At 39.2% G+C, this 130,921-nt stretch overlaps 4 protein-coding genes and 1 long non-coding RNA gene across 6 annotated transcripts; 1 reads left to right on the top strand and 4 right to left on the bottom strand.

The window, feature by feature from the left end:
* Nucleotides 1-17,446: 17,446 nt before the first annotated feature.
* On the bottom strand, nucleotides 17,447-23,017 carry smim12 (small integral membrane protein 12). The gene is made up of 2 exons (XM_061882502.1): nucleotides 22,875-23,017; nucleotides 17,447-18,648 (listed from the first exon to the last, which is right to left on the bottom strand). The coding sequence occupies exon 2, from the start codon at nucleotides 18,618-18,620 to the stop codon at nucleotides 18,348-18,350; it is 273 nt and encodes a 90-aa protein (XP_061738486.1). The 5' UTR covers nucleotides 18,621-18,648; nucleotides 22,875-23,017; the 3' UTR covers nucleotides 17,447-18,347.
* A 121-nt stretch (nucleotides 23,018-23,138) lies between these two features.
* On the bottom strand, nucleotides 23,139-32,986 carry pef1 (penta-EF-hand domain containing 1). 2 transcript variants are annotated; one of them, XM_061882500.1, is made up of 6 exons: nucleotides 32,840-32,986; nucleotides 32,395-32,521; nucleotides 30,464-30,643; nucleotides 27,920-28,075; nucleotides 24,343-24,486; nucleotides 23,139-24,263 (listed from the first exon to the last, which is right to left on the bottom strand). In XM_061882500.1, exons 1-6 carry the CDS (start codon nucleotides 32,858-32,860, stop codon nucleotides 24,034-24,036), a joined length of 858 nt encoding a protein of 285 aa, XP_061738484.1. In that variant the 5' UTR covers nucleotides 32,861-32,986; the 3' UTR covers nucleotides 23,139-24,033. The 2 variants fall into 2 exon arrangements, with proteins under 2 accessions (XP_061738484.1, XP_061738485.1); XM_061882501.1 differs by having other exon boundaries at nucleotides 32,419-32,521.
* Nucleotides 32,987-35,886: 2,900 nt separating this feature from the next.
* Nucleotides 35,887-56,402, bottom strand: LOC133540029 (gap junction beta-3 protein-like). The gene is made up of 3 exons (XM_061882499.1): nucleotides 56,250-56,402; nucleotides 50,713-51,181; nucleotides 35,887-42,039 (listed from the first exon to the last, which is right to left on the bottom strand). The coding sequence occupies exons 2-3, from the start codon at nucleotides 51,097-51,099 to the stop codon at nucleotides 41,572-41,574; spliced, it is 855 nt and encodes a 284-aa protein (XP_061738483.1). The 5' UTR covers nucleotides 51,100-51,181; nucleotides 56,250-56,402; the 3' UTR covers nucleotides 35,887-41,571.
* On the top strand, nucleotides 55,876-64,396 carry LOC133540030 (uncharacterized). The gene is made up of 3 exons (XR_009803528.1): nucleotides 55,876-56,136; nucleotides 57,943-59,454; nucleotides 63,436-64,396. It is a non-coding gene; the product is annotated as an uncharacterized LOC133540030 (long non-coding RNA).
* Nucleotides 64,397-70,525: 6,129 nt separating this feature from the next.
* Nucleotides 70,526-83,921, bottom strand: LOC133540028 (gap junction beta-4 protein-like). Its single transcript, XM_061882498.1, has 3 exons — nucleotides 83,647-83,921; nucleotides 75,671-76,108; nucleotides 70,526-73,841 (listed from the first exon to the last, which is right to left on the bottom strand). The coding sequence occupies exons 2-3, from the start codon at nucleotides 76,055-76,057 to the stop codon at nucleotides 73,386-73,388; spliced, it is 843 nt and encodes a 280-aa protein (XP_061738482.1). The 5' UTR covers nucleotides 76,058-76,108; nucleotides 83,647-83,921; the 3' UTR covers nucleotides 70,526-73,385.
* Between the last annotated feature and the right edge of the window lie 47,000 nt (nucleotides 83,922-130,921).

Here is a 130,921-nt window from a genome sequence, read left to right as displayed (position 1 = left end):
CGAGGATGTCGTGGTGGTTTGTGCAGCCCTTTGAGACACTAGTGATTTAGGGCTATATAAGTAAACATTGATTGATTGATTGATAGTCTTGGGATTTTTTCCCACACCTACATATTGCGCTCTACCACGGTATCGAGCACTATTCTCTGGATAATCCAATCAAGATATATATGTGTATATATATATATATATATATATATATATATATGTATATATGTATATATATATATACGTATATATATATATATGTATATATGTATATATATATATGTATATATATATATGTATATATATATATATATATATATATATATATATATATATATATATATATATATATATATATATATATATATTAATAAAAAAAACACTGGCTCACACAAACAAACAGAGACTGCATGCAGGAGTGGATTAGTGCGGATCCTAATTCTATTGCACTGAGCAGTTTGTATAGTTTTTCTTTAGTTAGACAATAATAGGAAGGCTATGCTTAAAAAAAGATAACTTTTGTTGGCAGATATTGTTTGCTAAAACAATCCAGAACAAGCGTCCAAAGCCGCCCGGTTCTGAGTCAATTCACTGAAAGTTGGCTGGCAGTCCCTCATAGTCCTGTTATCTCGCTGCCTGCTATTGTTCATGCCGCTGCCAAAATGGGGGGGGGGGGGGGGCGTGGGGTCAACGAACAGATTGCAGGGGTCGCACCCGCGTCTGCCAACTACAGTACGGCCAGCACAAACGTGCCCGCACACACTATCTGCCTTTACAGCGCCCGCACACGCAGTAGTGAGCGCGTGCGGCGACGTATGTGCTGCTTTTGGAGATGTGAGGACGGCCCTCGCCATTGTGGTCGTGTTTCCTGACATTGTTGGAGTCCTCGCCGAGGCGTGTCCTCTGATGATGCCGCACAAGTCCTTCGCCCACTCTGACACCACACATGTTGCTGGCCATGCCACGCCGAGGAAATGCAGCACCCATATTTCTCACTGAATAGTTGTCACGTTGTGTAAATGGTAAATAAAAACAATGATTTGCAAATCCTTTTCAACTTATATTCAATTGAATAGACTGCAAAGACAAGATATTTAACGGTCAGACTAGCAAATTTGTTTTAATCATGAACTTAGAATTTAATGGCAGCAACACATTGCAAAAAAAGCTGTCTTTTTGAAATAAGCAGGGGCGTCCATGATAGCGTTGCTTGGAATGACAACATATGTTGCTCCGAAACCTGTATGTACCTTTCAGCATTAATGGTGCCTTCACAGATGTGTAAGTTACCCATGCCTTGGGCACTAATACATCCCCATACCATCGTACATGCTGGCTTTTACACTTAGCACCTATAACAGTCCAGAAGGTGCTTTACCTCTTTGACGTCCACAGTTTCCCAAAATAATTTGGAATGTGGACTCGTCAGACCACAGAACACCTTTCCACTTTGCATAAGTCCATCTTAGATGAGTGCGGGCCCAGCGAAAGCCGGCGGCATTTCCGGGTGTTGTTGACAAATGGCTTTGGCTTTGCATAGTAGAGTTTTAACTTGCACTTACAGATGTAGCGACAAACTGTAGTTACTGACAGTGGTTTTCTGCAGGGTCCCTGAGCCCATGTGGTGATATCCTTCACCCACTGATGTCGCTTTTTGATGCAGTACCGCCTGAGGGATCCAAGGTCCGCATTATCATGGCTTACGTGCAGTTATTTCTCCAGATTCTCTGAACCTTTTGATGATATTACAGACCGTGGATGGTGAAATCCCTAAATGCCTTGCAATAGCTGGTTGAGAAATGTTGTTCTTATACAATTTTATCTGGCATTTGTCGACAAAGTGGTGACCCTCGCCCCGTCCTTGTTTGTGAATGACTGAGCATTTCCCGGAAGCTGCTTTTATACCCAATCAGGGAACCCACCTGTTCCCAATTAGCCTGTTCACCTGTGGGATGTTCCAAATAAGTGTTTGATTGGCATTCCTCAACTTTCTCAGTCTTTTTTGCCGCTTGTGCCAGCTTATTTTAAACATGTTGCGGGCATCAAATTCCCAAATTCCAAACATTTGCCAAAAAAATAACAAAGTTTACCATTTCCAACGTTAGATATCTTGTCTTTGCAGTCTATTCAGTTGAATATAAGTTGAAAAGGATCAGCTAATCTCTTTTTATTTACCATTTACACAACGTGACAACTTCACTGGTATTAAATATTACGGGTATCCCGATACCATGCCAGCTCAAATGTAAGTACATACCTGTATCGTTTTGTAGTGTGAAATGTCAGACAAGGTTTGATCGAGTATAAAAACACTAAAATGTCTGTTTGGTCACAACAATTCATTAAATTAAGCTCACGACGCATTAATTTGAATGATGCGGACACGTTTGTTACTGGATACTTTCTAATACGCTTCTGCTTTGGAGACTTTGTATGTGTCAGTAATATGCAACTATAATTATTTGATGCTTGTTTATATTGAGAAAAGCAGTGATTTAAACTGCAATATTGTTCAATGATTATTACGTATATTTAGCTTGTGTGCTATAGTGTGCTTAGCTGTTGTGTAGCTGCTCCTAGCCTATATTTTAGCATGTTTCAATCAATCAATCAATGTTTATTTATATAGCCCTAAATCACAAGTGTCTCAAAGGGCTGCACAAGTTTACCTTTTTTTAAATGACTTAACTAGAATAAATTGTATGCTTTTCGGAGGACTTCATCAAAAAGTTTAGTTCATCCGATGCTTTTTTAGTTGTTGATATCGATAGCGGTATCCGATATCAATATCGGCACAGGATACCTTGATTAAAAAAAAAAAATTGTAAATAACAAAAAAAAGACATTTCCGTAGAAAATGCGTTTGAATGCTGAAATGCTAATAATTAGCATGCTAGCCAGATAGTCTCCACAAAACGTATGAGGTATGCTGACAAAGATAGCATGCTAACATTAGCATGGGTGAAATAAAAAAGTTAAAATAGTTAAAATGTATCAATTCACAAACTATTTCCTTCTGTGGTATACTTTTGTAAAATTAGCGGGAATAAAAAGCTAGTATGCTAATATTAGCATGCTAACTTTAGCAATTGACTAGCATTAGCCGGGAGCATTTTGACTTTGGAATGGTTTGAGAAGTTATTAAAAAAGTGTAAAAGTTACAAAAAAGTGTGGAGAAAAAAAAATAAAAATCAACTTAAATAAAAAGTGGAATATTTTAATGCTGAAATGTTTGAAATCGGTTGTAAAATGCCGGAGACGTATTTGAGAGTAAAAAAAAAAAGTGAGAATTCGGGGGAAACTTAAATATTTTTGGAACTTTTGAAAATTGTCGGTTTTAAGCATTTACAAAATATGTGAAGTGTGAAGTGAATTATATTTATATAGCGCTTTTTCTCTAGTGACTCAAAGCGCTTTACATAGTGAAACCCAATATCTAAGTTACATTCAAACCAGTGTGGGTGGCCTGGGAGCAGGTGGGTAAAGTGTCTTGCCCAAGGACACAATGGCAGTGACTAGGATGGTGGATGCGGGAATCGAACCTGCAACCCTCAAGTTGCTGGCACGGCCGCTCTACCAACCGAGCTAAACCGGTGTAACAGTGGTCGTCCTGTGCAGTTAAAAACGAGCAGCGCTAGCCAATGAGCTGAGTTCCCCGGGGTGTCGACTCATCGTCCAGAATCCAGCTAACAAAACGACACGAGCTGAAAACTCACGTTTTCTCCACTTTTTCCCCCAAATTATTTAGGAAGTTACACATTTCTCGGACGAAATCCGCTGCCTTTTGCAAAACGCAAACGTGGGTTCTCAGGAGCGAATAAAGCCTACATTTCAACAAAAACAGACCAAAAAAAAAAAATGGGCGTGAAGACAGACGGAACAGAAGAACATCAATGGTATCAGAATCACCCTGTATCGCTACAATGGACATTTGTCTTGTTACAGGGACACAAAATGGGATTTTAAAAGTCCAGCAAGTGAGTCAGAGCTGATATCATCGCATAAACAGGCAAGAAAACATGAGTGATGCAACACACGTCACATTGTGCAGTCATCATGCCTTTGCTGTCCAAACTTCTCAATTTGGGCAGTTTCCTTCCCAGCAAAACTGAACCTAAATTTAGATCCTGGACAGGAAGTGGCCCTGGGTCGGTTTCCTCCTCCGGTGTTGTTTCTCCCCAAAGACCGACTGCTGAGGATTGTCCACCCTGACAATGGAGGGCTGCTTTGGGCATTTTTCCTCCGGGTATTCAACCGGATGTTCTTACGCCTCATCAAACATGGATAAGTGTAGAGAGAGTGGTTTACATTTTACCCACCATGCACTGTAATGGATTTTAATGGGTCTAGGTTTGAACTTTTTTATGGTCTTTGGACGTTTTTCATCGTATCCGAAAAGTTCAGTGAGCAGTTTGTGTCAGTTGACATTTTGTGTTGGTTGGATTTCCAATTTTTTTTTTTGCACCATGACTAGGGAAGGTTGTTTGGACAGGAGTAATTGCTGTGCTGTTATTGCTGTGCTGGTTTTTCAAGATACTTGCAAGGGTAATTAACGTAATTAACTCTTATTGTCCACAAAATTGTTTAAATTGTTCCGTGCTATACGCTCCGGGTATTCAACCGGAGGCTATTGCGTCTCATCAAACATGGATACATGTAGTGTGAAGTATATTTATATAGCGCTTTCCTCAAAGTGACTCAAAGTGCTTTTACATAGTGAAACCCAATATGTAATTTTTACATTTAAACCAGTGTGGGTGTTATTGGGAGCAGGTGGGTAAAGTGTCTTGCCCAAGGACACAACGGCAGTGACTAGGATGGCAGAAGCGGGGATCGAACCTGCAACCCTCAAGTTGCTGGCACGGCCGCTCTACCAACCGAGCTATACCGACATATATAAATGTAGAAAGAGTTGTTTACATTTTTCCCATCATGCAGTCTAATGGATTTAAATGGGTCTAAGTTTGGACTTTTTTTTGGGCTTTGGACTTTATTTTAGAATATCTGAAAAGTTAAGCAAGCATTTTGTGTCTGTTGACATTTTGTTTTGGTTGGATTTAAAAAAAAAATCCCCATGACTAGGGAAGGTTGTTTGGGTGGCAGTAAATGCTGTTATTTAAAGTTACTTGCAAGTGTTTTTAATGTGATTAACTCTTATTTTCCACAAAATTATTTAAATTGTTTTGCGCTGTACCCTCCGGGTATTTAACCGGAGGTTCTTACACCACATCTCACATAGATAACTGTAGAGAAATCGGTTCACATTTTACCCGTCATGCACTCTTATGGATTTAAATGGGTCTAAGTTTGAATTTTGTAATTTTCTTTGAACGTTTTTAATAATATCTGAAAAGTTCCGCCAGCAGTTTTGTCTGTTGACATTTTGTGTTGGTCGTATTTGTATTATTTTTTGCACCATGACTAGGGAAGGTTGTTTGGATAGGAGTAAGTGCTGTGCTGTTATTTCAAGATACTTGCAAGGGTAATTAATGTGATTAACTCTTATTGTCCACAAAAATGTTTAAATTGTTCCGCGCTATACGCTCTGGGTATTAAACCGGAGTCTCCTGCGTCCCATCAAACATGGATACATGTAGAAAGAGTGGTTTACATTTTTCCCATCATGCAGTCTAATGGATTTAAATGGGTCTAAGTTTGGACTTTTTTTTGGTCTTCGGACTTTATTTTAGAATATCCGAAAAGTTCAGCAAGCATTTTGTGTCTGTTGACATTTTGTGTTGGTTGGATTTGAATTTTTTTTGCACCGTGACTAGGGAAGGTTGTTTAGGTGGCAGTAAATGCTGTTATTTATAGATACTTGCAAGTTTTATTAATGTGATTAACTCTTATTGTCCACAAAATTGTTTGAATTGTTCCGCGTTATACGCTCCGGGTATTTTACCAGAGGTTCTTACACCTCATCTCACATAGATAACTGTAAAGAAATTGGTTTACATTATACCCGTCATGCACTCTTATGGATTTAAATGGGTCTAAGTTTGAATTTTGTAATTTTCTTTGAACGTTTTTAATAATATCCGAAAAGTTCCGCCAGCAGTTTTGTCTGTTGACATTTTGTGTTGGTCGTAATTGTATTATTTTGCACCATGACTAGGGGAGGTTGTTTGGATAGGAGTAATTGCTGTGCTGTTATTTCAAGATACTTGCAAAGGTAAATTAATGTGATTAACTCTTATTGTCCACAAACATGTTTAAATTGTTCCGTGCTATACGCTCCGGGTATTCAACTGGAGGCTCCTGCGTCTCATCAAACATGGATACATGTAGAGAGAGTTGTTTACATTTTTCCCATCATGCAGTCTAAGGGATTTAAATGGGTCTAAGTTTGAACTTTTTTTTGGTCATATCCAAAAAGTTCAGCAAGCATTTTGTGTCTGTTGACATTTTGTGTTGGTTGGATTTCAATTTTTCTTGCACCATGACTAGGGAAGGTTGTTTGGGTTGCAGTAAATGTGGTTATTTATAGATACTTGCAAGGGTTATTAATGTGATTAACTCTTACTGTCCACAAAATAGTTTACATTGTTCCGCGCGATACGCTCCCGGTATTCAACCGGAGGTTCTTACGCCTCATCAAACATGGATAAGTGTAGAGAGAGTGGTTTACATTTTACCCATCATGCACTCTAATGGATTTAAATGGGTCGAAGTTTGACATAACTTCACCTTTATCTTGACTTTTTACACCAAAATGTGTCCATTCTCCCTTTTCTGTCCACACACTGTGTCTGCTTGTAAGTAGTCTGTGTGTGTGCGCTGCCGAACATGCTCCTCTGCTCGTAAAAACCAGCAATGTTGCGACGTGATGACGACGCCGTGTCATGCCCGTTAAAAAAAAAGGGGGCAGGGACCGGTACTTTTTAGAGGCGGTATATAGAACAAATATGATTCATTAGTATCCCGGTACTATGCTAGTACCGGGATACTGTACAACCCTATGTTGGAGTTGTCCGACTTCTTGTTTGGTCATAAACGCATCATAGCCATAGAGCGGGTGTTGTTGATATGAAAAATGACAGAGTTGGTTTAAGCCGAGATTGTACGGCAAATGATGACCAGTTTCGCTAGAGTAGAGACAAGTTTTTTACTTCTGTGTTCGGTGTGATTAATGCTGATTTAAAACAGTCTTGTCCTTATAGCAAAAAAAAATATTTTGTTTAGCATTCAGACAGAATTTGATCTAGTGCGCAGGACACGTTAGCAGTGAGCGATATTCACTATTCAACTGGTGTCCAAAGCTTTTCATTTGGCCTGCCGAACATCAACCAAATCCTGATGTCCTTTGTATCCGTTGTTGTGTTATTTGTCCGACAGTAACTCTGGGGATCAAAGATGTAGTGCTAAATCAGACCAGTAAAGTGCGATAACGCTACACCTTAAGTTTAATTGTGATGAGTCTCATTCATTCTGTGCAATTTTTTGATGTGTGAGTGTTTAATTTCTATATGTACGTAAACATCTGTAGTTTATTGTGTGAATGTATTACCACAAAACTTATTTTATTTATGTGAAATACACCATGGGCGTTATACTTTGGTAATGTATATTTTCTGTTGATATTTTTCCAGTCTTACAAACTTAAAATGAATGAGTGCAAATAATTCAGAAGAAGGAACGTCAATCCTCAACTCAACGTTTAACACTTCTGCTTCTTCACGCTGTTAACTACCTATCTGGCTGCGCACGCTGGAATGGAGGAGTGAAGGCAGAATAATGAATGTATTGACATCGCAGTGTGAAAGCTGATGTGTTTACTTTGCGATCTCAAAGGAATTAACCGAACAACAAGGCCGGAAATGTGTCCCGTGAAAAACCTTTTGACCGGAACTCTCTAATAACTAAAGTTCCTTGGGTGGATAATGTAAACTCACTATACCAGTATGTTTTACCGCTTTCATGGTGAGTTTACTGACAGATATAAGTAAGAACTTTACACTACTTTATATTAGAAATGGCAACAGCGGAGGATGAATGTCACATAACAAGAAGAAAAAGAAGAAGCTTATGTACTATGGCGTCGGAATGGACTACAAAGGCGGACGCGTGGAAATTTTCAGGACTTATGCAGATCCCAAATATAAATTAGCAGGTACTAGAAAGTAAGAAAAGTTGATTTTGCATAATATTGCGAAAAAAAACGCCAGATAATGTCTTACCTTATACACACACCATAATAGTACTACTATGTTGAAGCACAGTACAATCCATCAAGCGGTGCGGCTTCATAGCTTACCAAAGTCCTACTAAAACATTTTGATAGATTTTTAAGCGCTGTGTGTAATTTTTTATATTTTCAATGGCACATATAACATGTTGGTGTTTACTTGAGTCATATTGCAGTCAACACATATCTCTTATGTTTGACTGCCATCTACTTGTCACACTTAAGTACCAAATAAAGTAGCTTTGAGGTCGGTAAGGACAAACCAAATTTAAGTTAAAGTAGCAATGATTGTCTCACACACACTAGGTGTGGCGGAATTATTCTCTGCATTTGACACATCACCCTTGATCACCCCCTGGGAGGTGAGGGGAGCAGTGAGCGGCAGCGGTGGCCGCGCCCGGGAATCATTTTTGGTGATTCAACCCGCAATTCCAACCAAATGATTAGGCGCACTGTCGAGTTTTGAGAAAATGAAAGGAATCTAAGTGCGCCTTATAGTCCGAAAAATACGGTAACCTGCGCAGGCACTTACCAACGAAGCGTGCACATTTTGAAATCCGGCCCCTGAGCCCTTGGGCTCTTGAAACTGCGGCCCTCATCACTATATTCTTGTTGAACAGCCCTGCCTTAGAGGGAACGTTGGTCGCAATATTGTTGTCCGGGCGGGAATTGGTGAGAATGGTGGACCCGGGGTGATTTTTAAGAGTGGCACTGAAATTCGGGACTCTCCCGGGGAAAAACCGGGAGGGTTGGCAAGCGAAGACGCGGCAGGACTGCTTGTCTCAGAGATTTTAGATGCAAGCCGATGCATTTTTTTGCTGATATTTGGGGTAAAGTGACGCTACTAGGCTGCGATGAGGTGGCGACTTGTCCAGGGTGTATCCCGCCTACCGCCCGAATGCCGCTAAGAAAGGCTCCAAGCACCCCCTGCGAACATACATGCCAACCTTGAGACCTCCGATTTCGGGAGGTGGGGGTGGGGTGGAGGGCGTGGTTAAGAGGGGAGTAGTATAATTCACCAACGAGAGTATTTCATATATATATATATATATATATATATGTATGAAATAATTAACTTTCAGTACATTTTAGCTATATATATTTATTTTATTGTATACATAAATTAAAGAAATAGTTGAATTTCCGACGGCACCTATCAAATACACAGTAATAAAAAAAAATCAGTCAACGGTGTAATATATTGGATTGGAGTCAATAAACAGGCGACGTGATGAAGTTACGTCTCTTTACTGTGGGCTTCAGCTCTGACTGTATAATGCATAAGTTCCTTGACTGCACTTAAATGTAGAATATATTTATATTATTCATATATTATATATTGTATATATAATATATATATTATTGTTTATTGTGAGCGAGCTGTGGTGCTGAATATCCCCCAGGGATCAATAAAGTACATTCTATTCTATGTACAGTAGATGGCAGTATTGTCCTGTTTAAGAGGGTCACAACATTGCTGAGTCTGTTCTCATGGAGCTTGAGGGGACGTGGCCTCCAGCTCCGACTGAATTTCGGGAGAAAATTTGTCCTGGGAGGTTTTCCCCCCTCTACATCAACGGCGAGGAGGTGGAGAGAGTCAGCTCCTTCAAGTTCCTCGGCACCCTCATATCTGCTGACCTGCCCTGCACCCAAAATACAACTGCGGTCATCCGGAAGGCCCAGCGGAGACTCCATTTGCTGAGGAAGAACACACTGGAGAGGCAGCTGATGGTGACCTATCGCTCGGCTGTTGAGAGCCCCCTGACGTACTGCGTAACAGTGTGGTACGCCAGCTGCACTGAAGCAGACAAACAGGCGATTCAGAGGGTCATAAAGTCGTCACAAAAAATTTTCGGCTGTCCCCTGCCCTACCTGAAGGACTTACACAACTCCCGTTGCCTCAACAGAGCAAAAAACATTACCAAGGACAGCACACACCCTGGCTTCCACCTGTTCGACTTGCTTCTTTCCCAAAGCTGTCACCATGTTGAACTCTAACTTATAATAATAATAATAATTCACTCCTATACAATACAATGCCCTAATACCCTACTGTGCAATACTACCCTTCGAGTAGTCTGTGTTGAGGTGTGTACCCGGGTCTGTGTAAGTCTGTGTTGAGGTGTGTACCCGGGTCTGTGTAAGTCTGGGTTGAGGTGTGTACCTGGGTCTGTGTAAGTCTGTGTTGAGGTGTGTACCTGGGTCTGTGTAAGTCTGTGTTGAGGTGTGTACCTGGGTCTGTGTAAGTCTGTGTTGAGGTGTGTACCTGGGTCTGCGTAAGTCTGTGTTGAGGTGTGTACCTGGGTCTGTGTAAGTCTGTGTTGAGGTGTGTACTTGGGTCTGTGTAAGTCTGTGTTGAGGTGTGTACCTGGGTCTGTGTAAGTCTGTGTTGAGGTGTGTACCCGGGTCTGTGTAAGTCTGTGTTGAAGTGTGTACCTAGGTCTGTGTAAGTCTGTGTTGAGGTGTGTACCCGGGTCTGTGTAAGTCTGTGTTGAGGTGTGTACTTGGGTCTGTGTAAGTCTGTGTTGAGGTGTGTACCTGGGTCTGTGTAAGTCTGTGTTGAGGTGTGTACTTGGGTCTGTGTAAGTCTGTGTTGAGGTGTGTACCTGGGTCTGTGTAAGTCTGTGTTGAGGTGTGTACCTAGGTTTGTGTAAGTCTGTGTTGAGGTGTGTACCCGGGTCTGTGTAAGTCTGTGTTGAGGTGTGTACCTGGGTCTGTGTAAGTCTGTGTTGAGGTGTGTACCTAGGTCTGTGTAAGTCTGTGTTGAGGTGTGTACCCGGGTCTGTGTAAGTCTGTGTTGAGGTGTGTACCCGGGTCTGTGTAAGTCTGTGTTGAGGTGTGTACCTGGGTCTGTGTAAGTCTGTGTTGAGGTGTGTACCTGGGTCTGTGTAAGTCTGTGTTGAGGTGTGTACCTGGGTCTGTATAAGTCTGTGTTGAGGTGTGTACCTGGGTCTGTATAAGTCTGTGTTGAGGTGTGTACCTGGGTCTGTGTAAGTCTGTGTTTAGGTGTGTACCTGGGTCTGTGTAAGTCTGTGTTGAGGTGTGTACCTGGGTCTGTGTAAGTCTGTGTTGAGGTGTGTACCTGGGTCTGTGTAAGTCTGTGTTGAGGTGTGTACCTGGGTCTGTGTAAGTCTGTGTTGAGGTGTGTACCCGGGTCTGTGTAAGTCTGTGTTGAGGTGTGTACCGGGTCTGTGTAAGTCTGTGTTGAGGTGTGTACCTGGGTATGTGTAAGTCTGTGTTGAGGTGTGTACCTAGGTCTGTGTAAGTCTGTGTTGAGGTGTGTACCCGGGTCTGTGTAAGTCTGTGTTGAGGTGTGTACCTGGGTATGTGTAAGTCTGTGTTGAGGTGTGTACCTAGGTCTGTGTAAGTCTGTGTTGAGGTGTGTACCCGGGTCTGTGTAAGTCTGTGTTGAGGTGTGTACCCGGGTCTGTGTAAGTCTGTGTTGAGGTGTGTACCTGTGTCTGTGTTAAGGTGTGTACCTGGGTCTGTGTAAGTCTGTGTTGAGGTGTGTACCTGGGTCTGTGTAAGTCTGTGTTGAGGTGTATACGTGGGTCTGTGTAAGTCTGTGTTGAGGTGTGTACCTGGGTCTGTGTAAGTCTGTGTTGAGGTGGATACCTGGGTCTGTGTAAGTCTGTGTTGAGGTGTGTACCTGGGTCTGTGTAAGTCCGTGTTGAGGTGTGTACCTGGGTCTGTGTAAGTCCGTGTTGAGGTGTGTACCTGGGTCTGTGTAAGTCTGTGTTGAGGTGTGTACCTAGGTCTGCGTAAGTCTGTGTTGAGGTGTGTACCTGGGTCTGTGTAAGTCTGTGTTGAGGTGTGTACCTGGGTCTGTGTAAGTCTGTGTTGAGGTGTGTACCCGGGTCTGTGTAAGTCTGTGTTGAGGTGTGTACCTGGGTCTGTGTAAGTCTGTGTTGAGGTGTGTACCTGGGTCTGTGTAAGTCTGTGTTGAGGTGTGTACCTGTGTCTGTGTTAAGGTGTGTACCTGGGTCTGTGTAAGTCTGTGTTCAGGTGTGTACCTGGGTCTGTGTAAGTCTGTGTTGAGGTGTGTACCTGGGTCTGTGTAAGTCTGTGGTGAGGTGTGTACCCGGGTCTGTGTAAGTCTGTGTTGAGGTGTGTACCCGGGTCTGTGTAAGTCTGTGTTGAGGTGTGTACCCGGGTCTGTGTAAGTCTGTGTTGAGGTGTGTACCCGGGTCTGTGTAAGTCTGTGTTGAGGTGTGTACCCGGGTCTGTGTAAGTCTGTGTTGAGGTGTGTACCCGGGTCTGTGTAAGTCTGTGTTGAGGTGTGTACCCGGGTCTGTGTAAGTCTGTGTTGAGGTGTGTACCCGGGTCTGTGTAAGTCTGTGTTGAGGTGTGTACCTGGGTCTGTGTAAGTCTGTGTTGAGGTGTGTACCTGGGTCTGTGTAAGTCTGTGTTGAGGTGTGTACTTGGGTCTGTGTAAGTCTGTGTTGAGGTGTGTACTTGGGTCTGTGTAAGTCTGTGTTGAGGTGTGTACCTGGGTCTGTGTAAGTCTGTGTTGAGGTGTGTACCTGGGTCTGTGTAAGTCTGTGTTAAGGTGTGTACCTGGGTCTGTGTAAGTCTGTGTTGAGGTGTGTACCTGGGTCTGTGTAAGTCTGTGTTGAGGTGTGTACTTGGGTCTGTGTAAGTCTGTGTTGAGGTGTGTACCTGGGTCTGTGTAAGTCTGTGTTGAGGTGTGTACTTGGGTCTGTGTAAGTCTGTGTTGAGGTGTGTACCCGGGTCTGTGTAAGTCTGTGTTGAGGTGTGTACTTGGGTCTGTGTAAGTCTGTGTTGAGGTGTGTACCTGGGTCTGTGTAAGTCTGTGTTGAGGTGTGTACCCGGGTCTGTGTAAGTCTGTGTTGAGGTGTGTACTTGGGTCTGTGTAAGTCTGTGTTGAGGTGTGTACCTGGGTCTGCGTAAGTCTGTGTTGAGGTGTGTACCTGGGTCTGTGTAAGTCTGTGTTGAGGTGTGTACCTGGGTCTGTGTAAGTCTGTGTTGAGGTGTGTACCTGGGTCTGTGTAAGTCTGGGTTGAGGTGTGTACCCGGGTCTGTGTAAGTCTGTGTTGAGGTGTGTACCTGGGTCTGTGTAAGTCTGTGTTGAGGTGTGTACCTGGGTCTGTGTAAGTCTGTGTTGAGGTGTGTACCCGGGTCTGTGTAAGTCTGTGTTGAGGTGTGTACTTGGGTCTGTGTAAGTCTGTGTTGAGGTGTGTACCTGGGTCTGTGTAAGTCTGTGTTGAGGTGTGTACTTGGGTCTGTGTAAGTCTGTGTTGAGGTGTGTACCTGGGTCTGTGTAAGTCTGTGTTGAGGTGTGTACTTGGGTCTGTGTAAGTCTGTGTTGAGGTGTGTACCTGGGTCTGTGTAAGTCTGTGTTGAGGTGTGTACTTGGGTCTGTGTAAGTCTGTGTTGAGGTGTGTACCTGGGTCTGTGTAAGTCTGTGTTGAGGTGTGTACCTAGGTTTGTGTAAGTCTGTGTTGAGGTGTGTACCCGGGTCTGTGTAAGTCTGTGTTGAGGTGTGTACCCGGGTCTGTGTAAGTCTGTGTTGAGGTGTGTACCCGGGTCTGTGTAAGTCTGTGTTGAGGTGTGTACCCGGGTCTGTGTAAGTCTGTGTTGAGGTGTGTACCTGGGTATGTGTAAGTCTGTGTTGAGGTGTGTACCTAGGTCTGTGTAAGTCTGTGTTGAGGTGTGTACCTGGGTCTGTGTAAGTCTGTGTTGAGGTGTGTACCCGGGTCTGTGTAAGTCTGTGTTGAGGTGTGTACCCGGGTCTGTGTAAGTCTGTGTTGAGGTGTGTACCCGGGTCTGTGTAAGTCTGTGTTGAGGTGTGTACCTGTGTCTGTGTTAAGGTGTGTACCTGGGTCTGTGTAAGTCTGTGTTGAGGTGTGTACCTGGGTCTGTGTAAGTCTGTGGTGAGGTGTGTACCCGGGTCTGTGTAAGTCTGTGTTGAGGTGTGTACCCGGGTCTGTGTAAGTCTGTGTTGAGGTGTGTACCCGGGTCTGTGTAAGTCTGTGGTGAGGTGTGTACCTGGGTCTGTGTAAGTCTGTGGTGAGGTGTGTACCTGGGTCTGTGTAAGTCTGTGTTGAGGTGTGTACCCGGGTCTGTGTAAGTCTGTGTTGAGGTGTGTACCCGGGTCTGTGTAAGTCTGTGTTGAGGTGTGTACCTGGGTCTGTGTAAGTCTGTTCATTTGGGGCCGCGGTGCCCCTCCAGCAGGCAGACGGCTCCATTGTTCCTGCAGAACCTTCCAAGCCCTGTCCGCTCAGGATGCTCTTTAAAAAGAACATCCAGCGTCAGCCATTATTCGAGCATCTTGCAGGAACAATGGAACTCCTCCCAACATTCCCGCTTGCACTTTCCCAGGAGTCTCGGCCTTCGGTTCCCACAGTGCTGACCAGTCCGGAGGAGCTGCTCCATTGTTGCCCGTCTCCTGATTGTTCAAAGAAGGACACGCTTCTTATTAGCTTCTTCCCGATGCCTACCCAGGCTTCGGCGCCATGGCTTCCTTCTTGCTTGAAAGTAAGAGGGGAGAAGAAACGTGAGAGGATGCTGGGTCTCAGACCCCAGAGGTGGTCCACATGACTGATATAGGACATGGATTTGGATTATTTAACACAGGACTACAAATAATCTCATTTTAGAAGCTCCGATCCATGAAAATATATTTTGCATTGAAGAAAGCAGTCCGTTGAAGTAGGTGTTCCACGTCTCTGGATGTAATGAGACTATTTCAGAAAGTGGGCCTCTATATTTAGTCAAAAGTTTATTAACCTACACCAGGGGTCGGGAACCTTTTTGGCTATGAGAGCCATGAAAGCCAAATATTTCAAAATGTATTTCCGTGAGAGCCATATCATATTTTTTAACACTGAATACAACTAAATGTGTGCATTTTTGAGTAAGACCAACATTTTTTAGAGTATAATAAGTCTCTTATTGTTTTTAATAGCATTGTTATTCTGAAGCTGACCAATAATTAATCAAATGTCATGTCTGTTGATCATGTTTTTGTTTGGCCATGTGCTGTTTGTCCTTTGGACTCCTTAGGTTCCTGTTTTTTTCCACTCCCTTGTCTGGTTTCCTTGGTTACTCATTTTGTCCACCTGTTTCTGGTGGACAAAATGCCCGCTCACCTGCTTCCCGAGCACTAATCAGAGGCAGTATTTAAGCTTGTCTTTGCCAGTCAGTCGCCCTGTGCTGACTTGTTTCATGCCTTGCCATAGTTTTGTGCTTCATGCCATGCCAAGTAAGTTATGTTTGATTTATGTTCTTAGCCTATTTATGCGTTACCTTTGTTCCTTAGCCCAAGTTGTGCCTCCACTGTGAGCGATTTTTGTTTGTATATTTTTTTAGTTAAAATTAAATCATGTCTTTACCTAAATGCCGTGTCCCGAGTAGTCCGTTTGCCTTCCTGGGAGAACGACCTTGCAGCAAAGTGTGACCCCCCCCATCGTGACATAAAATACTTCTTACCATTAATGCGACTTCTTGAACAGGTGCGGTAGGAAACGGATGGATGGAATTAAATGCATGAGAATGTTTTATATTTTGCACGTTATTTTTAGCACTGTGATTACCAGGAAATTATTCATAATTATCGTGTTAAGCAATGTCACCTAAGATTTATCCGAGAGCCAGATGCAGTCATCAAAAGAGCCACATCTGGCTCTAGAGCCATAGGTTCCCTACCCCTGACCTACACCTACAGTACATACTGTGAAATCAATGCCTTTAGTCAATGAACCGCATCTTGTTTAGTCGCCGAGGGTGTCGACTAAGCAAATAACAACTTATAACAAGGACTTTCCCTCACAAGATATTTACAAGCGGTGTTATGCTGAATAAGCAGTTTGCACACGTGTGCTAATGCTGCTGCTCTACAACATACTTCTTAATACATTTGCCAATACCCACCTTTTTGAACCGGGTTTTAACATTTTGATTCAATGCCAAGTTGTTTTCTGTTTTAAGATCATGACTGATATTCTTGTTGCGTATTGCTTTTTTGTATGATTTGGATATGTGTAAGTTTACCCTTATATATTTGTATACACACACACAGATATATATATATATGTGTGTGTGTATATACATGTGTGTATATACACACACACAAACATAGGTGTGTATATATATATGCATATATATATATATATATATTTACACACATGTGTGTGTATATACACACACGTGTGTATACATGTTATATGTATACCCACACATGTATATATCCACACATATATATGTATATATACACATATATATACACAATATATACACGTATGTGTGTGTATATCGATATATATATATATATATATATATATATATATATATATATATATATATATATATATATATATATATATATATATATATATATATACAGTATATATCACACACATATATACACATACACACACACATATATAGATGTATGTGTGTGTATATATATATATGTATATATACACACACATTTATATATGTGTATATATTTATTTATATATATACAGATATATATGTGTATATACGTATATATACATGCATGTATATGCATACATATATACATACATATATATGTATATATATGGGTATGTATATGTGTGTATATATATATATATATATATATATATATATATATATACATGTATATATATATATATATATATATATATATATATATATATATATATATATATATATATATATATATATATATATATATATACATATGTATATTTATAAATATATTTACACACATATATATTATATATATATACACATATAAACATTTATATATATAAACATATGTGTATGTATGTATGTATATATATATATATACATATATATATATACATACATATACATTTATGTGTGTATATATATATATATATACATATATATATAATATATATGTATGCAAATATATTCATAAATATACATATGTATATATATATATATATATATATACATCTTACACAATTTCCCAATTCATATGGAAACGGGGTTTGTATATAAATATGTATATATACTTATAAATATGAATTTGTATATATGTATCTGTATCCATATATAAATATGTATAAAAATGTGTATATATATATATATATATATATTATGTATGTGTATATATAAAAATATGTATATATATATATATACATATATATGTATGTGTATATATATAAACATGTATATATGTATACCTATATATACATATACACACACACACACACACACACAATTACTCATGTTGTTGCTTCAATGTGACTTTTAGAAGAAAAAAAACGTTGACATAAGGATTTTCTAAGGACCTTTATTCTTTCCTCTTATAAATACACAACATTAAGAAGTGGATGTCAAAATAACCAATAATCATTTATTATATTTTGTTGGACTTATTAATTAAAAAATACAAATCGAAAAAAAAATTTCAGCCATAATGATAACAAAAGATAATTTTGGTTACAATAACCGTGATATTAAATTTGAATAATTAACTATTTGTTCCCTTAGTTTCTGCCCATCTGAGACAAATGGGTTGCCATTAGTTTATTTATGGCACAAAATGCTTCAGTTTTTCCTCTGACTTTTTTGTAAGAGAAAACCAACTAAAAATGGAGGTACTTTACTTTATTTACAATAATTGACTCCACACAAGTGCCAAGAGGTCAGGTTCCTGCTTAAACGTGCGGGCCACTTCCCCTTCCAACTGCTCACTTCTCTCCGTGAGGCTGAAGGAACCATCGCTTCCTTCCTTCCCGGGTCCTTCATTCCCAACAGTCAATAGAGAATGGGGCCACAATCATGAACTCCAGCCCGCTCCAAATGAACATTTTTATTTGGTCAGGTGACCACCAGCTAAGACAGGCAGCGTGCAAAGCTTGTGACTTTCTCAAATGAAAGTGTTGATGTTCTTCCACGCCATAATAGGACTAATGCAGATTAAGCCACCGGACCTCCCGCACTGACTGCATACCAGCAAATACCTCATTGTTTTTAACTGTCAGGCAGCTTAACAGTCCTTTTATTTGTCACGTTTCGTGTTTCTCCTTGATTAGAGTATTGTGTGGGAAAAAAAATAACATTATGCACACTTTGCTTCATGGTTGCTTATGAGACCAGCTTTGAGGATCTATGGCTGTGTGGATGTGTTCCGGTCTTCCTAAAAGTGGTCCCTGGACTCCCTGCTTGGATGGCGTTAACTCTCCTCAGGCCGGTTCCTGTTCAGAGCCGCTTTGGGAGTGAACTCCAGTTTGTCTTTGAGGCTGAGCACCTGGGTGCCGTCCGTCCCGGCTTGCTCCCGCAGTGTCCGCTCCTCCCGCAGTTCTAGAATGCTCCTCTCCTCGCGGGGTGTGGGCGTCCCTCTGACCACCCACTCCAGGTGGTAGCCCACCGCTCCGACCAGGAAGGCCACGGGGAAGGTGACGTACGGAGCGTAGGTCCGCATGGCGGTCCAGAATACGGGCCACATGGTCGCACGCACCTCTGGAGGCCAAAGTCTGAGAAAATGACATCCCTTTTCGTTAATTGTAGTCCACTTCCTCAGTAGGTAGCGCCCCCTGGAGGTATAATCTAACAAATGCACTCAAGGGGACTGACTTTTTAATAACAAGATATTGTGTTATTTTTCTGTTTTCCTGACCTGACATTTTGAAAGTCCTCCAACAAAACAACTGCTCATTACTTACAATAAGTACATCATTTACATGATGCCTTTATTTCTTTTGCAGAAAAGAACAATTCTTTTTTTTTTAAAGTAGGATATAGAAACCACACAAATCTGCTCTACAATAGGTCAGGGTTAGTGTTGTAATGATACCAATATTTTGGTACCGGTACTAAAATTATTTCGATACTATAATAGTACTAATATTGCATTATTGGCTTTATTTTAACAAAAAATCTTAAGGTACATTAAACATATGTTTCCTATTGCATTTAAGTCCTTAAATAAAATAGTGAACATACTAGACAACTTGTCTTTTATTAGTAAGTAAGCAAACAAATGCTCCTAATAAGTCTGCAGTAACATATTGTCATTTATACACCTGTTATTTTCTCCATTATGAGGGACAACCTCCATCCATTTTCTACTGCTTATTCCCTTTTGAGGTTGCGGGGGGCGCTGGTGCCTATCTCAGCTACAATCAGGCGGAAGGCGCTGTACACCCTGGACAAGTCGCCACCTCATCACAGGGCCAACGCAGATAGACAGACAACATTCACACTCACATTCACACACTAGGGCCAATTTAGTGTTGCCAATCAACCTATCCCCAGGGACAAACTGTAAAAAATTATTATAAATCTACTTTTTCATTTACTGTTGTTATCTGCTTATTTTGTCTTTTAACATGTTCTATCTAGACTTCTGTTAAAATGTAATAATCACTTATTATTCTCTTCTTTGATACTTGACATTAGTTTTGGATGATACCACAAATATAAGTATCAATCCGATACCAAGTTGTTACAGGATCACACATTGGTCATATTCAAAGTCCTCATGTGTCCAGGGACATATTTACTGACTTTATAAACATGATATGAATTTTTTTTTAAAGAAATACGATTTTTTGCCGATAAAAACATGATCGATATTGGTATCGACTAGATACGCTATTGTACTTAGTACCATTACAGTGGATGTCATGTGTAGATCCACCCATGGCATTTGTTTACATTCATTATTATTATTATTATTATTATTCTTCTGTTGTTTGATACTTTACATTAGTTTTGGGTGATGCCACAAATATAAGTATCGATCCGATACCAAGTAGTTACAGGATCATACATTGGTCATATTCAAAGTCCTCATGTGTCCAGGGACGTATTTTGCTGACTTTATAAACATGATATGAATTTAAAAAAAAGGAAAGGCAATTTTGCGCCGATTAAAAAAATATCAAAAATAGTATCGAATAGATACGCTATTGTACTTGGTATCATTACAGCGGATGTCACGTGTAGATCCACCTATGGCATTTGTTTACATTCATTATTATTCTTATTATTTTTCTCTTTTTTAATACTTTACGTTAGTTTTGGGTGATGCCACACATTTAGGTATCGATCCGATACCATCCAATATTCAAAGTCTTCATGTGTCCAGGGACATATTTACTGCCTATATCACCATAATATGAATTTTAAAAGAAGGAAAGATTTTGTGCCCATTAAAAATGATCGATAGTAGTATCGACTAGATACGCTATTGTACTTGGTATCATTACAGTGGATGTCACGTGTTGATACACCCTACGGCACTTGTTTACATTCATTATTCTTATTCTTATTATTATTATTCTTCTGTTGTTTGATACTTTACATCAGTTGTGGATGATACCACACATTTAGGTATCGATCCGATACCAAGTAGTTACAGGATCATACTTGATCATATTCAATGTCCTCATGTGTCCAGGGACGTATTTACTGACTTTATGAATATAATATGAATTTTAAAAAAAGGCGCGCCGATTAAAAAAATAATCAAAAGTAGTATCGACTAGATACGCTATTGGACTTGGTATCATTACAGCGGATGTCACATGTAGATCCACCCATGGCATTTGTCTACATTCATTATGAGTATTATTCTGTTGTTTGATAAGTGACATTATTTTTGGATGATACCACAAATATAGGTATCGATCTGATACCAAGTAGTTACAGGATCATACGTTGGTCATATTCAAAGTCCTCATGTGTCCAGGGACATATTTACTGACTTTATTAACATAATATGGATTTAAAAAAAAGGAAAAATAGACTTTTTGCCGATGAAAAAATGATCAATAGTAGTATCGACTAGATACGCTATTGTACTTAGTATCATTACAGTGGATGTCAAATGTTGATCCATCCACGGCATTTGTTTACATTCATTATTATTATTATTATTATTAACGTTATTATTATTCTCTTCTTTGATACTTTACATTAGTTGTGGATGATTCCACACATTTAGGTATCGATCCGATACCAAGTAGTTACAGGATCATACGTTGATCATATTCAAAGCCCTCATGTGTCCAGGAACATATTTACTGACTTTATGAACATAATGTGGATTTTTTAAAAAGGAAAGAAGATTTTGTGTTGATAAAAAATGATCCATAATATTATCGACTAGACACGCTATTGTATTTGGTATCATTACAGTGGATGTCATGTGTTGATCCACCCACTACATTTATTTACATACATTATTATTATTATTCTGTTGTTTGATAAGTGACATTATTTTTGGGTGTTACCACAAATATAGGTCTCGATCTGATACCAAGTAGTTACAGGATCATACATTGGTCATATTCAAAGTCCTCATGTGTCCAGGGACATATTTACTGACTTTATAAACATAATATAGATTTTAAAAAAAGGCAAGAAGACTTTGTGCCGATAAAAAAATATCAATAGTTGTATCGACTAGATACGCTATTGTACTTGGTATCATTACAGTGGATGTCACGTGTTGATCCACCCACGGCATTTGTTTACATTCATTATTATTATTATTATTCTTTTGTTGTTTGATACTTTACATTAGTTTTGGATGATACCACAAATATAGGTATCGATCTGATACCAAATAGTTACAGGATCATACATTGGTCATATTCAATGTCCTCATGTGTCCAGGAACATATTTACTGACTTTATAAACATAATATGAATTTAAAAAAAAGGAAAAATAGACTTTGTGCCAATAAAAAAAATATCAATAGTAGTATCGACTAGATACGCTATTGTACTTAGTATCATTACAGTGGATGTCACGTGTAGATCCACCCATGGCATTTGTTTACATTCATTATTCTTATTCTTATTATTCTTCTGTTGTTTGATACTTTACATTAGTTTTGGATGATACCACAAATATAAGTATCGATCCAATACCAAGTAGCTACAGGATCGTACATTGGTCATGTTCAAAGTCCTCATGTGTCCAGGGACATATTTACTGACTTTATAAACATATGATTTTTTTTTTTTAAAAAAGAAAGATGTTGTGATGCCAGCAAAATATAAATGTAAGTTTTTCAATACCCGACCTGTTTTTTTGTGCCCTTAAAAAAATTAGAACTTTACTTTAAAACGCGTTCTACCTCTAACAACCAAAAAGCTGTGAAAACTCTGATGCTATGCTCCAAATTTGGATTATTTACGGAATATATATATTTTTTTGTATTGCTTTAAGTTTAAACCCCCTCTGGTGCTCTTTTTGTACTTGTTTAGATTATTTATTTGATCGTATCGTATAAATAAAGGTTTTGAAAAAAAAGGCCAAAATAAGAGCTTCACTTCCGGTTTAAGTGACGTCATGCGAGTTCACTTCCTGTTGTAAATAAAATGTTATATATTCATCCGAGTCGATCACTTTGAAACTGTGCTGTGCTCTTTTTTCATGAGTATGTGCACAATTAAATAGTTTAGTTGTTCGGATATCAATGTGTTAATGCAAGTGTATATTGGGAAATGTAGTTTTTGAAAAGAGAGAATGGCCAAAGTCTCGTCTTCCTGTTAGCATTTAGGCAAGCTAGTGAGTTTATCAATCACGTTTTCGCCATTATTTTACTTTTAAAAGAGTAATACTGAACGTCGGGGTTTTTACCGCAGCGTGTTAGTTCAATACCCAGCAGGACAGCGGCGAAACGTGAATTTTTTTTAAACTATTATGCTTGTAATGTGATAGAATCTGTAATGTTATTTCACTCACCTTCACTTTTAACGTTGGTGTCTCGGCAGACAAACGTCACTTCCGGGGAGGGACTTAAGATTCCTGCTTGTTACGTGATTGGTCAAAAAAGTCTTGTTCGCTCTTTACAGTTACTGTGTTCAGCACCATCTCGTGGTCAAAGCAGTACATTGCCAAATGTTTTGATTAGAAGGGTTTGTTGTTCTAGGTTTGCTATCAATATATTCAATAAAAAGTCAGTTCCAATCATTAAATATATTTTAAATGAGTCATTCATCAAAAGAATACACCAGAGCAATTTATTTTTTTTGACGATAAAAAAAAAATACATTTGGCATATCACAGTGGAATGTAAAATACAATTTACTTATCAAAATAAACAGAGGGGGTATTTTTGCAGGTAATCAGAGGTATTACAAAAAACTCGCTTTCCAGTTGCAAAAAGGTTCTATTAGGTGCTTGGGATGATAGAGATCGACCGATACAGATTATTAGCGGTCAAGGAAGCTGATAACTGACATTTGGAGCAGATATTCATTTGCAGGAAAAGTTATTTAAACATGAACTGTTTACGTGAATAAACAGTTGGACAGGGCTTAAAGTCTTTTATTTTTTTTTTAAACATTATTTTTTTAGGAAACCTCGGCTCGCTAGCGACATGTTGCACAACAACCCAAATATCCTGTCTGTCTTATATCAAACCATATTTGGGGAGAATTACTGACAATGACAGCCATTTTTTTTAAAATGAATACAACTTTTTTATTCCTTAAAAAAAAGGCTGGTGCTTGAGCAGTGGTTATTGCAATCTACTTCACTAACTATACATTTTTAATTACATTTATCGTATTTTCTTTCTGCTGATGTAGGCCGATACTGATAAAAAAAAAAAGTTTTTGCAAATATCGGTCGATCTCTACTCGGGATCATATAACTTGACCTTTGCAGCATAAACAGCTTAATTCCCATATATAATGTAAATGTAATTATCTTTCACTAACTAATGCAAAATACTGGAGAGTATGTTTACTGAGTGCATGTGTTAGAGGTACAATCAAGACTAATTGTTCCACCGCTGACAAAGGCACTACTTCGCCCGTCCCGCCTTGTTTTGGTGTCAAGTATCCGTAGCAACAAGCTGCCAGGTGTACCGTGTGCACAGAGGCTCGTCCCGACGACTTCACATCAGCCTGGTGACGGCGCCCGATAGGAACTCTTCGTAGTTGAGGCGCACGTTGCCCGTCCTGCTCGTGTCTTTCTCCCTGAAGAACTGCGTCATGCTCTCCATCTGCGTGCACGCCTGGATGAAGCGGTCCAGCTGGATGCCGGGACGTGCCGGGTGGACACTGTAGCGCCGTACCAGGGACTCGGAAAACTGGGGGCTCAGGTTGTAGCCCATCTGCGCGAGAGCTGGAGGAAGGACCGGATAAGGAGTAGGTTCACGTATTGCGTCATCAATTTTTTTGTATTTTTTATTGCGGTTCCTTACCTTGGTGTAGCTCCGTGCCGCTGATAGCTCCGGAGCGGTCCCGGTCATATTGCTGGAAGAGCGCCCTCCACTTTTGCAAGAAGCCCCACAAGGCCGAGAAGCTCAGGAGGTCCATGCGGCCTGACCTGGTCTTGTCAAACATGTCTAAACGGGCAGACACAGCGTGCAGATATCACCGGGGGATGAGCGATACAGCCTAAAATCGATATCGCAATATATATTGCGATAACGACATATTACAACAAATAAATAATAGAACCATTTCAAAAAGGGTAACAAAGCCTCTTAAGTTGGCTGCTGATTTATGCATCAATATGTTGTATAATCCCCGCCGCCCCCAAAACTAATATTAATGTACTTGTTAATATTGGGTTACTTTCATAGTTCCATCCACACCTGTGCTGAAATATAATAAAAACTTATTTTTTTCTCTTTTAATACTTTACATGAGTTTTGGGCGATACCACAAATTTGGGTATTGTTGCGTTTGGACCAGATCTTCCTCTTCTTGGGAATTTAAGCTACTGGTCACCCCCAGGTTCTTTCGATGACACATAAGCTGGTTTTAAATGAATCCCAGACAGAGTTGCTTAGTTTGACATTTTATTCCAAAGCTTTGGGAGACCACTCTATGAACAACACATTCAAATTGCATCGTCCAAGTTGATCTGCTAATACTACGGAAGTCTTGCCTTTTTCACAATGTCACTCGCCCCCCTATCCTCACCCTCCCGAGCGAATCCACATATCTATTCCCTTCCTAAGCCTGGGACATTTGAGATAAGACGGGTACTATGGCTAATAGTCATATTCCAGGCCCGAGGTCTAGACATGCACAGCACTTCAGGTGCTTTCAAACAGGACTACAGAAAAAAGGAAATAACTCTTGAGTATGGATATATGTAGATATCCATCTCCGTCAGTATCAATCCAATATCAAGTAGTTACAGGCACAGTACTGGCCATACTCAAAGCTGCTCACACGGTCATTAAGGTGGGCACGATGTTTGCCAGATCAACTTAATATGTACTATATTTATCCATGACAGCATTTTTGTTGTAAATTGTGAGGTGTGTCTGTTAAAATCATGACAAATGTTGACAGATGTGAACAAGAGCATGTATTGTCTTTGTGTGATGATGTACAGTAAATGAGGTGTGCTTGTATAGTATATTAAGTATGTGTCCATGAAAGGGCATTTTGTGACTTTTCTTAATTTGATTACATGCTATGGTACAATTTTATTGTCATGATTTTATTGCGTGATTTTTGTATCCCTTTAATTTAGGTAGCCACAAACTGCAGATGGAAATGAGCTATTTAGTTATAATCTGGTACAGAATAGATCTGTCTTTGAGCTTAATGTTTCTGTGCATTATCCCTTCAAATAAAGACTTATCTAACAAATGCTGATACCGCTATAACATTTTCAATATCATTGAATGAGTACATTTCTTATATTTCAGACAAAACACAAGTTCAATCAATTATTCATTATAAAATTCATTGTCATTAAAATCTTGTTTTTTTGCGCATTAACTGAAGGGTTAGTGGCCACATGCGTGGACAGCACCTTTTAGCTCTTATTTCCAAAATTGTGTTTACTACTGAATTGAGGTATTATGGCCGTTTATGTGGACACTTATACTGCCATCTGGTGGTGTCAGAAGAGTATAACATACAATGGAATTTAGAAAAATAAAGTGTAAAGTGTACTTATGGACTGAGTACATCATATCAAAAAGTGATTCTTTTTTTTATATTCTAATTAGGGCCCAATAAGCCCAATTAGCAAAGGGAAATAAAACAAACATGTAAACAAACAGTTTGGGCCTTAAGAGGTTAAATTCTGCTGTGTCAGGTCTTATTTCCTGAGTTGGTGAACAATAACAAAAACGACAATTGTGTTTATCATGTTTTTTAATATATTATACTGTATATATTATTTTCTGAAAACTAACAATCTACTTGTTAATATCTGTTTTAACTCGGGTCGATTTACAGTTCTGCTAAAATCTAATAATCGTCTGTGGTTTGGATACTTTGCATTTGTTTTGGGCGACACTGTACTACAAATTTGGGTATCGATTCAATATCAAGTAGTTTATAGCGGTAGTTTTGACCATACCAATGCTGATACTTAACATTTCGAATATCATTGAGTGATTTCATTTTAATTAGACTTAGGTAATTACATTTAATTAGATTAATAAAACATTTAAAAATTATTTCCTACTAATGACTGATTTAATACGTTTTTTGCACTTATAGTTCTCCTGTGTTAGGACTTATTTTCTGAGTTTGTAAACGAAAACGAGAAAATATTGTGTGATAATAGAATATATTGATGGAATCAGTACTATTGACCCTATACGATACTGATGCTGTACTTGATATCATTACAGTCCATTTCTGTATCAATCCTCCCACATCTATCTACATTCTAGAGCTTCAGTTTAGCATGGCTTATTATATCAGTGTCGAAAACAACAGCCTGTGTTTAAACGAGATTGTTCACAATTGCAACCTGATGATTTCACATTTAATGTAAATAGCTGACCTTGTCAGTAACACTAATAAAACAGTTTATTTGTGAGCGCGGCATTAACTGATATGACCCAATCCAGACAACCTTCCCTAGTCATGGCACGGAAAAAAGTCACAATTTACCAGCACAAAAACTAAACATAGATGGTCACACACACCTGCTCACTGAAAGTTGTGGTTAATTGAAAAAAAAAACAAAAAAAAACGTCCAATCAGCATACAAATTTGAATTTAAACTCATTTAAACCCATTGCAAAGCATTATGGGAAAAATGCAAAACACTCTCTCCAGGTATCCATGATTGACTTAACAAGGTAGGAGATGAACTTTCACATACTCTTAATATTCAATTATTGTAATATATATACACATATATATACACAGTATACATACACACACACATTTTCTACCGCTTTTCTCTTTCGGGGTTGCTTGAGCCTATCTCAGCTGTATTCGGGCGGAAGGCGGGGTACACGCCGGACAAGTCGCCACCTCATCACAGAGCCAACACAGAGACAGACAACATTCACACTCACACACTAGGGACCATTTAGTGTTGCCAATCAACCTATCCAAAGGTGCATGTTTTTGGAGGTGGGAGGAAGCCGGAGTACCCGGAGGGAACCCACGCAGTCACGGGGAGAACATGCAAACTCCACACGGGAAGATCTCGAGGCCAGGATCAAACCCAGTGAGGCACACACACTAACTCCCGTACCACCGTACTGCCCCGTGCCCATTGCTGCCCTCCAATCTAAAAGTTTGGACATCCCTGGCTTATTGTATCTTTCTACAGTGTATAGTGTAGCATGTTTGGTTAATCCTATTCCTCCAGTGATAATGATACATGTGAGAATCTTGTGTAGGTTGTTTTCTTGCTGCTGTCAAATGTGTGGCCCACAGCTAGAATGTCATCAAGATGCATTATCACAAAAATAAACATGGAGTATCATGACATGACAACAGTACTAAAAGTTATCATATCCATCTCACAACTCTAATCCATCCATCCATCCATTGTCGACTCACTGATCATCATGAGGCACGTCTCATCGTTAAAATTGGACCAGTTGGAGTTGACCAGCGCCTGCTTGAGCTCCTTCAAGTTGATGAAGCCGCTGTGGTCCGTGTCCACACTCTGGAACCACTGGTGGGCCTCAGGGTTCACACCGGGAGGGATGTTGCCTATTGACACACACAAGAATGTGTGGTGGATTTCAGAAACCGTTACCGTCAGGGTCCGGGCCGGCCCCTGGCATGAGCGCTGTGTGCGGTTGTTTAGGAAAACGGAATCATGGCGACCAATCACTGCTGACGGAATGACCTCATGAATAAAATGATGAAATCCCAGATCCAGGTCAACATTTCTGTCAACCAAGATTTGCTTCAGCCTGCAACACAGTCATTTTGATAGTAGGCTATCAAAGCTAATATAGACACTTACGTCATGGGTTGTCTTCATTATAACACTCAGACCATGTCCACACCAACACGGAGATTGTGCCGTGTACAGGTAGTGGAGAGTTGTGGATCTCTACACTTTGGCCAGCGTTTGTAAAAGTCTGCCTTTTTAAAGACAAAAGTACGCATCTGCGTGTGGACAAGTGTCCGCACTGAGATGGGTAGGTTGTGAGTTCAAACCCCGGCCGAGTCAAAGACTATAAAAAAATGGGACTCATTGCCTCCCTGCTTGGCACTCAGCATCAAGGGTTGGAATTGGGGGTTAAATCACCATAAATGATTCCCTGGCGCGGCACCACTGCTGCCCACTGCTCCCCTCACTTCCCAGGGGGTGATCAAGGGGATGGGTCAAATGCAGAGGACACATTTCACCACACCTACTGTGTGTGTGACAATCACTGGTACTTTAACTTTAACTTTAATTAAGTATCTGTGTTGGTGTGGACATGGCCTAATTTAAAGTAATTTTGACAGTAGGCTAATGTAGCTAATATAGACACATGTCGTGCCATCATTATAACACTTTTATAAGACTTTTAAAGTAATTTTTATAGTAGGCTAATAGTGGCAATGGATGAAGTGCTGGCTGTACAGAGTCGGGACCCGGGGTAGACCGCTGCCTGTGCATCGGTTGGGGACATCTCTGCGCTGCTGACCTGTCTCCGCTCGGGATGGTGTCCTGCTGTCCCCATTAAGGACTGGGCTCTCACTATTATGTTAGAATCCACTATGGACTGGACTCTCACTATTATGTTGGATCCACTATGGACTGGACTTTCACAATATTATGTTAGATCCACTATGGACTGGACTTTCATAATATTATGTTAGATCTATTATGAACTGGACTCTCACTATTATGTTAGATCCACTATGGACTGGACTCTCACACTTATGTTAGATCGACTATGGACTGGACTCTGACTATTATGATGGATCCACTATGGACTGGACTTTCACACTATTATGTTAGATCCACTATGGACTGGACTCTCACTATTATGTTGGATCCACTATGGACTGGACTTTCACAATATTATGTTGGATCCACTAATGACTGGACTTTCATAATATTATGTTAGATCCATTATGGACTGGACTCTCACTATTATGTTAGATCCACTATAGACTGGACTCTCACACTTATGTTAGATCGACTATGGACTGGACTCTCACTATTATGATGGATCCACTATGGACTGGAATTTCACACTATTACGTTAGATCCAATATGGACTGGACTATCGCTATTATTTTAGATCCACTATGGACTGGATTATCATTATTATGTTAGATCCACTATGGATTGGACTCCCACTATTATGTTAGATCCACTATGGACTGGACTATCACTATTATGTTAGATCCACTATGGTCTGGAGTGTCACTATAATGTTAGATCCACTATGGACTGGACTCCCACTATTATGTTAGATCCATTATGGACTGGACTCCCACTATTATGTTAGATCCACTATGGACTGGACTCTCACTAGTATGTTAGATGCACTATGGACTGGACTCCCTCTATTATGTTAGATCAACTATGGACTGGACTCCCCCTATTATGTTAGATCCACTATGGGCTGGACTCCCACTATTATGTTAATCCACTATGGACTGGACTCCCACTATTATGTTGGATCCACTATGGACTAGAGTCCCACTATTATGTTAGATGCACTATGGACTGGACTGTAACTATTATGTTAGATCCACTATGGACTGGACTTTCACAATATTATGTTAGACCCACTCGACGTTAATTGCATCTGGTCTCCCCTCGGTCGGGTGTTACCCACATTTGCGGTTCTCTCCAAGGTTTCTCAGTCAACCCCATCGACGTCCCACTGGGTTGTGAGTTTTTCCTTGACCTTATGTGGGCGCTGAACCGCGGATGTCGTTGTGGCTTGTGCAGCCTTTTGAGACACTAGTGATTTAGGGCTATATAAATAAACATTGATTGATATGCATATATATATATTTTTTTAATGAATTAAGTAACGTTTATGACAACCTTTTTCTGAAACACAACATAGAATGTGAGATATAACAGGATAATGCATTTTGACCCTATTTTGAACATTCCTCGCGCCAACACTGTTAAAGTACCTGAAGGAGCAGGGTGCCTGTAAGGAGCACCATGAGGTTGTCCACCGTAACCGCCTGGAGCACCACCTGGTCCGGGTGCATAGTGACCACCTTGTCCTGGTCCATAGTGCCCACCTTGTCCTGGTCCGGGTGCATAGTGCCCACCTTGTCCTGGTCCGGGTGCATAGTGCCCACCTTGTCCTGTTTTTTTGATTGATTGAAACTTGTATTAGTAGATTGCACAGTACAGTTCCTATTCCATACAATTGAACATCATTAGTAATTTTTCCTGATTAAGATTAATTTTAGAATTTTGATGACATGTTTTAAATAGGTTAAAATCCAACCTGCACTTTGTTAGAATATATAACAAATTGGACCAAGCTATATTTTTAACAAAGACAAATCATTATTTCTTTTAGATTTTCCAGAACTAATTTTTTGGAAATAAATTCAAAATACTTTGAAATAAGATTTAAATTTGATTCTACAGATTTTCTAAATTTGCCAGAATATTTTTTATAAATTTTAATCATAAGTTTGAGGAAATATTTCACAAATACTCTTTGTCGAAACATTGATTTAAATTGTCAGGAAAGAAGAGGAAGGAATTTAAAAAGGTAGAATAATTTTTAAGGTTGTATTTTTTCTCTAAAACTGTCTCTCTGAAAGTTATAAGAAGCAAAGTAAAAGAATAAATGAATTTATTTAAACAAGTGAAGACTAAGTCTTTCAAATATTTTCTTGGATTTTCGAATTCTATTTGAAATTTGTCTCTTTTAGAATTAAAAATGTCGAGCAAAGGGAGACCGGCTTGCTAGTAAATAAATACAATTTAAAAAATAGAGGCAGCCCACTGGTAAGTGCTGCTATTTGAGCTATTTTTAGAACAGGCCAACGGGCGACTCATCTGGTCCTTACGGGCTACCTGGTGCCCGCCGGCAACGCGTTGGTGACCCCTGCTTTAGGATTTTGATGTCGTTTGCTCAATGCAAAATGCTTTTTACAAGTAAAAATCTATTATTATAACTATTAGTAGTAGTAGTAGATTGCACAGTACAGTACATATTTCGTGCAATTGTACACTTAATGGTAACACCCCAATACGTTTCTAAACTTCTTTAACCTTCCTCTTGTGTTAGCTTTCTGTTACCATCTTTTATGTTAACGGGTCGGTTTTGACCCATGTCTTAAAACAGCTGTAAAATACACTAAAAACAATTATCTATCATCCAATTTGTTTCTCATCTCTTAGTTACCTCGTTAGGTTTCCTTATCCATGAAAATATTGGTTTTAATATTTTTGGTGTGGGGCATTGGGCCTTTTTTTTGTCAGTATACCCTTTGATTTCAATTGAAAAAAATAGTAAAACGAACCTCAAGAGAATCGTATAAATAAAAAAAAGGTTGTTGTGTTACCTGACCATTACTGAGGGGTATTAGAACACATCTCTTGTTTTATTTATTTTTTCATTTTAATAATTTTAACATAGTAACAACTCTATACTGAATTGACCTCAAATGTCTGGACATTTTAGTTTTTAAATGCATAAAAGAACCACATAAATTTTGTTTGTTTTTGTACTGGATAACAAGGTAAAATGAGAATCCACTAAAGCTCACATGATTGTGAGAGGAGCTGGCCGTCAGTGTGTTCAGTTTTGGCTCTACTTAGTGCTTTATAGTCTTATTTTTATAACTGGGTCGAAACCAACCCTAACAACACCAATGTCATAATTTCAACCAGAGCATTTTATAATTTAGTGAAACAAAAAAAACAAGTTTTATTTTGTTGAAATAGAGGTTCCTGACAAAGTCAAAAAGCCTTGATGCATAAAAATAAATTTATGTGGTTCTTTTATGCATTTAAAAACTAAAACGGGTCGGTTCCGACCCTAACACAAGACGAAAGTTAAGTCGGGGTCATGGTAAGAGCCTAGTATCTACAATACCTGGTCCAGGTCTATAGTGCCCACCTGGTCCTGGTCCAGGTCCATATTGGCCTCCTGGTGGGACTCCTGCACCTCCATATGGGGCAGAGGGGTGTGGAGCCGTGGGTGCGGTTTGTCCCGGATAGCCCTACAAAGTGGTACATTGCAATAGTTTACAGACTATTCAATAATAGTGTTCAGTGAATATGATATCAATTCTACTTTATCAGTTAGAAACATAACTTTTCACGTTCAATTCATATTCAATCAGTTCTTCCATCATAGTTTGTCCGACGTGTACTGCAATATGTCATCGAGCGCTGTGGGGCTAGATGCTAACATCGACTTAACGCTGATAAAACCGTAAATTACAGTCACTAAAGCAACATAGTGTTAATAGTGACAACATCACGTCAGACGAAATATATTTTAAAAAATGATAAATAAGAAGGAAGTGGGACTTTACCTGTCCGTACTGGTAACTCATTTTTGACGAACTCAGCTTCCTTCTCGCGGAGGGCGGGTCTTGCGGATAAGACCGAGCGGTGATTGGTCCTTTTTTTCTGCCGGCATAGGTCGATGTTGATTGGATAAGAGGATGGAAACGCGATGACGACATCACCGAAGCCCAAATGACTCACGGATCTCATGACGTGCACGCCGATACTCATTGTGCGCGTCAATGCAGACAAGCCACATATTCTATTATATGGAATTACAATCATGTCAATGTCATCCTGGGAACAGAAAAGCAGCGTACAATTTCACAAAGTAAAATAAAAAAAATAGGCAACTTACAATTCTCTTATTATACTTGTTTTACTTTATTGTACAATAATACAAGTTAATTTCGTTGTAATACGATTGTAAAATTGCTTCCCCTTTTATTATTGTGTCTTCTGAAATGTGTAATATTGTCATGTTTTGTTATTTTGGTCTGTCGTATTTTCTAATTAATTTGTGTTTGTCTAATGTAAGTTGTTTTGCTTTTATAATTGTTTTTTGTGGGTTTTTATGAAATTGTAAATTGTTTTATCTCTTGTTATTTTGTTTTTTATAATATAAGTTTTTTTAATTAGTATCTTTGTAATTGTAAGTTGTTTAGTTTTTATATTTTTTTTGGTGTGTTTTCTAAGTTGTTTCATCTTGTAATATTTTGTAAGATAAGTTGTTGTGTTTTTTAATTAGTAATTGTGTAGTTGTAATTTGTTTTGTTTCTATTCTTAGTGTTTTTTGTAATTGTAAGTTGTTGTTATTTTTAAGAGTATTTGTGTAAATTTAAGTAGTTTTTTTTGTGTTTTCTGAAATTTTAAGTTGTTTCAGCTTTTATTTTGTTTTTTTAATATAAGTTATTTTGTTTTTTAATGAGTATTTGTGTTTTGTTTTTATAATGTTGTTGTTTTTTGTGTGCTTTCTGAAATTTTAAGTTGTTTCATCTTTTCATATTTTGTTTTTTATAATATAAGTTATTTTTTAATTAGTATTCTTGCAAATGTAAGTTGTTTAGTTTTTGTAATTTTTTTGTTTGTGTGTTTTCTGAAATTGTAAGTTGTTTCATCTTTTATTTAGTTTTTGTAATATAAGTTGTTTTGTTTTTTAATTAGTAATTGTGTAATTGTAAGTTGTATTTTTTCTAATTAATTTGTGTTTGTGTAATTGTAAGTTGTTTTGTTTTTATGATGTTGTTTTTTTTGTGTGTTTTCTGAAATTGTAAGTTGTTCCATCTTTTCATATTTTGGTTTTTATAAGTTTTTTTTATTATTTGTATTTGTGCTATTGTAAGTCGTTTCATCTTTTATTTTTGTAATAAGTTTTGTTTTTTAATTAGTAATTGTGTAATTGTAAGTTGTTTTGTTTCTTTTGTTAGTGTTTTTGTAATTATAAGTTATTTTTTTTGTAATTATTATTTGTGTAATTGTATGTTGTTTTGTTTTTGTAATTTTATTTATTGTGTGTTTTCTGAAATTGTAAAGTGTTTCATCTTTTATTCAGTTTTTTATAATGTAAGTTGTTTTTGTTTTTTATTAGTAAGGGTGTAATTGTAATTTGTTTGGTTTCTTTTATTAGTGTTTTTTGTAATTGTAAGTTCTTTTGTTTTTTTAATTAGTAATTAGGTATTTGTAAGTTGTTTAGTTTCTTTTATCAGTGTTTTTGTAATTGTATAATGTTTTTTTAATTAGTAATTGTAAGTTGTTTTGTTTTTGTAATTTTGTTTTTCTGTGTTTTCTCAAATTTTAAGTTGTTTCATCTATTTTTGTAACAAAAGTTGTTTGCTTTTTAATTATTAATTACGTAATTGTAAAAAAATTTTTTTTCCCAAATAATAGTGTTTTTGTAATTGTAAGTTGTTTTGTTCTTTAATTAGTAATTGTATGTTCTTTAGTTTTTGTAATTTTGTTTTTTGTGTGTTTTCTAAAATTGTAAGTTGTTCATCTTTTATTTTGTTTTTGGAATATAAGTTTTTTGTGAGATAGGCGCTAGCGCCCCCCGCGACCCCGAAAGGGAATAAGCGGTAGAAAATGGATGGATGATTAGCAAGTGTGTTATTGTAATTTGTTTGGTTTTTTATTAGTGTTTTTTGTAAGTGTAAATTGTTTTTGTTTTTAATTAGTAATTAGGTATTTGTAAGTAGTTTTTTTTCTTTTATCAGTGTTTTTGTAATTATAAGTACTTTTTTTAATTAGTAGTTGTAAGTTGTTTTATTTTTGTAATTTAATTTTTGTGTGTTTTCTGAAATTGTATGTTGTTTCATCTTTTATTTTGTTTTTTGTAATATAAAATGTTTATTTTTTAATTAGTAATTAGGTAATTTAATTTTTTTTCTCCAAATATTAGTGTTTTTGTAATTGTAAGTTGTGTATTTAATTAGCAATTGTCAGATGTTTGGTTTTTGTAATTTTGTTTTTTTGTGTGTTTTCTGAAATTGTAAGTTGTTTCATCTTTCCTTTTGTTTTTTTAAATATAGGTTGCTTTGTTTTTTGATTAGTAAGTGTGTAATTGTAAGTTGTTTTGTTTCTTTTATTAGTGTTTTTGTAATTTGAAGTTTTTTTTAAATCACTAATCATGTAATTGTAAGTTGTTTTGTTTCTTTTATTAGTGTTTTTTTAATTGCAAGTTGTTGTTTTTCTAATTTACTTTTCTTTTAGTATTTTCTGAAGTTTTTTTGTCTTTTGTAATTTAGTTTTTTGTGATTGTAAGTTTAGTTTTTTAACGTTTTTATTGTTCTGAAACTGTAAGTTGTTTTGTCTTTTTAATTATTTTATTTTGTGAAATTGTAATTGTAATGGCACTGCCCGGTGGCAAATAAACAAATAATAACCACCAGTAAAAGTCCTCGATTCAACATGGATAGCAGGAAAAAAAAAAGACGAACAACCAATTGTAAATTTAAACAGTTTCGCTTGTTGTTTTCTGTGATTTTAATTTGTTTAATAAAATATGAAAGTATGTTTTCCCCTCCAGGCCTGTCTGGTTTTGAATATAATAGTTCTAAACAGAAGAGGAAAACCCAAATATGGTGCATAACAAAAAAGTGCTTTATTGTACAGACTTTCACAAAGGAGCGCTGCGTACACCAGGATGCAGAGATGGTGGCAAAGTGCAGGAAAACACTCACAGTCTCCGAGTAAGGTCACGAGAGGTGAACAAAAGGCACTCTGAGGTGAAAAATTAACATCAAAAATTCATTACCACCAGTACAAATCCAAATGTAAACAAACAAAATGGCAAAACCTTGTGCTTAAGAATGAAACTAATTAGCGGCCAGCATTGACCTGCAGCTTCCTTAGAAGGCAAAGACTAAACCACACCATTATTTACCAAAATAAGTGCACAACACAGCAATACAAAACAATAAAAATAAATAATACACAAGATATATAAATAGATATACGATGATTTATACAATATATTGTTTATTCCAGATAATTGTCAAGGGATATGATCTGTCGTGCCAATATGACTCAAATAAATATAGTTTATATCAAATTGCTAATAATATAGCGTAGAAAATGCTGGATGCTCATAAGCTATTTTTGATTGGAGTCCAGTAGAACTAGAGTCTGTTTTGTGGTTATTCCATGTCAACAGGACTCGGGCTGCTATAGAAAATGTTGCCAATGTTTTCTAATTTGAGGCTCTTGTATTGTTTATTAAAATATACACAAAAATATTTCCGCACACATCTAAATATATAATATTCACACAAAGTCACACAAATGAACGCCAAAAGACAATAAAACTGAAAGCAAAAAAGTCATCCCCAAGGGCCGGGCCGTGGTATAAACACTTTATAACCACTAGGGGGGGCCTAGGTTTCCGTAAAAGTTCCGTTATTTCTCTTTCCTTTCATTTAAATATGTCAGTTATTGAAAAAAAGACGTCAAAAAAAGTTCAGATAAAATATAAGTCGTCGTCAAAGTTCAATGATTTTGCTGTTTGGATGAAATTAGGAATGCGTAACACTACCTACCCTAAACAAAGACGCACAGTGACTGATTCCTTCGAGGAAATCGAACACGGATCACTTTACTGTTCACTCAACACGGATGTCAACGCTCACAGTCATGCGTTCACACCGACATTTGGGAACCGTTATGAGGTGAAATGTACAAATATGATATGTCTGTTTGTGGCAGAATCGGACAAATTTACCTTCAGGTTCCACTTTTGCATCTCAAAGCACAAAAACTGTTGTGTATTCAAGGACCCTCGATGATAGTTCGAAACAGAGGCGTGTGTGGTTTTTAAAGACTGGAGAGGCTTCACCCCAAGTATTGTAGATACTAGACATCATGGTACCGGTACCAAAATGTATTTTTGCGTCTTTTCAAAATAAAGAGAAATACACTAACATTTTCTTGTTTGTTTTAACTATAAAGCTTATGATACATTAAACATCAATCAAAGAAGAATTGTGTCATTAAAACCTCTAAATGCTAAGTGGCCACATGCGTGGACAGCACCTTTTTAGCTCTTATTTCCAAAATTGTGAACACTACTCACTTGGGGTCTTATGGCAACTTATGTGGACACATATACTGCCATCTGGTGGGGTCAGAAGAGTACAACATACAATGGAATTTGGAAAAAAAAAAGTGTAAAAATAAAAAATAGCATGTCACTACACAAGAAGTACACGTTTGTGTACTTATGGACTAAGTACATCATATCAAAACATGATTTTTAGTTTTTATTTTAATTAGGGTCCAATAAGCCCAAATAACAAAAATAAAAAATAAAAAAAGCATGTAAAAAAACAGCCTCGACTTTAAGAGGATTAAATAAGATACTAAACAACATGTCATTTAGTAGTAAGTCAACAAACAAAGACTCCTAATTGGCTGACATATGCAGTAACATATTGTGTCATTTATACACCTATTATTTTGTCAACATTATAAAGGACAAGCTGTAAAAAATATTAATAATGTACTTGTTCATTTATTGTTAAAATATTTTTTTTCCTGTTTTAACAAGTTCTATATACACTTCTGTCGAAATGTAATAATCATTTATTCTTCTCTTCTTTGATACTTTATAATAGTTTTGGCTGATATTACAAATGGTGATATCAATCCGATACCAAGTAGATACAGGATCATACATTGGTCATATTCAAAGTTCTCCTGAGCCCAGGGACATATTTCCTGACTTTATAAAGAATAAAAAAAACTATAGATGTTGTTATGGTAAACAAAAATCAATGTAATCATTGTAGTATCGACGCCCTTGTACTTGGTATCATTACAGTGGATATTTGGTGTAGATCCACCCATGGCATTTGTTTCCTGTCAGGAGCGATAGCTCGCTGTTAGCGGTGAGCTATTGTATCCCGTAGTGGAGCATGTTTAGCTATTCCTCGATACGTGTAAGAAATGTACTTTATTTGTCGCCATGGTGGCGAGGATTGGAGATTTACAAGTAGCTAAAGCACTGGTTGTTTGCCGCTACAGCTAACGGCTATGATTTGACCATGAATTGATTAACGTGGACTTAAAGAAGCTGAAAAACTTATTGGGGTGTTACCATTTAGTGGTCAATTGTACGGAATATAATACAAGTTTCAATCAATCAATCAATCAATCAATCAATCAGGCTAACAAGAGCAAGAGCTAAGTACCTTTTTGCAGGGCGGCGCTTCAGTGTTTATAGCTGCAACCCCTGTGGTTGGTTTTCAACCTTTAACCCCAACGTTTATATTGTTGTTACTCAGCCAGCGTGTGTGGGTCTGATGGACCCGTTTGCATTTTGTGGCTTGTAATGCCTCACAATCAAACATTTTTATGTTAAAATACTGAACAGATGTGTACCTTATCCAAATAAACGTCTGTTCAGTATTTTAACATAAACGTGTTTGATTGTGAGGCATTAACACAGTTTTTTGTCAACACTGTCTGCTCTCATTTTCTCGCACATTTGACCCTCTGAGGGTCTGTGTACTGACACTCTGTCCTCCTGTCTAGGCCTTCTGTGCGTGTGTGTGTGGTACACAGAACATTAATTTCCACACTTCAATTGGCCCCGGGTCCAGTGGACCCAGACATCTTATATGTGATATAATTTTTTTTGGGGGGGGGGTGTATGGTGTGTGTTCATTAAACATGTATTCTGATATGATTGTAGCCAAAGTCAGTGAGTCTCAGTTTGAAAAAATAATTAATTGTATCATTTTACTTTAAAAAAAAATGAAAACGGGTCCCGCAGACCCAAACACCACACAAAGGTGGGGTGCGTCCGTTCTCCGGTTTCTATCTCCATTCTGTTTCTGCGTGCGTTGCTGAACACGCGCCTCTGCTCATTTTACCAGCAATGTCACATATTTTTAATTGATTATTAGCACTGTTATACCGTACAACTCAAGTAGAACCCAGACCTACTCAGTGATTAGAGTGTCTGCCCTGAGATCGGTAGCTTGTGAGTTCAAACCCCGGCCGAGTCATACCAAAGACTATAAACATCTGTTCAGTATTTTAACATAAACGTGTTTGATTGTGAGGCATTAACTCTGTTTTTTGTCAACACTGTCTGCTCTCATTTTCTCGCACATTTGACCCTCTGAGGTTCTGTGTACTGACACTCTGTCCTCCTGTCTAGGACTTCTGTGTGTGTGTGTGTGTGTGTGTGTGGTACACAGAACATTAATTTCCACACTTCAATTGGCCCAGGGTCCAGCGGACCCAGACATCTTATATGTGTTAGAAATGTGTTGGGGGGATGTATGGTGTGTGTTCATTAAACATGTATTCTGATATGATAGTAGCCAAAGTCAGTGAGTCTCAGTTTGAAAAATTAATTATTTGTATCATTTTACTTACAAAAAAAAAAAAAATGAAAACGGGTCCGGCAGACCCCAACACCACACAAGGGTGTGGTGCGTCCGTTCCCCCGTTTCTATCTCCACACTGTTTCTGCGTGCATTGCTGAACACGCGCCTCTGCTCATTTTACCGGTATTTTTCAGACGTATTTTTAATTTATTATTAGCACTGGTATACCGTACAACTCAAGTAGAACCCAGACCTACTCAGTGATTAGAGTGTCTGCCCTGAGATCGGTAGCTTGTGAGTTCAAACCCCGGCCGAGTCATACCAAAGACTATAAACATCTGTTCAGTATTTTAACATAAACGTGTTTGATTGTGAGGCATTAACTCTGTTTTTTGTCAACACTGTCTGCTCTCATTTTCTCGCACATTTGACCCTCTGAGGTTCTGTGTACTGACACTCTGTCCTCCTGTCTAGGACTTCTGTGTGTGTGTGTGTGTGTGTGGTACACAGAACATTAATTTCCACACTTCAATTGGCCCAGGGTCCAGCGGACCCAGACATCTTATATGTGTTAGAAATGTGTTGGGGGGATGTATGGTGTGTGTTCATTAAACATGTATTCTGATATGATAGTAGCCAAAGTCAGTGAGTCTCAGTTTGAAAAATTAATTATTTGTATCATTTTACTTACAAAAAAAAAAAAAATGGAAACGGGTCCGGCAGACCCCAACACCACACAAGGGTGTGGTGCGTCCGTTCCCCCGTTTCTATCTCCACACTGTTTCTGCGTGCATTGCTGAACACGCGCCTCTGCTCATTTTTCCGGTATTTTTCAGACGTATTTTTAATTTATTATTAGCACTGGTATACCGTACAACTCAAGTAGAACCCAGACCTACTCAGTGATTAGAGTGTCTACCCTGAGATCGGTAGCTTGTGAGTTCAAACCCCGGCCGAGTCATACTAAAGACTATAAACATCTGTTCAGTATTTTAACATAAACGTGTTTGATTGTGAGGCATTAACACAGTTTTTTGTCAACACTGTCTGCTCTCATTTTCTCGCACATTTGACCCTTTGAGGTTCTGTGTACTGACACTCTGTCCTCCTGTCTAGGCCTTCTGTGTGTGTGTGTGTGGTACACAGAACATTAATGTCCACACTTCAATCGGCCCCGGGTCCAGTGGACCCAGACATCTTATATATGATATAATTTTTTTTTGGGGGGGGGGTGTATGGTGTGTGTTCATTAAACATGTATTCTGATATGATTGTAGCCAAAGTCAGTGAGTCTCAGTTTGAAAAAATAATTCATTGTATCATTCTACTTAAAAAAAAATTGAAAACGGGTCCCGCAGACCCAAACACCACACAAAGGTGTGGTGCGTCCGTTCTCCGGTTTCTATCTCCATTCTGTTTCTGCGTGCGTTGCTGAACACGCGCCTCTGCTCATTTTACCAGCAATGTCACGTATCTTTAATTGATTATTAGCACTGGTATACCGTACAACTCTAGTAGAACCCAGACCTACTCAGTGGTTAGAGTGTCTGCCCTGAGATCGGTAGCTTGTGAGTTCAAACCCCGGCCGAGTCATACCAAAGACTATAAACATGGGACCCATTAACCTCCCTGCTTGGCACTCAGCATCAAGGGTTGGAATTGGGGGTTAAACCACCAAAAATGATTCCTGGGCGCAGCACCGCTGCTGCTCACTGCTCCCCTCACCTCCCAAGGGGTGATCAAGGGTGATGGGTCAAATGCAGAGGACAAATTTAACCACACCTAGTGTGTGTGACAATCATTGGTATTTTAACTTTAACTTAACTTAGTCGATACACTAGAATGCAAACACGTGTCCAGGGCTACAAAAATCCTCGAACCAGCCCTGGTCGTCCCTCGTTCCTCGGCTGGCGTCGGAGTCTCAAACCTCCTTAAGTGTGCTTCACTTTGCCATTTTCGCTCTGCGAATCGTTTATTCCGTCTTCCCCCGCTTTCTCGGCCGCCACGTGGTTGAGGTTGTTGATGGAGACGGTGGGGTCCATCCTGACCGACGTTTTGGACCGGCAGTCCGACCGGGGCGAAGACAGCGGCGCCATCTCCTGGTTGGCGGCGAACTCCCTCCTCTTTCTTTCCTTCCTCTGCGTCCGGCATTTCATGATGCGCTTGCAGATGAGGTAGGTCATCTCGCAGATGCACATGAAGATGCAGACCACGGACGAGACCACCATGAAGAGGGTGAAGATTTTCTTCTCCGTGGGCCGGGAAATGTAGCAGTCCACCGTGTTGGGGCAGGGGTCCAGGGAGCACTTGGAGAGCCGGGGCATGTCGAAGCCCTCGTAGATGTGATGGAGGATGAAGAGGAAGCCGGCATCGAACACAATCTTGAAAACCAGGCTTACCTAATTGAACACAAGTCATAGTTTACCATTCAGGGTCCAATATTATGCAACAGACACTTTTTGTCGGTTTCATTAGCAACATGCGTCAGCAGAATTTGTTTACTCGTGAAAAAAAATCTATCATATCCGTCAGAATAATTTTTATCACAAAACTTTGTGTTCCAGACCCTTACCAATCAAAAGGCTTGTAAAACTCCACTGTGTAGGGTGGGAAGCGACATGAAGGTGTCGGTCTCTTTGATGTATTGTAATCCACAGGAAGATTTTGTCTTAACCCGGGATCTACAAATAATAGTTGTTCCGCAATATCAATTGTCTCAACAATAATATGCGTCCATGTAACCTGTCTCAAAAATGTTGTTGTCAAACAAATTAATGCAAAGAAATGTTTGTGCAAATTAACAAATTTAACAGTACAGTTGTGGCCAAACGTTGACATACACATAATGTCACGGCTGTCTCGAGTTTCCAATCATTTCTACAACTCTTATTTTTTTGTGATGTAGTGATTGGAGCACATACTTGTTGGTCACAAAAACATTCATGAAGTTTGCTTCTTTTATGAATTTATTATGGCTCTACTGAAAAATGTGACCAGTTTAGCAGTTCAGCTGAATGTGTTGGTTTTCTGACATGGACTTGTTTCTTCAGCATTGTCCACACGTTTAAGTCAGGACTTTGGGAAGGTCATTCTAAAACTTTCATTCTAGCCTGATTTATCCATTACTTTACCACTTTTGAGTTGTATTTGGAGTCATTCTCCTGTTGGAAGACCCAACCTCCGGGCTGATGATTTTAGCTTGTCCTGAAGAATTTGGAGCTAATCCTCCTTTTTCATTGTCCCATTTACTCTCTGTAAAGCACCAGTTCCATTGGTAGCCAAACAGGCCCAGAGCATAATGCTACCACCACCATGCTTGACGGTAGGTGTAGTGTTCCTGGGATTAAAGGCTTCACCTTTTCTCCTTCAAACATATTGCTGGGTATTGTGGGCAAACAGCCACATTTGTGTTTCATCTGACCACAGAACTTTTCTCCAGAAGGTCCTATCTTTGTCCATGTGATGTGACTTAAACATGTGGACAATGCTGAAGAAACAAGTCCATGTCAGAAAACCAACAAATTTAGCTAAACTGCACCAATTTTGTCAAGAGGAGTGGTCAAAAATTGAAGCAGAAGCTTGTGGATGGCTACTAAAAGCGCCTTATTGCAGTGAAACTTGCCAAAGGGACATGTAAGCAAATATTTACATTGCTGTATGTATACTTTTGACATTTTCAGTAGACCCATAATAAAATAATAAAAGAACCAAACTTCATGAATTTTTTTTTGTGACCAACAAGTATGTTCTCCGATCACTACATCACAATCAAATAAGAGTTGTAGAAATGATTGGAAACTCAAGACAGCCATGACATGTGTATGTAAACTTTTGACTACGACTGTATAGTGTTAGGTTTTGTTTTGATAGCGATACTTATTAATGATGCCGGTATTCATGAGTAATTATGGAGGTGAAAAGCAGTCAGTATTTGGTGTGAACCCACCAGGAAAAAAAGCCTCAAAATAATGCAACTTTTTTTTGCAACTTTCTGAAAAAGTTGCTGTGATTGAGTCATTTCAGGCTGCAACATTGACAAAAAAAAGCCCCAGAATAATTGTGGGACATCTTTATTGTACTTTTAAGTCTGTGTGGTATAAAACGAGTATAACAATACCAGTATGTGTTAGTGTCGAAATCTTGGTCTTTTTTGAGGTTGAGAATACTTCAACCATCGATAACAAATTCATAAAAACACAAGTTGATTTAACTTTATGGAATACAATAAAGCCTCAAAATAATGCAATTTTTTTTCACAATGTGATCGAGTCATTTAAGGCTGCAACATTGACAAAAAAAAAAAAGCCCCAGAATAATTGCGGGACATCTTTATTGTACTTTTAAGTCTGTGTGGTATAAAACGAGTATAACAATAACAGTATGTGTTAGTGTTGAAATCTTGGTCTTTTTTGAGGTTGAGAATACTTCAACCATTGATAATAAATTAGTAAAAACACAAGTTGATTTAACTTTATGGAATACAATTAACCCTCAAAATAATGCAACTTTTTTCGCAATGCGATTGAGTCATTTAAAGCTGCAACATTGACAAAAAAGCCCCAGAATGATTGTGGGACATCCTCATTGTACTTTTAAGTCTGTGTGGTATAAAACGGGTAAAAAAAAACAACAGTATTTGTTAGTGTTGAGATATTGGTATTTTTTGAGGTTGAGAATACTGCAACCACTGATAAAAAATGCACAAAAACACAAGTTTATTTAACTTAATGGAATAAAAATAAGCCTCAAAATAATGCAACTTTTTTCGCAATGGGATTGAGTCATTTTAGGCTGCAACATTGACAAAACAGCCCCGGACTGATTGTGGGACATCCTCATTGTACTCTTAAGTCTGTGTGGTGTAAAACGAGTAAAACAATAACAGTATTGTTAGCGTTGAAATGTTGGTCTTTTTTGAGGTTGAGAATACTTCAACCATCGATCACAAATTCATAAAAACACAAGTTGATTTAACTTTATGGAATACAATTGAGCCTCAAAAAAATGCAACTTTTTTCGCAATGCGATTGAGTCATTTAGGGCTGCAACATTGACAAAAAAGCCCCAGAATGATTGTGGGACATCCTCAATGTACTTTTAAGTGTGTGTGGTACAAAACGAGTAAAACAATAACATTATTGTTAGTGTTGAAATCTTAGTCTTTTTTGAGGTTGAGAATACTGCAACTATTGATAACAAATTCATAAAAACACAAGTTGATTTAACTTTATGGAATACAATTAAGCCTCAAAATAATGCAACTTTTTTCGCAATGCGATTGAGTCATTTTAGGCTGCAACATTGACAAAAAAGCCCCAGAATGATTGTGGGACATCCTCATTGTACTCTTAAGTCTGTGTGGTATAAAACGAGTAAAACAATAACAGTATTGTTAGCGTTGAAATGTTGGTCTTTTTTGAGGTTGAGAATACTTCAACCATCGATCACAAATTCATAAAAACACAAGTTGATTTAACTTTATGGAATACAATTGAGCCTCAAAAAAATGCAACTTTTTTCGCAATGCGATTGAGTCATTTAGGGCTGCAACATTGACAAAAAAGCCCCAGAATGATTGTGGGACATCCTCAATGTACTTTTAAGTGTGTGTGGTACAAAACGAGTAAAACAATAACATTATTGTTAGTGTTGAAATCTTAGTCTTTTTTGAGGTTGAGAATACTGCAACTATTGATAACAAATTCATAAAAACACAAGTTGATTTAACTTTATGGAATACAATTAAGCCTCAAAATAATGCAACTTTTTTCGCAATGCGATTGAGTCATTTTAGGCTGCAACATTGACAAAAAAGCCCCAGAATGATTGTGGGACATCCTCATTGTACTCTTAAGTCTGTGTGGTATAAAACGAGTAAAACAATAACAGTATTGTTAGTGTTGAAATCTTAGTCTTTTTTGAGGTTGAGAATACTGCAACTATTGATAACAAATTCATAAAAACACAAGTTGATTTAACTTAATGGAATATAAATAAGCCTCAAAATAATGCAACTTTTTTTGCAATGGGGTTGACTCATTTTAGGCTGCAACATTGACAAAAAAGCCCCAGACTGATTGTGGGACATTCTCATTGTACTCTTAAGTCTGTGTGGTATAAAATGAGTAAAACAATAACAGTATTGTTAGTGTTGAAATCATAGTCTTTTTTGAGGTTGAGAATACTGCAACTATTGATAACAAATAAAAAAAAAAAACACATGTTGATTTAACTTTAAGAATTAAAATAAGCCTCAATATAGTGCAATTTTTTTCTCACCTTTCTGAAAAAGCTGCTACAATTGAGTTATTTAGGCTGCAGCATTCACTAAAAAGCCCCAAACTGATTGTGCGACATCCTCATTTTACTTTTAAGTCCATGTGGTACAAAACGAGTAAAACATTAACAGTATTTGTCAGTGTTGAAGTCTTGGTCTTTTTTGAGGTTGAGAATACTGCAACCACTGATAAAAAATGCACAAAAACACAAGTTTATTTAACTTAATGGAATAAAAATAAGCCTCAAAATAATGCAACTTTTTTTGCAATGGGATTGACTCATTTTAGGCTGCAACATTGACAAAAAAGCCCCAGACTGATTATGGGACATCCTCATTGTACTCTTAAGTCTGTGTGGTATAAAACGAGTAAAACAATAACAGTATTGTTAGTGTTGAAATTGTAGTCTTTTTTGAAATTGAGAATACTGCAACTATTGATAACAAATTCATAGAAAACACATGTTGATTTAACTTTAAGAATTAAAATAAGCCTCAATATAGTGCAATTTTTTTCTCACCTTTCTGAAAAAGCTGCTACAATTGAGTTATTTAGGCTGCAACATTCACTAAAAAGCCCCAGACTGATTGTGGGACATCCTCATTTTACTTTTAAGTCCATGTGGTACAAAACAAGTAAAAAATTAACAGTATTTGTTAGTGTTGAGATATTGGTCTTTTTTGAGGTTGAGAATACTGCAACCACTGATAAAAATGCACAAAAACACACGTTTATTTTACTTAATGGAATAAAAATAAGCCTCAAAATAATGCAACTTTTTTTGCGACGGGATTGACTCATTTTAGGCTGCAACATTGACAAAAAAGCCCCAGACTGATTGTGGGACATTCTCATTGTACTCTTAAGTCTGTGTGGTATAAAACGAGTAAAACAATAACAGTATTGTTAGTGTTGAAATCGTACTCTTTTTTTAGGTTGAGAATACTGCAACTATTGATAACAAATTCTTAAAAAAACACATGTTGATTTAACTTTAAGAATTAAAATAAGCCTCAATATAGTGCAATTTGTTTCTCACCTTTCTGAAAAAGCTGCTACAATTGAGTTATTTAGGCTGCAACATTCACTAAAAAGCCCCAGACTGATTGTGGGACATCCTCATTTTACTTTTAAGTCCATGTGGTACAAAACGAGTAAAAAATTAACAGTATTTGTTAGTGTTGAGATATTGGTCTTTTTTGAGGTTGAGAATACTGCAACCACTGATAAAAATGCACAAAAACACACGTTTATTTAACTTAATGGAATAAAAATAAGCCTCAAAATAATGCAACTTTTTTTGCGATGGGATTGACTCATTTTAGGCTGCAACATTGACAAAAAAGCCCCAGACTGATTGTGGGACATTCTCATTGTACTCTTAAGTCTGTGTGGTATAAAACGAGTAAAACAATAACAGTATTGTTAGTGTTGAAATCGTACTCTTTTTTTAGGTTGAGAATACTGCAACTATTGATAACAAATTCTTAAAAAAACACATGTTGATTTAACTTTAAGAATTAAAATAAGCCTCAATATAGTGCAATTTTTTTCTCACCTTTCTGAAAAAGCTGCTACAATTGAGTTATTTAGGCTGCAACATTCACTAAAAAGCCCCAGACTGATTGTGGGACATCCTCATTTTACTTTTAAGTCCATGTGGTACAAAACGAGTAAAACATTAACAGTATTTGTTCGTGTTGAAGTCTTGGTCTTTTTTTAGGTTGAGAATACTGCAACCACTGATAAAAAATGCACAAAAACACAAGTTTATTTAACTTAATGGAATAAAAACAAGCCTCAAAATAATGCAACTTTTTTTGCAATGGGATTGACTCATTTTAGGCTGCAACATTGACAAAAAAGCCCCAGACTGATTGTGGGACATTCTCATTGTACTCTTAAGTCTGTGTGGTATAAAACGAGTAAAACAATAACAGTATTGTTAGTGTTGAAATCGTAGTCTTTTTTGAGGCTGAGAATACTGCAACTATTGATAACAAATTCTTAAAAAAACACATGTTGATTTAACTTTAAGAATTAAAATAAGCCTCAATATAGTGCAATTTGTTTCTCACCTTTCTGAAAAAGCTGCTACAATTGAGTTATTTAGGCTGCAACATTCATTAAAAAGCCCCAGACTGATTGTGGGACATCCTCATTTTACTTTTAAGTCCATGTGGTACAAAACGAGTAAAACATTAACAGTATTTGTTAGTGTTGAAGTCTTGGTCTTCTTTGAGATTGAGAATACTGCAACCACTGATAAAAAATGCACAAAAACACAAGTTTATTTAACTTTAAGAATTAAAATAAGCCTCAATATAGTGCAATTTTTTTCTCACCTTTCTGAAAAAGCTGCTACAATTGAGTTATTTAGGCTGCAACATTCACTAAAAAGCCCCAGACTGATTGTGGGACATCCTCATTTTACTTTTAAGTCCATGTGGTACAAAACGAGTAAAACATTAACAGTATTTGTCAGTGTTGAAGTCTTGGTCTTTTTTGAGGTTGAGAATACTGCAACCACTGTTAAAAAATGTACAAAAACACAAGTTTATTTAACTTAATGGAATAAAAATAAGCCTCAAAATAATGCAACTTTTTTTTTTTTGCAATGGGATTGAGTCATTTTAGGCTGCAACATTGACAAAAAAGCCCCAGACTGATTGTGGGACATCCTCATTGTACTCTTAAGTCTGTGTGGTATAAAACGAGTAAAACAATAACAGTATTGTTAGTGTTGAAATCGTAGTCTTTTTTGAGGTTGAGAATACTGCAACTATTGATAACAAATTCATAAAAAAACACATGTTGATTTAACTTTAAGAATTAAAATAAGCCTCAATATAGTGCAATTTTTTCTCACCTTTCTGAAAAAGCTGCTACAATTGAGTTATTTAGGCTGCAACATTCACTAAAAATCCCCAGACTGATTGTGGGACATCCTCATTTTACTTTTAAGTCCATGTGGTACAAAACGAGTAAAACATTAACAGTATTTGTTAGTGTTGTAGTCTTCGTCTTTTTTGAGGTTGAGAATACTGCAACCACTGATAAAAAATGCATAAAAACACAAGTTTATTTAACTTAATGGAATAAAAATAAGCCTCAAAATAATGCAACTTTTTTTGCAATGGGATTGACTCATTTTAGGCTGCAACATTGACAAAAAAGCCCCAGACTGATTGTGGGACATCCTCATTGTACTCTTAAGTCTGTGTGGTATAAAACGAGTAAAACAATAACAGTATTGTTAGTGTTGAAATCTTAGTCTTTTTTGAGGTTGAGAATACTGCAACTATTGATAACAAATTCATAAAAACACAAGTTGATTTAACTTAATGGAATATAAATAAGCCTCAAAATAATGCAACTTTTTTTGCAATGGGGTTGACTCATTTTAGGCTGCAACATTGACAAAAAAGCCCCAGACTGATTGTGGGACATTCTCATTGTACTCTTGAGTCTGTGTGGTATAAAATGAGTAAAACAATAACAGTATTGTTAGTGTTGAAATCATAGTCTTTTTTTAGGTTGAGAATACTGCAACTATTGATAACAAATTTAAAAAAAAAACACATGTTGATTTAACTTTAAGAATTAAAATAAGCCTCAATATAGTGCAATTTTTTTCTCACCTTTCTGAAAAAGCTGCTACAATTGAGTTATTTAGGCTGCAGCATTCACTAAAAAGCCCCAAACTGATTGTGCGACATCCTCATTTTACTTTTAAGTCCATGTGGTACAAAACGAGTAAAACATTAACAGTATTTGTCAGTGTTGAAGTCTTGGTCTTTTTTGAGGTTGAGAATACTGCAACCACTGATAAAAAATGCACAAAAACACAAGTTTATTTAACTTAATGGAATAAAAATAAGCCTCAAAATAATGAAACTTTTTTTGGAATGGGATTGACTCATTTTAGGCTGCAACATTGACAAAAAAGCGCCAGACTAATTGTGGGACATCCTCATTGTACTCTTAAGTCTGTGTGGTATAAAACGAGTAAAACAATAACAGTATTGTTATTGTTGAAACCGTAATCTTTTTTGAGGTTGAGAATACTGCAACAATTGATAACAAATTCTTAAAAAAACACATGTTGATTTAACTTTAAGAATTAAAATAAGCCTCAATATAGTGCAATTTTTTCTCACCTTTCTGAAAAAGCTGCTACAATTGAGTTATTTAGGCTGCAACATTCACTAAAAAGCCCCAGACTGATTGTGGGACATCCTCATTTTACTTTTAAGTCCATGTGGTACAAAACGAGTAAAACATTAACAGTATTTGTTAGTGTTGAAGTCTTGGTCTTTTTTGAGGTTGAGAATACTGCAACTATTGATAACAAACTCATAAAAAAACAGACGTTGATTTAACTTTAAGAATTAAAATAAGCCTCAATATAGTGCAATTTTTTTCTCACCTTTCTGAAAAAGCTGCTACAATTGAGTTATTTAGGCTGCAACATTCACTAAAAAGCCCCAGAATGATTGTGGGACATCCTCATTTTACTTTTAAGTCCATGTGGTACAAAACGAGTAATACATTAACAGTATTTGTTAGTGTTGAAGTCTTGGTCTTTTTTGAGGTTGAGAATACTGCAACCACTGATAACAAATTCATAAAACACAAGTCAATTTAACTTTATGAAAGAAAATAAGCCTCAAAATAGTGCAAAAGCTGCAGCGATTGAGTCATTTTAGGCTGCAGCATTGACAAAAAAGCCCCAGACTGATTGTGGGACATCCTCGTTGATAAAAAAAAAAAGGTGATTTTCATCACACTTACCAAGTAAGTCCACCACAGTCCTCCGCGTTTCTTCCCAGGGTTGGCATAGTGATTCCCCCTGTGCGTTTGGGTGTAGGTCTTGTTCTTCTTCTCGCGGTACTTGACGTGGGCCGTCACCAGCAGCGAGGGGCAGGTGACGAAGATGAGCTGCAGGGCCCAGAGACGGATGTGGGAGATGGGGAAGATGGCATCGTAGCAGACGTTGCTGCACCCGGGCTGAGCCGTGTTGCACACAAAGTCCTTGTTGTCGTCGCCCCACACCCGCTGTGCCGCCACCACGAACACCAGCACCCGGAAGACGAAGACCACGGAGAGCCAGACGCGGCCGAACGACGTGGAGTACTCGTTGACCCCGCTGAGGAGGGACTCCAGGGCGGACCAGTTCATCGCTGCTGCCTGGCGGGGGTGCAGGAGAGGAAGCGGGCGGGGGTCTGGAGGTCAGGTGGATGGCGTGGTCGATGTGTCCACCCTGAGGGGGCGGGAAGTGAAAAGTTAGCGACGGCGGTTTAACAGAGTACAGAAAAAAAATGAAAGTGTTTGTCTTGCATCCGAAAAAAAAAGAAATACTTAGACTTAGACAAACTTTATTGATCCACAAGGGAAATTGTTCCACACAATAGCTCAGTTGCAAAGGATGGAAAGGGTAAGGATGGAAAGGATAATGTCCATAAGGGCACAAAAAAGAGAGCGAAAATCATTAACAGTAAATAATTAATTATTAATAATTGACTTCATAACTAAGAGATAAGTAAAAATCACTATTTTTCTAGATAAAAACAACTCACACTTAATTCTGATATTTCTTACTTCATTTCAAATAAATCAAAAATATGTCTTTTTGCCTGATGTTGTTATCCTTTAACCAAAACTCTATCTTTAAAAAATTAGTTTTTTTTAACATTGAAATCAAATAATTTGGATAATTTTACTATATATATATATATATATATATATATATATATGTGTGTGTATGTGTATATATGTATATGTGTATATATGTCAAGGGTAAAACATTAGAAAATGATGTATATATATACATATATATATATATATATATATATATATACATTTTTACTGTATATTTGTTTATTTATGTGCACATATGTATGTTTGTGTGTATGTATATATATATATGTATGTATATATGCATATATATATGTATATATCTATATATATGTGTATATATATACTGTATGTATATATACACACACACACATATATATGTGTGTGTGTATATATATATATATATATATATATATATATATATATATGTATATATATGTGTGTATATATGTATATATATTTATATATATATGTGTGTATATATGTATATATATTTATATATATGTGTGTATATATATGTATATATGCATGTATATATAAATATATATACATACATAACATCGAGCCCAAGAATCGGTATGGAATCGAATCGTGGGACACCCAATGATTCACAGCCCTAATATATATATATATATGTATATATATATATATATATATATATATATATATATATATATATATATATATATATATATATATATATATACATATATATATACAGGCCAAAAGTTTGGACACACCTTCTCATTCAACGTGTTTTCTTTATTTTCATGACTATTTACATTGTAGATTGTCACATCAAAAAATACGAATGAACACATGTGGCGTTATGTACTTAACAAAAAAAGGTGAAAACAACTAAAAACATTTTTATACTCTAGTTTCTTCAAAGTAGCCACCCTTTGCTCTGCTTTGCACACTCTTGGCATTCACTCCATAAGCTTCAAGAGGTAGTCACTTGAAATGGTTTTTACTTCGCAGGTGTCAGAGTTTTGATGCCTTCAGTGACACTCGACAATGTAAATAGTCATGAAAGTAAAGAAAACACACTGCACTGAGAAGGTGTGTCCAAACCTTTGGCCTGTACTGTATACACGCACACACACACACATTTATATATATATATATATATATATATATATATATATATATATATATACATATATATATAATCACTGGCCACCTGATTCTCGTCATTTAGATGGGTGGCCAAATACTTTTGGCAATATAATGTACCTGCAAATGAGCTAAAAACTAACTCGGATGCTCGGATACCATGAATTGATTAACGTAAAAAAATTGAAAAACCTGCGATGGGGTGGCGACTTGTCCAGGGTGTACCCCGCCTTCCGTCCAATTGTAGCTGAGATAGGCAGCAGCGCCACCCACGACCCCAAAGGGTAGAAAATGGATGGATGGAAGTTGAAAAACGTAGTGGCCTACCACTTGGTGGCTGAGTTGCTGTTGTTCCCAAACTCTTCGATTTCCTGAGTATAAAGCCGACAATTGACTTTGGAATATTTAGGAGCCAGGAAATTTCCAGACTGGATTTGTTGCCAAAATAACTGATCTCCTGAGAGCGGCCCATTGTTTCATAAATGTTTGTCGAAACAGTGTCCATATCCTGTGGCTGGACCAAGTAAATAGGACACCTGATTCTCATCGTTTGGATGGGTGGCCAAATACTTTTGGCAATATAGCCTACCTGCAAATGAGCTAAAAACTAACTCGGATGCTCGGATACCATGAATTGATTAACGTAAACAAGTTGAAAAACTTGGTGGTTGAGTTGCTGTTGTTCCCAAACTTTTCGATTTTCTTAAATAAACCCGGCAGTTGATTTAGTAATATTTAGGAGCCAGGAAATTTCCAGACTGGATTTGTTGCCCAAATCACTGAGCTCCTGAAGGTGGCCCATTCTTTCACAATTTTTTGTAGAAACAGTGTACATGCCTAAGGGCTTGATTTTATACATTTGTGGCCGGACCAAGTAATAAGGACACCTGATTCTCATCATTTGGATGGGTGGTCAAATACTTTTGGCAAATAACGTACCTGCAAATGAGCTAAAAACTAACTCGGATGCTTGGATACCATGAATTGATTAACATAAACAAGTTGAAAAACTTGGTGGCCTACCACTTGGTGGCTGAGTTGCTGTTGTTCCCAAACTTTTCGATTTTGTTAAAATAAAGCCGACAGTTGACTTAGGAATATTTAAGAGCCAGGAAATTTCCAGACTGGATTTGTTGCCCATATCACTGAGCTCCTGAAGGTGGCCCATTCTTTCACAATTTTTTGTAGAAACAGTGTACATGCCTAAGGGCTTGATTTTATACATTTGTGGCCAGACCAAGTAATTAGGACACCTGATTCTCATCATTTGGATGAGTGGCCAAATACTTTTGGCAATATAGCGTACCTGCAAATGAGCTGAAAAATCACTCGGATGCTCGGATACCATGAATTGATTAACATAAACAAGTTGAAAAACTTGGTGGCCTACCACTTCGTGGCTGAGTTGCTGTTGTTCCCAAACTCTTCGATTTTCTTGTTATAAAGCCGACAGTTGACTTTGTAATATTTAGGAGCCAGGAAAGTTCCAGGCTGGATTTGTTGCCCAAATCACTGAGCCCTTGAGAGCGGCCCATTCTTTCACAAATGTTTGTAGAAAAAGTGTACATGTCCTGTGGCCGGACCAAGTAATTAAGACACCTGATTCTCATCATTTGGATGGGTTGTCAAATACTTTTGGCAATATAGCGTACCTGCAAATGAGCTAAAAACTAACTCAGATGCTCGGATACCATGAATTGATTAACATAAATAAGTTGAAAAACTTGATGGTTGAGTTGCTGTTGTTCCCAAACTTTTCGAATTCCTTAAAATAAACCCGACAGTTGACTTAGGAATATTTAGGAGCCAGGAAATTTCCAGACTGAATTTGTTGCCCAAATCACTGAGCTCCTGAGGGTGGCCCATTCTTTCACATTTTTTGTAGAAACAGTCTACATGCCTAAGGGCTTGATTTTATACATTTGTGGCCAGACCAAGTAATTAGGACACCTGATTCTCATCATTTGGATGTGTGGCCAAATACTTTTGGCAATATAGCGTACCTGCAAATGAGCTGAAAAATAACTCGGATGCTCGGATACCATGAATTGATTAATATAAACAAGTTGAAAAACTTGGTGGCCTACCACTTGGTGGCTGAGTTGCTGTTGTTCCCAAACTTTTCGATTTTGTTAAAATAAAGCCGACTGTTGACTTAGGAATATTTAGGAGCCAGGAAATATCCAGACTGGATTTGTTGTCCAAATCACTGAGCTCCTGAGAGCGGCCCATTCTTTCACAAATGTTCGTAGAATCAGTGTCCATGCTTAAGTGCTTGATTTGATACACCTGTGGATTAGTACACCTAATTCTCATCATTTGGATGGGTGGCCAAATAGTTTTGGCAATATAGTGTACTTACAAATGACCTCGGATACCATGAATTGATTAATGTATACAAGTTAAAAAACGTATTGGGGTGTTACCATTTAGTGGACAATTGTACAGAATATGTACTGTACTGTGCAATCTACTAATAAAAGTCTCAATCAATCAAAAAAAACACGTTAGCATTCGACCTTCCTGGCAGATATCAGGCGTCAAAAAACAAAACATTTGACTCCGAAATGAGGGTTTAAAAAAACAAAAACAAAACTAGCATGCTAACGTTAGCATGGTAGCTAATGACAAACATTAGCTCGGACTTGGGAGCAGTTTGAATCGGCTGGGAAATGTAGACGTTGTGACACATTTTAATGAAAATTAAGGGTTACGGAAAAGATGATTCGCAAGAAAATATTTTTTATGCAAATGGTAAGCAAAAACTGTGACTCATTTGCTGCCAAACTGGTCGGGCGAGCTGCAGGGCGTCTTTGTTTTCACACTCCAGGATGTCACCTGCTACAGGTGCGGCCGTTCTTTTGTCTCTCTTTTTCTTTTCTCTAAAGAATACTGCTAGAAAATAGAACATTTTATTAAATATAAAAATACATATATAATACCACTATCAAATATAAATATTAATAAATATTAATAAATATTAACCATATTAAATATTAAATATAAAAACAAATAAAATATTTATAAATATAAAAATAGAAAATTAAATTCATAGTCATTATTTTTGACGTTTATTGTGTATTTTAAGAGTCAGGATAGGGTATAGTGTATAACAAAGAGCAACTTGGAGTAAAATATATGTATTATTGTAGTAATATTATATAAAATCTAATATATAGTATATGTATATTATTTTGTGCAGAAAGAAATATTCACTTTCATTCATTTCATTTGACACATGCTAACATGTTTTATTCAGATGCGTTCCTTATTCTTGTCCCTTTGTCGACAGGAAAACATTTTTTTTTTTAGGTTTTTTTTTAACTTTCCCAATATTCCGAATCCACCAAATATGGACTAACTCTGCCGGCGAGCTGTTGTTAAATATGTACTTAAAAGCACCTGGTCTTTTTCCACCTAATTTCCCAGGCGAGGGACCGTTGCCGTGACAATCAACAACACCCGGTGAGTATGTGGACTGAACAAACACACGAGGAAAAACAAAAGCTTCCTAGAAAACACAGAGGCAGTGGAAAAAACGGAGACAAGCGTGACATAATGTAGAACAGGTACCTTACCTTGAATAAAAGCCTCCGCGCACCTGGCAGTGACTGAGCGGAGTTGGGGTGGGTCAGAGGTGTATCATCGCTGTGGTGTGGGTGGAGCATCACCCATATTGCGAGATACATTCCAATTGAACCAGTTTAGTGGATTTTCATCCTTGCGAAAATGAAACGAAAATATGAAAAAAAAAAATATGTAAAGTTGTAATGCAATCAAGAGGCTGGTCCGTACATGTGAGTTGGGTTGAATCAGAAATCTGTGACCTCTTTAGTGCCGCCCTAGTGGCTCCCTGGACCTCTTTCAGAGATGTGTCAAGATAGATAAAGATGAGAAAAATAAATAAAAAATATTGGGGTTCGTCACCAGCAGTTCCTTATTACATGTCTGAACTGATACTACTACTACTACGACTATTACTACTGCTAATATGTTTAGTACAGTTTTGTCATATAAAATGTCAAATCATTATTTTTTTGTTTACATCCCAACGATGCCACCCCTATATATATCTATATATATATATATATATATATATATATATATATATATATATATATATACTGTATATATATATATATATATATATATATATATATATATATATATATATACTGTATATATATATATAAAATGTAATAAAAATAACAATTTTAATATCATCTAGCAAAGCTGAATCCGACCAAGCAACCCCCCCCCCCCCCCCCCCTGCCCCCACCCCCGTACCAGAAAGCACTTGATGAAAGCGGATACAACTTCACCCTCACCTACGAACCCACGCCAGGAAACCAACCAAAAAAGAGCAGAAAACCAAACAACATCATCTGGTACAACCCCCCATTCAGCAAAAACGTCTCAACTAATATCGGCCACAAGTTCCTCACTCTGATCGACAAACACTTCCCCAAAGGCAACACCCTAAGAAAAGTATTCAACAAGAACAACATTAAATTGAGCTACAGCTGTATGAATAACATACAACAAATCATTTCAAATCACAACAAAGCAATTGCAAAAGGACTGCCTACCCCCAGACTGAACGACTCCGAAACCAATAAGGAATGTAACTGCTGCAGAAAACCTTACAGACATCAGTCGTTTACCAAGCAAAGGTAACACGCAAGGACATTAACACATCTGACACGTACGTAGGATTAACCGAAGGAGCGTTCAAAACAAGATGGAATAATCACAACGCCTCCTTTAGAAACCAGACCTTGCGGAATTTAACAGAACTCAGCAAGCACATTTCGAACCTCAAAGACAATAATGTTGAATATTCAATAACATGGCAAATTATTGCATCCAGCACACTTTACAACAGTGGTAATAAAAGATGCAACCTATGCTTAAAAGAGAAACTGTTTATCATATATCACCCAGACCAGTCATCCCTCAACAAGAGCAGTGAAATCATATCAGTATGCCGTCACAGACGGTAACACCTCCTATGTAACACATGAGCCAATCACCACGCCCCTACGCCTGCAAAATAAAATGCATTCTTTCACATCTTTATTTCCACAAATTAGATATAGTACAGATAAGAGAACCGATAAAAACCTAAATCGATAAGAATATCGTACCGATAACATCTTAACAAGACCTGGGCCCATTAAGATTGACGTTTTTAGAACTTTAACATCAAAACTGTCACCTCCATTATTATGTGCAGTGCCATTTTTGTTTTGTTTTTGTGACCGACTTAAGCCGTCGTCGTGTGGGTTGCATGGACCACCCAGGAAGGACATCTCTCTTGAGCAGGTTTGACTCTTTTATTCTTTCAATAACAAGCTTGTCTTTCGGTCCGGTCGCTTTTCAGCTCCTTCCCTCCTGCTCGTTCTTCGCTCTCTTCAGTCGGCTGCGTCGTTGTTGTCGTTCTCCCTTTTTATACAGCAGGAGGAGATTAATTAATTGTGTGCCGGTGTGTGTGCCACGCACCTGATTTAGATTGTAGTGGCGTCGCTCCCAGCAAGCCCCGCCTCTCCGATCCGCCGCATCCTTCGTCTCCTTGCAGCCATCTTGGGCAGGGCTGCAGCGTGTCCTGCCCCGCCGTCGACCCGTTAGCTCTGCCTCTCCACAGTTTTATTTTATCTTATTTTTTTTTTCATTTCATTTTTATTGACATCCAGCATTTGCCCTTCCTATGCATTGCATCATATTTACATACATCATATATCTGTTGTCTGCCCTGTCAATTTTGTTTGTTTGTTTATATCCCAACGATGCCACCGCCTCCCACAAAAGAAAGAAACAGCAAGAAAACAAAATACAAATATATACAGATAAATCATTTAAATAAAGAAAAAGGAAATTAATATTAATAATCTCTCTTTCAGAGATGTGTGAAAATTGAAAAGATGACAGAAAAATAATAAAATCTTGGGGTTCGTCACCAGCTGTTCCTGGCATTATTATTTTATTATTATTGTTATATCCTATTAACTTATAAAATGTCTGAGCTGATACTACTACTACTATGTTTAGTACAATTTTGTGATTTAAAATAAATAAAAGTATTTACACAATCAGCCTAGAGTAATTTAAAATAAATTAACTTTGTATTGAAATGATGAACATCATTTATTGTCCTATAATGCCTAAAATCTGAAGACTAGGAATCCATCCCATCCATCCATCCATTTTCTACCGCTTATTCCCTTTCGGGGTCGCGGGGGGCGCTGGCGCCTATCTCAGCTACAATCGGGCGGAAGGCAGGGTACACCCTGGACAAGTCGCCACCTCATCGCAGGAGGACTAGGAAAATAACCAAAATTTTTCCTGACAATTTTTATTAACCATTATCCAACCAAATTGTTTTAAATTGTTTTAAAATTGTATTTATTATTTTCATTCTTTTACATCATTTATTGATTTTATAATTCCACAATATGTTATGGTTTTTAAAGTTTATTATTGTTTTTGTAAGATTTATATGATGTATTATTACCAGCTATCCATTCATCTTCTTCCGCTTATCCGAGGTCGGATTGCGGGGACAGCAGCCTAAGCAGAGAAGCCCAGACTTCCCTCTCTCAGCCACTTTGTCCAGCTCATCCCGGGGGATCCCGAGGCGTTCCCGGGCCAGGCGGGAGACATAGTCTTCCCAACGTGTCCTGGGTCTTCCCCGTGGCCTCCTACCAGTAGGACGTGCCTGAAACACCTCCATAGGGAGGCGTTCGGGTGGCATCCAGACCACCTCATCTGGCTCCTCTCGAAGAGGTGATGATTTATTATTACCTATTTGTTATTTAAACAACACAATTCTGAGCTTTCCCCGAACACTTCGAGGGTTTTGCTTCAGCCATACCTTAAGTCTGCTTTAACGTCTGTGTATGCTTGGAATGTGTCTATTCGTGCTGTACATACCGCAAGTAAATTGAGTACGTTCACGTGATTTACTGGTAAATGTAATGCACTTAAAGTAAGGCAGAGCCAAAGTGCAGGTTTTGTACTTCAAATAGCTTTTCATGTGTGGATCCAAACTTCCGTCAGCATAAATTTCAGGTTCAAACACTGATCTATCTATTACACAAGACAAGAAGAAGGAATCAGGCAGAGACAGAGTTACATTTTTCCTCATGAGGAGAGACGTATCGGGGTGTGCACTCAGTTACAGTTTCCCCCTACGCTCTAAGGTACAGTTCCACGTGCTCCTCTATTTATCCGGGAAGTCCCAAGTTCACATCAGGTTGAGGTAATCGATGTCTGTCAGCCAGGGTCTGAAACCAAACTGCTGACACGAGACAACTCGCAATGAAGACCACACGCTGTGCCTTTGCACAGTACAACTGTACTGTACAACTTCTGCACAATTGATAATAACCATAGCAACGGCCTTTAAGCAAAAGAGTCGTATGATAACTTATACATCATTATTCCGACAATAAAATACGACGAATTGTTTTGAAAATATGTGGCTGCAAGGACATGTTTGGAAAAATAGGGGACCGATGGTAGAACCCTGCGGGACACCACGAGTAAATCATGAATTACAGTGTCTGTACAGTGTCATGCCTTTCTGGAAACTCTTCATCAGGACACCAAAAGCAAATTATTTGATGTAATTAATTATAGTAGTGCGGTCAACAACATAAAATAACAATTCTGACACGGAACATGTATATATTTTTAATAACTTTTGAACTGTTGAAATTCAATGATTTGGTGCACTTGCAAACAGCTAAACAATATTCTGCTGCCCAATAAAGTACAACAAATATTCTCCAAAAAAAGAAGATCTTTAATTTTAGGGAGTTGAATAGTGGAATTGATTAAGCAAAGAGGACAAACTGTATGCTCGGGTTGTACGGTATACCGGTTCTAGTAAAGGTATCATGGTACTAATAAATCAAAAACGGTACTGTACTCTGTTTGAAAAGTACCAGTTAGATGTATATATTTTTTTATAATAGGCGTGACATTGCTAGTTTTACGAGCAGAGGAGCATGTTCGTCAGCGCACACACGTAGAGTACATTCAAGCAGACACAGTGTGTGGACAGAAAAGGGAGAAAGGATGCATTTTGGTGAAAAAAGTAAAGATAAAGGTGAAGAGTATAACACTGAAACACCCTCAGGAAGAGAAAACATGGCTAACAAGTTAGCGTCTAATGTCCATCCGCAATCAGCAGTGTTTTTGCTACTTCTAAATCACTAATCCTCGCCATGGCGACGAATGAAGTAAGTTTCTTACAGGACGAGGAATAGCTTCACTGCACACCGTAGGTCGGATACAATAGCTCGCCGTCGTGACAATTTAAACAAATCCCAAGGGAGGATTTACACCTAACATCCACTGTAATGATACCAAGTACAGGAGCGTATCTAGTCAGTACTACTATGATTACATCAATATCTTTTATCGTCGCAAAATCTTTTTTCTTTTCTTTTCTTTTTTTATTCATATTGTATTAATAAACTGAAGAAAATATAACCAATTTGAATATGACCAATGTATGATCCCGTAACGTCTTGGTATCGGATCGATACCTAAATGTGTGGTATCATCCAAAACTGATGTGTGGTATCAAAGAAGAGAATAATAAGTGATTATTACATTTTAACAGAAGTCTAGATAGAACATGTTGAAAGAGAAAATAAGCAGATATTAACAGTAAATGAACAAGTGGATTAATAATCACTTTTTACAGCTTGTCCTTTATAATGTAGACAAAATAATAGAATGATAAGGAGCCTTTGTTTGTTTACTTACTAGTAAAAGACGAGTTGTCTAGCATGTTCATTATTTTATTTAAGGAAAAACTTGTTTTGTGATTGCAATAATAAACATATGTTTAATGTACCCCAAGATTTATATATATATATATATATATATATATATATATATATATATATATATATATATATAATATATTTTTTTGATTGAAATAAGAAACATATGTTTAATGTACCCAAGATTTATATATATATATATATATATATATATATATATATATATATATATATATATATATATATATATATATATATATATATATATATATATATATATATATATATATATATATAGTGAGAGTCCAGTCCATAGTGGATCTAACATGATAGTGAGAGTCCAGTCCATAGTGGATCTAACATAATAGTGAGAGTCCAGTCCAAAGTGGATTTAGCATAATAGTGAGAGTCCAGTCCATAGTGGATCTAACATGATAGTGAGAGTCCAGTCCATAGTGGATGTAACCTGATAGTGAGAGTCCAGTCCATAGTGGCTCTAACATAATAGTGAGAGTCCAGTCCATAGTGGATCTAACATAATAGTGAGAGTCCAGTCCATTGTGGGTCCAACATAATAGTGAGAGTCCTGTCCATAGTGGATATAACATAATAGTGAGAGTCCAGTCCATAGTGGATCTAGCATAATAGTGAGAGTCCAGTCCATAGTGGATCTAACATAATAGTGAGAGAGTACAGTCCATAGTGGATCTAACATAATAGTAAGAGTCCAGTCCATAGTGGATCTAACATAATAGTGAGAGTCCAGTCCATAGTGGATCTAACATGATAGTGTGAGAGTCCAGTCCATAGTGGATCTAACATAATAGTGAGAGAGTCCAGTCCATAGTGGATCTAACATAATAATAAGAGTCCAGTCCATAGTGGATCTAACATAATAGTGAGAGAGTCCAGTCCATAGTGGATCTAGCATAATAGTGAGAGTCCAGTCCATAGTGGGGCCAGCAGGAGATCATCCCGAGCGGAGACAGGTCAGCAGCGCAGAGATGTCCCCAACCGATGCACAGGCAAGCGGTCCACCCCGGGTCCCGACTCTGGACAGCCAGCACTTCATCTATGGCCACCCCTGAGTAATTTATCAATCAGATTATCAGGGTGGAAGGTGGCCACAATCTCAACAGTTTTTAAATCCGGTGACAGATAAACATTTTCCCCAAGATGCACAGCCAGCATAAGCAGCATCAGTTGGCTTGATCCTTAAAAAAGGGCCACCTGTTTAACACTTTTTTTTTTTCCCACATAATTAATGACCATACTAATTGAACTCAGCACTGCTCTTTTTTGGAACACGCCCCTTCCAGTAAATGATTCATTTCCACAGAATCAGCAGCATGGACGTCATGCCTGTTGCGTCTCTTTAACTTTACTACTTTTTGTCCACTTTGCTCCATTTTGTCCACTAAAGACGCTGAGATCATTATCCATGCGTTTGTTACGTCTCGCCTCGATTACTGTAACGTATTATTTTCGGGTCTCCCCATGTCTAGCATTAAAAGATTACAGTTGGTTCAAAATGCGGCTGCTAGACTTTTGACAAGGACAAGAAAGTTTGATCACATTACGCCTGTACTGGCTCACCTGCACTGGCTTCCTGTGCACTTAAGATGTGACTTTAAGGTTTTACTAATTATGTATAAAATACTACACGGTCTAGCTCTAGCCTATCTTGCCGATTGTATTGTACCATATGTCCCGGCAAGAAATCTGCGTTCAAAAGACTCCGGCTTATTAGTGATTCCTAGAGCCCAAAAAAAGTCTGCGGGCTATAGAGCGTTTTCCGTTCGGGCTCCAGTACTCTGGAATGCCCTCCCGGTAACAGTTCGAGATGCTACCTCAGTAGAAGCATTTAAGTCTCACCTTAAAACTCATCTGTATACTCTAGCCTTTAAATAGACCTCCTTTTTAGACCAGTTGATCTGCCGCTTCTTTTCTGTTTTCTCCTATGTCCAAGGGAGGGGGTCCGGTCCGATGACCATGGATGAAGTACTGGCTGTCCAGAGTCGAGACCCAGGATGGACCGCTCGCCTGTATCGATTGGGGACATCTCTACGCTGCTGATCCGCCTCCGCTTGAGATGGTCTCCTGTGGACGGGACTCTCGCTGCTGTCTTGGATCCGCTTTGAACTGAACTCTCGCGGCTGTGTTGGAGCCACTATGGATTGAACTTTCACAGTATCATGTTGGACCCGCTCGACATCCATTGCTTTCGGTCCCCTAGAGGGGGGGGGTTGCCCACATCTGAGGTCCTCTCCAAGGTTTCTCATAGTTAGCATTGTCACTGGCGTCCCACTGGATGTGAATTCTCCCTGCCCACTGGGTGTGAGTTTTCCTTGCCCTTTTGTGGGTTCTTCCGAGGATGTTGTAGTCGTAATGATTTGTGCAGTCCTTTGAGACATTTGTGATTTGGGGCTATATAAATAAACATTGATTGATTGATTGATTGACTTCTAGAAACTTACTTGCAGTGTAGAAGTTAAAATTAGGGATGCAGCAATTAATCGGTAACCGAATATATTCGGCCGAATATGGCAAAAAAAGCCACATTCGGCCTTCGTTGGAATGAGTTAAAAACAAGGCCGAATAGTGGCGTGTGACGCAATTTTTTGACGCGGTGACGCAATCAACCAACGTGCAGTGACGCGGTGACGTTGGGATATGTTGTATACCTGTATAAGTGTAAGAGGTTACAAGCACACACTTATTGAGATTTACTTGAGCCTTCTGTTTACATTATTAGCATATCTACTGTGGCTAAGCAGACTTTTGCCAAAAGGACAATAATTCATTTGTTGTGGGTTTATCCACTTTAATGGACTTTTTTTTTTGGGGGGGGAATGCATGTTTTGTTTGAAGGCCTAATATAAATGAAAAACTTTGTGCTTTTTTTGAAAAGTAAAGGCTACTGGAATATTAACAAAATGTCAATATTCAATAAAAAATTACATTATTTGAAAAACATGTCTAAATATTTATTCTAGGCTATTTATGCAATATTAAAAAAATTGTGAAAAACTGCATTCATTATTTGGTATTCGGTATTCGGCCTTCGGCCAAGCGTTTAACTTCTATTTGGCTTTGGCTTCGGCCACAAATTTTCATTTCGGTGCATCCCTAGTTAAAATTCTCACAACTACATGCCGATCTCCCATCGTTTACTAATTTACCTTTTCTATAGTTCCACACCACAAAATAATACAAGTGCCTGCTGATATTGTATGATGTAAATATCGGTATCGGCCCATACTTAAGAACCTAATATCATTCAATCTGCTTTCCCGAGTTGCTGGGTAAACTCCTCCGAAACTTTTCATAAAATAATTTTTGCTGATGATACAAATTTGTTTACCTCACACAGGAGCCTAGACGATCTACAAGCAACTGTCAATTCAGAGCTTGTGAAAGTGGATTCCTGGTTCAAATCCAATAAGCCAGGGGTAGGGAACCTATGGCTCGGGAGCCAGATGTGGCTCTTTTGATGACTGCACCTGGCTCTCGGATAAATTTGAGCTGACATTGCTTAATATGATAAGTAATGAATAATTCCACTTGTAATCACAGTGTTAAAAATAATGTTCAAAATATAAAACGTTCTCATGCATTTTTAATCCATCCATCTGTTTTCTACCGCACCCGTTCAAGAATTTGCGTTAATGGTAAGAAGTTATTTATTTATTCTTGGTTAGTGTGGGGTTTGTCAGACCACCAAGCACCGGCATGAGAGCCTGTTTCAGGGTTACAATATTGTTTTATTTTTCAATAAGTCTCTCAGTTGCTTTCCAGCAATAGTATTTTTCTCTTTTGTTTTCGCTCGCGCTCTGGCTCCAGCCCCAACCCCGTCTCTCCTCCTGGCTGCTGCTTATAACAGAGCGACAGGTGATTAGATAACAAGGCCCAGGTGGGCCATCTACGCACCTGTCACTGATTTCGAGGCCGGTCCTGGCACACCCCAGTTCGCTGCAGGCCGGCAGGCCACGCCCCCTCCACAGTTAGCTCGAGAATAACAATGTTATTACAAAGAATAAGAGACCTATAATACTCTATAAATGTTGGTCTTACTTAAAAATGCATGCGTTTAGTTTTGTTCAGTGTAAAAAAAAAATATTATATGGCTCTTACAGAAATACATTTTAAAATATTTGGCTTTTTGGCTCTCTCAGCCAAAAAAGTTCCCGACCCCTGCAATAAGCTCTCACTTAATGTAAATAAAACACATTTTATTCTATTTCGTTCTAATAAAAAACGGACAAATACTGAGCACTGCCATATCAACATCAATGGGCAGGAAATACAGAGAGTATACTCCACAAAATTCCTGGGGGGTCATTATTGACGAATGGCTCAATTTCAAATGTCACATTAGCCATCTGTTCAACAAAGTATCCAAATATGTTGGCCTGTTCTTTCACCTTTGTCATTATCTTCCTCTTTATGCTCTACTTACCTTATACAAAACTCTCTTTGAACCACATCTAAACTACTGTAATATCATCTGGTGGAACACCTTCCCTACCTACCTTCACAAATTAGAATCCATGCAAAAGAAAATTATACGGGACCTGTCATGGTCCAAGTTTAATGCCCCCACTCGTTATCTATTTCATAAATATCAGCTCTTAAAGGGGAACATTATCACAATTTCAAAAGGGGTAAAAACAATAAAAAATCAGTTCCCAGTGGTTTGTTTTATTTTTTAAAGTTTTTTTCAAAATCTTACCTGTCCCGGAATATCCCTAAATAAAGCTTTAAAGTGCCTTATTTTCGTTATCTTCGAAACCACTATCCATGATGTCATACAGTGCTGCCAATACAAACAACATGGCGGTTACCACAGCAAGATTTAGCGACATTAGCTCGGATTCAGACTCAGATTTCAGTGGTTTAAGCGATTCAACAGGTTACGCATGAAACAGATGGTCGGAGTATGGAGGCAGATAGCGAAAACGAAATTGAAGAAGAAACTGATTAGCATCGCCGGTAAAATGTGCGGACCAAACGATCAGGACTTTCGCATCTTGTGACACTGGAGCAACTTAAATATGTCGATTGGTAAGTGTTTGTTTCGCATTAAATGTGGGTATATAGTTTCAAATGTACATACAGCTAGCGTAAATAGCATGTTAGCATCGATTAGCGTAGCATGTTAGCATCGATTAGCTGGCAGTCATGCTGCGACCAAATCTTCACATTCACATTCACTATGTGTATATATATATATATATATATATATATATATATATATATATATATATATATATATTTACATATATATATATATATATATATATATATATATATATATAATGACTAAAAATTAGAACCTTTTGGCTATTTTCATTTTGTAAAAGTAGCTCTAAAAGGAACACAGTTTGGAGGCTCCTGGTATAAACTTCTTGACATTTTAAAACCACTTCTTGTAAACACAAAATGTGAACATGCACCTTACCTGAGTTTGAGCGAAGCCTTTGAAACGAGTCCAAGTTGTTGTGCTCGGACGATCTCCAACCCGCATTTGAACTCAACTTGTTTTGCACCATTTTTGCGGCATTCTATTTTTAAACGCAGACTGACACTTTAGTCTGGAACATGTGCTAAAGCAAACAAGCATTGACAAGTAATAATGACAAACAATGCTGTTTGGAAAGTTATCGCTTGGGTCTTATTATTTTTTCCATAGCGATGATTCTTGATATTTCTATATGAATATATTTTTGTCAACAACAGGAAAACAATAATATATGAGAAAATAGGGGTGTACGGTGTACCGGTACTAGTGTAGTATTGCGGTACTAATGAATCAAAAACAGTACTATAATCTATTGTCGTGACATCGCTGTTTTTAGGAGCAGTGGAGCATTTTCGGCAGCGCACGATCACTGACGACTTCCAAGCAGACACAGCGTGTAGGCAGGAAAGGGAGAATGGATGCATTTTGTTGTAAAAAATAACAAAGGTGAAGTTATAACACTGAAACACCCTCAGGAAGAGGTGCTTTAAGACATGGCTAGCTAGTTAGTAGCTAACATCTTCTAAATCACTAATCCTTGCCGCCATGGCGACAAATAAAGCAAGTTTCTTACAGGACAAGGAATAGCTTAACATGCTTCACTACACACTAGCTCACTGGCGTCGCAATGTAAACAAATGCCAGGGGTGGATCTACACCTGACATCCACTGTAATGATACCAAGTACAAGAGCGTATCTCGTCAATACTACAATGATTACATCGATATTTTTTATCCTAAAAAAAAAATCATATTGTGTTTATAAACTCCGTAAATACGTCCCTGGACACATGAGTACTTTGAATATGACCAATGTACAGTATGATCCTGTAACTACTTGGTATCGGATCGATACCTAAATGTGTGGTATCATCCAAAACTAATGTAAAGTATCAAAAAGGAGAAGTGATTATTACATTTTAACAGAAGTGTAGATAGAACATGTTAAAACAGAAAGCAAGCAGATATTAACAGTAAATGAACAGGTGGATTGATAATCCATTTTTACAGTTTGTCCTTTATAATGTGTACAAAATAATAGGTGTATAAATGACACAATATGTCACTGCATATGTCAGCAGACTAATTAGGAGTCTTTGCTTGTTTACTTACTACTAAAAGACAAGTTGTCTAGTACGTTCACTATTTTATTTAAGGAATAATAAACACATGTTTATTGTACCCTAAAATTTTATGTTAAAATAATGCAATTTTTTGTGGTCCCCTTAATATAGAAAAGTCTCAAAATAAATTTTGGTACCTGTACCAAAAAGATGAATGGATAACTGACAATAACAATACAGAATAGAAGGTGCTGGATGTTCAGTTTAATCACTGGACAGAGGTAGAATTTTAGTTTATTTTTGTGAGGATACGTTGCATGTTTGTCATCAGTTCCTGTTTCAGCACCCCTGGGTTTGTGTTTCTCGGTTGCCATGGGTGCTGATTATTTTCACCTGCCTCTGATTTGTGTTCGGGACGCTCACCTGCTCCCGGGCACTAATCGGAGAGCGGTGTATTCCTGCCTTTCGCCACCACTCGTTCTGGCTGTTTTAGTTCAGTCAAAATAATTAATCAATGTTTACTGATATAGCCCTAAATCACAAGTGTCTCAAAGGGCTGCACAAGCCACAACGACATCTTCTGGCTCAGATCCCACATGTGCTTCTATGCAACACGTTACGTTGGATGATTCCATGCTTCTCTGATTCCCGCTTTTATGCTAAGCTTTCACGCTACCCAGTTCCTTTAGAGACGGCGTGGCGTGGTTGGGAGAGTGGCGGTGCCAGCAAACTGAGGGTTCCTGGTTCAATCCCCACCTTCTACTAACCTAGTCACGATCGTTGTCCTTGAGCAAGACATTTTACCGTTGTGGTTAGGGTCTCACCATCAGTGTGTGAATGTTTGTGTGAATGGGTGAATGTGGAAATAGTGTCAACATTTTTTTAGTACCTAGAACAGGGGTAGGGAACCTATGGCTCTAGAGCCAGATGTGGCTCTTTTGATGACTGCATCTGGCTCTGATAAATCTGACCTGACGTTGCTTAAAACGATAAGTAATGAATAATTCTACTTGTAATCACAGTGTTAAAAATAATAAAATTATAAAACATTCTCATACATTTTTAATCCATCCATCTGTTTTCTACCACACCTGTTCAAGAAGTTGCATTAATAGTAAGAAGTTATTTATTTATTATTGGTTAGTGTGGAGCTTGCCCTCCTGGGGGTTCTTCAGACCACCAAGCACCGACATGAGAGCCTGTTTCAGGGTTACGATATTGTTTTATTTTTCAATAAGTCTCTCAGTTGCTTTCCAGCAATAGTATTTCCAGCCCCAACCCCGTCTCTCCTCCTGGCTGCTGCTTATAACAGAGCGACAGGTGATTAGATAACAAGGCCCAGGTGGGCCATCTACGCACCTGTCGCTGCAGGCCCGCAGGCCACGCCCCCTCCACAGTTAGCTTCAGAATAACAATGTCATTACAAAGAATAAGAGACCTGTTATACTCTAGAAATGTTGGTCTTACTTAAAAATGCACGTGTTTAGTTTTGTTCAGTGTTAAAAAAAAACAACTATACGGCTCTTACGAAAATATATTTTAAAATATTTGGCTTTTTGGCTCTCTCAGCCAAAAAGGTTCCCGACCCCTGACCTAGAAGGTATAAAAGCGCTATACAAGTATAACCCATTTACCATTGGGGCGGTATAGCTCGTTTGGTAGAGTGGCCGTGCCAGCAACTTGAGGGTTCCAGGTTCGATTCCCGCTTTCGCCATCCTAGTCACTGCCGTTGTGTCCTTGGGCAAGACACTTTACCCATCTGCTCCCAGTGCCACCCACACTGGTTTAAATGGATCTTAGATATTGGGTTTCACTATGTAAAGCGCTGAGATAGGCGCCAGCGCCCCCCGCGACCCCAAAAGGGAATAAGCGGTAGAAAATGGATGGATGGATGGATGTAAAGCGCTTTGAGTCACTAGAGAAAAGCGCTATATACATATAATCCACTTCACTTCACCATTTTTCTCCCCGTGCGATCGCCACACGTCTTTTTTGGTTTGTATCTTATAGTTTTGTCTTTTTGCATGTTTCCTGGACAATAAATTATTGTCTTACCTTCACATTGCCTCCCGAGTTCCTGCTGCATTTTGGGAGAACGACCTGTGCAGTAAAATGCGACTCAAGCGTGACAGTTTTGTATTTATATACATATATATATACATATATATATATATATATATATACCCATATTTAAACTAAATAAATAATATAATAATACACGCTGTTGATATGTTGTAGTTTAAAAATAGCATGTGTAAGATAGCCACAATAGAAACAACAATCCTTAGCAGTAAAGTGCTTGCCAGTAACTATCAAACAACACGGCACCAAATTTGGCGATAATGTTCTTCAAAAACCACTAAAACATTACACAAACTTAGTAATTCCCACCAATACTGTATGAAAAACTGTCCAACCGGAACTCTTGAATAACTAAAGTTTCTTGGGTGAATAATGTCAACTCACTACACCGGTATGTTTTAGCGCTTTCATGGCGAGTTTACTGACAGATATAATTAAGAACTTTACACGACTTTATACAAGCAATGGCAACAGCGGAGGATGAATGTCCCATAACAAAAAGATAGAGAAAAAGAAGAAGCTCATCGACTACAGTGTCGGCACGGACTACAAAGGCAGATGCGTGCAATTTTTCAGGACTTATGCAGATCATTAGTACAAATCAGCAGGTAAGAAAAGTCGCTTTTGCAAACATTTGCGAAACAAAACGCCAGATAATACAAACCCCGTTTCCATGTGTGTTGGGAAATTGTGTTTGATGTAAATATAAACGGAAAACAATGATTTATAAATCCTTTTTAACCCATATTCAGTTGAATGCACTACAAAGACAAGATATTTGATGTTCAAACTCATAAACTTTAATTTTTTTTGCAAACAATACTTAACTTAGAATTTCATGGTTGCAACACGTGCCAAAGTAGTTGGGAAATGGCATGTTCACCACTGTGTTACATCACATTTTCTTTTAACAACACTCAATAAACGTTTGGAAACTGAGGAAACTAATTGTTAAAGCTTTGAAAATGGAATTATTTACCATTCTTGCTTGATGTATAGCTTAAGTTGTTCAACAGTCCGGGGTCTTGTTGTCGTATTTTACGCTTCAAAATGCGCCAGACATTTTCAATGGGAGACATTTCTGTACTGCAGGCGGGCCAAGAAAGTACCCGCACTTTTTACTACGAAGCCACGCTGTTGTAACACGTGGCTTGGCATTGTTTTGCTGAAATAAGCAGGGGCGTCCATGATAACGTTGTTTGGATGACAACATATGTTGTTCCAAAACCTGTATGGACCATTCAGCATTAATGGTGCCTTCACAGATGTGTAAGTTACCCATGCCTTGGGCACTAATACACCCCCATACCATCACAGATGCTGGCTTTTCAACTTTGCGCCTCTAACAATCTGGATGGTTATTTTCCTCTTTGTTCCGGAGGACACCACGTCCACTGTTTCCAAATATAATTTGAAATGTGGACTCGTCAGACCACAGAACACTTTTCCACTTTGCATCAGTCCATCTTAGATGAGCTCGGGCCCAGCGAAGCTGGCGGCGTTTCTGTGTGTTGTTGATAAATGGGTTTGGCTTTGCATAGTAGAATTTTAACCTGCACTTACAGATGTAGCGACCAACTGTAGTTACTGACAGTGGTTTTATGAAGTGTTCCTGAGCCCATGTGGTGATATCCTTTACACACTGATGTCGGTTTTTTATGCAGTACAGCCTGAGGGATCAAAGGTCCGTAATATCATCGCGTACGTGCAGTGATATCTCCAGATTCTTTGAACCTTTTGATGATTTTACGGACAGTAGATGGTAAAATCCCTAAATTTTTTGCAATAGCTCGTTGAGAAATGTTGTTCTAAAACTGTTCGACAATTTGCTTACAAATTGGTGACCCTCGCCCCATCCTTGTTTGTGAATTACTTAACATTTCATGGAAGCTGTTTTTATTCCCAATCATGGCACCCACCTGTTCCCAATTAGCCTGCACACCTGTGGGATGTTCCAAATAAGTGTTTGATGAGCATTCCTCAACTTTATCAGTATTTATTGCCACCTTTCCCAACTTCTTTGTCACGTGTTAGTGGCATCAAATTCTAAAGTTAATGATTATTTGCAAAAAAAAAAATGTTTAATCACTTTTAACATCAGATATGTTGTCTTTGTAGCATATTCAACTGAATATGGGTTGAATATGATTTGGAAATCATTGTATTCGGTTTATATTTACATTTAACACAATTTCCCAACTCATATGGAAACGGGGTTTGTATGTTTTATCTTATACACGCACCATAATAATACTCCTATGCTGAAGCACAGTACAATCCATCAAGCGGTGCGGCTTCAGAGCTTACCAAGGTCGTACTAAAACATTTGGATGGATTTTGGAGCGCCGTGTGTAATCCATCCATCCATCCTTATTCTTCCGCTTATCCGAGGCAGTGTCAAGGGGGCAGCAGCCCAAGCAGGGAGCCCAGACTTCCCTCTCCCCAGCCACTTGGTCCAGCTCCTCCAGGGGAATCGCGAGGCGTTTTCAGGCCAGCCGGGAGACATAGTCTTCCCAACGTGTCCTGGGTCTTTCCAGTGGCCTCCCTACCGGTTGGACGTGCCTTAAACACCTCCCTAGAGAGGCATTCGGGCGGCATCCTGAGCAGATGCCCGAACCAACTCATCTGGCTCCTCTCGATTAGTTTGAGTTCCTACCGGATGACAGAGCTTCTCACCCTATCTCTAAGGGAGAACCCCGCCACCCGGCGGAGGAAGCTCATTTCGGACTCTTTGTACCCGCGATCTTGTCTTTTCTGTCATAACCCAAAGTTCATGACCACAGGTGAGGATGGGAACGTAGATCGACCGGTAAATTGAGAGCTTTGCCTTCCGGCTCCGCTCCTTCTTCACCACAACGGATCGATACAGCGTCCGCATTACTGAAGACGCCACACCGATCCGCCTGTCGACCTCACGATCCACTCTTCCCTCACTGGTAAACAAGACTCCGAGGTACTTGAACTCCTCCGCTTGGGGTAATGTTCTATATTTTCAACGGAACATACTGTATAAAATGCTGGTGTTGTTTTTTGGATTCATATTGCAGTCTACACATATCTCTTATGTTTGACTGCCATCTACTGGTCACACTTATTATTACCGCATGTACCAAATAAAATAGTTTTCTTGAAATATACACCAAAATACATCCTGAAACATTTAAGTTTTTAGTCATTTTTACCAAAAATCCCTTAAATGCGAAAAGTCATCCCTGAATCTATGAGCATGCCCTCAGTCAGTCTCATATCTCCTCAAGTGTGCTTCACCTTGCCATTTCTACTCTCGGAATCGTTTTTTTGCTGTGCCTGCCCTTCCTTTTCCGCCACGTTGTTGAGGTTGTTGAGGTAGCTGATGGAGATGGTGGGATCCCCCCTGTTGGACCACAATTCCGTCAGAGGCACCATCTCCTGCTCGGCGGCGAACTCCCGACTCTTCCTCTTGTTCCTCCTCACCCAGCATTTCAGAATGCGCTGGCAGATGAGGTACGTGAACTCGCAGACGCAGATGAGGATGCAGACCAGGGATGAGACCACCATGAAGAGGGTGAAGATTTTCTTCTCCGTGGGCTTGGAAATGTAGCAGTCCACCGTGTTGGGGCAGGGCTCCAGGGAGCACTTGGACAGTCGAGGCATGTCGAAGTCCTTGTAAAAGTAATGGAGGAGGTAGACAAAGCTGATGTCGAACACGATCTTGAAAATCAGGCTTACCTAATTGAAGAGAAGTCATATTTACCATTCAGGGGCCAATGTTATGCAACAGACACTTTTTGTTGGTTTCATTAGTAACATTCGTCCGTAGAATCTGTTTACTTGTGAGAAAAAGCTATCATATCTGTCAGAATAATTCAAGTTTCAATGAGTTCCCGGCGAGCAGACACGAGCCGTCTTTGATCTTACCAATCAAAAGACTTGTAAAACTCCACTGTGTAGGATAGGAAGCGACACGAAGGTGTCAGGTTCTTTGATGTTTTTTAATCCCCAGGAAGATTTTGTCTTGACCCGAGATCTACAAAGCAGGGAGAGGAAGCAGGGCCTGACCCCTCTCCAGGCACATTTTCTTTGAACTGTTTTGTAACCAAAGGCAACGGCTGTTTACGACCCCCCTTCTTTTAGAAACTGCTGTTGCCATGTAATCAGGGAAAGTCCAAATAAAAGAGGAGGTGTACAATCTTTCGTCAGAGCGTGGTGGAAGACTGTACAAAGAGTACAGCCCAGACGTTTCTCCTCAATTGAGTAAAATTGAATTCTTCCATCCATTTTCTAACGCTTGTCCCATTCGGGGTCACAGGGGGGTTCACTGGAGCCCATCTCAGCTGCATTCAGGCAAAACGCAGTGTACACCCTGGACAAGTCGCCACCTCATCGCAGGGCTGTCTGTTTAATTATTTGCTTCTTTGTCTGTAAACTAAATGTCATCAGTGTTTGAACCTGACAATATCCCTCAGTTGGTGTCCTTTCAAGTAGAGGTGGGTGGATTAACAATGGGAATTTTACAGGGGATGAAAAATGGCAGCCAAGTTGCCAGTTTTTACAGTGATGCCGAACAGAGTGACTTTCAGGCTTATGCACACACACACGCACCCGTGAACTACTACTATACAGTTAAAGTACCTATGGTACTAGGTGTGGCGGAATGATTCTCTGCAATTGACCCATTACACTTGATCACACCCTGGGAGGTGAGGGGCGCAGTGAGAAGCGAATCATTTTTGGTGATTTAACCCCCAATTCCAACCCTTGATGCTGAATGCCAAACAGGGAGGCAATGGCTCCCTTTTATGTAGTCTTTGGTATGACTTGGCCGGGGTTTTAACCTCACAACCTACCAATCTCAGGGCGGACACTTTAACCACTAGGCCACTGAGTACTACTATACAGATACGCTACGTCCTGGGCATGACGTTAAAGTGCATCCGGCAGTGGAGGCTCCTCTAAGGGGTCTTGGGGCACTAAGAGGTTAACCCCTTTACCACTGTTACCCCAGGTGGCTCTTGGCAAAGGCCTAGTACCTGGCTGCCCCCTAGCCAGGGATACGGTGAAGACCTCAATGGCGGAGCAGGCGGAAGGCGGTAGATGTAAGAACGACTACAATGGCTGCGATGGCGGAAGGAGGCACCCCCACATCCATGTGGGCCCAGTTATGGGGAAATCACCCAAGACCTCAACGGTGGAACAGCTGGAGGATGATTGCTAACCCGATGAAGCGTCACAACGGCTGGGATGGCGGGTGACCGACCACCAGGCGCTCGCCATCGTGTCCCAACTCCGGGCCTGGCTCCAGAGGGGGACTCCGTTGAGGGAAGTCCGAGTCTTTGTTGTTGATTGGCAACATTAAATCGTCCTTAGTGTGTGAATGTGACTGTGAATGTAGTCTATCTGTGTTGGCCCCGTGATGAGGTGGCGACTTGTCCAGGGTGTACACGCCTTCAGCCCGAATGCAGCTGAGATAGGCTCCAGCACCCCCCGCGACCCCAAAAGGAAATGGATCGATACATGGACATGTAAAAAACAATGTAAACATCATCAGCAATGCTTACCAAGTATGTCCACCAGAGACCTCCGCGTTTCTTCCCAGGGTTGGCGTAGTTCCTCCCCTTGTGCGTTAGGGCGTATGTCTTGTTCTTCTTCTCGCGGTACTTGACATGGGCCGTCACCAACAGGGAGGGGCAGGTGACGAAGATGAGCTGCAGGGACCACAGGCGGATGTGGGAGACGGGGAAGATGGCGTCGTAGCAGACGTTGCTGCAGCCCAGCTGGGCCGTGTTGCACGTGAAGCCCCGGTTCTCGTCGCCCCACACTTGCTGTGCCGCCACCACGAACACCAGCACCCGGAAGACGAAGACCATGGAGAGCCAGACGCGGCCAAAGGCCGTGGAGTACTGGCTGACCCCGCTGAGGAGGACCTGCAGTGCCGACCAGTTCATAGCTGCTGCCTGGCGGGGGTGGAGGAAGTTCTCAAAACGGTCGCCCCGAGTCTACAAAGGAAGTGGACTGTGAGCAACGGCTTTTTTGGGGGAGGGGGTAAACATGACTTTTTAATCATCAAACCACAATAATGGCTTTGTTCTGCATTTTTTAAATCATTTATTCAACGTCTTCAACATTTTACGGGGCAAAAACCAGCTAGCACATTGCTAGCTGGCAACTACCATAGCTTTAATAGCTAGCTGCCAACTTGTGCACTAATTTAATAGCAAGCTGCCAACTTGTGCACTAATTGCTAGACAACAACTAGATGACAACGAACAAGTTGATTGCTTGCTGGCAACTAGCATAGCTTTAATGGCTAAATAGCTGACCAGCGAAAGACCAGCTAACCAACTAGCTATCAGCTAGCTAAAGACCAGCTAGCTATAGACAAGCTAACCTACTAGCTAGCTGACCAGCTATACACCATCTATATGACTGACCAGCTAGAGACCACCTAGCAATAGGCTAGGTAAAGACCAGCTAACCTGATACCCAGGTGGCTAGCTGGTCAGCTAAAGACCAGCTAACCAGCTAGCCAGGTGGCAGACCAGCTGAAGACCAGCTAGCAGATTGCTAGCTGGTAACTAGAATAACTTTAGTAGCTAGCTGCCAAATTGTGCACTAATTGCTAGAACACAAATAGCAAGTTGATTGCTAACTGGCAACTAGCTAAGCTTAAATGGCTAGATAGTTGACCAGCTAAAGACCAGCTAGCCTGCTATCCAGCTAGCAACCAGCTAGCCAGTTAACAACCAGCTAGCCAGTTTGCTATCTGACCAGCTGAAGACCAGGTAGCTGATTGCTAGCTGGCAACTAGCATAGCTTTAACAGCTAGCTGCCAACTTGTGCACTAATTGCTAGAAGACAACTAGCAAGTTGATTGCTTGCTGGCAACTATCATAGCCTTAATAGTTAGCTGGCAACTGGTGCATTTATTGCTTGTAGGCAAATATCAAAGCGCTAATAGCTAGCTACCAACTATTGCACTAATCGCTAGCTGACAACTAGCAAGCTGATTGCTAACTGGCAACTAACTTAGCTTTAATAACTAGATAGCAGAAAAGTTAAAGACCAGCTAGCTGATTGACCAGCTAAAGATCAGCTAACCAGTTAGCGAGGTAGCTAGCTGACCAGGGAAAGATCAACTACCATAGCTTTAATAGCTAGCTGCCAACTTTTTCACTAATTGCTAGAAGACAACTAGCAAGCTGATTACTAGCTGGCAATTAGCTAAGCTTTAATGGCTAGATAGTTGACCAGCTATAGACCAGCTAGCAATCAGCTAGCCAGTTAGCAACCAGCTAGACAGTTAGCTATCTGACTAGCTGAAGACCAGGTAGCTGATTGCTAGCAAGCAACTAGCTAAGCTTTAATGGCTAGATAGTTGACCAGCTAAGGACCAGCTAGCAATCAGCTAGCCAGTTAGCAACCAGCTAGCCAGTTAGCTATCTGACTAGCTGAAGACCAGGTAGCCGATTGCTAGCTGGCAACTAGCATAGCTTTAACAGCTAGCTGCCAACTTGTGCACTAATTGCTAGAAGACAACTAACAAGTTGATTGCTAGCTGGCAACTATCATAGCCTTAATAGCTAGCTGGCAACTGGTGCAGTTATTGCTTATTGGCAATTATCAAAGCGCTAATAGCTAGCTACCAGCTTTTGCACTAATCGCTAGCTGGCAACTAGCTAAGCTTTAATGACTCAATAGCAGACAAGTTAAAGACCAGCTAGCTGATTGACCAGCTAAAGATTAGCTAACCAGTTAGCCAGGTAGCTAGCTGACCAGCAAAATACCAACTACCATAGCTTTAATAGCTAGCTGCCAACTTGTGCACTAATTGCTAAATAACAACTAGCAAGATAATTGCTAGCGGGCAACTATCATAGCCTTAACAGCTAGCTGGAAACTAGTGCGCCTATTGCTTAGTGGCAAATAACAAATCGCTAATAGCTACCTACCAACTTTTTCACTAATCGCTAGCTGACAACCAGCAAGCTGATTGCTAGCTGGCAACTAGCCTAGCTTTCATAGCTCGCTGCCAACTTGTGCACTAATCGCTGGTTGAAAACTAGCAAGCTGATTGCTAACTGGCAGCTAGCACAGCTTTATTTGCAAGCTGCCAACTGATTGCTAGCTGGCGACTAGTGCAATTATTGTTTATTGGCAAATAGCAAAGCGCTAATAGTTTGCTACTAAATTGTGCAATAATCGCTAGCTGACAGCTAGCATAGTGCTAATAGCTACCTGGAGACTGGCTAACGTAAATATAATGATATCACAATTTTATTTGTCATTATAAACATGCACGATACTTTTATTTTTTCATAAAAAAATAAAGTTTTTATCTTCAATGGAACAAACAACAAAACAATTCTATCATGGTTTTTCGCATCAAAATAAAATCCTGAAAACAATTTTAAGTTTGTACATTTTTTTGCAATAAAAACAAGATTCGGAAGATTTTAAACTTCATTAAAAAAATAACAACAATAACCACTTTTTGGGATAAAAAAATCTAACTTAAGTTTTTATCACTGATGGAGCGAACAACAACAACAAAAAAAAAGGCTCTATTATTATATTTTTCAGATTAAAATGATACATTACATATGGAGATATATACTTTTTTTAAGCAAATAAATACATTTATTTTATGGTTTTATCGAATTGGAATAATTTCCCTTTTTTAAAAAAAATAACTGACAATGTTCATGTTTGTTATTTTAAAGCTGAAAGATAAAATGATAAACAACATATATAAACAAGTGAAAAAGCCCTCGTTTTCTCAATGTGAAAACCTTCGTTAACTTTCAAAGTTTTACTTAAAAAAATAACTGAATATAGAGGATTTTAAATTTTAGTAAAAAAAAAATTACAACAATGTTTTATCTTTTTTAATTAAAAATATATATTTTTTATCGTTAAAGGAACAAACAACAAAACAATGATATCATGGTTTTTCACATCAAAATAAAAACCCAACAACACTTTCAGGTTTGTACATTTTTTTGCAGTAAAAACAGGGGATTTTACACTTTATTTAAAAAAAGACAACTTTTTTTGGATGAAAAAAATTAAACTCATGGGAAAGAACAAGAAAAAAAGTCTCAATTTCTTTTTTCAGATTTAAAAACTACATTACATTTATAAATGTATACTTTTTTAGGCAAATGCATCTTCTTGCAAGAATCTATTATATAGCTTTTTTTTGTCAAGTTGTACTAATATCCCTGTTTTTTTTTGTTTTTTTTTAAATAATTGACAACTCAATTATGTTCATTCCCTCCCACTGACAATGTTCATGTTTATCATTTTAAAGCTGCAAGATAAAATTAAAGAACAAACAACAAAACAATGATATCATTGCTTCTCGCCTCAAAATATAAAACCCTACTACTCTTTCAGGTTTGTAAAATTTTTTTGCAATAAAAACAGGGTATTTTAAACTATATTAAAAAAAAAAAGGACAACTTTTTTGGATGAAAAAAATCGAACTCATGTAAGAGAACAACAAAAAAAAGCTTCTTTTATTATTATTATTATTTTTTTCCGATTTTAAAACTTATTACATTTGGAGAAATATACTTTTATTTTTAGGCAAATACATGCTCTTGCAAGAATATATTATATAGCTTTTGTCAAATTGGACTCATTTCCTTCCTAAAACTTTCAATGTTTTACGTAATAAAAAAAAAAAGAATTTAGAGGATTTTACATTTTATAAAAAAAACAAACAAACTGATTTATCTTTTTTTTTTAAGAACGTTTTTAAGATAATATCATTTAAGGAACAAACATCCAAACACTGATGTCATGGTTTCTCGCCTCAAAACTACTTTTTCAGGTTTGTAAATTTTTTTTGCAATAAAAACAAGGGATTTTACACTTTATTTTAAAAAAAGGCAACTTTTTTGGATGAAACAAATCCAACTCATGGGAGAGAACAACAAAAAAAGCCTCCTTTATTTTTTTCTGATTTAAAACTACAATACATTTGGAGATTTATACTTTTTTAGGCAAATACATCCTCTTGCAATAGTCTAATATATACCTTTTGTCAAATTGGAATAATTTCCTGACTTAACTTTCAATGTTTTATTTCATTAAAAAAAAACAGAATTTAGAGGATTTTAAATTTCCTACAAAATAATATAAAAACGATGATTTGTCTTTTTTTTTTTTAAATAAAAAAATTAGGTTTTTATCATTAAAGGAACAAAGAACAAAACAATGATATCATTGTTTCTCGCCTCAAAATATAAAATCCAACTACTCTTTCAGGTTTGTAAATTTTTTTTTGCAATAAAAACATGGGATTTTAGACTTTATTTTAAAAAAGACTACTTTTTTAGACAAAAAAAAAGAAAGCCTACATAATTTTTTCTGATTTAAAAACTGCAATAAATTTGGAGATTTATACTTTTTTAAACAAATAAATCCTCTTGTAATAATCTAATATATAATTTTTGTCAAATTGGACTCATTTCCTTACTTAACTTTCAATGTTTTACTTAATAATAATAAAAAAAATGAATTGAGAGGATTTAAAATTTTATTAAAAAAAATAAAAACAATGATTTATCTTTTTGTATTTTTTTTATTAATTAAAAAATAAAGTTTTTATCATTAAAGGAACAAAGAACAAAACAATGATATCATGGTTTCTCCCCTCAAAATATAAAACCCAACTTCTCTTTCAGTACTTTGCAATAAAAACAGGGGATTTTACACTTTGTTTTAAAAAAGACTACTTTTTTTAGATTAAAAAAAAATCTAACTCATCGGAGAAAACAACAAAAAAAAGTCTAAATTTTTTTTCAGATTTAAAAACTACATTACATTTGGAAATCTATACTTTTTTAAGCAAATACATCCTCTTGTAATAATCTAATATATACCTTTTGTCAAATTGGACTAATTTCCTGACTTAACTTTCAATGTTTTATTTCATTAAAAAAAAACAGAATTTAGAGGATTTTAAATTTCCTACAAAATAATATAAAAACGATGATTTGTCTTTTTTTTTTTTTAAATAAAAAAATTAGGTTTTTATCATTAAAGGAACAAAGAACAAAACAATGATATCATTGTTTCTCGCCTCAAAATATAAAATCCAACTACTCTTTCAGGTTTGTAAATTTTTTTTTGCAATAAAAACATGGGATTTTAGACTTTATTTTAAAAAAGACTACTTTTTTAGACAAAAAAAAAAGAAAGCCTACATAATTTTTTCTGATTTAAAAACTGCAATAAATTTGGAGATTTATACTTTTTTAAACAAATAAATCCTCTTGTAATAATCTAATATATAATTTTTGTCAAATTGGACTAATTTCCTTACTTAACTTTCAATGTTTTACTTAATAATAATAAAAAAAAAATGAATTGAGAGGATTCAAAATTTTATAAAAAAAAATAAAAACAATGATTTATCTTTTTGTATTTTTTTTATTAATTAAAAAATAAAGTTTTTATCATTAAAGGAACAAAGCACAAAACAATGATATCATGGTTTCTCGCCTCAGAATATAAAACCCAACTACTCTTTCAGTACTTTGCAATAAAAACGGGATCTCACACTTTATTTTAAAAAATACTACTTTTTTAGAATTAAAAAAAATCGAACTCATGGGAGAAAACAACAAAAAAAAAGTCTCCATTTTTTTTTCAGATTTAAAAACTACAATACATTTGGAAATTTATACTTTTTTAAGCAAATACATCCTCTTGTAATAATCTAATATATACCTTTTGTCAAGTTGGACTAATTTCCTTACTTAACTTTCAATTTTTTACTCTGAAAAAAACTGAATTTAGAGGATTTTAAATCTTATTTAAAAAAAAAATAAAAACAATGTATTATCTTTTTTTTTTTTTATCAATTCAAAAATAAAGTTTTTATCATTAAAGGAACAAAGAACAAAACAATGATATCATGGTTTCTCGCCTCAAAATATAAAACCCAACTACTCTTTCACTACTTTGAAATAAAAACAGGGGATTTTACACTTTATTTTAAAAAAGACTACTTGTTTAGATAAAAAAAAAAATCAAACTCATGGGAGAAAACAACAACAAAAAGTCTCCTTTTTTTTTCAGATTTAAAAACTACAATACATTTGGAGATCTATACTTTTTTAAGCAAATAAATTGTCTTGCAATAATCTAATATAAACCTTTTGTCAAATTGGAATAATTTCCGTACTTAACTTTCAATTTTTCACTCTGAAAAAAACAGAATTTAGAGGATTTTAAATTTTATTAAAAAAATAAATAAAAACAATGTATTATCTTATTTTTTTTTTTTATCAATTCAAAAATAAAGTTTTTATCATTAAAGGAACAAAGAACAAAACAATGATATCATGGTTTCTCCCCTCAAAATATAAAACCCAACTACTCTTTCACTACTTTGAAATAAAAACAGGGGATTTTACACTTTATTTTAAAAAAGACTACTTGTTTAGATAAAAAAAAAATCAAACTCATGGGAGAAAACAACAACAAAAAAAATCTCAATTTTTTTTTCAGATTTAAAAACTACAATACATTTGGAGATCTATACTTTTTTAAGCAAATAAATCCTCTTGCAATAATCTAATATATACCTTTTGTCAAATTGGACTAATTTCCTTACTTAACTTTCAATGTTTTACTCTAAAAAAACCTGAATTTAGAGGATTTTAAATTTAATAAAAAAAAAATAAAAACAATGTATAATTTTTTAAATTTTTTTTATTAATTCAAAAATAACGTTTTTATCATTAAAGGAACAAATAACAAAACAATGATATCATGTTTTCTACCCTCAAAATATTAAACCCAACTATTCTTTCAGTACTTTGCAATAAAAACAGGGGATTTTACACCTTGTTTTTGAAAAGACTACTTTTTTAGATTTAAAAAAATCGAACTCATGGGAGAAAACAAAAAAAAAAAAGTCTCCATTTTTTTGCAGATTTAAAAACTACATTACATTTGGAGATCTATACTTTTTTAAGCAAATACATCCTCTTGCAATAATCAAATATATACCTTTTGTCAAATTGGACTAATTTCCTTACTTAACGTTCAATGTTTTACTTAAAAAAAAAAATGAATTTAGAGGATTTTAAATTTTATTGAAAAAAAACAACAATGTATTATCTTTTTTTAAATTTTTTTTATTAATTCGAAGATAAAGTTTTTATCATTAAAGGAACGAAGAACAAAACAATGATATCATGGTTTCTCGCCTCAAAATATAAAACCCAACTTCTCTTTCAGTACTTAGCAATAAAAACAGGGGATTTTACACTTTATTTTAAAAAAGACTACTTTTTTAGATTCAAAAAAATCTAACTCATGGGAGAAAACCCAAAAAAAAAAGTCTCCATTTTTTTTTCAGATTTAAAAACTACATTACATTTGGAGATATATACTTTTTTAAGCAAATAAACCCTCATGCAAACATCTATTATATACCTTTTGTCAATGTACTTTTCCTTTTTTAGCTGACCAGTCCATATTGGAAGTCTTTGATCCCTGCACAAAGTCAACATACCTTTTTAGTTGGGAAAAGCCTTGAAAAGGAGTCGCTCCTACAGGGACCGACTTCACTTGTGATGACGGTTCACCATTAAGGAACAAAAGGCGAAAGAAACTTCGCCCAACACTGGTATGCACATTCCAATTAAACTTGTTTGGGGAACTGTCACAACACACAAAATGAAACCCAACTTTCCCAACTTACCCAACCCTTAAATTTTAAATGGGTAAATTTAGGTATGCAGTGGTTTGTTTATAATCTATGGATTACTGCTTGCACTTTTAACTTGTCTATACAGACTTGTCACCTGACTGGTTTCCACCAATCCACCTTGGACTGCCTTAAACCAATCAAACGCAGCCTGGGAGTCACATGACCACACCAGGTGAACCAGGAAGGAATGCTGGGTGTGCCAGGGTGGACCATGTGACCTAGATGACAATATGGTAGTCATGTTTTCATGAATTCAATCAATCAATCAATGTTTATTTATATAGCCCGAAATCACAAATGTCTCAAAGGACTGTACGAACCATTACGACTACGACATCCTCGGAAGAACCCACAAAAGGGCAAGGAAAACTCACACCCAGTGGGCAGGGAGAATTCACATCCAGTGGGACGCCAGTGACAATGCTGACTAGGAGAAACCTTGGAGAGGACCTCAGATGTGGGCAACCCCCGCCCCCCCCCCTCTAGGGGACCGAAAGCAATGGATGTCGAGCGGGTCTAACATGATACTGTGAAAGTTCAATCCATAGTGGCTCCAACACATCTGCGAGAGTTCAGTTCAAAGCGGATCCAAGACAGCAGCAAGAGTCCCGTCCACAGGAAACCATCCCAAGCGGAGGTGGATCAGCAGCGTAGAGATGTCCCCAACCGATACACAGGCGAGCGGTCCATCCTGGGTCCCGACGAGCGGTCCATCCTGGGTCTCGAATCTGGACAGCCAGTACTTCATCCATGGTCATCGGTCATGGTCCCCCCCTCCACAAGGGAGGGGGGGACATAGGAGAAAAAGAAAAGAAGCGGCAGATCAACTGGTCTAAAAAGGAGGTCTATTTAAAGGCTAGAGTATACAGATGAGTTTTGAGGTGAGACTTAAATGCTTCTACTGAGGTTGCATCTCGAACTGTTACCGGGAGGGCATTCCAGAGTACTGGAGCCCGAACGGAAAACGCTCGATAGCCCGCAGACTTTTTTTGGGCTTTAGGAATCACTAATAAGCCGTGACATATTCTCCATTCATCCATCCATTTCCTACTGCTTGTCCCTTTTCGGGGTCGCTGTCATAGTCATAGACAATTTTAGAGTGAAAAGAACATTTTATTTTTACTCGCATACAAATAATTTTAACTTGGATTTTTTCCCTGGCTTTGAGACTCTCCCGAAGATCACTGCAGGAAGACACAACAAAGTCCCTTTTTTGTCTCTCATGGACACACACCTGTTGTTGTGAACTTTGGACTAGCGACGGCAAATACATCAAGGCCGCGGAACAGAGACACACTATGGGCTTATACACACATACACATCCACAAAAAAATATATATACGCCACACATACACCCTCCTGTCCCCCAATCCAACGCCCTCGACGCAATCCCGTAGGGGTGATGAATGTATGGTCAGCGCTTGACAGCTGCGGCCTACCACCATGACCTTGAACTACCTTCCCTCTGTTGCTAGATATCTCGAGATGTATGTTGTAATATGTGTATGTGCTTTGCTATGGAGGTTTTTTTCTCACTTTGAACTGGGCCCCCTTAGGAGCCCAGTCTGGATTGTATTTTTTTACTCATCCTTCCCCAGCGTTTACCTTTTTCCCATCTTTTACGGGGCGCCTTATGGCGACCCATCAGCGTTCTTGTTCTGTAACCCAGTACACTGTTTGTTTGTCTAATCTTGAACAGGTTTGTGCTGAAAACAAAGTTTTGTTGTACTTGTTGCAATGACAATAAAGACCTACCTACTTACCTGGAGCCAATCTCAGCCGCATTCGGGCGGAAGGCAAGGTACACCCTTCACAAGTCCCCACCGCACCACAAGTCCCACTTGAATTCTGATCTGGAATTTCTATTTTGTTTAGGTTAACCACACATTTTTCACCGTAGAAAAAAAACAAGTACCACCAACATTAAAGGGGAACATTATCACCAGACCTATGTAAGCGTCAATATATACCTTAATGTTGCAGAAAAAAGACCATATATTTTTTTAACCGATTTCCGAACTCTAAAAGGGTGAATTTGGCGATTTAAACGCCTTTCAATTTTTCGCTTTCTTAGCGATAACCTTTCACCCGTGACGTTACAAAGGGAAGCAATCCACCATTTTCTCAAACACATTACACCAGGGGTGTCAAACTCAAATACAGAGTGGGCCAACATTCTAAACTGAACAAAGCCGCGGACCAAAGTTGAACAACTTAACATTTTAATAGGGACCCAAACAAGTTTTGCATTGAATATTGAACAAGTGAGACTTATATAACTTTATAGTGACATGCAAAATCGAGTTTTGTTGGTAGCGGGGGCTTATATTGTAGCGTCCCAGAAGAGTTAGTGCTGCAAGGGATTCTGGGTATCTGTTCTGTTGTGTTTATGTTGTGTTACGGTGCGGATGTTCTCCCGAAATGTGTTTGTCATTCTTGTTTGGTATGGGTTCACAGTGTGGTTTAACAGTGTTAAAGTTGTTTATACGGCCACCCTCAGTGTGACCTGTATGGCTGTTTGTGTGTAGAAGCCGCGTATATTACGTGACTGGGCCAGTACGCTGTTTGTATGGAGGAAAAGCGGACGTGACGACAGGTTGTAGAGGATGCTAAAAGCAGTACCTTTAAAGGGGAACATTATCACCAGACCTATGTAAGCGTCAATATATACGTTGATGGTGCACTGAAATTCGGGATTCTCCTGGAAAAATCGGGAGGGTTGGCAAGTATGAAAATTAGCGTTGAATACGGTGATACAGCGGCACCGCCACTGTATAATACCGGCGGGCCAGATCTAATGTTAATTTATTATTGCCTCAAAGGCCAACTGAAATTACACGGCGGCCCAAATTTGGCCCGCGGGCCAGCGTTTGACACCCATGTATTACACACACAAGTCAATTCAGCTCTGTTATTTTCCGTTTTTTCGACTGTTTTTCCGTACCTTGGAGACATCATGCCTTGTCGGTGTGTTGTCGGAGGGTGTAACAACACGATCAGGGACGGATTCAAGTTGTCTTACGTGGGGTGTGCATCGATTAGCACGGCATGCTAATCGATGCTAACATGGCAGAAATGGCAAGAATGTGTGGATATCCTGCGACACTCAAAGCAGATGCATTTCCAACCATAAAGTCAACGAAATCACAAAGGTTTTTGACTTATGTGCTAATCAGACATATTTGGTCACGGCATGACTGCCAGCTAATTGATGCTAACATGCTATTTAGGCTACTTGTATGTACATTTGTAGCTATATTTGCATCCAGCCTTTCCCTCCACCCACATTTAATGCCAAACAAACACTTACCAATCGACGGATTTAAGTTGCTCCAGTGCTCAAAAGATGCAATCGTTGGTTAGAAGGCGATCGCCGAATAGCTTCAATAGCTATTCGCTCAACAGCTTCAGTTTCTTCTTCAATTTCGTTTTCGCTATCTGCCTCCACACTCCAACCATCCGTTTCAATACATGCGTAAACCACTGGAATCCGAGTCTGAATCCGAGCTAATGTCGCTATATCTTGCTGTTCTATCTGCCATGTTGTTTGTATTGGCGTCACTATGTGACGTCACAAGAAAATGGACGGGTGAATTTACAGATAGCGAAAATCAGGCACTTTAGAGCCTTTTTTCGGGATATTCCATGACGGGTAAAATTTTGAAAAAAACTTCCAAAAATAAAATAATTCACTGGGAACTGATTTTTATTGGTTTCAACCCTTCTGAAATAGTGATAATGTTCCCCTTTAATATAGCGTAGCGTAGTATGTCGTGTCTGTGATCATGTTTTGGTTTAAGTCATGTTCTGTTTGGTTTTTGGACACTCAGTTCCTGCTTTTTCTCTCTCTTGTTTTGTCACCATGGCAACCATTAGTTTCACCTGTTTCACATTTGGAGTCACGCACCTGTTTTCACTAATCATGCCACTATTATTTCAACCGAGAGTTGCCAGGAAGTCAGTCCAACGACTTTACCTCTACCTCTGCTCACTTCATGCCATGCTACCTCTGATACTGTTCATAGTTATGCTTCTTGCCATTTTTTATGTCCGAGTTATCGAGTTTTGTTTCATGTTCATAGTTTCTGCCTTTGTGCAAGTTTTTGTTTCATTAGCTAACTTTTTGTACTTCCGCTTTGTGTGCGCCTTTTGTTCCTTTTTTATAATATTTAATAAATATGTCCTTACCTTCACGCCTAGCCCGCTCCAACTTTCCTTTGCATTCTGGGAAAACAAACCTCAAAGTCCACGTTATGACATAGTAGGCCTAAGTATTCAGTAAAAAACAAGGCCAAGGTTTTATTTATGGGAATTTTTGTGCACCACACGATTCGATTCTTAACAATGGGTAAATTCCTAAATAAAGTAGATAATCAGCTCTGATAAATAAACAAAAAAACAAAAAAAACAATAGAAAAGTGGTTTTGTTTTGTAAAATTGTACCAAAAACATTTTCTTTATTTTTGGGAGAAAAAACGCCCCCAAAATAAATGATTTGTAAAATTTTTTTTAATCAATTAAGAATCGTTACAAAGAGGAATCGCGATTAATTGTATTTTTTATTTTTTTTAGACTCTTAATAATTAAAATATAGTAGCATAGTAGGCCTAAGTATTCATTAAAAACAAGTATTCATTAAAAACAAGAGCTAGACAAAGTGGCTGGAGAGTGGGAAGTCTGGGCTTCCCTGCTTAGGCTGCTACCCCCGCGAACCGACTTCGGATAAGCGGAAGATGATGATGGATGGATGGAGGTTTTATTTATGTGAATCTTTGTGCACCACAAGATTCGATTCTCGGGTGTAACGATTCCATTCAGAATCGATTCTCGATTCTGAAAGAATCTCGATTCAAATTTAATCTTTTTTTAATAACATCGGTTCTATGATGAATGACATTCATCCATAAAATAGATAAACAGCTATGCTAGATAAACAAACAAACAAACAAACAAAAAACATTACAAAAGTGGTTTTATTTTATAAAATTTTACCTAAACATTTAGTGAAAAGTTCATTTTTTGGGGGGAAAAAACGCCCCCCAAATAATTTTTGAATTTTTTTTAATCAATTAAGAATTGTTACAAAAAGGAACCGCGATTATTTAGTTTTTTTTTTTTTTGAGACTCTCAATTAAAATACAGTAGCGTAGCAGGCCTATGTATTTATTAAAAACAAGGCAAAGGTTTTATTTATGTGAATCTTTGTGCACCACAATATTCGATTCTCGGGTAAAACAATTAGATTCAGAATCTATTTTCGATTCCAATAGAGTTTCGATTTAAATTTAATATTTTTTTAATAACATCGGTTCTATGATTAAGGACATTCATCCATATAATAGACAAACAGCTCTAACAAATAAACAAATAAAAACATTAGAAAAGTGTTTTTTTCTACAAAATTCTAACGAAACATATACTAAAGTGGCTGAAAAGGTAATTTTTTTGGGGGGAAAAACACCCTCAAAATAAAAAAAAAATTTAATTTTTTAATCAAATAAGAATTGTTACAAAGAGGAATCGGGATTGATTTTTTTTTTTTTTTTGAGACCCTTAATAATGAAAATAAAGTAGCGTAGTTGGCCTAAGTATTCATTAAAAACAAGGAAAAGGTTTTATTCATGTGAATCTTTGAGCACCACATGATTTGATTCCCGGGTGTAACGATTCGATTCAGAATCAATCCTCAATTCCAAAAGAGTCTCGATTCAAATTTAATACTTTTTAAAATAACATCGGTTCTATAATTAACAACATTCCTACATATAAATAGAGAAAAAGCTCTGAAAAAAAAAACTAACAAAAAAAAAAAAACATTACAATGGTGGTTTGGTTTTATAAAATTCTACCCAAACATTTACTGACAAGTTTAGTTTTTGTGGGGAAAAAACGCCCCCAAAATATAAGATTTTAGATTTTTTTTGGATCAATTAAGAATCGTTACAAAGAGGAATAGCGATATTTTTTTAAGAACCTTATTAATGAAATACATATGTGTGTATATATATATATATATATATATATATATATATATATATATATATATATACATATATATACATATATATACATATATATATATATACATATATATACATATATATATATATATATATATATATATATATATATATATATATATATATATATAATTTCTGTATTTTTTGATGGAACTGAGCATCACTGTTATGCCAGTTATGGCCTCTAGAGGCTGCTAATGCTCCATTGCTTTTCACAATTCAGAATCAGAATAATTTTTATTGCCATTGTTTGAGAACGGGTTCACAAACTAGGATTTTTTCTTGGTGCAATCGTGCAACATACAAGACATGTAATACAGAATAGAATAACACGAGTTGTAACTGAGCTATCAGATCTTGTTATTGTTCATGTGCCTGATGGCCGAGGGGGAAAAACTGTTCAGGTGGCGGGAGGTGTGGGTATGGATGGACTGTAGTCTCCTGCCTGAGGGGAGAGGGTAGAATAGATTGTGTCCAGGGTGAGAAGAGTCATCTGTGATCCGACCCACATGCCTCCTGGTCCTGGAGGAAAACAGGTCCTGGAGGGATAGGAGCCTGCAGCCAATCACCTTCTCAGCAGCATGTATACCATGCACCGCAGTCCATGCATCATAGCATAGAGTAAAATAAATAAAAATAATAAAATAAAAAAATAAAAACACCACAAAACATGATTAAAAGATGAGTCCGTTAAGTGCTTACTACTGACCCAGTAGCGTCGATTTCATACTATACATTTGATTTCATAAAAAAATTACTAAGACAAGAGTAACGCTTTATTCGTTTTTATCGAATTAAAAAATACATAGTTAAAGTTCTATATATATATATTCATTGTTGAGTTAAGGGTTGAATTCTCATAGTCATCATCGTCACCGACGTCCCACTGGGTGTGAGTTTTCCTTACCCTTATGTGGGCCTACCGAGGATGTCGTAGTGGTTTGTGCAGCCCTTTGAGACACTAGTGATTTAGGGCTATATAAGTAAACATTGATTGATTGATTGATATATATATATATATGTATATATATATATATATATATATATATATATATATATATATATATATATATATATATATCCATTTCCCACCGCTTTTCCCGTTCGGGGTCGCTGGGGTGCTGGACCCTCTGATAGCTCCATTCGGGTGGAAGGCGGGGTAGACTCGGGACAAGTTGCCACCTTATCACAGGGCCAACACAGATAGACAGACAGACAACATTCACACTCACATTCACACACTAGGCCAGGGGTCGGGAACCTTTTTGGCTGAGAGAGCCATGAAAGCCAAATTTTTTAAAGTGTATTACCGTGAGAGCCGTATCATATGTTTTAACACTGAGTACAACTAAATGCATGCATTTTTTAAGTAAGACCTACATTTTTAGAGTATGAGTCTTATATTTGATATCATTTTTATTCTGAAGCTAACCAATAATAAATAAAATACTTCTTTGGCAACACTAAATTGGCCCTAGTGTGTGAATGTGAGTGTGAATGTCGTCTGTCTATCTGTGCTGGCCCCGAGATGAGGTGGCGACTTGTCCAGGGTGTACCCTGCCTTCCGCCCGATTGTAGCTGAGATAGGCGCCAACGCCCCCCGCGACCCCTAAAGGGAATAAGCGGTAGAAAATAGATGGATGTGGGAATGTGAGTGTGAATCTCGTCCGTCTATCTGTGTTGGCCCTGCGATGAGGTGGCGACTTGTCCAGGGTGTACCCCGCCTTCCGCCCGATTGTAGCTGAGATAGGCGCCAACGCCCCCCGCGACCTCTAAAGGGAATAAGCGGTAGAAAATGGATGGATGTGTGAATGTGAGTGTGAATGTCGTCTGTCTATCTGTGTTGGCCTCCGAGATGAGGTGGCGACTTGTCCAGGGTGTACACCGCCTTCTGCCCAAATGCAGCTAAGATAGGTTCCAGCAACCCCCGCGACCCCAAAAGGGACAAGCGGTAGAGAATAGATGGATGGACTTCTTACCATTGATGTGACTTATTGAACAGGTGCGGTTGAAAAACGGATGGATGGATTCAAATGCATAAGAATGTTTTATATGTTAAACGTTATTTTTAACACCGATTACTGGCGGAATTATTCATTACTAATCGTGTTAATTAATATCGGCTCAGATGTATTTGAGAGCCAGATGCGGTCATCAAAAGTGCCACATCTGGCTCTAGAGCCATAGGTTCCCTACTCCTGCACTAGGGTCAATTTAGTGTTGCCAATCAACCTATCCCCAGGTGCATGTCTTTGGAAGTGGGAGGAAGCCGGAGTACCCGGAGGGAACCCACGCAGTCACGGGGAGAACATGCAAACTCCACACAGAAAGATATATATATATATATATATATATATATATATATATATATATATATATATATATATATATATATATATATATATCTTTGGGTGTCCCACGATTCGATTCAATATCGATTCTTGGGGTCGCGATTCGATTATATATCGATTTTTACGATTCAACACGATTGTCGGTTAAAAAAACGATATTTGTCCCATTCAAAACGATTCTGTATTCATTCAATACATAGGATTTCAGCAGGATCTACCCCAGTCTGCTGACATGCTAGCAGAGTAGTAGATTTGTTTTAAAACGTTTATAATTGTAAAGGACAATGTTTCATCAACTGATTGCAATAATGTACATTTATTTTAACTATTAAACGAACCAAAAATATGACTTATTTTATCTTTGTGAAAACATTGGACACAGTGTGTTGTCAAGCTTATGAGATGCGATGCAAGTGTAAGCCACTGTGACACTATTTTTCTTTTTTAAAATTTTTACAAATGTCTAATGATAATGTCAGTGAGGGATTTTTAGTCACTGCTATGCTGAAATTATAACTAATATTGATACTGTTGTTGATAATATTCATTTTTGTTTCACTACTTTTGGTTTGTTCGGTGTGGTGTTTGTGTCTCCTCTCAATTGCTCTGTTTATTGCGGTTCTGAGTGTTGCTGGGTCAGGTTCGGTTTTGGAATTGGATTGCATTGTTATGGTATTGCTGTGTAGTGGTTTGTTGACTTGATTAAAAAAAAAATATATATACATATATATTTAAAAAAAAATGAGAATCGATTCTGAGTAGCACAACGTGAGAATCGCGATTCGTATTCTAATCGAATTTTTCCCAAACCCCTTATATATATATATATATATATATGTATATACCCCCCGCGACCCCAAAGGGAAGAAGCGGCAGAAAATGGATGGATGGATTGATTCCATTTATATTTACATCCAACTCATATGGAAACGAGGTATATATATATATATATATATATATATATATGGCATCAAATTCGAAAGTTAATGATTATTTGCACAAAAAAAATGTTTATCAGTTTGAACATTAAATATGTTGTCTTTTTAGCATATTCAACTGAATATGGGTTGAAAATGATTTGCAAATCATTGTATTTCGTTTATATTTACATCTAACACAATTTCCCAACTCATATGGAAACGGGGTTTGTATGTGTGTATATGTATATGTATATATATGTGACTCGAACACAACTTAAACACAGGAGAACAAATACCCAGAACACCTTGCAACCCTGACTTTCCCTGGCTGGGGAGGTGGGCTGGTGGTATATATATATATATATATATATATATATATATATATATATATATATATATATATATATATATATATGCCATTCATCCATTTTCTACCGCTTATTCCCTTTCGGAGTCGCGGGGGGCGCTGGCGCCTATCTCAGCTACAATCGGGCGGAAGGCAGGGTACACCCTGGACACATATATATATATATATATATATATTCCTTAGTCCCGCCATACTAAACGAGTACCGGTTTACCGTACAACCCTACTTTGCGACTGTTTTTTGTATCAGAACATGGGGAAAAACAAGGTCGGGCGTGACCTTGTGCACGTCAACTGAGCAACTCTGTAGACCGACATCTGGAGTCAGAACCATGTGGACGACACTGAAAACAGAAAACATGAACGGAGAGAAAAGGAGCGGGCGAGCGGTAAAAGACAAGCTCACTGAAATGAAAGCAATCTTGTATGGTAACTGACTTGTCCCACTCGATCCCGCTCAGACTTTCTGACTTCTCTCCAGAGTGATTGGCGTCAAACGAGCGGAGCGACAGTGCCACTGTCCCAGCTGACAAAGTCCTGCTGCCGCTCCGACGTCTCCCTCTTCACCACCGCTTCTTTGCTCATCAATCTTCTACCGTGTCCCGCTTCTGTCCGACCACCTGGCCTGTCCCATTTTTTTTTTGCCATTACTGTCAGTCAGTCAGAGCCGGTGACGTGGACTAGCCCATTCCTGCTCCGGGTTGTGACCCCCTCACGTGACAAGTACACGTCTTTCCACAAATGACCTCTAAAATCCCGCCCATCCGTAAATATCAAGTCAGGAATGACGCTGGTGGGGATTTAGGAGTGCTGCCGGCACGGAGGAGCTGTGGTTCATTGAGGATTCCAACACATTCTGAATCGGGACACAACATCCTATTAGGTCAGGGGTCGGGAACCTTTTTGGCTGAGAGAGCCAAAAAGCCAAATATTTTAAAAAGTATTTCCGTAAGAGCCATATAATATTTTTTATAACACTGAACACAACTAAACGCGTGCATTTTTAAGTAAGACCAACATTTCTAGAGTATAATAGGTCTCTTATTCTTTTTAACAACATTGTTATTCTGAAGCTAACTGTGGAGGGGGGAGTGGCCCGCGGGCCTGCAGCAAACTGGGGTGTGCCAGGACCGGCCTGGAAATCAGCGACAGGTGTGTAGATGGCCCACCTGAGCCTTGTTATCTAATCGCCTGTCGCTTTGTTATAAGCAGCAGCCAAGAGGAGAGATGGGGTTGGGGCTGGAGCCAGAGCGGGAGCGAGAACGAAAGAGAAAAATAAAATTGCTGGAAAGCAACTGAGAGACTTATTGAAAAATAAAAGAATAGTGTAGCCCTGAAACGGGCTCTCATGTCAGTGCTTGGTGGTCTGAAGAACTCCCAGGAGGACAAGCCCCACACTAACCAATAATAAATAATAACTTCTTAACACAACTTCTTGAACAGGTGCGGTAGTAAACGGATGGGTGGACTAAAAATGCATGAGAATGTTTTATGTTTTTAACATTATTTTTAACACTTATTACAAGTGGAATTATTCATTACTTACCGTGTTAAACAATGTCAGCTCAGATTTATCCGAGAGCCAGATGCAGTCATTAAAAGAGCCACATCTGGCTCTCGAGCCATAGGTTCCCTAACCCGATATTAGGTGCATGACAATTAAAACCTACTGAAACCCACTACTACCAACCACAAAGTCTGATAGTTTATATATCAATGATGAAATATTAACATTGCAACACATGCCAATATTTTAAATTTTAAGTTCCCCGCGGAGTTTCTTGTTGAAAAAGTCGCGGAATGATGACGCGTACGATGTTGTAGCGGACATATTAGCGGTGGATTGCAGCTGCTTTTAGGACCGAGACACAGCCGGTGTTTCTTTTGTTGTGAAGCTTTAACACAGAGCGGTCAAGCGAACATGTTTCTCGACATCAACAAGCAAGTTTTTGGATGGGAAAATTGTGATATTAAGTCAGCTCTTACCGGAGACTTCAGTGGATTATGGGACCTCCTCCTGTAGCTGTCAAAAAGGCAGCTGTGATCTTGGCTCCTCCATCGGCTTCTCTCTGAGACACTGTCGTTCACCGCAGCCATCCGACTTTCAGGTATGACTTTAGAATCTTACTAAAACACTAATAAAACAATAATCAGATAAGGGATTTTCCTGAATTATCCTAGTAAATGTGTCTGATTACATCTGAAACGCTAACACTGCCAGAGCCGTCGCTTTTTCTTTTCTTTTTTTTTTTTAAGTGCCTCACTCTAACTTTCCTCATCCACGAATCTTTCATCCTCGCTCAAATTAATGGGGAAATTGTCGCTTTCTCGGTCCGAATAGCTCTTGCTGCTGGAGGCTATGATTATAAACAATTTGAGGATGTGAGGAGCCCTACAACCCGTGACGTCACGCGCACATCGTCTGCTACTTCCGGTACAGGCATGGCATTTTTATTAGCGACCAAAAGTTGATGTGGATGTTCTCTACTAAATCCTTTCAGCAAAAATATGGCAATATCGCGAAATGATCAAGTATGTAACATAGAATAGACCTGCTATCCCCATTTAAATAAGAAAATCTCATTCCAGTAGGCCTTTAAGAGGACAGTCTATACCAATATTTTGGTACCGATACCAAAATGTATTTCGATACTAGGAGAATGCTGATTATCAGTTCTGCTAGACACCGAGGCCTATTTAATAATACCACCTTAACATTTGACAAGCTAACAATCAATCAATCAGTGTTTACTTACATGTATATAGCCCTAAATCACGAGTGTCTCAAAGGGCTGCCCAAGCCTCAGATCCCACATCAGAGCAAGGAAAAACTCAACCCAATGGGATGACAATGAGAAACTTTGGAGGGAACCCCCCCTGGGCGACCAGTGCAATGGACGGCGAGTGGATCTAGCATAATATTGTGAGAGTCCAGTCCATAGTGGATCTAACATAATAGTGACAGTCCAGTCCATAGTGGATCCAACAAAATAGGATCTAACACTATGGACTGGACTGTCACTATTATGTTGGATCCACTATGGACTGGACTCTCACTATTATGTTAGATCCACTATGGAATGGACTCTCACTATTGTGTTAGATCCACTATGGACTGGACTCTCATTATTATGTTAGATCCACTATGGAATGGACTCTCACTATTGTGTTGGATCCACTATGGACTGGACTCTCATTATTATGTTGGATCCACTATGGACTGGACTCTCACAATTATATTAGATCCACTAGGGACTGGACTCTCACACTATTATGTTGCATTCACTATGGACTGGACTCTCACTATTATGTTAGATCCACTATGGACTGGACTCTCACACTATTATGTTGGATCCACTATGAACTGGACTCTTACACTATTAACTAGATCCACTATGGACTGGACTCTCACTATTATGTTAGATCCACTATGGACTAGACTCTTACTATTATGTTAGATCCACTATGGACTGAACTCTCACTATTATGTTAGATCCACTCTGGACTGGACCCTCACACTATTATGTTAGATCCACTATGGACTGGACTCTCACTATTATGTTAGATCCATTATGGACTGGACTCTCACACTATTATGTTAGATCCACTATGGACTGGACTCTCAATATTATGTTAGATCCACTATGGACTGGACTCTCACACTATTATGTTGGATCCATTATGGACTGGACTCTCACTATTATGTTAGATCCATTATGGACTGGACTTTCACTATTATGTTAGATCTACTATGGACTGGACTCTCGCTATTATGTTAGATCCACTATGGACTGGACTCTCACTATTATGTTAGATCCACTATGGACTGGACTCTCACTATTATGTTAGATCCACTATGGACTAGACTCTCACACTATTATGTTGGATCCATTATGGACTGGACTCTCACTATTATGTTGGATCCACTATGGACTGGACTCTCACACTATTATGTTGGATCCACTATGGACTGGGCTCTCACTATTATGTTGGATCCACTATGGACTGGACTCTCACACTATTATGTTGGGTCCACTATGAACTGGACTCTTACACTATTAACTAGATCCACTATGGAATAGACTCTCACTATTATGTTAGATCCACTATGGACTAGACTCTTACTATTATGTTAGATCCACTATGGACTGGACTCTCACTATTAGGTTAGATCTACTCTGGACTGGACCCTCACACTATTATGTTAGATCCACTATGGACTGGACTCTCACACTATTATGTTAGATCCACTATGGACTGGACTCTCACTATTATGTTTGATCCATTATGGACTGGACTCTCACTATTATGTTAGATCCACTATGGACTGGTCTCTCACTATTATGTTAGATCCACTATGGACTAGACTCTCACTATTATGTTAGATCCACTATGGACTGAACTCTCACTATTAGGTTAGATCCACTATGGACTGGACTCTCACAATATTATGCTGTCATATCTGCGGTCCACTCCAAGGTTTCTCATCGTCATCCCATTAGATTGAGTTTTTCCTTGCCTTGATGAGGGATCTGAGGCGAGGATGTCGTCGTGGCTCGTGCAGCCCTTTGAGACACTTGTGATTTAGGGCTGTAGAAGTAAACTTTGATTGATTGATTGATGATTGATTGCAACACGTCAGAAGATCCAGTGATGGGACTTGCCAGACCTTGATGCCGACGTGTGGACAACGGCGGGTCTCTGGCAGCACTTGACATAAATGGCGTTCGACAAATAAAGACAGCTTTTCGACAGCAGCCCGCTCGTAAACGGCCGGCTTCACGCCACGCTCGCCTCACGCAGATGTGAAGTGACAAAATGAAAAATTGCGGCATTAATCTGAGCGTATTTTGTCCAGAGCTGAGTCAGGATGCATTTAAGCAAAAGGAGACAACTCACTTGTTTTTTTTGTTTTTTTTTTCTTTGGCTCAACCTTTGCGAAAACTTTCTGAAAACTTCCACTTTTATCTTCGCAGCCTGCCATTTTGCAGTCTTCCTTTATGCACAGCTGTTCTGGAAGCTGTGGCGTTTGGCTGGCAATGACTCAGCGAGGCACCATATGTGCACTAAAGTGGCATTAAAAGAACATCACTGGAGCGAGCAAATGACGACGGAGGCTTTGGACCTACTTAGGAAGAAGCCCGATGCGCCGTGAAACGCCTTCACTGCCTCAACCCCGTCGAACTGAAAACGACTTTGAATTTTTGTTTTTTAAATTGTTACTAATCACATTGCACCGTTTGGCCGACAAATAATACCTGCTCAAGCTGTTTGTTTACATCCATCCATCTTCTTTCGCTTATCAGAAGTCGTGTCGCGGGGGCAGCAGCCTAAGCAGGGAATCCCAGACTTTCTTCTCCCAAGCCACTTGGTCCAGCTCACAGGGGATCCCAGGGTGTTCCCAGGCCAGCCGGGAGACATAGTCTTCCCAACGTGTCCTGGGTCTTACCTGTGGCCTCCTACTATATATATATATATATATATATATATATATATATACTGTATTCATGTATATACGTGTATGTAAATATATATATGTGTGTGTATATGTGTATACTATATATATATATATATATATATACATATATATACACATATATATATATATATATATATATATATATATATATATATATATATACATATATACAGTATATATATGTGTGTGTGTACATATATATATATATATATATATATATATATATATATATATTGTATTCATGTATATATGTGTATGTAAATATGATAAATAACTGGGTTGTACTTGTATAGCGCTTTTCTACCTTTAAGGTACTCAAAGCGCTTTGACACTACTTCCACATTTACCATGAATTGATTAACGTGGACCCCGACTTAAACAAGTTGAAAAACTTATTCGGGTGTTACCATTTAGTGGTCAATTGTACGGAATATGTACTGTACTGTGCAATCTACTAATAAAAGTATCAATCAATCAATCAATATCAATCAATCAAACCCATTCACACACACATTCACACACTGATGGCGGGAGATGCCATGCAAGACGCTAACCAGCATCCATCAGGAGCAAGGGTGAAGTGTCTTGCTCAGAACACAACGGACGTGACGAGGTTGGTACCAGGTGGGGATTGAACCAGGGACCCTCGGGTTGCGCACGGCCACTCTTCCACTGCGCCACGCCGTCCCATATACACACACATATATATATATGTGTGTGTATATATTTGTATATATATATATATATATATATATGTGTGTGTGTGTGTGTACATACATATATATATAAATGTATTTATATATGTGTAAATATATATATATCGATCCGTTGTGGTGAAGAAGGAGCTGAGCCGGAAGGCAAAGCTCTCAATTTACTGGTTGATCTACGTTCTCATCCACATGAGGTTGTCATGAGGTTTGGGTTATGACCGAAAGGATAAGATCCCGGGTACAAGCGGCTGAAATGAGTTTCCTCCGCCGGGTGGCGGGGCTCCCCCTTAGAGATAGGGTGAGAAGCTCTGCCATCCGGGAGGAACTCAAAGTAAAGCTGCTGCTCCTCCAAATGGAGTGTTAAGCCTAACCAGATGAGGAGGTCCGGGCATCTGGTCAGGATGGCACCCGAACGTTCTCCCTCGGAAGGGGTTTAGGGCACGTCCGACCGGTAGGAGACTACGGGAAAAGACCCAAGACACGTTGGGAAGACTATGTCTCCCGGCTGGCCTGGGAAGGCCTCGGGATCCCCCTGGAAGAGCTGGACCAAGTGGCTGGGGAGAGGGAAGACTGGGTTTTCCTGCTTAGGCTCCTGCTTCCACGACCTGACCTCGGATAAGCGGAAGAAGATGGAACGATGGATGGATACGAGAGAAAATTGTTGTGGGACATGCGTATTCTGCGTCTCCCTCCGCGGCGGGTCCAACCTGAGGACCCGCTGACAGCGGATTCCAGACACGCCCTCGCACTCATCAAGCGGACCGGGCCCAGTCCCCGCCGCAGCCGGCCGCAGTACACACCTGTGACTGATGACGTGCAGCTGCTTAAGACACCAGTGGACCCAGGGATCCTCGCGGGAACTTAGTTCTCTGTTGAAGTACAAACTCTCCATCACTTGCAAAGTGAGCTGTGCGTCTCACTCTTCCCCGGATCTCCTTCGTCCTTGACTCCTTGCTACCTTCCACGGACTACCCTGCCTGTCTTGCCCTTATTGGACTGCATCGCGTCTCTCAACACGCACCTCCAACACTTTGGTAAAACACTCCAGCTAATCCATACACACATAGTCTTACAAGTGAATTATATTTGAAGTGAATTATATTTATATAGCGCTTTTCTCTAGTGACTCAAAGCGCTTTACATAGTGAAACCCAAGCGGGAATCGAACCTGCCACCCTCAAGTTGCTGGCACGGCCACTCTACCAACCGAGCTATACCGCCCCAACACAACACACACTCTTGGGTTTTTGACACACACATCATTCTCTAGTTTATTGTTTGTATTGTTTTGTAGTGTTATTATATATATAGATACTTACTATATATATAATAAATTATTGTACACTGCCACCTGGTGTCCGTTTGCCGTCACGTCCTTAGTAAACCATAACAAAAATAGCTACTTCCACCATGTAGTCTGCAAAAAAAAAAAAAAAGGCAGATTTCTTAAAAAACACAAAAACAAAATATGACGTCTGCGATGAGGTGGCGACTTGTCCAGGGTGTAATTCGCCTTCCCCCCGATTGTGGCTGAGATAGGCTCCAGCAACCCCAAAAAGGGAAAAGTGGTAGGAAATGGATGGATGGAAAATACGACGTAAACTTACTTCAGACATCCATTGCTTTCGGTCCCCTAGAGGGGTGGGCGGGGGGGGGGGGGGTTGCCCACATCTGAGGTCCTCTCCAAGGTTTCTCATAGTCATCATTGTCACTGGCGTCCCACTGGGTGTGAGTTTTCCTTGCCCTTATGTGGGTTCTTCCGAGGTTGTCGTAGTCGTAATGGTTTTTGCAGTCCTTTGAGACATTTGTGATTTAAGGCTATATAAATAAACATTGATTGATTGATTGATCCCCGCTGACCCTCCTGAACAAGTGGTGCGTTTAGGCCACGCCCCCTTTTAAAGTTAAAGTTAAAGTACCCATGATTGTCACACACACACACTAGGTGTGGTGAAATGTGTCCTCTGCATTTGACCCATCCCCTTGTTCACCCCCTGGGAGGAGAGGTGAGCAGTGAGCAGCAGCGGTTGCCGCGCCCGGGAATAATTTTTGGTGATTCAACCCCCAATTCCAACCCTTGATGCTGAGTGCCAAGCAGGGAGGTCATGGCTCCCATTTTTATAGTCTTTGGTACGACTCGGCCGGGGTTTGAACTCACAACCTACCCATCTCAGGGCGGACGCTCTAAAATGTACTTTTTACTTTTTAAATTCAATCTCAATTCTGTACACTACTGCTGGAATTAGAATTTTCCCGAGAGAACTCTCCTGAAGGAATCAATAAAGTACTAGCTATCTATTTGTCTTTTTTTGACTTGACCTCCTCCAGGTACTGCAGTCCTGTATAAGGACACTCGCTTGTAATAAAGCAACTTTTTGTTCCGACGTCTTTTTTGATCCAGCCGCACTGTCTACTTGCCCGGGAGGGGGTGACAAAAAAGCCAAAGAAAAGCAAAAATGTAGGTGATTTTCTTGGAATGGAAATTTGGTATCTGGTCACGTCGACCCGGAGCACTTGGAGCTAAAATGTCAGCCATGGCTAACAGCTGCATGCCTTCATCCGGCTGTGGTAAATCAAAGGTGAGGATCAGCCCATGGGACTACGTGGGACCCAACACAGCATCAGTTGTGTGGGACAGCATGTAGACCAGAACTGAAGGCGGGGAGGGGTGGGCAGAGGGCGGTCACTCTAACCACTAGGCCAGTGAGTAGTTTTGGACAACACCCCCCACTGACCTGCCCGAACAAATGGTGGAATTACACAACAATCTTTTCTTTTTTTTTGACGCCATCTACCCTCACCATCCAAAAAAAAAACCCTTACCACTCATGGCTGCGTGAATCTCAAAAGTCTGCATTTCACTCCAAATGCAACATTTTGCAAGGGATTGCGCGGCGTGTTTAAATTGATCCTGTAGGCGTTCAGGAGAGAAACCCCCGACTCAGCACGGCCGTGTGCTCGCCGCTCATCGGTTATGCAGCAACTATCGCCGGTAGCTACGCCATTGAAGCACTCCATGTTTCACAGTACGGGGGTCTTCTGTTCACGTGGTCTGCTTTTGTTTTATTCAGCTGTCGGGAGAATTTGTAACCTTTGCATGCTTCAAGCGGGGATGTGACACCAACGCCCTTTGAATATGCCTCACGCATTAATGACTTACACACTTGAGTGGGCGTGACGGTAAAGGATAAACACTTCACACATTGAATTAAAAGAAAAAAAAATCGATTTTTCAAAAATGCATTATACAAACCCTGTTTCCGTATGAGTTGGGAAATTGTGTTTGATGTAAATATAAACTGAACACAATGATTTGCAAATCCTTTTCAACCCATATTCAGTTAAATATGCTAAGATGCTCATGATAAAGTTGAGGAATGCTCATCAAACACTTATTTGGAACATCCCACAGGTGTGCAGGCTAATTAAGAACAGGTGAGTGTCATGATTGGGTATAATAACACCTTCCCAAAAAATGCTCAGTCTTTCACAAGAAAGGATGGGGCGAGGTACACCCCTTTGTCCACAACTGCGTGAGCAAATAGTCAAACAGTTTAAGAACAACGTTTCTCCAAGTGCAATTGTAAGAAATTTTGGGGATTTCAACATCTACAGTCCATAATATCATCAAAAGGTTCAGAGAATCTGGAGAAATCACTCCACGTAAGCAGCATGGCAGGAAACCAACATTGAATGACCGTAACCTTTGATCCCTCAGACGGCACTGTATAAAAAACCGACATCAATCTCTAAAGGATATCACCACATGGGCTCAGGAACACTTCAGAAAACCACTGTCACTAAATACAGTTCGTCGCTACATCTGTAAGTGCAAGTTAAAGCTCTACTATGCAAAGCGAAAGCCATTTATCAACAACATCCAGAAACGCCACCGGCTCCTCTGGGCCCGATATCATTTAAGATGGACTGATGCAAAGTGGAAAAGTGTTCTGTGGTCTGACGAATCCACATTTCAAATAGTTTTTGGAAGTATTTGACATCGGGGAAGCGAACCATCCAGACTGTTATCAACGCAAAGTTCAAAAGCCATTATCTGTGAGGGTATGGGGGTGTATTAGTGCCCAAGGCATGGGTAACTTACACATCTGTGAAGGCACCAGTACGTATGATTTGAGCGAAGATGAGCGCTGCTTTCCATATCGTCGATTATAATGTTTTATTAGAGCGTATCAAAACATGTATAGGTATGTCAGACTTTGCCTTGTCTTGGTTTAACTCTTATCTTACTGACAGGATGCAGTGCGTCTCCCATAACAATGTGACCTCGGACTATGTCAAGGAAACGTGTGGAGTTCTCCAGGGTTGGGTTCTATACTGGCTCACCTGCACTGGCTTCCTGTGCACTTAAGATGCGACTTTAAGGTTTTACTACTTACGTTTAAAATACTACACGGTCTAGCTCCATCCTATCTTGCCGATTGTATTGTACCATATGTCCCGGCAAGAAATCTGCGTTCAAAGAACTCCGGCTTATTAGTGATTCCCAGAGCCCCAAAAAAGTCTGCGTGCTATATAACGTTATCTATTGTGGCTCTAGTACTATGGAATGTTCTACAGGTAACAGTTAGGGATGCTACCTCAATAGAAACATTTAAGTCCAATCTTGAAACTCATTTGTATACTCTAGCCTTTAAATAGACCCCACTTTTTAGACCAGTTGATCTGCCGTCTCCGCTCGGGATGATCTCCTACTGGCCCCACTATGGACTGGACTCTCACTATTATGTTAGATCCACGATGGACTGGACCCTCACACTATTATGTTAGATCCACTATGGACTGGACTCTCACTTTTATGTTAGACCCACTATGGACTGGACTGTCACACTATTATATTGGATCCATTATGGACTGGACTCTCACTATTATGTTAGATCCATTATAGACTGGACTCTCACCATTATGTCAGATCCACTATGGACTGGACTCTCACAATATCATGTTAGATCCACAATGGACTGGACTCTATTATGTTGGATCCACTATGGACTGGACTGTCATTATTATGTCAGATTCACTATGGACTGGACTCTCACAATATCATGTTAGATCCACAATGGACTGGACTCTATTTTGTTGGATCCACTATGGACTGGACTCTCACTATTATGTTAGATCCACTATGGACTGGACTATCACTATTATGTAACATCCACTATGGACTGGACTCTCACTATTATGTTAGATCCACTATGGACTGGACTATCACTATTATGTAACATCCACTATGGACTGGACTCTCACTATTATGTTGGATCCACTATGGACTGGACTATCACTATTATGTAACTTCCACTATGGACTGGACTCTCACTATTATGTCAGATCCACTATGGACTGGACTATCACTATTATGTAACATCCACTATGGACTGGACTCTCACTATTATGTCAGATCCACTATGGACTGGACTATCACTATTATGTAACATCCACTATGGACTGGACTTGTTGGGATGTCGCATGGCTGCAGTTGTGTGACCTCAAGTATGCAAAAATCCAGGAGAGCAGAAAGCAGGTAAGATGATTTTAATTTCATCAAAGTAAAAGATATAAACAGAAAGCAGTCTTGCATGGAGATGTTCCCAACATAGGTTTTAACTTCGAGCCACTGAGGAGTGCTCGAGTGAAACATAAATAGACCTATGTTGATTGACAGCAGCTGAGGACCGCTGCCAATCAACGGCGAGTGTGACAAAAACAGTGCTCAGCGGAGTAAACAGGAAGTATGACAAAATAAGAGCACTGAACAGGAAATAAAGTACAAAACACGAAAAACTATCAGAAAGTAAGTGACAGATCGTTACAGGACCTCCCCCTCAAGGAACAGATACCAGATGTTCCCTGGAAAAGAAAAAATGGAAAAAAAATGTCCACAAAGTAAGGGAGGATGGAAGGAGGATTTGGTGGAAGGTCGCCAAACCTCGTGTCCCCGCAGCCAGCGAGGGAAAGTCAGGTGGCGACGGCGCGTAGAGCGCCGCTGGAACTGGCGGGGCGGGCGGCCACGGAACAGCCACATCATTGGCCGAAAAAGAGACGAGTGCATCCCGCGAGGAGGACGCCCAGGGCACGGCCACATCCGCGGCTGACGTGGAGGCGGGCGCGCTGAAGCAGGCCCGGAGACAGCAGACAAAGCGGCGGGGGCTGCAGCCAAAACAGATACCTCTGCAGGAGGCGGCTGAGGAGCCGATGTTGGTGCCGGCGTGGAAGCGGCAGACGTCATCAACGGCGTGGAAGCGGCAGACGTCATCGGCGGCGTGAAAGCGGCAGACGTCATCGGCGGCGTGAAAGCGGCAGACGTCATCGGCGGCGTGAAAGCGGCAGACGTCATCGGCGGCGTGAAAGCGGCAGACGTCATCGGCGGCGTGAAAGCGGCAGACGTCATCGGCGGCGTGAAAGCGGCAGACGTCATCGGCGGCGTGAAAGCGGCAGACGTCATCGGCGGCGTGAAAGCGGCAGACGTCATCGGCGGCGTGAAAGCGGCAGACGTCATCGGCGGCGTGAAAGCGGCAGACGTCATCGGCGGTGTTGAAGCGGCAGGTGTCATCGGCGGCGTGAAAGCGGCAGATGACGCCGGGCGAGGAGCAGCAAATGCTGGCCGAGGAATAGCGGATGCCGGCGGTGACGAAGCCCGGCGTGGTGCTGCTCTTGGCGGCGTTGGGGCTCGGCGTGGAGCCGGCGTTGGGGCTCGGCGTGGAGCCGGCGTTGGGGCTCGGCGTGGAGCCGGCGTTGGGGCTCGGCGTGGAGCCGGCGTTGGGGCTCGGCGTGGAGCCGGCGTTGGGGCTCGGCGTGGAGCCGGCGTTGGGGCTAGGCGAAAGCCCGCCAGGGACGTAGATGTCTCCGTGGAAGGAGACGCTGGCGGGGATGACAGCGGTGTGTGCCTGGCTGCACCGCAGTGTATAGTGGGCCCCCCTCCACTAGGTGGCTGCCAGACACCGTTCACACATGCGGGAAAACGTGCCTGCTCGTCGGAGTCCCCCGGTGCGAAAACCAAGGACGGGCGGGAGGGGACCAGGAGGAGGGACGAAGACACGTCCCGTGCCAAGTCCCAGCAGGAGGACAAAAGCGACCTCACTGTGGGCTCCACTGGAGCTCTCGGCGAACCAAAAAAGAGAGCGGGAGCTGGCAAAAAGAGCAGCCGGGGAGCAGCCGCTGGAAGCTGCGTAGGAGCAGGGAGAAGCAGCTCAGCAGACGACGGGAAGGATGGCGGCGGCGGACGTGCCGGTCGGAGAGCCGCAGTCGGCGACGGAGCCGCAGGAGCCGCGAGACGTGAAGGAGGAGGCGGGCGCGCCGGTCGGTGAGCCGTAGTCGGCAGCGTTGCCGAGAGGAAGGATGGCGGCGGAGGACGCGCCGGTCGGAGAGCCGTAGCCGGTAGCGTTGCCGCGGGAGCCGCGAGGCATGCAGGAAGTGGCGGACGTGCTGGTCGGAGAGCCGTAGCCAGCCGTTGAGCCGAGAGGAAAGATGGCGGCGGGGGACGCGCCGGTCGGAGAGCCGAAGCCGGTGGCGTTGCCGCGGGGAGAGGGTCCGCGTCTGTAGGCTGGGACCGCACAAACCTGGCCTTCAAGTCCTCCAGGAATTGTGCGGTCCAGAACGTCGGCTGAGGATTGCCGACAGGGATTCTCGCGAGGTCACAATTTTCTGGCTCGAAGTTACTGTTGGGATGTCGCATGGCTGCAGTTGTGTGACCTCAAGTATGCAAAAATCCAGGAGAGCAGAAAGCAGGTAAGATGATTTTAATTTCATCAAAGTAAAAGATATAAACAGAAAGCAGTCTTGCATGGAGATGTTCCCAACATAGGTTTTAACTTCGAGCCACTGAGGAGTGCTCGAGTGAAACATAAATAGACCTATGTTGATTGACAGCAGCTGAGGACCGCTGCCAATCAACGGCGAGTGTGACAAAAACAGTGCTCAGCGGAGTAAACAGGAAGTATGACAAAATAAGAGCACTGAACAGGAAATAAAGTACAAAACACGAAAAACTATCAGAAAGTAAGTGACAGATCGTTACAGGACTCTCACTATTATGTTAGATCCACTATGGACTGGACTCTCACAGTATTATATTAGATCCACTATGGACTGGACTCTCACACACCCAGACAGAGAGAGAAGGAATATAAGACGGTGGTTCGGCTCCTCCAAGTGAAGAGTGCCTCATTCACATTCACCCATTCACACACACTTTCACACACTGATGGCGGGAGCTGCCATGCAAGGCCTTAACCACGACCCATCAGGAGCAAGGGTGAATTGTCTTGCTCAAGGACACAGCGAATGTGATGAAGTCAGTAGAAGGTGGGGATTGAACCAGAACCCTCAGTTTGCTGGTACGGCCACTATCCCAACTTCGCCACGCCGTCCCCAGAGTTTTAGGATTTCACATAAAACCATCAAAAGCAATCTGCTTTTTAAAGTTAAGTTAGGTTAAATGAAATAATAATAATGATTATTATTATTATTATTGCCCTGCGATGAAGTGGCGACTTGTCCAGGGTGTACGCCGCCTTCCGCTCAATTGTAGCTGAGATAGGCGCCAAAACCCCCCGCGACCCAAAAATTGAATAAGCGGTAGATAATGGATGGATGGATTATTATTATTATTATTATCATTATTATTTATATTATGCTGTATCAAGAATAATACTGAGCAAAGTTTAATTGAAATATTGTCAGTGTGGTAGAAGGTGGGGATTGAACAGGGAACCACTCTCCTAACTGCGTCACACCGTCCCTTTTTCAACCCCATTATTTAAGTTAAAGTACCGATGATTGTCACACACACACTAGGTGTGGCGAAATTATTCTCTGCATTTGACCCATCACCCTTGATCACCCCCTGGGAGGTGAGGGGAGCATTGAGCAGCAGCAGTGGCTGCGCCCGGGAATCATTTTTGGTGATTCAACCCCCTATTCCAACCCTTGATGCTGAGTGCCAAGCAGGGAGGTAACGGCTCCCATTTGTATAGTCTTTGGTATGACTCGGCCGGGGTTTGAACTCACAACCTACCCACCTACGCTCTAAAATTCACTTTTTAAATTCAATCTCAATTCTGTACACTACTGCTGGAATTACAATTTTCCCGAAAACGCTCCTGAAGGAATCAATAAAGTACTATCTATCTATCTTTTTTTGACTTGACCTCCTCCGGGTACTGCAGTCCTGTATAAGGACACTCGCTTGTAATAAAGCAACTTGTCTCTTTTGACTGTGTAGTTGCCCTTCTGCCCAGGAGGGGGTGAGAAAAATCCAAAGAAAAGCAAAAAATATAGGTGCTCTGATCACGTCGACCTGGAGCACTTAGAGGTAAAATGTCAGCCATGGCTAACAGCTGCACGTCTTCATCCGGCTGTGGTAAATCAAAGGCGAGGATCAGCACACGGGACCACGTGGGACCCGAGACAGCATCAGTTGTGTTGGACATCATGTAGACCAGCAGCAGGCCCGAGAACTGAAGGCGGGGGGGAGGGTGGGCAGAGGGGGATTGTAAAAATGTCCGCACAATCTTATCTGCGGCGGAATGATAAACGATCCCAATGAAATCAGAACTGGTTCAACGACAAGATAATGAAGATGGGTGACGGCGCGATTGCCAGGAAGGAGTTTGGGGGAGGTGGGGGGACACGCGAAAGTCAAAGTGAAAAAAAATGTCAGATGAAATGAAAGCGAGGGAAAGGAGAGCGAGGTCCAGGTTGCAGCCGTGGAGGGGGGGTGGTAGGCAGGGGTCCGTAGTCCTGATCCTGCAGCCTTATCTCATCTTCGCCCGGGAACAAAAAACCCATTTTCCAGCCCCAGGACAATAACGCACAAGGTTAAAGGCGGCGAGATGTGAGACGCCGCTATCTGAACTCTGCACGACATCCCGACACACGGACATTGAATCGATGCCGCGTTGAGAAGGTATGGCGCTTCTCGACATGCATCGTGCAAACCATCAGGAGAAGGAAATTTTAAATGATACAAAAATATAAATATATGTAATGAAACACACTGAGTAAGGTTAATGGGAAAGTTTTTTTTTTTTTCAAAAACAACCATAAAGAACCCTCAATATTTTATATATTTGCAAATAACTGGGGGTTCTTCCAGGTAAGAGGTTCACCAAACTAAGTTTAAATGAAATTAGTCTAAGATAGGAAATGCTGATTTGAATTATTTCAATGAGTATTTTAATAAAAGCCTTATTTCATCTCCGTAATATCGCTAAAATATGTTCCATTTTGTCCACCAGCGATGCTATATATATATATATATATATATATATATATATATATATATATATATATATATATATATATATATATATATACATATATATATATATATATATATATATATACATATATATATATATATATATATATATATATATATATATATATATATATATATATATATATATATATATATATATATATATATATATATATATATATATATATATATATATATATATTTATGTGTGGGAAAAATCACAACATTACTTCATCTCTACAGAACTGTTTCATGAGGGGTTCCCTCAATCGTCAGGAGATTGAGGAAATCTCCTGATGATTGAGGGAACCCCTCATGAAACAGTTCTGTAGAGATGTAGTAGTCTTGTGATTTTTGCCACACATACATGTTGCGTTCTACCACGGTATCGAGCACTATTCTCTGGATAATCCAATTAAGACATATATATATATATATATATATATATATATATATATATATATATATATATACACAAATATATATACATATATATATATATATAACACATCCGACACGTACGAAGGATTAACCGAAGGAGCATTTAAAACCAGATGGAATTATCACAAAACCTCCTTTAGAAACCAGACCTTGCGGAATTCTACAGAACTCAGCAAGCACATTTGGAACCTCAAAGGCAATAATGTTGAATATTCAATAACATGGCAAATTCTTGCATCCAGCAAACCTTACAACAGTGGTAATAAAAGATGCAACCTATGCTTAAAAGAGAAACTGCTTATTATATATCATCCAGACCTGTCATCCCTCAACAAGCGCAATGAAATCATTTCAACATGCCGCCACAGACGGAAACACCTCCTAGGTAACACATGAGCCAATCACCACACCCTACGCCTGCCTGTACCCACCCACTCTGTGCCCTATATAAACCATTGTATGTGAATGCTTCCATTAAAATCTCCTGATGATTGAGGGAACCCCTCATGAAACAGTTTTGTAGAGATTAAGTAGTCTTGTGATTTTTCCCACACCTATATATATATATATATATATATATATATATATATATATATATATATATATATATATATGTATATATATTCCAGTTGAAAATGATTTTTTTTCAAAATCGCTTAATTTTCACATTTGCCGTTCAAATACTGAAAATTACTTGCGGTGAGTCACAGTGTACTTTGTCAACAACTGTATGTGTGTAACGTATTTCTTGTGCTGGGCAATCATAAAACGGCTGCGAAGACGCACTATGTGAGGCACCTGTTCTCCGGCCTCCTGGTGGCAGAGGGCGCTAGTGATCCCAGAGATCATTCTTGGGGCTGCAGAAAAAGTGACAACAATCTACAGTTCGCAAGTCAAATTTCCTCGCGTTTTTTCCTCTCGCCTGGAGTTTTAAAATGGAGTTTTATATATTTAAAATAAAACAGTTTGGTAAACTGGACTTCCAATCGAAGCAGGAGGTAATAATTAATAGAAGACCAACGCCGGAGCTAAAAGATTTGCTTCAGACTTCGGGACAGAAGACTAGTACTTTTCAAACGGCGTGGTACACACGAAAAGGCTGGCTGCGTGGATGTCCAGCAAGAAACCGCCTTTTCTGCTTTTCCTGTCTTCTTTTCTCGTCTTGTGACAATTATTGGACATTGGTTATCGATGTTTTTGTTCAGAAGGAGCGGCGCATGGACTTCATTTATAAGTAAAGGTAAGACCAAGGGTCTCAAACTTAATTTACCTGGGGGCCACTGGATGCAGAAACTGGGTGAGGCTGGGCCGCAAGAAAAGATTTCTTAAAAAATCTAACATGCACTTTTTAATGAATTCACCTTCTATGAATGGCTTTCCCGCCCTAGCAACATACTTGCCAACCCTCACGATTTTCCAGGGAGACTCAGTGCACCTCCGACAATGTACCAGTGCAACCATTTTCCCGAATTTGGATTTATGAATTGCTGCAAGACGTACTTGGTCAACAGCCATACAGGTCACACAGAGGGTGGCCGTATTAACAACTTTAACACTGGTACAAATATGTGCCACACTGTGAACCCACACCAAACAAGAATGACAATCCCTTTTTGGGAGAATTTCTGCACCCTAACACAACATAAAGGGGAACATTATCACAATTTCAGAAGGGTTAAAGCCAATAAAAATCAGTTCCCAGTGGCTTATTTTTCAAAAATTTTTTCAAAATTTTACCCATCCCGGAATATCCCTAAAAAAAGATTTAAAGTGCCTGATTTTCGCTATCTGTAAATCCACCCGTTCATTTTCCTGTGACGTCATACAGTGCTGCCAATGTAAACAAACAATGGCAAACAGCACAGCAAGATATAGCGACATTGGCTCGGATTCAGACACGGATTTCAGCAGCTTAAGCGATTCAACAAGTTACGCATGTATTGAAACGGATGGTTGGAGTATGGAGGCAGATAGCGAAAACGAAATTGAAGAACAAACTGAAGCTATTGAGCAAATACCTATTGACGCTATTCGGCCATGTCTGCCTTGGCATCGCCGATAAAATGTGCAGACCAACAATCGGAAATTTCACACCTTTTGACAGTGGATCAACTTAAATACGTTGATTGGTAAGTGTTTGTTTGGCATTAAATGTGGGTGGAAGGAAACGCTGGATGCAAATATGGCAACAAATGTACATACAGCTAGTCTAAATAGTATGTTAGCATGGATTAGCTGGCAGTCATGCCGCGACCAAATATGTCTGATTAGCACATAAGTCAATAACATCAACAAAACTCACCTTTGTGATTTCGTTGACTTTATCGTTGGAAATGCATCTGCAGGTTATCCTTACATCTCTGTGCCATGTCTGTCTTAGCATCGCCGGTAAAATGTGCAGACAGTCCGGCACATTCAATGGTGGTCTGGCGGCAGATTTCTTTGACTTTAACGTTGGAAATGCATCTGCTTTGAGTGTCGCAGGATATCCACACAATCTTGCCATCTCTGTAGTAGCATAGCTTTCGTCGGTAAAGTGTGCGGAACAAAAGATTGACCATTTCTTCGGCTTTTCCCACATACTCGTATTTTGAACAAATTTCGTCTAATTTCTTGCCACTTTCGCATCTTTGGGCCAGTGGTGCAACTTGAATCCCTCCCTGTTAGTGTTGTTACACCCTCCGACAACACACCGACGAGGCATGATGTCTCCAAGGTTCCAGAAAATAGTCGAAAAATAGGAAAATAACAGAGCTGAGACCCGGTGTTTATAATGTGTTTGAGAAAATGGCGGCTTTATTACCTAGGTGACGTCACGTTCTGATTCCATCGCTCAGAGCGATAAATAGAAAGGCGTTTAATTCGCTAAATTTCACCCATTTAGAGTTCGGAAATCGGTTAAAAAATAGATGGTCTTTTTAAAGCATCATCAAGGTATATATTGACGCTTACATAGGTCTGGTGATAATATTCCCCTTCAAACACAAGAGAACAAATACCTAGAACACCTTGCAGCCCTGACTCTCCCTGGCTACAATATACAACACCTGAGTTGGCGGCCATTAAAGTTCGGGAACGGACCACTTCAAATGATGTGGCGCGCCACATTAATGAGTTGGCGGCCTGTAAAGGTCTGGAACGGACCACTTCAAATGACGTGGCGGCCCACTTACAGGATTTGTCGGGCCTCCATAAGAGACACGACAGGCCATGTGAAATGACCACACCTGGCCTGGCGTGTGACACCCGTGGTGCAGAAGTTCTCTTCTTATTTTTATTTCCGACAGTCGGAGGTTTTTATTGTCTGGTTGCATCTGTAGCATCTTGGCTAAAGTGAAACGGACGGTAAATAAATCAACACATTTTCCGGAAACCCAGCAGAAGCAGAATGCCAAGTCCCATCTCGGCGTGTGGAGCAGACGATCCTAATCACACGGACACCGTCTGCAGGCCTGCTTGGAGTCCTCAATGAACCAAAGGAGCCCAAAAAGCAAACTGCTCCACTGGTTAATATTTCACATCAGCTTCTTTTTTTTTTTTTTTGATTTTCTGTCTCAGAAACCGTCCGGAACCATCCGATGAAAGCGATTCAATTTGGACAAAGAAAAACAAATAGTCCCAGTCCGTGTCTTTGGAGGCTATTTTGAGGAAAGACACATATCAAGTAGATTTACTGGGCAGGTCCGGAGCACTTGACATTATTACAAGTGGATGGATCCTGAGCGCCTCGCCTTTAGCTTTGATTGCCACGTCTGCTTGGATGATCCTTCAAGCATCCAACCCACCTGAGCCCCCCCCTCCATCCCTGTATGGATTGCACTTTTTTTTTTTTGTCAAACTCAGGGCTCCAATTAAACAAAGTCAATATTGCTCTTTTGGCAGAGGTCATCTTCACTGGAATATGTTTGCTTCTTGCCTGGGTCATGTTGTGCGTGACTAATCCCAGGGCGGCCTCGCCATGACACGCCTTCCCTTTCCTCTGCCTCTGTTGCCATGATACAACACAGATCCTCATCCTCCAACACCCGGACTTTTATTCCTCAGCTTGTGACCAGCTCAGTCGGAACTCGCAATAATACAGACTGTTAGCCGCTACTTTTTTTTTTCTCCCTACGCTGCGAGTACCGCCGCTTAAAAAACGGTGCGGCCAAAAAATCATGGATTTTTCTTCTCTAGCAGCCATAATGGTTTGTATTGATGTTCATTTCTGGTCTTGTCATCCTCGCCCGGACAGAAGGATGACACGGCAGTGCGGCTGAATCAAAAGAGACGTCGGCGACGCTTAAGAACTCCGACTTATTAGTGATTCCCAAAGCCCAAAAAAAGGCTATTTTCTATTCAGGCTCCAGTACTCTGGAATTCCCTACCGGTAACAGTTACAGATAAAGTTAATGGGCAGTATAGCTCGTTTGGTAGAGTGGCCGTGCCAGCAACTTGAGGGTTCCAGGTTCGATCCCCGCTCCCGCCATCCTAGTCACTGCCGTTGTGTCCTTGGGCAAGACACTTTACCCACCTGCTCCCAGTGCCACCCACAATGGTTCAAATGTAACTTAGATATTGGATTTCACTATGTAAAGCGCTTTGAGTCACTAGAGAAAAAGCGCTATATAAATATAATTCACTTCACTTCACTTAATGTTACATGTACAGGAGGGACGACGTTTAAACACTATTTATTTATTCATACATATATATATATATATATATATATATATATATAATAGATAAATAGATAGATAGGTCTTTATTGTCATTGCACAAGTACAACAAAACTTTGTTTTCAGCACAAACCCGTTCAAGATTAGACAAACAAACAGTGTAAAGGGTTACGGAACAGGAACGCGGATGGGTCTCCACAAGTTGCCCCGTAAAAGATGGGAAAAAAGGTAAAACGCTGGCAGAGGATGATTAAAAATATACAATTCAAACTGGGCTCCTAAGGGGGCCCAGTCTGGAGTGGGAAAAAAAACCCTCCATAGCAAAGCAAATATACATATTACAACGTAGATCTTGAGATATCTAGCAACAGAGGGAAGGGAGTGCGGGGTCATGGTGGCAGGCCGCAGCTCTCAGGCGCTGACCATCTTTCTATCACCCCTATGGGATTTGTGTCTAGGGCGTTGGATTAGGTGGTGAGGGGTTATGTACGTGTGGCGTATATTTTTGTGGATGCATGTTTGTGTATAAGCCTGCAGTGTGTCTCTGTTCCGCGGCCTTGATCTTGTGCAGTCGCTAGTCCGAAGTCAACAACAACAGGTGTGTGTCCACGAGAGACAAGAAGGGAGTTTGTCGGGAGAGTCTCGAAGCCAGGGAAACAATCCAAGTTAAAATGTTTTGTAAACGAGTGAAAATAAAATTGGCTTTTCACTTTAAATTGTCTATGACTGGTCCTCAAATTCATCCTGCAGGGCAGACAGTCCCATGTGATCCAAAATCACAAGAGTGTCCACAGTTCTTCCCGCATCCTCCAATTATTTGTGTCAGCTTTGGGGTACTTTGAAGACTGCCAGCACCTTTCAATTTGCCGACAGCAGATGTCCTGTTGTCATAATTCCGAATAAGTAGATATCGTCATGTCCTCGATTGAAACGGGTCGACAGGAACGCGGCACCCCTTCTTCTCCCAAGACTCCGTCGTGTGTCCAGCAATAACCGTTCCGTCACGGCAAGCAGGTTCCCCTAAACCCAAGAGCTTGTCAATTTCGTTGAGGCCAGTTAAATAGTTCCGATGTTGATTTGGAGAACACAAAAGTTAAGACAAGACAAGAGAAAGAATCAAGCAGGAGAGATAAGGGAGAGGAAAGGGGAGCGTCCACCCTCGATGGTCAGATCCACCCTTGGTTAGATCTAGTGGGACGGGATGCTCATAGACTTGGATTGCTCAGTCTTAGATTGGTCAGATCTAGTCGGACTAAAAGCTCATAGACTCAGATTGCTCATAAATTTAGATTGGTCACATCTAGTGGGATGAGATGCTCATAGACTTAGATTTCTCACTCTTAGATTGGTCAGATCTAGTGGGACTAAAAGCTCATAGACTTAGTTTGCTCATAGACTTACATTGCTCTGACCTAGATTGGTCAGATCTAGTGGAATGAGATGCTCATAGACTTAGTTTGCTCAAATTTAGATAGGTCAGATCTAGTGGGATTAGATGTTCATAGACTTAGATTGCTCATAGATTTAGATTGCTCGGATTTAGATTGGTCGGATCTAGTGGGATTAGATGTTCATAGACTTAGATTGTTCAAAGATTTAGATTGCTCAGATCTATTGGGACTGAAAGCTCATAGACTTAGATTGCTCGGATTTAGATTGGTCGGATCTAGTGGGATTAGATGTTCATAGACTTAGATTGTTCAAAGATTTAGATTGCTCAGATCTATTGGGACTGAAAGCTCATAGACTTAGATTGCTCAGACTAAGCTTGGTCAGATCTAGTGGGACTAAATGCTCATAGATTTACATCGGTCAGATCTAGTGAGACTAAAACCTCATAAATTTAGATTGCTCATAGACTTAGATTTGGTCGGATCTAGTGGGACGAGACGCTCATAGACTTAGATTGCTCAGACTTAGATTGGTCAGATTTTGTGGGACCAGATGACCATTGACTTAGATTGTTCAGATCTGGTGAGACCAAACGCTCATAGATTTAGATTGGTCATAGACTTAGATTGCTCAGACTTAGATTGGTAAGATCGAGTGGGATGAGATGCTCATAGACTTAGATTGCTCATTGACTTAGATTGGTCATATCTAGTGGGATTAGATGTTCATAGACTTAGATTGCTCATAGACATAGATTGTTCAGATCTAGTGGGACAAGATGCTCATAGACTTAGATTTCTCACTCTTAGATTGGTCAGATCTAGTGGGCAAGATGTTCATAGACTTAGATTGTTCAGATCTAGTCGGACTAAAAGCTCGTAGACTTAGATTGGTCATAGACTTACGTTGATCTGACCTAGATTTGTCAGATCTAGTGGGATAAGATGCTCATAGACTTAGTTTGCTCAGATTTAGATAGGTCAGATTTTGTGGGATTAGATGTTCATAGACTTAGATTGCTCATAGATTTAGATTGCTCGGATTTAGCTTGGTCGGATGTAGTGGGATTAGATGTTCATAAATTTAGATTGCTCAAAGTTTTAGATTGCTAAAATCTATTGGGACTCAAAGCTCATAGACTTAGATTGCTCTGACTAAACTTGGTCAGATCTAGTGGGACTAAACGCTCATAGACATAGATCGGTCAGATCTAGTGAGACTACAACCTCATAGACTTAGATTGCTCAGACTTACATTTGGTCAGATCTAGAGGGACGAGACGCTCATAGACTTGGATTGCTTAGATTTAGATTGGTCAGATTTTGTGTAACGAGATGACCATAGACTTAGATTGGTCAGATCTGGTGAGACCAAAAGCTCATAGATTTAGATTGGTCATAGACTTAGATTGCTCATAGACTTAGATTGGTCACATCTAGTGGGATTAAATGTTCATAGACTTAGACTGGTCAGATTTAGTAGGACTAAAAGCTAATAGACTTAGATTGCTCATAGACTTAGATTTCTCAAACTCAGATTGGTCAGATCTAGTGGGACGAGATGTCCATAGACTTAGATCGGTCAAATCTAGTGTCACTAAAAGCTAATAAACTTAGATTGCTCATAGACTTAGATTGGTCAGATCTAGTGGGACAAGATGCTCATAGACTTAGATGGGTAGATTTAGTGGGACAAGATGTTCAGAGACTTAGATTGGTCAGATCGAGTGGAAGTTGATGCCCATAGACTTAGATCGGTCAGATCTAGTGACACTAAAACCTCATAGACTTTGATTGCTCATAGACTTTGATTGCTCAGACTTACATTTGGTCAGATCTAGTGGGACGAGACGCTCATAGACTTAGATTGCTTGGACTTAGATTGGTCAGATTTTGTGGGACCAGATGACCATAGACTTAGATTGGTCAGATCTGGTGGGACCAAAAGCTCATATATTTAGATTGGTCATAGATTTAGGTTGCTCAGACTTAGATTGGTCAGATCGAGTGTGATGAGATGTTCATAGACTTAGATTGCTCATAGACTTGGATTGGTCACATCTAGTGGGACTAAAAGCTAATAGACTTAGATTGCTCATAGACTTAAACTGGTCAGATATAGTGGGACTAAAAGCTAATAGACTTGGATTGCTCATAGACTTAGATGGTTCAGATTTAGATTGGTCAGATTTAGTTGGACGAGATGTCCATAGACTTAGATTCGTCAAATCTAGTGGGACTAAAAGCTAATAAACTTAGATTGCTCATAGACTTAGATTGGTCGGATCTAGTGGGACAAGATGCTCATAGACTTAGATGGGAAGATTTAGTGGGACGAGATGTTCAGAGACTTAGATTGGTCAGATCGAGTGGAAGTTGATGCTGATAGACTTAGATCGGTCAGATCTAGTGAGACTAAAACTTCATAGACTTTGATTGCTCATAGACTTAGATTGCTCGGACTTACATTTGGTCAGATCCAGTGGGACGGGACGCTTATAGACTTAGATTACTCAGACTTAGATTGGTCAGATTTTGTTGGACCAGATGCCCATAGACTTAGATTGGTCGTATCTGGTGGGACCAAAAGCTCATAGATTTAGATTGGTTATAGACTTAGGTTGCTCAGACTTACATTGGTCAGATCGCGTGTGATGAGATGTTCATAGACTTAGATTGCTCATAGACTTAGATTGGTCACATCTAGTGGGATAAGATGTTCAAAGACTTAGATTGCTCATAGACTTAGACTGGTCAGATATAGTGGGACTAAAAGCTAATAGACTTAGATTGCTTAGACTTAGATTGGTCAGATCTGGTGAAACAAGGTGTCCATAGACTTAGATTGGTCAGATCTAGTGGGACTAAAAGCTAATAAACTTAGATTGCTCATAGACTTAGATTGGTCGGATCTAGTGGGACAAGATGCTCATAGACTTAGATGGGAAGATTTAGTGGGACGAGATGTTCAGAGACTTAGATTGGTCAGATCGAGTGGAAGTTGATGCTGATAGACTTAGATCGGTCAGATTTAGTGAGACTAAAACTTCATAGACTTTGATTGCTCATAGACTTAGATTGCTCGGACTTACATTTGGTCAGATCTAGTGGGACGGGACGCTTATAGACTTAGAGATTACTCAGACTTAGATTGGTCATATTTTGTGGAACGAGATGACCATAGACTTAGATTGGTCAGATCTGGTGAGACGAAAAGCTCATAGATTTAGACTGGTCATAGACTTAGATTTCTCAGACTTAGATTGGTCAGATCGAGTGGGATGAGATGTTCATAGACTTAGATTGCTCATAGACTTAGACTGGTCGGATATAGTGGGACTAAAAGCTAATAGACTTAGATTGCTCAGACTTAGATTGGTCAGATCTCGTGAAATGAGATGTCTATAGACTTAGATTGGTCAAATCTAGTGGGACTAAAAGCTAATAAACTTAGATTGCTCATAGACTTAGATTGGTCAGATCTAGTTGGACAAGATGCTCATGGACTTAGATTGGTCAGATCTAGTGGGACAAGATGCTCATAGAATTAGATGGGTAGATTTAGTGGGACGAGATGTTCAGAGACTTAGATTGGGCAGATCGAGTGGAAGTTGATGCTCATAGACTTAGATCAGTCAGATCTAGTGAGACTAAAACCTCATAGACTTTGATTGCTCATAGACTTAGATTGCGCAGACTTACATTTGGTCAGATCTAGTGGGACGAGACGCTCATAGACTTATATTGCTCAGACTTAGATTGGTCATATTTTGTGGAACGAGATGACCATAGACTTAGATTGGTCAGATCTGGTGAGACGAAAAGCTCATAGATTTAGATTGGTCATAGACTTAGGTTGCTCAGACTTAGATTGGTCAGATCGAGTGGGATGAGATGTTCATAGACTTAGGTTGCTCATAGACTTAGACTGGTCAGATATAGTGGGACTAAAAGCTAATAGACTTAGATTGCTCAGACTTAGATTGGTCAGATCTAGTGAAACGAGATGTCCATAGACTTAGATTGGTCAAATCTAGTGGGACTAAAAGCTAATAAACTTAGATTGCTCATAGACTTAGATTGGTCAGATCTAGTTGGACAAGATGCTCATGGACTTAGATTGGTCAGATATAGTGGGACAAGATGCTCATAGACTTAGATGGGTAGATTTAGTGGGACGAGATGTTCAGAGACTTAGATTGGTCAGATCGAGTAGAGGTTGATGCTCATAGACTTAGATCAGTCAGATCTAGTGAGACTAAAACCTCATAAACTTTGATTGCTCATAGACTTAGATTGCTCAGACTTACATTTGGTCACATCTAGTGGGACGAGACGCTCATAGACTTATATTGTTCAGACTTAGATTGGTCGTATTTTGTGGAACGAGATGACCATAGAGTTAGATTGGTCAGATCTGGTGAGACGAAAAGCTCATAGATTTAGACTGGTCATAGACTTAGATTGCTCAGACTTAGATTGGTCAGATCGAGTGGGATGAGATGTTCATAGACTTAGGTTGCTCATAGACTTAGACTGGTCAGATATAGTGGGACTAAAAGCTAATAGACTTAGATTGCTCAGACTTAGATTGGTCAGATCTAGTGAAACGAGATGTCCATAGACTTAGATTGGTCAAATCTAGTGGGACTAAAAGCTAATAAATTTAGATTGCTCATAGACTTAGATTGGTCAGATCTAGTTGGACAAGATGCTCATGGACTTAGATTGGTCAGATTTAGTGGGATGAGATTTTTTAGAGACTTAGATTGGTCTGATCGAGTGGAAGTTGATGCTCATGAACTTTGATGGTCAGATCTAGTCCCACGAGATCTGACCAATCCAAGTCTATGATCATGAACTGATGAGCGGCGAAACATCTTCCAAGACGACCCAAACAGTCCAGTTCCGACTGATTGAACGCCCTGAGATGACAATGACTTGATGAATGAGAACATCCATCGACAAAATTTGTGGGAACTACTCAGGTCCCTCCACAAGTCAAAAAGAGATTTTTTTATTTAGTTTTTGTACCAAAAGTATAAAAAACAAGGGTTTAGTCGCGGAAACATTGGTCACTTGGATTTGGAAGCGCCAACTGTCAGGTTTTCTTTCCCCGAGTGGCGAGCCAGTGTCAGAATATTCCAAAGTCCTTTTCCCGACGGAGCGGAGTGAACTTTTGATTGATGCCTATCCTCATCCTGGATCAGCGGCGTTCCACCTCCACCTCCGGCTTAGTCGGGAGGAGTCCATGCCGTTGTCCACGGAGTGAGACCGCAGCCTGACTCAGTGAAGCCCACCACCACCTCGCTCGCTCCTGCTTTTTCTAGGTCAGCGCCGTGGCAGCAGCACACCCGTACTGTACATCCGCCGAACACAGCTATGATTATAGCACACCGTGGGGAGAAGACGTTCTTGTACAATGATCCGGCAGACAATGAACACACTTAATTAGCCTGATTACTGTCAGGACACCGATTGCTGCCACCTGCGCTTAACGCTCATGGAAAAAAACTTGCAGGCAACAAGCAGGCAACAAGAACCAGCCCTGATCTGCAGAAAAAAAAGACAAATTGATTAAAAGGAGACCTTTAGTTGTGTGGTTTTATTTCACTTTAATACTTGCATTAACACTAGAACTCCCAGGTTTTTCTTACCCCTCTGCAATTCCCAGAGGCGAGTCAAACGGGGCTTTGTTTAAAATTGACCACTCAACGACTGACAATTATCCTCCTTTCTTTTGTAAATGGCGCCGTCACATTGGAAAGTGGTGGACCGCTCTGATGCTCTAAAAGGGGAAGAGGTGTGCTTGAATAGAGGGAAGCTTCCAGCAGGTTTGACTGGTGAGGTAAATTAATTATCTCATGTTATGTTCTACATTAGGTGAATGGTTAGATTGAACTTGGAGAAAGCGAAACACCGGATTTAAGTACATAATGGTTGAGTCCATAATAAATTAAGGAGCCTTAGTTGGAATGGAATTAGCTCTCTCACGAGAAGAGGCACTACATTCAGACTTCAGAGTGCAAAAGCGTTAGCCCTATCCTGGAGGAGAGACCCTATATTTATCTTTGACTGAAAAGGTGTAGGCTTGGGGTCTCCAAAATAGGGCAGCCCCAAGCAATGTGTTTTTAAACAGACTTTTAAAATTTACCACTCAACGATCGACAATTATCCTCCTTTCTTTTGTAAATGGCGCCGTCACATTGGAAAGTGGTGGACCGCTCTGATGCTCTAAAAGGGGAAGCGGTGTGCTTGAATAGAGGGAAGCTTCCAGCAGGTTTGACTGGTGAGGTAAATTAATTATCTCATGTTATGTTCTACATTAGGTGAATGGTTAGATTGAACTTGGAGAAAGCGAAACACCGGATTTAAGTACATAATGTTTGAGTCCATAATAAATTAAGGAGCCTTAGTTGGAATGGAATTAGCTCTCTCATGAGAAGAGGCACTACATTCAGACTTCAGAGTGCAAAAGCGTTAGCCCTATCCTGGAGGAGAGACCCTATATTTATCTTTGACTGAAAAGGTGTAGGCTTGGGGCTCCAAAATAGGACAGCCCAAAGCAATGTGTTTTTAAACAGACTTTTAAAATTTACCCCTCAACGAGCGACAATTAGCCTCCTTTCTTTTGTAAATGGCGCCGTTACATTGGAAAGTGGTGGACCGCTCTGATGCTCTGAAAGGGGCAGGGGTGTGCTTGAATAGAGGGAAGGCTCCAGCAGGTTTGACTGGTGAGGTGAATTAATTAACTCATATTATGTTCTACAAATGGCGATTGATTAGATTCAACTTGGAGAAAGCGAAACACCAGGTTTAAGTAAATAAGGGTTGAGTCCATAATGAAAAAAAGAACCACAGTTGGACTGGAATTAGCTCTATCACGAGAAGAGGCAATACATTCAGACTTCGGAATGGAAAAGCGATAGCCCTATCCTGGAGGAGAGACCCTATATCTATCTTTGACTGAAAAGGTGTATGCTAGGGGTGTCCAAAATGGGTCAGCCCACAGCACTTTGTTTTTTTAACAGTCTTTTAAAATGTACCACTCAACTACGGACAATTAGCCTCCTTTCTTTTGTAAATGGCGCCGTTACATTGGAACGTGGTGGACCGCTCTGATAATCAGAAAGGGTCAGGGGTGTGCTTGAAGAGGTTTGATTAATTAATTAACTCAGATTATGTTCTACATTAAGTGAATGGTTGGATTCAACTCGGAGAAAGTTAACCACCAGGTTTAAGTAAATAATGGTTGAGTCCATAATAAATCAAGGAGCGTTAGTTGGACTGGAGACAGCACGGTGGTGCAGGGGTTAGTGCATGTTACTCACAACACCTGAGGATAGGTTGATTGGCAACACTAAATGGTCCCTAGTGTGTGAATGGGAGTGTGAATGTTGTCTGTCTATCTATGTTGGCCCTGCGATGAGGAGGCGACTTGTCCAGGGTGTACCCCACCCTCCACCCGGATGCAGCTGAGATAGGCTCCAGCACCCCCTGCGACCCCGAAAGGGACAAGCGATAGAACATGGATGGATGGATAGTATGACCGGAATTAGCTCTCTCACGAGAAGAGGCAATGCCTTCAGATTCGGAATGCAAAAGGGATAGCTCTATCCTGGAGGAGAGACTCCATGTATATCCATGTATCCATTCGCAGTCCTGACCTATAGCAAAGAGGCAGCGTTTACATAACAGATATGTTAAAGTGTGATGATAATCTCTCATCGGCTCTAATTTATCAACACAGATCAGCGCGATACAACAGTTCACACATGTTCTTAACGTGCGGGGGTAATTGTGTTGGAACATAATTGAATATTTAAGACTTTCGGAGTGTAAAACATACACAGAGAATGTCTGCGACTCGTGGACTACGGAGCAGATAGCGGACATTAAGGAAGCCTTTGGTGGAGTTTCCTTCTGTAATTAAAATGGAATGGTATTAATTTATTTGGAACATGCATACATCATGACATCAGTAAGGACACTTTGGCCCTGGCCTATACATCCTGACTGGAATCCATACCCATTTCTAACATGGCTTCCTGGCACAACTTACTTACCATTAAACACAAAACAAAACAAAAAAATAATTGGATTCCTCCAGACCACCCTCACAAATCTTTACATTCAGGCAGTTACCAGGAAAGCCACCTCCATCATTCAGGACCCCACACATCCACTGCATTCATCAATCCAGCTGCTGCCGTCAGGCCGTCCCTTTAAGCTCCCACTTGCCAGGAAAAAGTATATATAAAAAAATATATTTCATTCCAAACTGCCATCATCACTTTATACAAAAATAGATGAACACTGATGCATCACCTATTATATTCTACATTGTGTTCTTTTTTCTTTTTCATCTCGCAATGTATCGACTCTGATTCTCATAATGAGATGAGTTAAATACTATTTTCAATGAAGTTCAAGATTGTCAGAAACAATGCATGTAAATTATCAAAAAACTTTCCGTTCTCTGAGTTCCCAGTGAACAAATGAAAGCTGTCTTTGTTGAACGAAACCAAAGGCTTGGAAAATTCCATTGTGTACGATGGGAGGAGACGGAAGGGGGGGGTTATCTATTGTGATCCAAGAATTGCCCAAGCTCGATCCAGGACCAGCATCGTTTTCTTTTGTGTTAATGTGACCAAAAATAATGGCCGTTTACATACCCCTATTCCTTTAGAAACAGCTGTTGTTGTGTAAACAGGGAATATCCAAATACAAAATGAGACATAAACCTTTTTTCTTCAGAGCGTGCTGGAAACTGTACAACAGTACAGACCAGACGTTTCTCCTCAAATTGAGCCAAATTGAATTCTGTCTCTGTTTGATTCTTTGCTTCTTGTCCTGTTTAGTAGATTTCATCAGTGTTTGAACCTGACAAAGATATTACTTTGTAAACACTTGTAGTCTTAACAACCTCTTTAACCGAGTCGTATTAATACATTGATTTATTTGCTTCGTCCATTCCATAATTTAATTCCCCACACTAGTATACTAAAAATTCTAAAGGAGCCATATGTATTAATGTCATGTGTTGTGTTCAAGTCTGTGGGAACTGTTTTAATTAAGAAAAATGATACAATTAAAGCCACGCTGTCCCTGATATATATATAAATATATATATATATATATATATATATATATATATATATATATATATATATATATGTATATATATATATATATATATATATATATATGTATTTATAAATATATATATATATATATATATATATATACATATATATATATATATATATACATATATATATATACATATATATATATACATGTATATATATATATATATGTGTATGTGTGTGTGTGTGTGTGTGTGTGTGTGTGTGTTTGTGTGTATGTGTACTTGCATATATATATACAAATATATTTATATATATATACACATACATATATATATATATATATATTTATATATATATGTATGCATATATATATATATTATATTAATAGGATATACAATTATTATAATTGGATATTAAGTATGTGAAAGTTGAAAGATCAACTCCTACCTTGTTTACTTCCGTGACAACCTCCTTAGAGTTTTGTATTCAGTCATAAGTAAGGAGAGTGTTTTGTAATGCATTTAAAAATGTATATTATAGAATTTTTTATGTAGCATTGCTGCTTTTTTATATTATCCAGTTTTTTTTCTATGTGACATGTTTGTTGACATGTGTTTTTTTGTGCACCATGACTAGGGAAGGTTGTTTACATTGGGTCATATATGTGAATACATTGTGCGATTGATTCAGGAATTAATTAAAGGTCGTTGTCCTAGATAAGTGGATCTCAAATGGGAGTACACGTACCCCTGGGGGTACTTGAAGGTATACCAAGGGGTACGTGAGATTTTTTAAAAAATATTCTAAAAATAGCAACAATTTAAAAATCCTTTATAAATATATTTATTGAATAATACTTCAACAAAATATGAATGTAAATTCATAAACTATGAAAAGAAATGCAACAATGCAAACAATGCAATATTCAGTGTTGACAGCTAGATTTTTTTGTGGACATGTTGCATAAATATTGATGTTTTCTCTTTTTTTATGAAGAAATGTTTAGAATTAAGGTCATGAATCCAGATGGATCTCTATTACAATCCCCAAAGAGGGCACTTTAAGTTGATGATTATTTCTACGTGTAGAAATCTTTATTTACAATTAAATCACTTGTTTATTTTTCAACAAGTTTTTAGTTATTTTTATATCTTTTTTTCCAAATAGTTCAAGAAAGACCACAACAAATGAGCAATATTTTGCGGTTATACAATTCAATAAATCAGCAACTGATGACATAGCGCTGTATTTTGCTTTTTTATCTCTTTTTTTCAACCAAAAATGCTTTGCTCTGATTAGGGCAGGGGTGTCAAACTCAACTACAGAGTGGGCCAAAATTTAAAACTGAACAAAGCCTCGGGCCAAAGTTGAACAACTTAACCTTTTAATAGGGACCCAAACAAGTTTTGCATTGAATATTGAACAAGCAAGGCTTATATAACTTTATAGTGACATGCGAAATCGAGTTTTCTTGGTAGTGGGGTTGTATATTGTAGCGTCCCGGAAGAGTTAGTGCTGCAAGGGGTTCTGGGTATTTGTTCTGTTGTGTTTATGTTGTGTTACGGTGCAGATTTTCTCCCGAAATGTGTTTGTCATTCTTGTTTGGTGTGGGTTCACAGTGTGGTGTAACAGTGTTTATACGGCCACCCTCAGTGTGACTTGTATGGCTGTTGACCAAGTATGCCTTGCATTCACTTGTGTGTGTGTGGATGCCGCATATATTACGTGACTGGGCCGGCACGCTGTTTGTATGGAGGAAAAGTGGACGTGACGACAGGTTGTAGAGGATGCTAAAAGCAGTACCTTTAAGGCACGCCCCAAATTTGGCCCGCGGGCCAGAGTTTGACACCCATGGATTAGGGGGGACTTGAATTAAAGACATGTTCACAGGGGGTAGATCACTGAAAAAAGGTTGAGAACCACTGCACTAGATGTCCACAAAGCATCAAACATGAAAGGCTTTTACAACTACAGTGAACATGCGGTCTGCAAATTACGCTTTTGACAAAGAAGCCAATCAGGTGGAATGACTAAGTTGCACACATCTGACTCCTTCTTTATAAATCTTGACTGAAATGTCGCCATGGCATCTAGGCAGCGTGCAGCACCACCAATAGATGGGTTTTCGATAACGTCACACCCGTCCCACAATTCCCTTGTCCGCTATCTTGTGTGTCAAAACCAGAGGTGGGTAGAGTAGCCAGAAATTGTACTCAAGTAAGAGTACTGTTACTTTAGAGATTTATTACTCAAGTAAAAGTAAGGAGTAGTCACCCAAATATTTACTTGAGTAAAAGTAAAAAGTATGTTGTGAAAAAACTACTCAAGTACTGAGTAACTGATCAGTAACCTGTTTGTTTAATTAATACGGCAACAAATAATGCACAAAAACATAAAAATAGCAATGAGCAAATTCATAGCCAGGAATATCTCTTAAGCAACTAAAACAATAATATATATTAAATAATAAATCATGAAAATAAAAAGATTTAAGGCAAATTGAGCCACAATAACTCAACAGCACCATAGGCTCAGTAGGCATTCATCGATTGATTGATTGATTAAAACTTGTATTATTAGATTTCACAGTACAGTACATATTCTGTACAATTGACCACTAAATGGTAACACCCCAATAAGTTTTTCAACGTTAATCAATTACTTAATAAATGACCAAGTAGAGGTGATCTACCTCATATATATATATATATATATATATATATATATATAGTTATAATTTATAGATATTTATTTTGCCGTTTTTGTTGACATGTTAAAGGTGTTTTAATGAATATACATGCATGTTTAACATATAGATTCCTATCTTTCATGAAGACAAGAATATAAGTTGGTGTATTACCTGATTCTGATGACTTGCATTGATTGGAATCGGACAGTGCTGATAATGTCCACATTTTCAAATGGAGGAGAAAAAAAGTTCCTCTTTTCTGTCTAATACCACATGAATGTCGTTGGTTTTTGGCATCTTCCATATTCGTTTTTATACACTTTACAATAAATACATTGGCGGCAAACTCCGTAGTTATCTAGCTTGTATGCTCTGGCTTTCGGAGACTCTTGTTTTGTTAGCGCACTAAGCGCAGGCGCGATGGAGCGGCACTTTTATTGTGAAGACAGGAACTGTGCGATCAGTCTTTAGGCTTTTGACGGGAAGTACGGTTGATGTAAAAATGGTCTTTTTTCTTTTACACTTTTGATTGATTGATTGAAACTTTTATTAGTAGATTACATAGTACAGTACATATTCCGTACAATTGACCACTAAATGGTAACACCCCAATAAGTTTTTCAACCTTTTTAGGTCGGATTCGACGTGTGAAGGTCACGTGACCGCCTGGTTTTGTTTGATTGGTCCGTCACCTGTGACTGCATTTGATTGGTGAAATGCAGGCATGCGTAGATTCTACTTAGAATGCGTGTCTGACAAAATCAAAACAAACAAAGCGTGCATTAACAGATCGATAAAAAAAAAAAAAGTAGCGAGTAGCGAGCTAATTGTAGATAAATGGAGCGGAGTAAAAGTAGCGTTTCTTCTCTATAAATATACTCAAGTAAAAGTAAAAGTATGTTGCATAAAAACTACTCTTAGAAGTACAATTTATCCCAAAAATTACTCAAGTAGATGTAGCGGAGTAAATGTAGCGCGTTACTACCCACCTCTGGTCAAAACAAACACTCGCAACCAAGGACGCCTCCGTTGTTATTTTTGTGAGAATGGCTCACACGTGTCGTTTGGGACTGTGTAAACCGCGCCAATTAAGGACAAAGGACAACAAACTACTACGATATCCCTAAGGTTATAGTAAAACAGGGAAAAGAAACCGAGCGACTGTCGACAGAAAGGAGCAACCTGTGGCTAGCTAGAATCAATCGAGTGGGATTTACCCCTGATCCAGCAGAACGACATTATAAAGTTTGCTCTGATCATTTTGTAACAGGTACTTTGAATTATGTTGCTCTCTGTATCGATGATAAAATGTGTTACGGTTAAAATAGATCTTAAAACGTAGGAGGAACTACTGTGCCTGTGCTTGTACTTAATAACGCTCGACGTCTGACGTCGTTGTTGCACAAATATAACCTTCTATATATAATATAGGCCAGGGGTGCCCATTACGTATTATCGCGATCAACTGGTCGATTTCGGAGGGTGTGTCAGTCGTTCTCAAGCCAGGCATTAAAAAATAGACATAAAAATGAGCAATCATCAATCATACCAAGACTTCACTTTCGTCAGTTGTTTGACATTCTCGGCACCCGAGGATCTTGTGAGATGACGCTGGCTGCCGCGAGCTCATATTTAAGAAAAAAATCACTAACAGGGCGGACACAGAGAAACACATTTTATTTCTAGAGACTCCGTACCTACTGTCAAAACTCTAAAGACCGACTGCACAGTTCCTGTCTTCACCATAAAAGACCTGTTTCATCCTGCCTGTGCTATGCTGCTGATCCGCTTGAGATGGTTTCCTGTGGACGGGACTCTCGCTGCTGTCTTGGATCCGCTTGAACTGAACTCTCGCGGCTGTGTTGGAGCCACTATGGATTGAACTTTCACAGTATCATGTTAGACCCGCACGACATCCATTGCTTTCGGTCCCCTAGAGGGGGGGGGGGGGGGGGGGGTTGCCCACATATGAGGTCCTCTCCAAGGTTTCTCATAGTCAGCATTGTCACTGGCGTCCCACTGGATGTGAATTCTCCCTGCCCACTGGGTGTGAGTTTTCCTTGCCCTTTTGTGGGTTCTTCCGAGGATGTTGTAGTCGTAATGATTTGTGCAGTCCTTTGAGACATTTGTGATTTGGGGCTATATAAATAAACATTGATTGATTGATTGATTGAGAAAGCTAGCGTGCACAAGCTAGCAAGCTACGGAGTTTGATGCCAATGTATTTCTCCCCCGCCCTCAGCGACCGCTTTCTCACTTGCTTGCCCACCCGCACACTCACTGACGTCCCTCACCTGCTGCCAGACATTAAAGGGCCACACACATATGCTACTCATAACAAAGTGTTTAAAAACAAGGATGCAAGTTGGACAAATGAGATGCCAAATCCAACCACTTTCATGTGGTATTGGACAGAAAGGAGGACTTTTTTTTTCCTCCATTTGAAAATAGATAGATAGATAGATAGTACTTTATTGATTCCTTCAGGTGAGTTCCTTCAGGAAAATTAAAATTCCAGCAGCAGTGTACAGAGTGGAGATCAATTTAAAAAAAAAAAGTAAAAAGTAAATAATGGGGGTTTAAAAGGAAACAAAATAGAGAAATATTACAAAAAGAATAAAAACAATGGGAATAACAATATAACAGTAAAATAAGAATATAACAAGACAAAGTGGGCGGTAGTG

Source organism: Nerophis ophidion, linkage group LG21 (assembly GCF_033978795.1).
Source record: "Nerophis ophidion isolate RoL-2023_Sa linkage group LG21, RoL_Noph_v1.0, whole genome shotgun sequence".
Lineage (NCBI taxonomy): Eukaryota > Metazoa > Chordata > Actinopteri > Syngnathiformes > Syngnathidae > Nerophis > Nerophis ophidion.
The sequence above is the reverse complement of the archived record's forward strand: the minus strand, read 5'-3'. Positions and strand labels throughout refer to the sequence as shown.

What these genes read in the sequence shown, in the direction of transcription:
- smim12 (XM_061882502.1), bottom strand. Translation starts at nt 18,620, where the DNA reads ATGTGGCCCGTATTCTGGACCGCCATGCGGACCTACGCTCCGTACGTC.
- pef1 (XM_061882500.1), bottom strand. Translation starts at nt 32,860, where the DNA reads ATGAGTTACCAGTACGGACAG. An exon ending in GCACTATAGACCTGGACCAG is followed by an intron (nt 30,644 to 32,394) that starts GTATTGTAGATA and finishes TCAAAAAAACAG; the next exon opens with GACAAGGTGGGCACTATGCA. An exon ending in GACGTGCCTCATGATGATCA is followed by an intron (nt 24,487 to 27,919) that starts GTGAGTCGACAA and finishes CTGCCCGTTTAG; the next exon opens with ACATGTTTGACAAGACCAGG.
- LOC133540029 (XM_061882499.1), bottom strand. Translation starts at nt 51,099, where the DNA reads ATGAACTGGTCCGCCCTGGAGTCCCTCCTCAGCGGGGTCAACGAGTAC. An exon ending in GACTGTGGTGGACTTACTTG is followed by an intron (nt 42,040 to 50,712) that starts GTAAGTGTGATG and finishes GTGTTCAATTAG; the next exon opens with GTAAGCCTGGTTTTCAAGAT.
- LOC133540028 (XM_061882498.1), bottom strand. Translation starts at nt 76,057, where the DNA reads ATGAACTGGTCGGCACTGCAGGTCCTCCTCAGCGGGGTCAGCCAGTAC. An exon ending in GTCTCTGGTGGACATACTTG is followed by an intron (nt 73,842 to 75,670) that starts GTAAGCATTGCT and finishes CTCTTCAATTAG; the next exon opens with GTAAGCCTGATTTTCAAGAT.